Source organism: Tiliqua scincoides, chromosome 4 (assembly GCF_035046505.1).
Source record: "Tiliqua scincoides isolate rTilSci1 chromosome 4, rTilSci1.hap2, whole genome shotgun sequence".
NCBI classification, from domain to species: Eukaryota; Metazoa; Chordata; class Lepidosauria; order Squamata; family Scincidae; genus Tiliqua; species Tiliqua scincoides.
The window spans coordinates 14,219,378-14,352,099 of NC_089824.1; the positions used below are offsets into that span (position 1 = coordinate 14,219,378).

Here is a 132,722-nt window from a genome sequence, read left to right on the forward strand (position 1 = left end):
CACAGTATGGATCGTGGTAGAAAGAAATATGAGGAGCACAAAGATGAGCCCTGCTGGGATGAATCAAGTGCAAAGAGTGGTGGGCTGGCAGAGAGTGGTAAGTAGGCAATCTGGTCCCTTTCCCAGATATTGCTACTTTTTGACGGGCCAGATCAGGAGTTGCTCTTGGCTCTTCACCCATGGGTGAAAGTAGGACAACTGGCAACCCCGAAGAACATGGTGACCCATTTGAATACCACCAAAACAGTGACCCTTAACTAGCACTGGATCATCCGAATGTGTACATAATGTGGTGGTAATTTCAGCCACCACATGGTAAGGTGCACAGATCAATGCCTTTTAGTGCTTCAGGCAGCTACTGCCTCATGGGAGCCAAGCTGAGACCAGAGATGTAAAGATGACACATTCCTAGATAATTATGCCAGCAATTTAAATGTAAATTTAGTCGAAAAGGGAAATATCTATATATTGGCTAACCATTCCATTATGCAAGGCTGCAAAATAACAATAAAACACCCCTCAGTTTCCAGGAAATGCTGAGTCATGGCAATAGCAGAGACGGCCCCCTTAAACTAGGTCAAGCATGAGTGGCAGGTGATATACCTGCAGCCACTGCTGCCTGAGGTGAGACTAGGAAATTGCTGAGGAAGATAACAGCTGTGCTCAGCGCTTTCTTGAAGCAAAGTGTCTTTTGGTAGATTGGTGAGAAAGAGGAAGGATGCTCATGCCAAACAATGCGGGAGTTTCCCCTCTTCCTACAGCCTGTACCAGAGTCCTGATCCCCCTTCCCAAACCTTGAGACAGTGATTTCCAATGATGGTCTATCAGCAGTGGTGGCCAAGATTTCTTGCTCCTAGCACAAGGACTAGTAATCATTTTACATTTATTGCTAATGTGCTTGTTTTAAGGCAAATTCCCTTGTTGTTATTTAATCTTGTGAACCCATCTTAAGGCAGTATTAAGGGCAGGAGGTCTGGTCTAGAGGGTAGAGCCTCTGTTTGCCTGAAGATAACATCCGCAGGTCACCAGTTCGAGGCCACCGGCACTGTGCGACCTTGAAGCAGCTGACAAGCTGAGCCGAGTTATTCCATCTGCTCTGAGCGTGGGAGGATGGAGGCCAGAATGTGAAACCAGATCAGAAAGGAACATCTGAATGTTGTGGTTCTTGAAAGATAGAACCTTCTTTCAATTGTAAAAATCCCTACGGAGATTTAAATAGCCTGCCTATGTAAACCGCCTTGAATAAAGTCTGAGGAGAAATCTGACGACCAAGAAAGGCGGTATATAAATACCTGTATTATTATTATTAAGGCAGTGTGTAAAAATATGCACTGGGTCCCCAATTTACAGATGTGCAAGTTATGAGTGGCTGTGTCACCGCTTTTGTGCAGGTACAGTCTGTTGTGATGTTCTTGTGCAGGTGTGAAAGCACTGGGTCAGCAAGAGCTGCTTCTATTTATGCACATTCCAACTTCTGGACAAACCTTTTGAATGGAACAGGTACTGATCTTGGGGGCTTAGAGTATATATTAAAAAGTACAAATATACCAATACACAACAGTAATTCTGTATAGACTCATGCAATAGTTCAGAGTTGACGGAGAATGCAGGCTTAGGGCCCAATCCTCTCCAATTTTCCAGCATCAGTGCAGTCGCAATGCAGCCCCAAAGTAAAGGAACAAATACCTTCCCATACCTTAAGGAGGCCTCTGCGACTGCTGCCCCACCACAAGATGCAGTGCATGCCCCATTGGCACAGCTGCACCAGCACTGGAAAATTGGATAGGATTGGGCCCTCAGACTGTCAGCTCAAGGGTGAAAAAACTGTAATCCCATTTTTTATAATTCCTCATGAACAAAGGGCAAGACATCTGTTTAGATAGGCTGGCTTCATCAAATGGAGGCTGTTCAACCTATAATAGTGGCTCAAGCATCAAATTGTTATTTAAAACTCTCCTGTACAAGGTCACGCAACTGGCATTTTGTTCTATTTCATCCTTTACTACACCTGACCTCTTCCAATGTGATGCCAATAAGAAACAATTAAATAGTATTGCTTATACACCTTGTTATGCCTTGTGCTCTGCACCTCTGTCCACGAACCACACCACTTTACCTCTGTTACCTTTTTGGTGTCCTTCGCAGAAAGGCTCCATGGATTGCCTAAATGTGGCTGCATCTGCAGTGAAGGCTTCCTTAAACTGTGTCTGAATTTCCTCATTCTATTCATTCTTTGCCTGTTTTCAGGCACCCAATGGAATATGCGTTTGTCTGGGCTTTCATCTCCTCTCATTTGTGAGCACATGATCCTTGATCCTAGACTGTAAAGTCACTGGGTAGCCCAGTATAATTATAAGCAAAGAAAGAATCATTTTTAAAGTCTGACTAAAGCATGGAAACACACAGAATGGTAAAGAGCTGCTTGATTTTATTAAGGCTAGTCTGACTAGAGATGCTTGGGCCTCAGAGTCTGGCATGTAACTCAGATAAGCAAATACCAGTTTCGGGCAGACGACCTTGGCAGAAACAGAGATGTCCTGGCAAAAACATTCACTCACTAATTAAATGCCTGTATCCCTGTAGCTGTTAGTGTAATGCTTTAGGAGCAAAAGTACACATATGGAGACCAAGTGACCCTTGATACCAAACCAAAGTATGTACCCAAAGTAGAAGGTCAAAATAGTTATATAGAATTAAGACATAGAAGTCAAAACGTTTGATTTTAGTGAAACTGTTGAAGGAAGTTTAAAGGTCTTTGCTTCGCAGAGGTTTGCAGAGGGCCCCACAGTGTTTTACTAAACCCAGGAGAAGAAATGCAGAAGAGATAAGATAGGTGGCTCAAGCAAGGCCAACCTAATTAGGATGAGTCTGAAGGGGATGTATGCCAAGAAATGGGTCTGACGTTCTGCCAAAGGTGAGGTCTTCACACCTGTCTTTGAGCATTGTGTCATCTCTTTTAATGAGGGTAGTCTAAACCTTGTCAAAACAATTTTTAATTGAATTGATGGATGTGAAAAAGGGTCAACAATGGGTCAACACTGGATAGATGATGTTATAGCACACTCTACTGGTTTTTTTGAAAACTTTGTAATTCAATATGTTTAACTGTTTAATTTTACCTTTTATGGGAACTGTAATCTGAAACAAGCCTATCAGGTGTCTCTAAAGCTATCTATAGCCTATTAAGCGTCAGCTCCATCTACGATGTCAAACTTCAGCCAATGGGAAGTCTACATTTTCAAACAAAGAACCCAGAATGCTATAAAGGGTCCAGTTAATATTGGAAAATTGCTCTCAATGCTTTGGACAAGAGTCCCTTGAGATGCCCATTGCTTGCAATGAAATAAAGCCTGCAAACTTTCACTCCTGAGTACCGAGATTTCTTGAGTTGCATTCTTTCTACCCTGCAAAACGTACCACATCATGTTTCTGGGCAGATGCATTTCTTTTTCTTGAAATGATTTGAACCATTCTAGGGAAATGTCTGCTTGCTGCTTTTCATTTTAATAAAAATCATGTGACATATATAATAATACTAGCAGCCGTGTGAAAGTTTGAAAAACATTCCATAATCATCACAGATAATCTTTTGCACTGAATGTGAGGTCATATTTATACACATGATTGAGAAGAATTCAGCATTTAATATTAAATGTCACTTTTCAACAAAGAGTCCTTGAGGCGGTTTACTAATTATATGAAGAGAGAGTTCCCTGTCCAAAAGAGGCTCACAATCTGTATATTCACAATCTAATCACAATTATGTATATTGGAACATAATATCAGTGCTAAGGTGCAGCACCAGATCATGCACATATCACCTTGCATGCACAAGTGCATTGATTCGTTCCAGTGCTACCATTTTTTAATCTCCTTCCTCACCCCAACTCAAAATCTTACTTGCACTCAGAATCTCACTTCAAAATGTTGAGATGGCTGCATAGTCATGAACATTACAGCTTGGTTAGTTGGCTGGTTCCAAGGGCCAGAGTAGGCATGATGTTGGCAGACCTAAACTAAGACCTAAACTAAACTAAGACCTAAACTAAACTAACTATAGACTAGACTAACTAACTAAACTAAGACTAAACTAAGACTAAACTAAACTAAGACTAGACTAAACTAAGACTAAACTAGACCTAAACTAAGGCTGAGCTGAAAACTCTTGCCTAAGCATTTTCAACTCAAATTTTGAGGGAGCTTGGGGGGGGGGAGTAAAAGGGGCTCAAACAACCCTGCCTTGCCTTTTTTCACAGCAGCAGCAGCAATCCACCCAACAGCTGCCATGTTTCCCCCAAAGTCCCCTGGAAATTTGTAAAATGTATACCCACCCTTCGCTATACGGATTTAGGGCAGCTCATAATAATTACAAAAAAAAATCAGAACAAGGACATCTAAAACTTGGAATCATGCTATGTCATGACATATTGATCTATAAGTGCTTCTAGGGAAAAAACAATATGGCAGCCAATGCTTCTGCTGCAAGTAAAGGTCCCCTTTTACATCTCCTTAAAATTGCTAAACTGGTCCCCAACTTTGCCTTAGCCTTAGTTTAAACCTGCAACTGCCTCAATCAAGTAGGAAGAGGGAACAGGGGCTCTAATGTTAATAACAACATCAGTATGTTGGTGAGGAGTGCCAAACTCTCCCGAATTTCTGTTTGACTGTGTGCAAGCTCTTTCCCAAAACCTTGCTGCAACTTAAGCCTACAGCCAACACTGGAAAAGAGTTCCTGGGGAAAAGAACCAGGGGTATTGAGGAGGAGAAGGGAGGGTTTAGCATCCTGTACAGTACTCCTGTTGCTGTTAAAATTGAACACCCACCCCTTCTTTCTGTGTGATTAGGGTGGATCTGGATTTAAAACCACAGAACTGCTGCCATTGTGTCTAGTTTGGCCCAAGTTCCATGGCAGAGTGATCTGCATGCACCTAAAATACAGGGTTATGTTTTGTTCTGAGCACAGGGAAAAGTTGAGTTTTTAATTGTTCCTGAATTACTATGGCCACAGCTGGGAAACAACAAAGTCTTCTAAGACTTTCCCACAATAATTCTACGACTGATGGCCCCAGGCAGAGTGTAGATGAAAAGTACTAAGAAAATCATCAAGATGATCAGAATCAGTCCAATGATGATGTATTTCTTGTAATTTCTCCAGATCAGGTGATACAAACACTTGAAAGGGTTCACAAACCAGGAGAAGGACGTGTCAGGCCGGCTAGAGTAAGGATAGCAAACAGAAAAAAAGAAATCATTAGCATTGTCAGATTAATCTACATCCAAAAGTAATTATGTTATCATTTTAACTTTGGAGAGCAAAGGAAATTGGAAAGGGAAATATATTTTCTCTTTCATCTCTATGCACATTGAAACAAGATACACTACAGTACCAGGCATTTTAAACAATTACTTAACTGCAGTAGAGCATTTTTCTCTTACCTTCCTGCCAGAATAATGTTCAAATGGTCATTGAGATATGAAGGGGGGGGGGGAAGGCTTAAAGGAACAGTCAGCCTGCAGGAACAAATTCTTTACAGTTCTGAGGGTGCAATCCTAACCCACTTTCCAGCACTGAGGTAAGGGCAATGCAGTTCCAAGGTAAGGGAACAAAAATTCCCTTACTTTAGGAGGGCTCCGTGAGTGCCACCCACAGGATGCAGCACACATCCCATTGGCGCAGCTATGCCAGTGCTGGAAAGTTGGTTAGGACTTGGGCCTGAATATTCCAACTGCTACATAGAATCAGTGCGTACATTGTGGTGGTGCAGGGGCCACCTCCATGTTTCTGGATCCTGTACTGTGCTGTGGCACAGGCATGAGAGTGAGTCATGAAATCTCCCCATCCTCTGTGGTTCTTGTATACAGACATCACCAGTGCAGTGTGGGATATAGTTCTTGCACCGCAGTAGGAATGAATGAATGAATGAATGGTCATTTCAGCAATGTATCTTTTGCTCCAGCAAACCTATCTAAGCTGGCTGCAGGCGCAAATGCCACAGTGCTATTGTAAGCAAGACGGCTTGAATAAGCATTGTTTAACTTGAAATTAGCATATGAAGCTAGATGAGAGCAAAGTTATGCACCGCAGGCACCTGCCTATAAGTCAACCCCACAGATAAGTCGAGGGCAAGTTTTGAGCCAACAATCATGGAATTTTCTATGATCCTCGGATAAGTTGGGGGTTAAACTTAGGGGGGTGTCTGACTATAGTTTTGTCTGATTTTACCCGAGGCCAGATCCTGAAAAATAACCTACCACTAATTGTTACCTAAGAACTGTGGTCTCTAATTTATTAAAATCACAGTAAAAGATCATAAGATACATTTTTATTCTTTTTAAAATTCTGGTCTTCACCACCTTTTTGTAAACACTATCAGAGTAAGTGCACTGTAAACAACATACCAGTGGTTCCCAACCTGGTATTCGTGTACTCCCAGGGACACTCAGCAGGACCTTTAGGGATACTTGAAAAAGAATGGAATAATTGCAGAAAAAGGCAGGCCGTGCTCCAGAATGCACGGCCTGGAAGGGAGGTAGCTACTTGGCTGTGAAAGCCCCACCAAGAGCTAGTTTTCGGTCATCAATTCATTTATGAACCAGTGATTGAAAACCAGCACAGTAAAAAAGCTGAAACATAATATGGAAAGTGATCAATCACCCAGAATTTCTCTGCTGCTTGAGAAACTTGGCACCTGCCTGCCTGCCCCTTGAGAAAGGAAACTGTTCAGAGTTGAAAGGCTCAGCCCTCTGATTGACCCAGAGACAAGGCGAAGTGAGAATTGGAGCTTGATTACTTGGCAAAAATTTCACTTACTATACGTATCTAAGTAAGTCACTTGGTGCCACATTCTACTCCCTGCCAACAAGCAGAGCATGAAGAAAAAACCCTTCCCCCATTGTTTGCTTCTTGCACCAGGTAGTCAAAGCGATACAACCTCAAAATTTGTAGGTTCTATTTTGCTTGCTGCATCCCAGGGTACTTTTCCTCCAGTTGGACTTATTTTTACTCTCTGAGCCCAGGTAAAGGGGGGGGGGGAGTGTTATAATGACACATTTGTAAGAGAGATCAGTGAGTGTAGTTATAGTTAAACACACCCCTTTTGACCTGCCAAATTTACCAATGTTTGCCCATCCCTGATAGAGTTATGCAGAACTCCTCCTCCTGTGAAATTCTGCTTGTCTTATTCAAACTCCCTTGAAACTTCTGAGATGTTTCTTCTTGACAGAGACCCAGAAATGTGCTTTGAATTTCACTTTTTTCAAAGTTTCAGTGCCAGCCCTAATTAGCAATACAAGGCAAACAAGGGGCTTGGGGAATCTCATGTTTGCACTGTGATGAGTAACTTTGCTTTAAGTAATATGCACAAAATGAAGCTACTTGCAGGGTAGATGGTGCAGCCTACATCTGACTCACAGCATCTGCTCCTTGGGGAATCTGTAAGTTGGTACAGTATATCATCTCTTTCACAAACAAGTCTCAACCTTTTGCAGATGCCCCAATAAAAACCAGAAAATTAAAATGATCTATCATGGCAAGCAATGGCTTCTTCTTCCCCTTTACGCTGTTCTAGCACTGTGCATCTGCTGAAGAAATTATGGAAAATGCTACTGTCTTAAGGTCAGAAAATGCAACCTCATTTTCTGAATGACCCTAGGGGAACATCCACAAAATTAGATGATCAGAAGTTCTGACGATGAGAGAGTTAGTACATGTTGCTATTTTCACATAGGACTGGATGGAGGAGATACAGTTATTTGATATAACCAACAATTATTTCATGAATTTGGCCCAAGGCTGAGCTGAAATTCCCCCTCCCCCATTTTTGCTACCTTATTCACAGGTGGCAGAAATGGGAAGGCATTTTCATATTTCTGGAGGGCATGGAGCACAAAATTGGAAAGAGTAATAATACCCCCTGACTGCAAGTGCCACTTCTTCCCACAACCCCTCCTTTCAAGCACCACAATATCAACATTCCCATGGGGATTCTGGGAAAATGCATGCCAGTGGGGACCACCATTTTCCCCATAAACATCCTTCAGAAAGATGATGTGATGACACAGTGCCACTTGGTGTAGGGATTGGAGGAGAAATGCTGGCTGCCAGGAGTACTGCAGGGGCAAAAAAAGGCAAAACAGGGAGCCAGCTGCATGTCCTTTTGCTCCCACCCACCCAATTTTGAGCAATGACTTTTATGGTTTACAATATGAGCAGGAGTACAGAGGCAGGAGGCATGGGGGGGGGGGACATAGTCCCACAAAGCTGCTCCCCTTCCTAGCCATTCCCAAATTTTGAGCTCCAGACCTGATCACAGGGTTGAATTCAATTCCTGCATTGTCCAGGAGAAAAACAGATGGATAGCACCATGACTTACTTTGGCTTTTCTAAAGGTTCTGGCTCCTTCCGAGCTTTGCCTACTGGGTTTTTCTCTGCTTCCTCTGCTGTGACTAAATGAAATTCAGCTTCCACTTTGCCCTAGATTGAGGAAAGAGTCTGTTTTAGTTAGTAGCATTTACATGTCTCATAATCACTAACACTTTTGTGCTATGTAAAATAGTCATATAAAGAATAAGCTAAGCTGGCTAAATAATAAATTACTTGGCTCACTGCACTTATACAATATTTATTAATAAAATGCTTGGCATTTATTTAGTCCTTCACATTCTTACAACAATTTTTTCTGTTAGTATAATTCTCTTTTGACCATATTCGTGTGTGAGAGGGAGGTTTGCCCAAGTAACATTCCCAGTAAGTACATAGCGAAAATGAGATCTGAATCAGTAAACTTTTGATTCATAGTTCCATCCTATAGCAGCTATACTGCACCAGCTGAATTCCCAGTTTGAAGAGACACTTGGCCAACAGTCTGAGGCTAAGAGGCAAAGAAGCAAGGCCCATAGCCAGGGAGACAGACCAGGGACAGACTGCACTTGCTCCCAGTGTGGAAGGGATTGTCACTCCCGAATTGGCCTTTTCAGCCACACTAGATGCTGTTCCAGAACCACCTTTCAGAGCGCGATACCATAGTCTTTTGAGACTGAAGGTTGCCAATACAAATACTTTCTAATGTACCTTACTCCTTTGCCCTGGTAGACAGGGGTGAGGGGGGGGGGCCCTTTCCCTCTTGCATCAACAGTATCTAAAAACACAAGGAAGAAGAATGCTTTTGTTTTCATGACTGAGGGCACAATCCTAACCAGATCTACTCAGAAGTAAGTCCTATTGTGTTCAATGGGACTTACTCCCAGGAAAGTGAGGTTAGAATTACAGCCTAGGAAACGTTACTCTCCTTGCCTGCTAGAACTCTGGGTAAAACTAGGGGTCCAATCTTGGGTCCATTTTCCCTTCAGTACAGCCCCAAAGATCCAGCCTGCTGCCAAGATCTACAGTATTCTAGTAGTATTCTAGTATTCTACAGTATTCTAGTAAGAGAGCCACAAACTTCAAATGGGAAATTTAAGAAATACTGCCCACTGAAGAGACATTAAGTGATCATCATCAAGCAATGAAGAACAAAGAATGTTATGGGATCAGGGTGACTAGATACACAGGAGGATGGGGTTCCAACTCCTTAACAGATGTGTTGAAGAGGGCATTTCAGTAATATACACAGTTATTCTATACCTGTGTATATTACACAGTTTTACACAGAAAATATACAGTTTTCTATACCATGACACAAGGCAAACTACCCAAAATTCCCTCTTCAACACTGCCATTGTAAGTATTGCAACCTTGTCCTTCTGGGCCTTAGGGTGTCCTAAAAAGAAGTAGATCTTTTCATCAACTGTTACATATGGAGATCAGCAAAAGCCAGCAACACTGAGATGAAAGGGAAACATCAAACCCAGACTGGGTTTTTAGTGAAAGGGAACAGAGGGGTGATGGTCTTGATCAGCTATTAGTTGTCAGTTGTGATTTGGATTCATGTGTGAAGTCGGATTCCTCTCAGTAGTTATGGCATAATTCCAGAATGCAAGCCAGCAGCAGCAAAGCATCCCTGACACAGAAAAGGGGGTATGTCATAAAGCTAAGATGAAGATCAGGACAATTCTACCTTTCCCTTTTGCACCTCTGCTGGCTTGTGAGGTGCAGAATAAGACTCTTTTTCTTTAAAGGGGTAAAGTTTCTTTTGTCTATCTCTCCACTCAGAAATGCAAGACCCCGACTGCATGAGACTGGAGGTCCACCTAGCCCAGCATCCTGTCTCTCTCAGTGATAAACCAGACCCCTCCAGGAAGCCCACATACAGGGTGCTAAGGCAATAGCTCTCTCCTGCAGATCTCCCATCCCACCCTAGCAATAGGTGTACTATCTCTCTGTGCATATATGTTCCCTATACATGTCATAGCCAAGTGTCAGTCCTAGATTGGCCCTCCATAAATTGCTTTTATCCCCTTTAGAAGACATCTAAGTTAGTGGCCCATCATCACATCTTGCTGTAGCAAATAAGCTCAAATGTGTGGGAAGGTCCTTGGAAAAGGGTCACGCATGAAGATAGGAGGCCTCCATGTTGGGGTTGCAGCACCTTCAGGGAATCCGTTCTATACAGATGTGCGCCGTTTAACGATGGGGATATGTTATCCAATCCCCATTGTTATGTGATTAGGTCATTAGGTGAACATTCAGTCCAATCTATTGCCCTTTTTGTGTGAACAGATACTGCCTGCCAGACACTAGCTGGCTGCACAGGCTACTTTCGATAGATTGCCTCTTCTTTGCATTAAGAGCCTCTCTGTTGTTGTGTAAACAGACATTCTGCTGCAGGCTATGTGAGATGCTATTGCCTCATTAAGAGCATCTTTATTGTGTTTTGACGGTCATATATGTGGTTCATTGTTAAGTGGTGCATGCCTGTATATCTGCCAGATTATCCTCTCTACTTTACAGGACAGATCCCCCGAAGGTGCCGTGATCCCAACCTGAAGAGAAGCAATTGAATTAAGGCCAAGATCAAGTCTTTAGGTACTGTGCTCAAACCCACAACTCACTCCATTTATAAACTGGCATTATCAACAATATATGGGTATAGCAACACAAGAGAATTAAAGAGGTGGAGGTTTACATTCCTTATCCCCAGAAAAACATGGAAATAGTAGTAAGAAGGGGATAGGGACTCTCTAGAAGAAAATCCTCAGCAAAAAGTCATTATTAAAAGCACGTTTAGCTGCAGAAGAAAGCTTGGCTATTTAAATCTCAAAAGCCAAGAGGGAACTGAGCAGGACTGCTAGAAGTTGGGCTAGAAGAGAGGGAGGCACTGATTCCCTGCCCACCAGCTTGGCCATCCATGCAGGAAACTGAGGTTCTGCCGGGAAGACCTAATCAGCCCACTCTTGGCATCTGGTATTTCACCAACCAATGTATTCTCTGTGAAACAGCAATGGCTAAAAATATGCTGTTTGAATACAGGAAAGTCGAGACTTTTTGTAATGCAAAATTCCATTACAATTCTACCAATGAAATTCATACATCCCTATGTTTTACTCCATCCACTTTTTACTTTGATTAACCAAGGAGAACTTTGATTTTTTTTTTTTTTAAAAAGGTAACTTCTTTGAATTAATCACAATTCATTGCAAAGAGAGCATATAATCTGAGATGTGAAAAAAGTAATTAGGGGAATTATAATTATGTGCTTTAAACAGTACAAAAAACGCCTTGTGGAATCAGCATTTTTTCACTACTTTATAGGTTGCCATGTCAGTCCATTAGAAGAAAAATTAAATTTTACAAATTGCAGGCTATTGGAGCACCTCTCCACCACACTCCATTTCCCCCTGGTCCTATCACAGATACTTGCCATCCATCCTGATGAAGAATTCTGTTTGACTTTTTGATTGGTCCCAATAAAAGCATCACCCTACTGTCTATTTGCATGTAATTTTAATAAATTGCTTCAGAATAAATTATTGCTGTTTAATCGTCCATAATCCTCTCTGTGTAATTGCATTTACTGTATGCTAAGTAAATGATGAATTAAGTCACTGAAGTGACTTATACAATTTATACAAGCCAGAGAGACTCCTAACCCGAGGTGTTCCTTCCTCTATGTTCCTGAAGTGTCCTTCTTTGGGAGGAGGGTGCTCAAGCATGGTAGGACACTACTCTGCTACTTGGATTCATTGCAGCAGAGGTTCCAAAGGAATGCACTGAGACAATAGTTAAATGGTGTTAATATGAGCTTCTGTATTTGAGTCAGGCTGCCCATGTTCCTGGCCTGGTGAAGCTCTCTCTGACTTGGCACACTGACTTATTCATTTTGGTCAACAATGAGCTTTAGAAAGCACTTCTTTATTCATCTTGAGAAGATGTAATTTTCATCCCAGGGTGAACCATGCAGAAATAAACAGCCACAGGTGCTTAGTGGGCAAAATTGCAAAGTGTATCAAATATCAGGAGACACTTGAAATTATTTGGAATGGTGAACATTGCAGCTCCATTCCTTACTGTGTCTATTCACAATTGCACAGTGCAAGGGGAGTCCCCGATTCTTGGATGCAGAATGTGGCATTCCCATAATCTCAGTTTGTTTTTTTTAAATTCCACTCCTCAAGGTGGTAAACTAGGTTTGAAAAGCACATTGGCAAAGCCTGTGCCATCCACAGCACTTTCCTTCTCCCTGTGGTGAGTAGAAGCAGAAGGGGGGGGGGAGGCCATAGCCCATTGGTACAAAGGGAGGCCTCTGCCTGTAACCCTGGAGCGTCACAGCCAGTCAGAATAGACAATATTAGTCAAGGTAGACCAGTGGTTCACACATAAAATGGAATTGTCCAGGTTATTAAAATGTATGCAGGTGTGCTCTTTTGCATGAGGTTTTGAAAGTAAGCTGCTAAATACTAAATACAAATACTAATAATTACTAAGAAGGATAAACGTATTTAGCATTTGCATAGGCTATACACACAAGTTTCCGCTGACAGGCAAAAAACAGATGTGATTCTAATTTGGGAAAATCATCCTGGGGAAATTTAATCCCCTGCCTCCACAGCACTGTATTCTTTCTCTGAATCACCATCCAGCCGCTATGATTTGCTAACATTTAAAGAGACAGACATTCCAGTCATGGGTCTGTGTCCTCTTGTCTAGTTAGGTCCAGAGAGAAAAACACATTATGATAAATACATGAGCCTGTCCCTACTTTTCTTTTTTGTTATTAAGCCACAAGTGGGGCACATGCAAAGCACTGGGAAATTGCAACAGAAAGGAGAGGGCTTTGGCTATAAGCCTCCATTGCAGTTTCTATCCCGATTGCATCTCCCAATCTGTGCATCACTGACATTTTGAAAAACTTCAACTGGTTTCAAATTTGGAAATTCAGTTCTAGGTATTGTTTAGGATAAAACTGTGAAAGAAACTGCAGCTGGAAGTTAAGAGCTAAAGCTGTCATATACGCCTGCATGATTTTGCAGCAAGTCACATGCCCACTGCGTGCTTTTTAACAAAAAATAAAAAGGGAAGACAAGGACTCACACATTTACCAGACAATGTAGCATGGCCCTAAGCCAGCGATGGTGCAGAGGAAACAGAGGGTAAGAAAGAGACAGAATAATGAGAAAGAGACAGGATTTGGGTTTATAATATGCCAAAAGGTTGTACTGCTAACCTGTGTGATATCTGAGAATTCACATCATGCATATTTTTAAAAGCTTCCATGAGTAGCATCAGCCAGTCATATCGAAAGCTGCTTTTCATGATCTTGGATTGTACAGGCATCATTGCAGTTTCAGGCAAACTACAGCTCACGGGTCAATTCTGGACCCCAAGAGTCTCCAATCCAGCTCCGATTTTGTTGTGGCATCCCTCCAACTTCTCAGAGCAGCATTGCCTAGAGCTCCTACCAGTCACATCATGTGGAAGCAACAACAGCACTGCAGTCTGATGAACTTGGTCCTGCAAACATGCCTGCTGGTGCTGGGAGCATTCAGCATGGTTCCATTCCCCCCCCCCCCATGCAGGTAGCAACGCAGCATCCATCCACCCTCCACTCTTACCTCTCTCTGTCTCTTCTCCTCTCCCTCCACCTTCCAAAACCATGCCCAACAGTGGCCTGTGATCCAGTTTGCCATGCTGCCAGTGCACTGACTTTCATCTTCAACTTGAGTAGCAGTTTATCCCCCTCCCCCACAATGAGTTGTGTGTGTGTCCTATACATAAAGGTTGTGGCTAATTTAATGTGCTTTTTTTGTGTGCCTTGTACATGCAGTGGGGGGGTGGGGAAAATGGGGTGTTGCTGTGGGGAATGGACTAGTTGTATATTCTTAATTTTAAAAGCAGCAATGTGTTTTTGTGACGTGCACTTTGTAAATGGAGAACAAAGCCAAGTTTAATGAATCGGGGCGAGGGGAGAATAATTGATTACTTGTATGTTCTTACAGTATTACAGTATTGGCAACCTTCAGTCTCGAAAGACTATGGTATCGTGCTCTGAAAGGTGGTTCTGGAACAGCGTCTAGTGTGGCTGAAAAGGCCAATCTGGGAGTGACAATCCCTTCCACACCGGGAGCAAGTGCAGTCTGTCCCTGGTCTGTCTCCCTGGCTATGGGCCTTCCTTCTTTGCCTCTTAGCCTCAGACTGTTGGCCAAGTGTCTCTTCAAACTGGGAAAGGCCATGCTGCACAGCCTGCCTCCAAGCGGGCCGCTCAGAGGCCAGGGTTTCCCACTTGTTGAGGTCCATCCCTAAGGCCTTCAGATCCCTCTTGCAGATGTCCTTGTATCGCAGCTGTGGTCTACCTGTAGGGCACTTTCCTTGCACGAGTTCTCCATAGAGGAGATCCTTTGGGATCTGGCCATCATCCATTCTCACGACATGACCGAGCCAACGCAGGCGTCTCTGTTTCAGCAGTGAATACATGCTAGGGATTCCAGCACGTTTCAGGACTGTGTTGTTTGGAACTTTGTCCTGCCAGGTGATGCCGAGGATGTGTCGGAGGCAGCGCATGTGGAAAGCGCTCAGTTTCCTCTCCTGTTGTGAGCGAAGAGTCCATGACTCGCTGCAGTACAGAAGAGTACTCAGGACGCAAGCTCTGTAGACCTGAAGCTTGGTATATTCTGTCAGCTTCTTGTTGGACCAGACTCTCTTTGTGAGTCTGGAAAACGTGGTAGCTGCTTTACCGATGCGCTTGTTTAGCTCGGTATCGAGAGAAAGAGTGTTGGAGATCGTTGAGCCAAGGTACACAAAGTCATGGACAACCTCCAGTTCATGTGCAGAGATTGTAATGCAGGGAGGTGAGTCCACATCCTGAACCATGACCTGTGTTTTCTTCAGGCTGATTGTCAGTCCAAAATCTTGGCAGGCCTTGCTAAAACGATCCATGAGCTGCTGGAGATCTTTGGCAGAGTGGGTAGTGACAGCTGCATCGTCGGCAAAGAGGAAGTCACGCAGACATTTCAGCTGGACTTTGGATTTTGCTCTCAGTCTGGAGAGGTTGAAGAGCTTTCTGTCTGATCTGGTCCGGAGATAGATGCCTTCTGTTGCAGTTCCAAAGGCCTGCTTCAGCAGGACAGTGAAGAAAATCCCAAACAAGGTTGGCGCAAGAACACAGCCCTGCTTCACTCCGCTTCGGATGTCAAAAGGGTCTGATGTGGAGCCATCGAAGACAACAGTGCCCTTCATGTCCTTGTGGAAAGATCTGATGATGCTGAGGAGCCTGGGTGGACATCCGATCTTGGGGAGAATCTTGAAGAGGCCGTCTCTGCTGACCAGGTCGAAAGCCTTTGTGAGATCTATGAAGGCTATAAAGAGTGGCTGTCGTTGTTCCCTGCATTTCTCCTGCAGTTGTCTAAGGGAGAATACCATATCAGTGGTGGACCTGTTGGCTCGGAATCCACACTGCGATTCTGGATAGACGCTCTCTGCAAGTACCTGGAGCCTCTTTAGTGCAACTCGGGCAAACACCTTTCCTACAACGCTAAGGAGAGAGATGCCGCGGTAGTTGTTGCAGTCACCCCTGTCGCCTTTGTTCTTGTACAGCGTGATGATGTTTGCATCCCTCATGTCTTGAGGTACTCCACCTTCTCTCCAGCAGAGACAGAGGATTTCATGCAGCTCAGTGACGATGATCTCTTTGCAGCACTTTAGGACTTCAGCAGTATGTTCTTATAGCTTTTTAAAGTGTGTGTTTTGTAAATGGGGGGGAGCCTAGATGGGCTGCTAATGTGAGATTACTAATGTTGGTGTCTATGTGTGTGCCCATATGCATGCATTATGGTGCCTCATACCATTTGCAAAGCTCAGCACCATATACCAGCTAGAAGGGCCACTTTCTTTAATCCTGGATTACTTACCGTGAGTTCTCCAGCCTTGATGAATGGCCACCAGCCTCTGACACGCTTCTGCTGAAATATGGAAATCTTGTTCGCCTCACTGGTAGCAGTCACCATGCTTATGTCACAGCTCTTTGCCGTTTTTGCGGCTCGGGGAAAGCCATTCAGGTTCATTTCAAGAGTGCCTGAAGAGAGAAAATAAAATCCCACGTCATTCAGGAGCCTAACGGGCAATTCATGCACTTGGGCAACTGGAGAAGAGTATCATTTGTATGATCTGATGACACTTTCCCATACATAAGATCCCATACACTGGATCAGGCCCAGGGCCCATCTAGTCCAGCTTCCTGTATCTCACAGTGGCCCACCAGATGCCTCAGGGAGCACACAAGACAACAAGAGACCTACAATAACTGTTGTTATAAGTATAGGAGCAGGTAGGATAGCATATGAAGCTGTCCCACTTGCCTCTGCTTAGGATGTTCCTGTAAGTTGGCACCCATTTCTGCATTTAGGGTCACAGTTCTACATATCCAGAGACAGTAAGCCATACCATTCTAGCTGCTAGGAAAAACAACAAGAGAAGGCCAATGCCTTTGCATGCTGTTTGTGGACATCCTGGAGGCATCTAGTAGTTGGTCACTGTAGGAAGCAGGATTGGAGGCCTATTTAGTCTGATCTAACAGGGCTTGACATACAGGCTGTACTTTTTAAGTTAGACTGTGCCCTCCTACTTCCACGAAGAATCATCAAGTGCCTCTGAAGCGGAAAAAACGAGAGCCAGCAAGGCAGAATCCGTCATCCCCTCCTCCACCTACTGTATTCCTCCTGCCCCAGAGAAATGTCAACTTTCTCTGAAGAGTAAGAGGAGGAAGAGAAAAACATGTAGAAAAATTCTGTAACTTGCTCAGATCCCATTGGATAAGCTTATCCAAGTGGAATATAAATTTAAATAATAATTGTTGTAAGCTGACCTGGTAGCCCCTGTAGGTGGTAGAAGGGTAGGATAAAAATTTCTTAAATATGTTCTTATAGCTAAAGATTTTGGTGCCCATGGACTTCTGGGGGGAGGTGTTGGCCTGACTTAATAGAATTTTCTAGATTTTTCTTTAAAATTGTATTTTTAATTCCTTATAGATGTATGCATGCAGGTACTAGCCACATCTGCTATCAGAATGATAGTATCGTGCCCCTATGAAACTCATGCACACCCCAGTCCTAACCAACTTTCCAGCACTGATGCAGCCACAATGCAGCCCAAATATTCCTTACCTTGAGAAGCCTCTGTGACTACCCAACACCACTGTTGCACCTGCTGGCATGGCTGCATTGATGCTGGAAGTTAGTTCGGATTGGGCTGGCAGTCTGTGTCTACATGTATGAAGGCGTGTGCATAGCCATGCCATGGAGAGATGGCTGTTCAATATTTTGGATACATGCCTTTATTGAGGATCTTCTAGGAACAACCTGAAAAATCCCTGTTTAATGTGGAGTACTGAGCCCATGCCCCCAAATTCCATTGCTTTCTGTAATACTGCACCCGAGTGAACCCTCTCAAACTCCATCAGGATCAGCATTGTGCAGATTCCAGCAGCAAATTTATTTGCTTTAATTCAAATGCCAGGATGGTATAGTGGTTCTGATGGAGTCCTATGGCCTGATCCAGTGGGGCTGTTCTTATGACTTAGACCTGGAATATCCAAGTTCAAATCCTTGCTCAGCCATGAAACTTCCTGGGTGACCTTGGGCCAGTCACTATCTCTCAGCCTCACCTACTACACAGGGTTGTTGCGAAGACAAAAGGAGGACTATGTACCTCCCATGTACCCTGAGCTCCTTGGAGGAAGGGTGGTATAAAAATAATAAAAACAAATAATTCAAATTCAGGTTCCTCAGCTCAGTTAAGGGCTTACCCAGGAAGTCATCAGAAGAAAGCCTCTCAAAGTCCCACACCTGGAGCACCAGTTCTGCAGGAATTTTGCGTTCTGTCTTGTCCAAAGAAAATATGCTCTCTCTCTTTGTGACAACCATTTGTTTCTCAGCTGGGAGATAATGGAACGGAAACACAAAGCGCCAGTTGAAGTTCCCTTCTCCAGTCAAAGAGTTGTAATGCACGTCCGTCTCCTGCTTGTCATCTTCCAGGCCTTTCAACCACCTGTTGGACAACGATGAGTGCATGCAAGTTCAAGTTAGTTTAAAAAGTGTTGGAAGGAACCATAATGGATAAACTAGTCTAAGGGCGCAATCCTAACCAACTTTCCAGCACTGGCATAGCTGTGCCAGTGGGGCATGTGCTGCATCCTGCAGTTGGGGGGCAGTCATGGAGGCCTACTCAAGGTAAGGCAATGTTTGTTCCCTTACCTTGGAATTGCATTGCCCTTATGTCAGTGCTGGAAAATTGGTTAGGATTTCAGCCCAGCTCTCTGTACCAAAAGAGATTAACTAAAGTATCCCAGACTGGTTTCTCACTAACACCTCCTCCATGTTTTGGAACACTTCTGGTTTTGGCTTAGTGGTCCCAAGTTGTGAAAGCCTGCTTTGTGCAATGTGGTGTCAAATCTACCTCTCTGCAGTTTAAAGCCATTGCTTCTTATCTCCATGAGATTGGCCGAAAAGGTTCTATTAAAATAGCAGGAACTTCAATACACTATTTGCAAGGATCAATGTTCAATAAAGGTGACCTGATAAAATTAATGTTTTCAGTTTGCTAAATCCACAGCATAAAACTTGGGAATCACAATAATTTTGGAAGGTTCTACCATGAAAAAGGGTCTGATACATTCTACACATCCATAAGTAGCTCGCTTTCAAGTGGAAGTCAAGTCAAGTCTTGACGTTACTTCAACATTTTCTCCTCCACTCCCTGCTAATTTTTTTATTTAACCATAAGGCAAAATGCAGCATCTTCATAAAAAATTCACAATATACAAAATACATATATAAAACACAAACAAGCAACAAATTATTAAAAAATGGTGAATAAAATCATGAATAAAATAACAGTATGCGTTATATATGAGTAGTTACTAAGGGCCCAATCCTATCCAATTTTCCAGTGCTGGGGCAGCTGTGCCAATGGGGCATGCACTACATCCAGTGGTGGGAAGGCAGTCACAGAGGCCTCTTCAAGGTATGGGAACATTTGTTCCCTTACCTTGGGGTTGCATTACGACTACACCAGTGCTGGAAAGTTGGATAGGATTGGGCCCTCAGTGACTAGACCTACGGCCAAATATCTAAATCATTTAACTATTTAACCATTGGACAGTAGTAACCTCAAGTTGATGTAGTTCCTGCAGGGAGCCAGAATACCTTAGGGGGCAATTCATTGCAACGTGATGTAAAGTTTGTGAAACATTCCTGCAGTCACAATTATTAGTCTCTGCTAATTATTTTCTGCAGGTACACTAAAAGGCAAGGCATGTCAGGAATATTAACACAGCTGTTCTAGGATAAAATCCTAACCAGAAGCTATTATAAATTCCTTTCATCACCTTGTCTGCCAGGAGCAAAACACATTAGCTATTGAATACATTTCCCAAAACATTAATCTTTTATTTGCCAGTCAGTCAATCAGAACCTTTATTGGCACATATTTTTATTTTTTTAATTGGTAGCTTTTTCTAAGAGCCCATCCTGTACGTGCCACCGGATGGTGGTGTGCCTCATGACCTGGCGCTGAACTGCCATAAAGCAGTCAGTGCCAGTTGCAAAAGGTGCACCAACACCATGTTGCTTCTCGTTCTGCCAGCAGTGCTGGTAGGAAGGCTTCCCCTTCCCACCCACTCCAGCACTTCTCCCACCACTTGCAGGAGCAGGTAAGTCAGTGGAAGAGGTGGGAGGGAGAGGTGGAGAGCAGAATGGGGTGGGGAGGGGCGAAATGGGGAGGGGAGGATCTGGGAGGGGAGGGGATCAGCAGCGCCAGTACCACCAATATCCTAACCCCCTTCCCAGACCTGAACCCACTGCATGGGCCCATGTAGACCTGTACAAGCTATTGAGCAAGCACAGATCCCAGTAGACACTCTCCCTGTGCTGTGGAAGCTTACCCCCGGGTAAGGGTCCCAGAGAAGACCTCCTGGATTGTCCCCCACCATAGAATGCAGTAGTCACCATTTTGGTGCCAATGCATTGGTGGTGGTGGGGGGTAATGGATAGGATTGTATTGTATCACCATTACAGGTTGTTCCACTTCTTTGAGAGACATTATTTTGAATTATAGTACCTTTTCAACTACAAAGACAAAACGTAACTTTTGTGGCACAATGGGGCTAGTTTAGAAGCATTCTCACAGCAGTCGGTCCAAGATAGTTTTTTTTTTCTTGGCAGGATCAGACTAGAAAGACTGTCCTGCAAGTATTATTATTATTATTAACAGTATTTATATACCGCTTTTCAACTAAAAGTTCACACAGCGGTTTACAGAGAAAAATCAAATAACTAAATGGCTCCCTGTCCCAAAAGGGCTCACAATCTAAAAAGATGCCAAGGAATACCAGCAGACAGCCACTAGAACAGACAGTGCTGGGGTGAGGTGGACCAGTTACTCTCCCCCTGCTAAAAAAGGAGCACCCACTTGAAAAAGTGCCTCTTACCCAATTAGCAGGGGTACTGCAAGTGCCAGTTGTGAGTGGCACTAATTGGCTAGTGCCCTCAGGTATCACACAGATGTCTCTCCTGCCACAACCCCTGGAGATGTTTTGCAATTGTTTTTTGAAATGTTTTGAAGTAAAAGTTTAAAGTTGATTATATTCATGAATAAGCACAAGTGCACACATTTTAAAATACAAATTGGCAAGCTGCTGAAGTGGGGCAGGGGTCAGGGGAAAAGCAAGACCAATGGCTGATCTAGCGTTTGACTTGACAGAATGTACATCTGTTATGCTAATTGCAGTGCCGTGAGGAAGCCAGGTTCACACTGTGGGTGAAGAACCTGCTGTAATTTCTTTTTAAATATTGCGTCTGTCCTCATCCCCATTTTAAGGGCTGGTATGCATGTGGTCCCAGCTCACATGCCTTCATATGTTGTGGGTACAACCTTGAATGCATATCTGGCTGCAGTCCATCTACTCCTTTATGATATAAGTGAATCACTGAAGTGGAGCCTACATATGTGACCAGGAGGAATATTATAGTGATTAAATATTAGGGTGGCATAACAGAAAAGGTTTGCCATAACGGAAGGTTATGGGCTTCAGCAAAATGCACCCCCCCCCCCAATGACTTAGCTCTGAGCTGTTTTGCAGAAATGGGAAACTTTTTTGTTATGCTGTTATCGTTAACACAGAACACCCCAGAACATCAGATAATCATGTGTGGCACACATTTTTGGATGGGCGGCTCCTTGTAACCAGAACAGTTCTCCTGAGGAAGAGGGTACACCTATCTGGCTAAGCAGATTGGACATATCTTTGACTAGCACAGGCTGCCAGCTCAGTAATACCTAAATCTGAGTAATAGCTAAATTATGCGGTAACTTTTGCCACAGGGCAGCTGGGAGGCCTTTCAGGGCAGGGGGAGAGCAGGGGGAAAGCAGGGAGGGGGCAAAACTGGGTGGGGAAGGGCAGGCTGGAGGGTGGATTGGGCCCAGGAAGTTGCCGCTGGCCACGGCCTCTGAGAGAAATTTTATCAAGGAGTACAAAGTTTCTTTTGGGTCCCTTCCCAAAGGGGAGGGGGCAATGGGAGCAGACAGAATGGGAGACAAAATAAGGAAGGGGGAGGGTGCTGACAGCCAGAATAATCTTTGAAGCCCAGGTTTACCAGGCTTCTTGATGTGGAGCCCAGGTCTACCCAACCATGCGGCACTGGCAGCTAGATAAAGTAATATAGAAAACCAAACACACTCTTTAGTCTCTCTAAAATCTTTGAAGTATAGCAAATCACTGCAGAAAATTAGCATCATTATAGTTCGACTTACTAGAATGGACATTGTCCTGTGTGCACCAAAATAAACTTCTGCAGCAGCTGCAGCCCCACAGCTGTGTCCCTGAGCTCCTTTACAGTCCTTCATCGTTATTGGATCCACAAGGCAAAGAGCTACTGTTGCATGCCAGTTTCTTTCCATGTGATACAGGGTTAAGGAGGGTCATGGATGCATTCCTGGGCCCAGTGTGCATGGCTTGCAGCAGCAGTTACCACTGCATGCCCGCCCGCAGTTGTGCCCCCAACATCATGCACAGGCAGTGAGTTCAGGTGAGATAGGAAAATGTTAGATCCTGGAACTTTCTGGGCCCCCCGCTTTGATTCCTGGGCCCCCTTTCTGACCGTGGGCCTAGGAACAAATTACCCCCTTTACCCCCCTCTCCTAGGCCCTGCTGCTGGCTCCTATGCCCCCTCCCAAGCCAAGCCTCCTGACAGGGATCTCCTCAGTTCTGCACCAGATCAAAGGCTGGTATAGATCCAAGTAGACCCATCGGGGCCAGCCGTGCTCAGCACAGGCTAAGGGAACAGTGGTTCCCTTACCCCAAGGAGACCTTTGGCACCTTCCCTGCCCCCACAGGATACAACAGCAGCTATTTTGATGCCACTGTACCACTGGGCACCAGGGAGGGATAGGAATTGGCCCTAAGTCAAAGGAAAGGCAGAGCCTATAGCAGACATTTTCAACCACTGGGCTTTGGAACATTGGTGTGCAGCAAGTGGTCCATAGATGTGCCACAGGAATTTGGGGGAAGGTTATCCCCCAGTGAGGGATGTGAGCCCCCCACTAGCAGCATGGTGTGCCTTGTCAATTGTCAAAAACCTGATGATGTGTCTTGACAATTTTAGTGCCTTGTTAGTGTGCCATGAGATGAAAAATGTTGAAAATCACTGGTCTAGAGATTGGACTATACTTAAGGAGATAGTATACCATTCTTTCCTCGTGCCTGAAATAACTCAAAACCTTAGAGGTTTAAGGTCAGAGGCTTCTTTTCCAAAGGAAGGTCAGCCAACAACAAGCCTATACATACCAATAGGGTCTATTCCTTAAGGCATTTATGGACATAGTTGAACCCAGTTCATATTATTCAATACTGTGCATATGATTTTTTTTCGGGGGGGGGGGGGGGTCACACATGTACAGCCTACATGCTGAGTTCATCTGTAAACTGGGTCTTTGCTACTTCAGAATTTTTGTTCCAGGAAGCTCAGGATCTCATTTTCTATACACATCAGTTTTATACCTGCTTAATTCTAGTCAGAGATGGAATTTCTTATGAGCCATTGCCAAGGCCACAGACTTGTCACCCATTTGCACACGCACAACTTGCAAATACAGCTGTGATTCATTTTTTGATGGATGGCTTGAGACCCTCATTAATTCACCTGTCAATGAATAAATGAGGAAAGCAACAGGCTATGCCTGGGTGAACCTACCCTTTTACATAGATGTCACTTGATTTTTGTCCAGTGAAGATATTCTCATCCTCTAAAATGACATCTTCTGTATTCCAGATTATGACTCTCAGTTCATAACTGGGGAAAAAAAAAATCACAGAAAGGAAAAGAATTGCTATGGAATGTAAAGTCATATTAGGACAATATTGTTTGCTTATTTACCGTCAATACTTCTGATTTTTTTGCGACAGATTCTAAGACAACAGTATCTAAACAGAAGAAAATTAAGTGAATTTGAAGAAGCCAAGGCCTGGTCTCTTTTGCTTTCTATAGAATGAAAGACTGTCTTCATAGTTAATAAATGCAAAAGAATGCCTTGGAACACATGTACACTTAAAACGTATATCTGTTCTATTATATGAAGGTAAAAGTCATGGCTTAAATAATGCTGGAAAATGTTAAGAATGTGGCTGAGATGTCTATTAGAGATCCCTACTTTACTCACAGTTCCCAGCATTGCCTTGAAGAGGAAATGAATTTTAAACCAGTTTAAGTCTGGAGTTTATGGCCCTGACTTGGCTACGCTCATTTGCTTTTGACAAGTTTTCCATGGCCTGATAGACAGTGAGATGGCATTTTGAAGGGGTTGAATTAAGTGTAAGGATGAGACATAAAGCAAGAACATTTGCTCAGCTCCAAAGACCCCAGAGGGATATATAGTACAACACCACTTTTAGTGAACCATCTCAGAAATCACCTGGGGTTACTGGTCTGAAAACAACCTCTTGTCAAAATGTTTACACCTTCTCTGTGCAAGGAATTACGCAATAGTGTTTTCAAACAGGGAACTCCCCAACATGCATATCTGAGGTGAACCAAAGGGGTAGAGAGTAGATTTCCATTAGCGTCAAAAGACACCATTTCCCTGTGGTAATTTTTCAGGAGTTGCTGAAAAATGGGGTGAAGTATTCATGACTTTTCAGGAAGAGTTCCCCTGAATAGGCTTTGTTTATCACCAGTGATGTTTAAACACAAAATCAAATCAATTAAGTAGATTAAAAATTTACAATAAATATAAAAATTTATTTAGACTAAAGAACCACCCTCCTAACTCTCCAAGCAGTTGCTGATCTGTTTAAAAAAAACATTCCCCAAACATCCCAAAGACTGTAATCCTATCCTCGCTTACCCAGGAGTAAGCCCCATTGTCTATCATTGTGAAAAGCATATACATAGTAGCTTGTTAAAAGTACAGATCTGTCACATTTCCCCAAATGCAGTCACATACCCTGGTAGCAAAAAATAAAATACACATTGAAATGAGTGGGGACCCACCTGAAATTGGCTCACAACCCACCTAGTGAGTCCTGACTCACAGTTTAAGAAATACTGGCTTAGATTAAGACATCTGAATAAAAAGGAATTGCCATGTAGGCTGTTTCTTTAGTCCTTCATTAATCCTTCATGGACAAAGACAGAAATTTTATTTTAAAAATACTAGATTTAGCTAAAGACTGAACATCACTGATGTACTAATTTGCTTCCATGGAGCTACCCAGATTGAAAAATTGCTGTCCAAAGCTCTCATTAGTTTCATTTGAAAGGAACCTTGAATTTTTCTTGGCTTATCTATCTGTTCTGTATTCAGCACACTCCTTGGCTGACTAGCCTATTTGATGTTTTGTTATCTGAAATTATGCAGCCCAAGTATTGCTTAATTCCTTCAACTTCCAAGATCCAAAATGAAATAATGATGTGACTTAAAAGCCAATGTGCGGTTCAAGAGATCCAACTGTCTTATGTGGGCTGGTACAAATATTCTTAGCAGCTAAAGAGAGAGTAAGATTAAAACCCAACAATTTCTGAAAAAAGTGTACAATGGAGAATAATAGTCTGGAGACAGACAATTTAAATGAGGGCTAACTGCGCATAGCGTGTTTAAGCTCTTGTCTCTTGTAAACAGATCTTGTGGGATTTAAAAACCTGTTCAAGCAAAGGCAACTCTGGGACAAAAATGGGCCAGCACCAGCTTTTAGAGGGTCCTCAAGCATCTTGGCTCAGGAAGGCCTCTTAACTATCCAGAGACAGGAGAAAGTAGAGACACAACCTATGATGGTTGGAAAAAAGAATGAGCCATGAGAATGAAAGAACTGGCTTTGATTGCTTGTGCCACCCTAAGGGGCACTGAGCTACACAGAGCATATCAGACAAAGCATACTCTGCTTCTGACCTGGCTAGACCCAGTGCAAACAGAGGGCCAAAATAGCAGGCCTGGAACTCAGGTTCTAGATCTTAATGGTGGCACTGCCCAACCACACCAGCATGGGACTAAAGAAGTGTGTGTGGGCACAGACATCCTCCAACCAACTCTTCAAAAAGGTATTGTCTATCTTTAGCCTAACTTTATAAAGCACCACGGCTAACAATTCTACAGCTAGTTATTTGCTAATAAAGTGAATACCCTGCAGTGGCATTTTTCTCACCAGGTCTTTTTAAATGCATTTTTACAAATGGCTCCAAGAACACTTTTTGGAGTGTAATATGCCACTTTCAAAGTGCAGGACAAAGTGTAATATGCCACTTTTTAAAGAGGAGTGGAAAGCAGAAGGAAGCCACACCTAGAGTATTGTGTCCAGTTCTGGTCACCACATCTCAAAAAGGACATAGTGGAAATGGAAAAGATGCAAAAGAGAGCAACTAAGATGATAACTGGGCTGGGGCACCTTCCTTATGAGGAAAGGCTATGGCGTTTGGGCCTCTTCAGCCTAGAAAAGAGGCACCTGAGCGGGGACATGATTGAGACATACAAAATTATGCATGGGAAGGATAGAGAGATGCTCCTTACACTCTCACATAACACCAGAACCAGGGGACATCCACTAAAATTGAGTGTTGGGAGGGTTAGGACAGACAAAAGAAAATATTTCTTTACTCAGCGTGTGGTCAGTCTGTGGAACTCCTTGCCGCAGGATGTGGTGACGGCATCTGGCCTGGATGCCTTTAAAAGGGAAGGAAGGAATAATCTGAAGGAAAAATCCATTATGGGTTACAAGCCATGATGTGTATGTGCAACCTCCTGATTTTAGAAATGGGCTATGTCAGAATGCTAGATGCAAAGGAAGGTACCAGGATGCAGGTCTCTTGTTATCTGGTGTGCTCCCTGGGGCATTTGGTGGGCCGCTGTGAGATACAGGAAGCTGGACTAGATGGGCCTATGGCCAGATCCAGTGGGGCTGTTCTTATGTAAGCTGATTTTAAAATGAAAACAGATGCTTCAGTTGATGTAAGTTTTTAAATTTGAAATTGCACCTGCACCATTGTGACTTGCAAAATACAGAAAAGTCAACGTAAGCATTCTTTGCAAAAGCAGCCTAGGAAAGATGCAAAGACAGAAAGTGAGTGCGTAAGAAATTACCCTTTGGGTTTTCTAGGTGAAATATCAACAGGTGGGCCTGGGAGAGGCATATCTTTCGGAAACATATCCACCCACATCTGCACACGGCCCTTTAAGGAAGGAAACACATAAGATGCAGTTTGGCACTCTACTTTGGTTTAAAAAAAGGGTGAATTTCTGATCAATAATCACGTTTCTTAAAATTGTGCATTTTGGCTTCAGTCTGTGATTCTGTTATTATGTTTACCCATCTATTAGTTCTACCACAACAAAAGTGCACAGTCTCTACATTCTGAGACGGTATGAATAGCTCTGCTAAGAAGGCAAGGCAATATCTTCCAGTTTCCCTCCCTTGCCATCTACCTAGGCTGAAGCATTTACCTGTTCCATGCCAGGTTTGTCTTTGTGATAGAGAGGCCGAGTCTCAATATGTTCAGGCACCAGCTTGCACCCAGCTACGGGTATTTCATTCCAAGAACGTAAAACCTTCAGCGCCAGGTGTTCATATGATTCAACTGGGTCCTCTGAATGGGAAAGACCATCAGAGCAGATTTAGCACATGAATCTGTACCTTAATGTGTCCATGTCAATTAATAAAGGTGCTCATTAAAAATCTGTTTTCATTTAAAGATACATTTAATGACACTGAAGATGCATTTAATGGTGTGCATGTGCGTGAGAATAACTAAAGGAACAAGAAAAGGCTTCATGCACAAAATGAAATTTGTATAAAAGACTGAACGGTTGTAAATAGCTAGGGCCCAAACTGATCCAACTTTACCAGTACCAATGCAGCTGCCGCATAGCCATAAGGGAAAAAAATTCCTTTACCTCGAGGAGGCCTCCGTGATTGCCACCCCCCCCAGCACACGCTTATACCTACTTCTGTTGCCTGTTTACTAATCACAGAAAACAACAATGCAAACTAAAGAATTCTTGAACTTGTAATTCTCCCCCCCCCACTTATTGTCACTTATTTTATAAAAGTTTAAAAAAGAAAAGACCACACATCTCATTACACTACAGGTTCTAGTACTTAGTCATCCTCCTTCAGGGCTTGTAGCTCTTGAGAGAGATCAGATCACACAAGGTGGCACACATATCTCTGTCTTTCAAAATACTGCTCCTAAAGCTCTCAGGACAAGTATTCATACCCTGTTCTAAAGAAGGATTTGGGCCAGCAGGTCACTTTGAGGAGGTTGCTTGTTCTGTGCAAAGCATGATCTACAACTTAGCCTCAATTTTTTTTTGTTTTGGTATTGGACATAGCCCAGAACAGGCTCCCCTTGACCTCCAGACCTAGGTAAACATACCTCTGTTATTAGGCTTTGTCTAATGACATAGAGATAGGGATAAATAATACACAATATAGTTACCATTCTCATCTTCCTGGAAGACTGTCTGCCCTGTAAAAACTTTGTCCCCAACTTGTATCTTCCCAGGTTGCATGTAGGGCCCACTTAGCCTGTTATCTCTGCATAGTTTGGTGAGGATCTCTGTTGGCTTGGTGGCATCTCGCCAGGCATTGTATCCGTCACTGCAAATGAACAGATATTTCATTTTTTTGAACTTTGAACAAAAACATTGAACAGTTTTTGAAGGATGGTGTGGTGCTCAGGGTCTCAGTGTTTTTGATAAGGCTGTGACATGCAACTGATTTTTGACAAGAACTATATTATGAATTGAGCCAGAACTGAAAAGATAGCGACATTGGCTCTAACTGACTATCCAAAGAGAAAAAGACACAGAACCGGTGGTGATGGGGGCAAGGAGGAAGACAGAATGGGCTTGGGAAAGGGTCAAGTTGGCAGATTTGGTGGCAGGGTGTCCACTTATCCCTGACCCCCTTCCCAAGCCAGATCTGCCTTCATAGGTCAATGCGGACTTGCACGAACAATATCACTGGCAGTGGTCTGCATTGACCCACAGTGTCTATTATCCCAGTGCAAGGGAACAAATGTTCCTTTAGCCTGAGGAGCCTTCCCAATGCTGAAACACCCCCCCCCCCCCATGGGTTTCAGCAGATGCTGCACTGGTGCTACACAGTACCTCTGTGTGGTGAGTTACACTAGATTGAGCTGCCTGTCTCCAGTTTAACTGTACCAGTTAGATACAAAGCAAACATAGGCAATTTTATTATGGCCTTATCTACACTACAATCTTCTATTAGTTATACACCAGTGTAATGAGTGTAGTGTAGTCTGAGTTGAGAATTCTGTTAGAGATCTGTAGCTCTTTGCACAAAAAATAGTTTCCGAAGTTTTTTGAGAAGAGAGAATTATTGTTAATCTAGCTGAAGTCTGTATTGTAGATATGCCCCCTATTTTAATAAAACTTTTGATAAGCGGTTGCTATTGATTTGTTGTTGGTAAGGTGAACATTCATTTCAGGTTGGAGCTCCTTAAACTCTGTTGTGGAAACAACTCAGTTTTGATAAAATTTAAAAAACTACAAGACTGGAAAGCAGCACTAGAGACCTATCAATAGCTGGCAACATCCAGCTTCCACTGTAAGTTTCTACAGAGCATGCTCACTTTATACTCATAGACTGTCCAGAAAAAAGCTTACATTTCATACTGACTCTGTAACCCGCAGGTAGCTCGGTGCCTGCTGTAGAAACGGTTTTCCAAATCAATTTTAGTTTCTCCAATGAGGTCATCTGAACCAACCAAGTCATGGTCATAGATCAGGACTGAAAGCAGGGATTCCTTAGGGAAAGTTGCCTGAATTTCAAATGACCTAATGTGAAAAGATTACATCAATCAAATAATTATTAGATTGTAACCCTAAACACACTTTCCTCAAATAAGTCTCGCTGAAATCAATGAGATGAATAGTGCAAGCCTATACATATCTACTCAGAAGTAAGTCCCATTATGTTCAGTGGGGTTTACTCCCAGGAACATCTGTATAGGACTGTAATCTTAGGCTGCAATCTTGTACCAGGGAGTAACAACCCAATCCTGAGCTGCTGGCACCAAGGAGGCATTCGCACAAAGCCAGCCCAGCATTGGCCTGGTACTGACTGCAGCAAGCGTGTTTTATGGCATGTTTGTGACAGTACACATAGGTGGTGGGTTGGCAAACGTCGAATATGATCGGGCCCTAAGATCAATTGAATTTCATAGGACTTACTTCTGAGTCGACATGACTAGTTTGCACTGTTGCATCTGAAGATGCTTAGGAATGGGGTATTAACTATGAACGCCTTGTTCAAACATTGTTTAATCAAACAGCATCACGAAGCAGTTACTAAAAAGCAATGCATGAAAATTAAATTCAATAGCGATAATATAGCTGCTTTCAAAAAGTCATAACAAAAAGGAAAAATGATTGATTTATATAGATATATTTACAATAAATCACATTTGCTTCATCATTTTCAGCTTCTATAATCCCATGAAATTTAGCAATGTTGCATGCCGCAAACATTAGACATTAGAGGTAAATTATCGTAGATAAATCATTTTGATTGGACATTATAGTAAACAAGTTTACAATAAATCGCCCCAAATTAGGATTTACAGCACACTCAGTGGCATACATTTTTAGTTGACCAAGCTCCACAAATATAAAGACATAGCTGTACTGGAATTCTAAGATAGCTTCATTCTATGTACATAGGAATTTTAGGGTCAAGATAACAGGCAGAAAGTGCAATTGTGTGTGTTTTTTAATTAGCATCAGAGAGGCATGAAAGGGGAGGAACTAGGGAAGTAAAGAGGCTTTAGGACTTTTGGCATCACTATAGTTCTGATCAGTGGCATAACCAGAGGGGGTGCAAAGCACTGTTTTGCAGGGAGCCTCACTGCAGCATGCAAACGGCCTCCCTCAGAGCCATTCTGGGTGGGGGGAGCAAAACGGAGGCATACATTGTTTTGTCCCCTTCCGCCTGGAATGGCTCTAAAAGGAAAGGGGAGGGGCTGCTTGCAGGGAGGCTCCTTGAAAAACTTAGTGCTTTGCACCCGCTCTAGCTATGCCACTGGTTCTGATTGGAGTCATGCCCCCCCATATGCTTTTATGTGTAACACTGGCTTGATGAGTGCTTCTTCTATATAGAATAGTGCAAGGGGAAAGCACAATCAACTTCAAAACCATGGCAGGGCACAAAGTCCAAAATCCTAAAGCCCCACTACTCTACCCCATTTTGTAGCCCCCATTGCTATTTTAAAAATAAAAATAAAACCTATTTAAATAGAAAAAGAAAAACTTTCCTTTGCACATTCTGCACTGTATATGATCCTTAATGCGAAAGGGGTAGTTGTCCGTTCATGAAAATAATTCTCTAAAGCAGGGGTGCTCACACTTTTTTGGCTCGAGAGCTACTTTGAAACCCAGCAAGGCCCGGAGATCTACCAGGGGGGAAGGAAGCGTCTGACAGACACCCCCTTTGATGTATGGAGCACCTGCTGGACCAGGTCAGAGGAGGCCCACCAAGTCCAGCTTCCTGTGCCCCACAGTGGCCCACCAGATGCTTCAGGAAGCACACGGGAGGCCTCTCCTCTCTCCCCACCCCACATACTGGGGGCAGCCACAGGTCCCCCCAAGAGGCACATGCCCAGGCTTGCTGCACTACGGGGGGGAGGAGCTTCCTACTCCCCGCCCCCCAAACTCTTTGTGGCTGCGCCCCAAGACCAGCAGGGAGAGGGAGCGTCGCAGGTCCTCCTCGGAAGGGGCGGGGGGCTTCCCCGTTTCCATGGAGAGGGGCTGCGCGTGCAGGCGGCAGGGGGGTCGTCTCACCTGTCAGCCCCGACCGAGGGACTGGAAGGGAAGGGGAGGGTCACTCAGGGCCTCCTGCAGCTACCGCCATCAGAGAGACTCCATCTCGAACTCCTGCCCCCTGAAGAGCAGCTAAAGTGTCAGTTTCAGTGTCAGTTTAGTGTCAGCTAAATAGTCAATAGACGAAACTGACATATTAACAGTTTGGAGAGACAGGGCTCCGCGATCTACTCATTTTGCCTCGCTATCTACCGGTAGATTGCGATCTACCTATTGAGCACCCCTGCTCTAAAGCATGTAATATTTTAATGCAACATAGATATGGTGGAAAGAATGAAGTTTGGCTTAGAGCTTCAAACCCTGAAAGTGCTCTCAGTCTGTTTTTCTAAATATATTTTTTTGTATGTGTTCATGTTCTAAGCTGTAATCTCTTACATTTAGGGTCAAAGCTAATGTTCACTCTTTTGTTTTTAAACCAAGATATCCCGCTTTTTTAATTTGTATTCATTGCCTGTTCTAGCAGACATGTTTTTATTTTGTTCTCGTTTAAACCACTCAAGAAAATTGTCATGAGAATTTGTAGCTTAACAGGTGTTAGAAATCTAATACAAGCTGTAGAAGTTCCTGATGGAATGCCTGACAAGCACTATTACATCGCTTCTTGGGTCTGGTAGTTTAACCCACAGAGATTCTATGCTGGAGGAAGTCCTGCCACCTTCAATCTCAACTTTGCTAGATTCTACCCCTTCTTTGACATAAATAGCCACTCCTCCTCCAACACGCCCCTCCCTGTCCCTCTTATAGAGTTTATAGCAGGGGTGCCCAAACCCTGGCCCTAGGGCCACTTGTGGCCCTCAAGGCCTCTCTATGCGGCCCTCAGGGAGCCCCTAGTCTCCAATGAGCCTCTCAGCATGAGGGCAACTGCTCTCATGAGGGCAACTGCTCTCAGCATGAGGGCAACTGTTTGGCGTCTCGAGTGAGCTGTGGGATGAGGGTTCACTCCACTGCTTGCTGTTTCACATCTGTGATGCAGCAGCAAAGGAAAGGCCAGCCTTGCTTTGTGCAAGGCCTTTTATAGACCTTGAGCTATTGCAAGACCTTCATTCATTCATATAAGTTCATCTTTAATATATTCATTTATGTAAATTTATTCAAATTTGAAATGTAAATTAATTCAACCCCTGACACGTTGTCAGAGAGATGATGTGGCCCTCCTGCCAAAAACTATGGACACCCCTGCCCTAGGCAAACGAACAAATGTGTTATTACATGGGAATTAGTTCCAAAAACTAATTTTGGAAGGTGTTGTTTGAAAGCATGAGCATGAAAACTGAATAATCTGCTATAAGACAATTGTTAGGAATTTAATAAGAAGTTTTAAAGCACCTAAACAGACACGTACCAATGTTAATAAATGAACTTTGTCTCAAATAATGGAAAAAACATCTATAACTAACTCATTGAGTTTGGAGCATGATGAAAATCTAAAAGAACCCACCTTCCAAAAACTGGGTTTAACTGCTTGGGAATATAATTGTCTCGGTCTTTAATTTCTGTTTTGCCCAGTCTAAGTACAATGTAAGGGTCAGATTTGCCATCTGGATCAGCCGGACTAAGATTAAATGCCTGAAAAACAGGAAACGAAGTTACTTAATGTCAAACTCTGCAATTAAGAGCCCAATCCTATCCCCGACCATCTTCTACCATGCACCTTGTTCAGAGGTTACAAGAAAAAAGAAAGCAGCAGGAAAAAAATTATTCTGCTTTCTTCTTCGTTCCACTGTATGGTATATGTGATCTCAGCCACAGTGAGATCAATGAACTCAGGAAGACTCAGCAAGGGTTCATGGGGTTTTACTGCGGTTGAGATCATATAAAAAGCAAAATAGGGGAAACAGAAGCAGATGTCACTTGTTCTTTGGCATGCTCTGCTTCTTTGTAAGCTTTGAACTTATTCTTACATAGGAAAGAGAGAGTCCAATCTATTTTGAAAAAGGAATCTTGCATTACTGTATGGCTGTAATAGAAGTTATACTTACTGCCACAACATATACTCTGATTAGAACATTTACGGAGTGATTTGGGGGTATTCCCTGAAGAATCTTCGGCTGCCCCCCATCTCCTGAGCAGCAATCGTCTGGACTTTTGTATATGCAGAAACAGCCCTGTTGAGATGCAATGTGAACATTTTAAATAAAGCCAAGCCCAAACCAGACAATGCAGATCAAGTGCCATGCATGCAAAGAAGACTTCACAAACACCTTCAACCCTTATTTCAAAAAGAAATTACACACTATTATGTCAGTTCTCTATTTCACTTCCTGGAAATGATTGTAACGTTTACAATCATTTGTTGTTGTTTAGCAAGATTTTCAGATTCCTTGCAAATAATGCTCAGTATTGTATTGTATGGGTATGTGTCACAGTTGTGGGTGTTCAGCATTGTCTGACTACAAATCTAATGAGATCATAAGACTTTTTACAAGCTAGGCAAGAATGTTGGACAAAGCACACCCCATATCACTTCTCACTACTGCCCACTGCTACTCCACTGCACATAATCTGAATCTGTGTCCTGCTTGCGGGCCAGGTGCACAAAGTCAAAAATCCCCAATCACACTTCAGTAAATATCTTGTGTATTTTTGAGCAGATTCATCCATCATAAGTCCCAATCCCACATATACAAACCAACGGGCAGCCCAATCCTAACTTGCGCTGGAACAGGCAGGCTGGCGGGTCTGTGCTGTATCCAGCACATTTCAGGTTGCTCGTGGTTCAGCCTGAGCCAAGGAAAGGCTTCTCCCCTTACCCCGGGGAGAGCAACAGCAGCCCCAATGTGGTTACTCAGATCTGCTCCACTTAAAGAAGTGGCGCAAATCCAAGCAGCCCAGGTCTATCCCGGACCACTTGGGAATGGGGCTAGGATCCGGCATATGTGCTGGATTCTGGCCCTGCCTCCTGCTTCCCACCCACCAACCCACCCCCAAGGACCACCTGCCATCCGCCCTCCTCTGGCCCCAAAAGGTCTCCCTCTCGTCTCCTCCCTGCCCTCCCCACACATCCCAGATCCCTGTGCCAATCAATCTCGGCCAACGCAAACTCACTGTCCTCAGGATCTGCATCAGAGTGGGGAGTCCAGAGCACATCTGTGCCTCTCTCTCCTTAGGTTGGCGCGAAAGTGCTTTATGGCACTTTCACAATGACATTGGGTTGACACAAGGGACTTGCATTGGCCCAAGGGTGCCTTTGGATTGTGCCCTTAACATTACTGTGTAAAACGAACGGCTGTTAAACATGGCTTTCTCTGTATCACACACTGTAATCTATCTTTGAAAATACCTTAAACTTTCCGACTATTCTGTCCTCATAGTCGCTGTGATCTTCATCCACAGACTTGCCTCTGAAGAGTTCAAATGTCTTTACCCAGTCTTCAAAATTGTTAAATTCACTCTCCAGATCCCCATCATATATCTTTGGGGGGGAAAAAAATGTTCGGTAGTCACAGTTTTACAGTAATAACAGGCCTAATTTGTTCCAAGGGAAAAAAAATGAGCAGATTGGAGCTTCACTCGTTAAGAAGAAAGATTGGAATAATTGAGTTGTTTAACTGGGGAAGTCTTTTAAAACAGGCATGAGATGTCTAGGGTACCATCTATGCTCAAGCACAATTCACAATGAGATATGGTGCCAGTATCTCCATGAATAATGCCTATTATTTAGAGCAGGGGTGCTGAAACTTTCAACTTTAGGGATCCTGGACCTTTAAAATTGTGTAGGAGAGATAATTTCAGCAGGTGCAGCTTGTCATCTGTGGGATGACAAGTTGCACCTGCTGAAATTCTCGCTTCTATACACTTGTTAAAGGTCCAGCATCCCTAAAGTTGAAAGTTTGAGCACCCCTGATTTAGAGAGTCAAAGACCCACAATTGCTTAGTGTAGCCCACCTAAAATTGCATTCCTATGGCACTTAATAACACACTGGGTTGTTTTTATAAGAATTGTTGTTTTAACTGACCTCTGCCACAGGCTTTGTCTCTATGTCACTGCAAATCATCCAATGTCACTAGAGCAGCAGTTCCCAAACTGTGAGTTCCAGGACCCACCAGTGGGTCATGACCCAATTTTTAGTGGCTTGCAAAACTGACAGGGCTGATGTGCATCAAACTGCTATGAGGGGGGAGGCACTGCTGCCCAATCACCATTATAGCCATACCCTTTGGCATTTATAAATCAGGCAGCAGCTTCCAGGGCCTCTTAAAAGTTTGGGAACCACTGCACTAGAGAAAATGATACAGAGATACAAAGGAAAGTTGTGTTCATAATAGAAGACATGGTGGTCTCACAATGAAACAGATTGGTTATAGGAACAGAACTAACAGCAGGAAGAACTTCATACAATGTACCCTTAATTTACGGAATTCGCTGCCACAAGATGCTGGCCCTAGAGATGATCACTGATGTAGATGACTTTTTTAAAGGATCAGACAAATTCATGGAGAATGGGTCTATCAAGGGTTATTAGCTAGTATATGCTATTGACAGGGATGGTGTGCCTTCAAGCAACAGTTGCTGGGTACAACAAGAAATGGCCATTGCCTGTCATTCTGAATCTAGATGGATTTTGATTTGATCTACCGTATCACACATGCTCTTAAACATTTGGTGAAAGCTGATCTAAGTGCTGATCTGGTGCATCCAAAGGGGTCACTGCAGTAGTGTAGCTAGAGGAGGTGCAAAACACTAAGCTTTGCATGGCACCTCACCACGGCATGCAAGTGGTCCCTCCCCCTCTCCTTTGGAGCCATTCCGGGCTACTAGAGCAAAATGCTAGAGCATGACTCCAAAGGAGAGGGGGAGGCACTGCTTTCACGTCACGGTGAGGCACCATGCAAAGCTTAGTGTTTTGCACCACCTCTGGGTCACTGCATGTCAGCAGGTACCAGGCAAATCGTATTTTAAGCAGGCTCCACATGAGCAGTTACTTTGCATGAAGGCCAAATTAAACCTCTAGCCATGATAGCTAGATAGAACCTTCTGATTCAGAGGCAACAAACCTCAAGAAGAAGAGATGCTGGGGAAAGTGTGAAAAGCTATTGCTTTCAGGCTTTCACTTTCATGTGAAGGCCCAGAGCAGCTTGGGGAAAGGGTGTTGGCCCTGTTGGGGAAAGGATATTGGAAATTTGGCCTGACCCAGCAGGGCTCTTACTTCCCAAATTCAATCAAAGACTGCCATTTTTTCACTTTGTACTTTATGCCGTTCACCCGATTCACACACATTTGTGCCAAGCACAATTTCCAGATTAGCCAAATAATCTGAATGACCAATTTAATAAACTGTACCTCCAGCGTTGCTAGTTTTGGAGAGGCTTCTTTCACTTTCTTCTTGATCAATTTATCTTTCTTCTTTTTGTCTGGTTCATCTTCAATGCTTAATGCTACATGGCCGGTTGTCTGCTTTGCTATAGAGATGAATGGGCAGTTGTTATAATGGCTATGTTGAAGGAAGAATCTTGACCCATTTGTCAAACTTTGGGGTTCTGAGGACTGTAGCCCAAATGCTGATTATATTATCACTTCACCAACTGAGAGTAAAACTCTCCAGTCAAATAGAAGGCACATTATAATCTAGCCCAAGTATTCAGTCACTTTTTTTGTTTTTAAATCTATGATCTACTTTTAAGCATTTGATCTCTGAATGGCTTAGTTGACTACTCTATCTTTTGTCCTTCCATGCATCTTGCAATTGGGCACAGAATTTATACTGCAATATAAATCCTTTTTATACTGACAAAGCTGAAAAGAAATTGCCAGTATTTTATAATACTGTGGAGACAGACAGGTGCATTGGCACATAAATGCTTAATGCTGGTCCCCACTGAGATCTTTGAAATAATAATTCAGTTCTACTTAAATAGGGCTGGCACCTAAACATGCAACACTGGGTTGCAAAATTTCTGCCCAGCCCACAGGTGTACACATTTGATCCCTGTTGCATATATGCAATGTTGGACAGAAATGGCTTAATGGCATTAAGCATGAAAATAATGTTAACAAAAATACATATATTGACTCACTATTTCCAGGCTTTCCATCACTGAAATCAAGCACTTTTGCCTTTCAAAAAAAAAGAAAAGAAAAAGAAATGGAAGGCTCTTAAACATAACAAGAGTGTCGTGGAACAAGCCACTTCATTCACAACTTAGATATATATATATATATATATATATATATATATATATATATATATATATATATATATCAGCTTATTAAATTATGAGTAATTTCCCCTTTTCTCCTTTGCACAGAAGAGAAATGTTTCTTCATATTTTTGAAATTTCAGACAAGGAAGTATCCTCAATTTGTGGAAAGCCTCAAACTGTAAGATTCATCATGAGTGATATTAAAACCCCCTCGGTGCCCACAGGAAAAAAGACTCTGGTGATAACTTTAAGGCAAACAGATTTATTGCGGCATACGTTTTAACAGACTAGAGTTCATTCCGTGATTCAAAAAGTGTTATCCACAGTTGGTAGATATACAGACACATGGGTTAGAATGAATCAAATTGTAAACAATGGGGCCAGAAGACCGCGTAATGGAAGAAGAAGAGTCTGACATTTTAATGCAATCGGACATATTTTTCTGCGTGTCTTCATAGAAAAGTCACATATATAAACACACACACACCTCAGAACACTTTATATTTCCTCATAAAATAGACTCTGATTCATTAAATATTATGCCACAATAAATATCAGGTGACACCAGACTCTTTTGTGTTTGTTATGATGGGCTAACATAGATACCCCTCAGGAATTTATCAAAATACAAATGTGGAGGTGGGGCAAAAATGATGAAATGTTGTTCCAGACTGCACTTTATCCATGAATACACACACCCCTGATGTAAATTTCAATTAAAATCCACTGAAGAAAAATATTTTCCAAAGCTTAAGCTAATTGTTTGCTTCCTGCAAACACTCTGGGGTTTCCTGTTAGCAGTTATTTAACAAAAAAAACAATGATAAACAAAGCTCTGTCTTCCTCATTTGTCTGGAGAAAAAAATTGTAAAAGTTTAGGCTATACATAAGGAAGCAGTTTTGTTTTTTTTAATTTGCATAAGATAAGGTTTAGGGCCCTTACCTTTTGAACTTTTTGCACAGAAGCATAATATTTTGACCACCAGTCAATAACATTTTCAGCAGATTCATCAGCAATTGTTCTCTTTTTCCTCTTGGTAGAGCGCCGAGATGATTTTCTCAAGTCCTGCAAAGAAAATGGCTAAGGATGAGGAATGTTGAACTTCTGTACTTCACAATCTAGAGATCCTTTTCTGTGCATACACACTCTCTGTGGGATCCTACTGTGCATGCAACACAAGAGCAAATCCAAACTCTGTTCTTCACATACAGATACCCACATGGATCCAGATATGCACAGGTAAAAAAGGGGAAGGGGAGCAGTTATTCAGTTTTATGCCACTTTTGGTATGCAAACGATATGGACAACACTCTACAACTTAATTTGGCTGTATTAAATATACATCCACATCAAAATGCCATGGTCAGCTGTGCACCGAGCTTTTGTTCACATAGATTCTTTGCACAATACAAACCACAACCCAAAAAAAGATTTACATTTCTCTCCATAGTTTCCCAAAATTTTTGGATGTACACTGAATTAGAAGTCTTGCGCTCCATCATATCTGCTCTTATGTACATTGCTCACTGCCAAGTTTGCTGCTTCCAATAGCAGGCTAGGGTACTTACTCCATATTGTGTATGAGTAGGTACCCAAGACTGAAATCCTGTACACACTTACCTAGGTGCTACTTCTGAGCAGACATGCTTGCATTGCAAGCTTCCCATATGAACACATGAAGCTGCCTTACAATGGGTCAGACCATTAATCTGTCTAGTCCAATATTGCCTACTCATGACTAGCAGCTTCTCCTCAAGATCGTAGAAAGAGATTATTCCCAGTATGCTTCCTGAGATCCCTTCACTGTAGATGCTAGGAACTGAAACTGGCACCTTCTGCATACAGAACTCTACCACTGACCTATGTCTTCAAGAACCAAGCTGGCAAATGTTCAGGAAGGAAGATTCCAGCCTGCTATTTGAAGATGGGAAATTTTCTCTGAAGCAGATCCTTCCAAGCGGCTCCTGGTCTCATCAATCCTGGTTTTCCCCATCTCAAAAGTGAAACTGACTAGCCCTGGAAATTCGTGCTTGCAAAGAAAGGCTCCAGTTTGCCACATCAACTTGAAGCCCTGCTAGCAGATTTAGGAAAGGACAAGTCTGGAACAAGTCTTGCAGTCACTTACCTGCAAGAAATTTCCTGTGCTGCTCTTTGAATGTGTGGACTACAAACAACCTGTTACTCCAAAAACAATTTTGAGAGGGAAAGCTACAGTGGGTACAGCCTTAAAATAATAATATGGATTATTGTAATATGGAAGAAATTCCATTGTCCAGTGGACAGTGATACCTACTTTTCGTTTGTCTTCTTTTGTAGGTTCAGGGGTAGGAAGTGGTGCAGGTTTCAGTGAAGGTTCTGGAGGAAGCGATAGTGATGGAGCAGATACTGCCACTGGCTCAGGTTCAGGCACTGCTAATACAGGTTCACCATGTTCTACATCAATGTAGACATGATCTGTGGGAGCCTGTTGAGCCTGGAGTGGTTGAAGTGCCTGTACTGGAGAAGGTGAAGCTGGGGGCCAATCAAACATGTATAGAACCATGTCAGAATCAGAAACTAGGTTCAACACTGTGGTTCGGACTTAAAATTCAGATATTTAGGGCATATCTACAGAATACACTAGAAGCACATCTATATCCAGAAGTAAGTTTCACTGAATTGAATGGGGCTTACCTGCGGGTAAGTGTGTATAGCATTGAAGTCTTAAACTGGTTTGATAGTAGTTCCATCTCCCAGTGGCATACCTAGGGTATTTGACACGCAGGGCGGGCCATCTGAAGCACGGGTAGATCTGGCCTTTGCCTTGAGATTCCCCCAGAGAGGCCAGGTCTTTTGGTCTGAGTGGTTGGTAGACCTGACCTCCACCAGGGGATCTCAGTGGCCAGGTCTACTTGTGGATTGGTGTGGCCACTCAAAGCGAAGGGTAGACTTGGCCTCCACCTCAGGATCCAAAGGGGAGGCCAAGACTATGGGGCATGTTTGACACCCCAGGTGTACTTGACACTCTGGGGGGTACCATGCCTGCAACCCATTGTGTTCTCCCTATGAAACCCTTTACCCTTTATGTGGAGATCCCCCAAATTTAGCCTCGGGCTTCACACATGCAAAGCAAGCGTTCTAACACTCTGTGAGATTTGATAATGTTTTATTCACAACACCGAGGAAGACCTGCTATGAGCAACACAGCAGAGTCTCTCTCTTACAGTCAGGCTATGTACTAATTGTTTCTGTACTAAAGCAACCTGCTGCAATAAGGCACCTTATAAACATTGCTCCAGTGAATTCCTGTACAAGCTTAGTCATGCAGTATAAAAACATGAGGCTTTAGGATATAGTTGTTTGGTAAGCAAGGATGTCTTACTTTTGCCAAGTTCTACAATGTCACCCTCCTTTGCTGGGGAAGCAGGCAATTCTTTAGGCTTATACAGAAACTGCTTAAGGCAATTGATGGTGTGCGTCCCAACCAAAGTGCTTCGTCCGAAGGCTCTCCAGTCAACAACACAGATGCTGAGTGGTGGGTGCAGCAGTTCATTTTCAGGTAGTTCCTAGCAGAGGAGAAAGCACAGGATGCCATAATCAATGCTGTGTCTTTCTACATGGTGGTTGCCAGCTTTAACTAAAACAAAACCAAGGTGGCTAAGAATAAAAAAAAAAATCATTTAAAACAACCACTGAAGAGAACATGACTAAATCCAGCAAAAGAGCAAGATAAAAATGCACAGTTAACAAAATCAACAAAGAAACCGTTTTTAAAACCCCATATTCAGCAAACAGAAAGCAAGCCAAGGAAGAATGACAGGTGAACCAGTCCAAACGACTTTTTGGAAGAGCCGGGTTTTAGCTCAGGCACCTGAAGGTGTACAATGTTCAGGCCTGCCAGATGTCTCTGGGCAGGTTATTCCACAAAACTGGTGCCACTGCTGAAAAAGCCCTGCTCCTAAGAGACATCAGCTGAACCGGTGGAGGCACCCAAGATGGAGCTTATGATGCTAGACAGAGCACAAAAGATGGTGCTTATGGGAAAAGACGACCCTTCAAGTACTTACCCAGCTCCCAAGCCATTCAGGTCTTAGGAGGGCAACATTAGCATCGTCAGTTGAGCCCAGGAATGAATTGGCAACCAGTGTAGATCAAACAAAACCAGTGTAATACACTCCAGGCAGCTGCTCCAGTCAACAGCCAAACTAGTAACTTTATACTAGTTTCCAAACCCTTTTCAAGGACAGTCTCATGTATACTGCGTTACAGTAGTCAAGTCTGAAGGCTCACAAGTTATTAGGGTATGAATGATAATAACTAGGTTCAGTTGTTCCAGAAAAAGAGCATAGCTGGCACATCAAGCTGGTAAAGAGCACTCCTAGTCACAGCTACTACCTAGGCATTTAAAAGCTGTGCCAAGGAACACTCCATATCAACAAGCCTGCTTTTTTTTTTTTTTCAGGAGTGCAACCACAGGATGCACACCTAAATCCTAGATCAGACAGATCACCAAGCAACAGTACCTCTCTTTTGAGTCTGGATTTAGTTTTAATCCACTGTACTATTCTGGTCCGTTACAAAACCATGGATTTGTATGGATCCCCCAATCACCGAACTCTACATTATTCCATGTTTTTCAGCAAAAACAGAACGGGAAAGTATAATTAGTGGAGAGTTGTATGTACGTACGACTTCAAACCAGTCTGCTTGGACATTGAAATTTGGATTATTTTTGTAGCTCTGGATGACACAGGATTTCACTCCTTTGCCAGCACATTCAATGAGAACTTGTGGGCGATCCACAGAAAGAAGCTGCACCTTCTTCAATTCACGAAGACCCCAGAACAGAACCTGCAGCAAGAAGCGTAATGTAGATACGTAATGTAGATAAATGTGAAACGGGAATCTTCTGTTCAAGATGCAGACAAATATTCTGGTAGATTATCCTTCATTAATTCACTCACCTCAACTCTGTATGTACTTAAAACAGGTCTGATGGTGGCTGGGACTGGGTAGATTTGACTGACATCTGGGGGATCCACTGGTGGGAGGTTTTCAGGACCAGAATCGGAGACCTGTGAAATGAAATCATTGGTTAAACTCTTATTATGTAGCCGAGGCATGTTTTAAAAGACTCTGGAGATTCCCACTCTACTTAGGCTGCAATTCTATGCACACTTATTGGTGAGTAAGCCCCACTGGGGGAGGTGCACAGAGGGTGCTATCCTAGTTTATAAGAATCAGTAGTAATTATTCTACTCATATCAATAGGATCAGGAATGAGATGCTCTTACACTATGAAGTGGGGAGATGGACTATAGGGTAATATTGTTATTCATTTTTATTATTAGTTTATTACTTTGACACTCATACAATCACATTCCACACAACTATCACGCCAATAGTGCTGAAATTATATCTGCCTACAGGCACATACAAACAGTGAACAGACAGGGTTGAATGCCTACAAACCCATCCCAAAATAAGACAGTGGTTTCTTTACACCAAGAATACTCGAATACTCACTAGATAATAGTAATAATAATAATAATAATAATAATAATAATAATAATAATAATAATAATAATAATAATAATAATACAGGTATTTATATACCGCCTTTCTTGGTCTTTATTCAAGACTTTATTCAAGGCAGTTTACATAGGCAGGCTATTTAAATCCCCGTAGGGATTTTTACAATTGAAAGAAGGTTCTATCTTTCAAGAACCACAACATTCAGATGTTTCTTTCTGATCTGGTTTCACATTCTGGCCTCCATCCTCCCACGCTCAGAGCAGATGGAATAACTCGGCTCAGCTTGTCAGCTGCTTCAAGGTCGCACGGTGCCGGTGGCTCGAACTGGCGACCTTGTGGATGTTATCTTCAGGCAAATGGAGGCTCAACCCTCTAGACCAGACCTCCTGCCCCTTACTTCAGTGTACTTGTATTAAAAGAAAAATGGAACACACACACTGTCCACTAAAGCTTGTACAGAGGGGGAATGGAACTTCGCTTGCTAAAGCCTTTTTACAATTGACAGTATCATAGAGGTGGGCATTTGAGCGAAGGAGATAATATTTGGCTAAATGTCCCACTTCTACTACTACTAATAATTCCACTGATTGGAAAGGAAGCTCCTTTTCTGGGGCCAATTGCTTACCGATGCAATCCTATGCACGATTACACAGAGGTAAGTCCCATTATGCTCACTGAGGACTTACTCCCAGGAAAGCTGGCATGATTGCAGCCTCAGGAGTGCAATTTTTGTCTGGACTACAGCAAAGCAAGAAAGGCTTAAATGTCCTCTATCCTGTGCTGCAGGCCCAATCCTTAAAAGCTAAACATGCAGGGCCAAATCAAACAGTTAATAGAATGTGCAGCTTGGCCCCGATTTAGACTGGCAATATATGTACAGATTCATGAAGACTCTAGGGCAAGGTAGCTAAAGAATAATGACAAAATTAATGTCTTTAGATTATATAAATGCCATATGGCAGATGATCCAACATATAATTGTCACTGCTCACAAACAAAAGGGTATTGAAATGCTTCACCCTCATGTTAATATATTGCTTTTGGAAAGGTTAAGGAATTGAGAGGCATTCTTGAGAGACACATAATGTTGGTAATTTTTGTTCCTATCAAATGGGCACCATCTGGTTTTTAGAGGTTGATGTAAAGCCAATGGGAGCTGGTAGGAGTTTACAGAAAAAGAGAAACTTCTTTAATACCTTTCTAGAGCACACACAAGAGTTGCCTAAAAATATCTGTGGGCTACAGCAATATGGAAGGCCATGATAGTAAATGCAACTGGCAATAAATCACACATGTACAGCAGTGAAAACACAGAGAAGAGTCCCTAAGGAAAACAGCCAAGTGCCTTCCTGACCTTTGCCAACTCATAAAGTAAATGCTAGTTAATTCATCAAAGCTTAACCTAATTAAAATAATAATAAAAATCATCAGGCAAATTCATTTGTTGTGATGAAATTATCTGATTGTAATTGAGGGTATATATGCACAAGCAATCCAAAGACTCCAAATTGGGGGAGGGGGGCACTTTACATGTGGCCTTAGGTATGCCCAGTGGGGAATTTTTTTTTCCTTCTTTGAATAGCAGATCCCCTGTTTTGGAAACTGTTTTGGAAACTGGAAATAGCAGATCCAACTGTTTTGGAAACTGTTTTGAAAACATCTCTCATTTTCAAAAAAGGATTTGCTATGAGGAATGGGGAGCTGGGGGTTTATCTTGTTCTAGTCTTCTGTCCAAGCAAGGCAGGGGAGCTGTCCAGGAGGTCAGGAGTCTGAAGACCCAGAGCTGAGCAGGAGAGGAGCTGTCCAGAAGGTGGCTAGACTAAGGGCTAATCTTTTGTTAAACATATAATTTACTTTAAAGCTCAATAAGCAGCAATCGGGAGGCAGATCACGATCAGGGGCCATGATGAGTGGAGGGGTGGGTGGGGGGAATACTGAAAACTTTGCCCTTTTACTGAGACCCATTGCGAGGTGGGAGACTTATGGAGGGGAAAGAAGGTTTAAATCCCCATTCCCCTCTGAATCCTTAATTCCACCACCTCCTGCAGGATACAGTGTGCATGTTTTGGCATGGCTACATCAGTGGGCAGGAAGGGAAAGGATAGGATTGGGCTACAAAAGAAGCATGAAGTGCCCACATTCTTTACAGAAACAGCAGACCTAATGTTCGGGAAGAACTATGTGCAGATGTCAGGTTTTAATATTTCAGACCAGCAGGCTTCCTCATGAGAGAGCAACTCCACCTGCTGCCTCTTAAGTCGAGTGAGTACTTACAACTGATTCTCTTGAACTGCACCAATAAACACACACACACACACACACACACACACACACACACACACACACACAATAGCACCTGAACAATCTGGAAGAAGAGGGTCAAGCTGGCCTCTCTTTTTCCTGGCAAAAACACATCCATTAGTGGGAAAACACTATTGGGGTACCTCCCTGCCCAGGTTGTCCACAAGTTAAAAAACGAAAAGGAAATTATTCAAAGCAAACCTGCAGCAGCTCAAAGGCAGCGAGGAGATCTCCTCCAGAAAGATTTCCACAGTACACTGGGTGGTAACTTAGTTTCGGTGGCTCATATTTCTCATCAGCCAGCATCGTTACAGGGGCAGCCACTGTAGAGCCAATATACTCCGATTTCCCCTAGACATTCAATGAATGAATGAATGGACATAGCACAACATAATGTATTTGCATATTCTGCTGTTATGAAAAAATCATTCTGATATAGCCAGAGTTCAAGGTACACAGAAGGGTTATTTCATGACATATTCATATACTGCCATCAGACTATAAGAAGGGTTATGCATTGAAGTGCTGGGCATTTGGTGGGCCGCTGTGAGATACAGGAAATTGGACTAGATGGGCCTATGGCGTGATCCAGCAGGGCTATTCTTATGTTCTTAATCAAGCAGACACATCAACAATGACTGTCTTTGCATGTTAATATCATTTGCTGCATGTGCAAATGTTATCCAGTGATGCATCAGAACTTCAGCTTGTTTTTGAAACAGTTTAATTTCTTAAAAAAATATAAGAGAAAAATTGTGTTTACCACTGCATCATCATCGTAGAGCTCTACAACCACCACTGGAGGGAATTCCGCAATTTCCTTTGCATCTCCATGAAGCAGAATGTTATTAAACAACAGCATTTGATTCCAGGTAGGAGACAAAGTCTGATGAATGATCTAATGGGAAAGAAGTAATGTAATAAAGTAGGGAAATAAGTAATTGTAAATAGTAATAAGGCAGCAAAATGACTTTTAATTTTCCCCTTTTTAATACAGCCCTTCCTCCAGGATGCTCAGTGTGGTGTGCATAATTCCTTCCCTCCTTTTGTTCTCACAATCCTGTGAGGTAGGTTAGGCTGAGAAATAGTAACTGGCCCAAGGTTACCCAGGAAGCTTCATGGCTAAAAGGATCTGAATCTTCTAGGTCAGTGTTTCTCATACATTTAGCACCAGGACACATTTGCTTTCTCACGAGTAAATGTGGCCACGTGGCTTACTTTTGCTTTCCATAGGGCTCAATACATTCATCTGCTTGGAGGGAGGGACTTCCTTCTTGGGTGTTTTTTGGGGGCTGCTTTCATTGGATAGGAACCATTCTGGTGTCATTGGATTCCTCTCAGCCTACCCTTTCTGACAAACTATGGCACGTTCGCCTACTTGCGAGTAAACGTGCGATATGGCAGTTTCATTTTCCATAGGGTTCTATGCATTTTTTGGTTTCTGGTTTTTTGGTCATAACTTTTGATGGAAAGGAGATATTTCAATCTGGTTTTTTGCATTGCATTCCACTGGAAATTCCACATCCAAAGGTATATGGCATGATGGGGTTACACCTAACCTTTGTGATGTCAGCAATGTTGGGGCATTTGTGGTGTTAACCCCCCCCAAGGGTGGTACCCAGGGTGGACTGCCTCCCCCGCCCCAATAGCTACGCCACTGATAGCAGAAGCTCTGTGACGCTCAGCCCAATACTGAGCTGCCTGGAGCACCCAGGCTTGGCGGCACCAAAAAGGGCTGCCGCAGAATCCTGCACCTTCCACGCTACTGCGGGAGGCTCCTCAGGAGAAGGGGATGTTCGTTCCCCTCCCCCAAGTAAGGTAAGCAGCCCTGCAGTGGTAGAGTAAATGCGCTCGTGTAGGGTGTGTAGCCCTGCATGAGCGTCCTGGATCCTGCAGTGCTCAGCTCCACGGATCCTCCTCCCGCCTGGCCCCCTGGCACGCCTCCCGCCCGCCCGTGCCAGCCTCCCCCCTCCCCGGAACACCTCCTCCATGACCTGTCCATGCCTCTGCCTCCCGTTCTGCAGCTCAGTGGTCTGGGAGACCGCCAAGCTATGGAACTTGGGCCACTGCCCGGCGCCAGCTGGCACTGGACTAGCACCGGAGGGAGTCCGGTGGTGCCTTATGGCATGTTTGCGACTGTGGCCAGAGGCACAGAACCTTGCCACTGACCACAGGATTGGGCTCTAGATCTTGTGTATTTGTTTAAATCTATCTAGAAGCAGTAGAGATTGAAACTGTGCCTTTCAACATGCAAAGCATGTGCTATATCACTGAGCAGCAGACCTTCCAATATGCTTCCTTCAAAGGTATCTTATCTGTTTTGACAGCAAATACATCTCCAGTTACATTTTTAAGATAAAAAGGTAAAACTGATAAAACTGGAGAAAAATTACTTTCATTACAATTTCTGCCACCCATTTATAAAGAATTGAGATTTCTGCAATTACCATTACTCTTTCTTGGGACACATATCTTCATCATAAAAATGATTTCAGGCATTGCTGGGAATGTGCTATTTATACAAACTGTTATTTGGAGCCCTATGTAAAATTGGAAATCTTGTTAGATCTAGAATGCTATACAAATACAAACTAGTGGGGGGATCCTGGTATTAGGGCCCAATCCTACCCAGCTTTCCAGACAAGCCAATGCGGTGTGCGCTGCATCCTGTGTTGGAGGGACAATCACAGAGGCCTCCTCAAAGTAAGGAAACCCCATTATTTTCTTCCTCACCTTTGTGGTCTGGCAGTGAGAAACAAAAGTAACTTTGGCAAAGGGATCAGAAAGTCCGCTGCTATCAGCTGCGATAAGGCCCCTGGCCTGATACATGTGAGCTCTTAGCTGGAAGACATTCTTGGCTGGGTAAATAGAAAAGGGAGAAGTACAGTATCAGTTCTGGAAACCAAAACAGTCGCAGCCCATGTCTGGGAGTCTTATCTGTTACCCATTCATTGATTATTTTTAAAAATAATAAGCATTCTTATTTTTGCTTAGATTTTCATCACTGTATAATTGGAATCAAAGTTTATTTTACCTATTTATGTATTTATTTCAAAACACTTATACTGCACCACTTCCACCCTCACTAGTGCTCAGGGGAGTTTACCTGTTAGCTAAAAACACAAAAACCAATGCCAATAAAGAGGACAATAAAATCAACAAGGCAACACATGGGGTTCTACAATGACTTTTACTTGAAACACTTGATTTGAAGAGCGGCATCACCTTACTGAGAAGACAACATAATTCTGAACTACAGATACTGGTTTCTATCTCTTCATCTAGTTTCAGGCATGTCTTACATTTGTAGACCAGACTAACGGGTGGCAGAGCCGCGTGATGTCCTGAACTTGCTGCTGAAGGCATTTCTGATTCATATCCAACAGGTAAATTGTTCAAAATCACATGGGCGAATTTAGTGGAACCAAGCCAAAGGTAGGTGTCGACTTTCCCATGGACATTCCAGCCGGGGGGCCGTTTTCCTGGCAACTTAAGGAATAAAAGTATAATCATAATGGGTAAATTCAGAGAAAAACCACTGAAGATTTTTGTCCAACCTGGTGGACACAGGATACAGTGACAGAGGACTGGATTTTATTTCACATGCTTGTAATTAACCCTTCCTCAAAGGAACATAAGGTAGTTTACAGGGGATTATCCCATTTTATCCTCACAAAAACTTTCTGAGACAAATAAAGCTGAGAGACATTAGCTTGACCAAGACCACCGAGTGAGCAGGAATTTGAACCTAGGTCTTCCCAATTCAAGTCATTACCCTGTTAATCATGCCACTTGCAGACATCAGGAAATTACCTTGACGAGTAATTAATTCTGCTTAATATGACATCTGTCTGTGCATCTGGTTCAGCTTTGTGACACACAGCAAGAGGTTTCATTTGGGAAAAGATACATGTATCTAACCTGAGAAATTCCAATTCTGTAATCATCTTCAATGTCTACATGAACAGGAAAGAGATTATTGTGCCCTAGAGATCCCTGCAAACAAGTGGGACACCTTCCCCCCCAACTCTACAGACTTCAGCTCAGGTGTGTAGAGGTTAGGGTTCATGCCAAAGGTCCCAGGTTCAATCCCTGGCATTTCCAGGTAGAACTGGGGAAAACCCCTGTCAGATGAGAAGAAAGCTCATCTGCTTCTTGCTTTGCCAGCACTCACCTTTGGGGAGGCAATGGGTACTTGACCTCCATTGTTAAAACCACCCCACATTCAAGTTCATTCAAATCTCATTTGTGACCATCTAAGAAAATCCTTGGGTACTTAAATGCTAAAGTCCATCATTGGGAAGAAGTGACAGATGCAAGGAAAGTGAGTTGCATCTTTTCCTCCGCAACCCACACATCAGGCCTGGTTAGTACTTGGATGGGAGACCGCCTGGCTATACCGGGTATAGCCAGCTGTAGGCTATAGGCTGTACAGCTGTAGGCTTATACCATAGTCTTTCAAAACTGAAGGTTGCCAACCACACCACACATCATGGTGGCCCTTAAATATTGTTATGAGTACATGAGCCCTAGGTGGGCTTACAGTCACACTCATGTGGAAGTAAAAAAATGGCACCTCCATGTAGAAGTTATTCATGTACCTAATTTCCACAGTGCTAGTATCTCCAAAAAGTGTCACCACCATCATGGAAATTACAGTTCTTGCATGTATTGTGCCCACACAGAAGCAGTGCATGGTGGTATAGGTGTCTGCCTTATACTGCTCCATCTAACTTAGTACTGTCCTATCTAACAGCAACAGCTTTCCAGGATTTCGGACAGGGATTTTCCCCAGTTCTACCTGGAAATGCCAGGGATTGAACCTGGGACCTTTGGCATGAAACGTTGATGCTCTAACATGGAACTGATTGCATAGGGGGAAGGGCAGTGTGATACTGGAACCAACTTTGCTTCCATCATTTCACAAGAAGAGCCACACATTGGGGGCTGAGCATACACTTTGTGTACATAATGTCTGAGGTTCCGTTCATACTCCTCCAGTTAAAAGGTTCTTGGGTAGTTGGGCTGAGAAAGACCTCTCTCTGCCTAAAGCTTTGGTTGTTGTAAATCAGAGTGGACTATACTGAACTAGACAGACCATGATCTGACTCCGCATAAGGTAGTTTCATATACATGCATGCTAAAGTATAAATATGAGAAGTCTCTTTTGCAGGAACAAACTTAGTTTACAAAGCCAGTAGCAAATAACTGGGTTAGAATACTTGCAACAAAAAAGGGAAAACACTTTAGGAATCTGTTCCCCCCCCCCCAAACCATGTACAGAATCTCAACCTCCCTTTATTGTTCCAGTATGGAGGGAATAAAACCATCCAGCCTGTTGCTAACAACATGTTTGCTTAACTGCACTTTTTTGTCCTTCTTATCCCACCAGAGTACATTAATGGGTCAGTTTCTCTACTTTGTATTTTAGTCACTGAGCAAACTCCCCACCAAGAGAGTCATCCAAAATAGACTCCAGGCTGAAAAATAAGTTTGAGGCAAAATTTCGCTACCTTGAAAGTGCCTCTGAGAGTTATCCTGAGATTAATAGGTAAATATCTATAGAAGAAAATGCTAACAATGCTTTCATCTGGGATTTTCCATAGCGACTCCTTAAATTTAAAAAGTCTGCGCAATTCTTCTCTGCAGTCTCAAAAAGGATGTGTTATAAATATTTATCCAGTTGGCCTATTGGGGGTATAAAAGCTGACCCATCTAATGTAACTGAACCATTAACTGTGACTACAAGATAAAATACTGCAGTATAGCTCAACTAAACCCCCAAAAATCCTGATCAAAGGAACCAGCAACATGCAGTGGCATAGCTACAAGGAGTGCTGGGGTGGTAAGTACTGCCAGTGGTGAAAGACTCAGTGTAAGCAGCCCCTCCCACTTGCCATCAAAGTCATTCCAGGCAGCAGTGGGCTTTGCCCATTGCTCTGACAGTGAGTGGGAAGGTCCACTTACACAGTGTGGTACCTGCAGTAGTTACTGCACCTCCCATAGCTACCCTGCTGGTGGCATGCATTAGCTATTTGTTGCTTCAGTGATTGGCATGGTGGTGCACAGCTATTTTGAACCTCTGCCAAGTAGTGGTTGAGGAGGGACAGGGGTCACTTGAAAGGCAGTGAATGAAATGGGGGGGGGGCTGAGCCTATTTCTGTGGCTCCATATATCCTTTTGGTCCCAGGTCACACTGTTGGTATTAACCTTAAAGCCCTAAACAGCCTGGGTTCATGATACATTAAGGACTGCTTTAAGCCAAAGCCTTGTTCTGCATTTACCCAGTTTCAAAGGTTGAGCAAATGCTGGACAAATCCTTGAGAGCTGTAGCATGCCTCTGGGTAGACATGAGTCTGCTAGAGATTCTTGACCACTGCTGGTCAGCAGAGGCAGGAAATAGCTGTGCCATGGAATGCTGCTGTTCTTCTGTTGGTCTTCATACTATCTTATGGTTGCCCTACTTAGGACTCTCTTCTTCTTGACACTGCATGGCTTTAACAACTTTATTTAGATTCAGTCCAATCCTATGGTGGCCTTACTCTGACAGATCTGATGATGCATCAGTATAAGGCTGAGGTTTTCAAACTCTCCGGGAATTTGGAAAGCGCAGTAAGTCCTTGCAGGGGAGGGGAGGGAGGCAGTGGGGGCAGGGGGAAGGCAGTGACGCGATCCCCAGGATCGCATTGCTAAGGGGGCTGCAGAGACTGGGATGCACTCACCAGTCCCTGCAGCTAGGTATATGGCGTGAGTGCTCTGGAGAAGATCACGGGCAGTTCAGGGGAGGATTCAGTGGTAGCTGTGCATGTTAAGATCCTAACTCCCTTTACCTGACCCAATATGCCTCCTGAGCATGCCTCTGAGGAGACCCACTGGAGGTCAGGTAGCCTATGAGGAGATAAGTACTTACCTCTCCCTGGTCACCTGCCCCCCCCCCCCAATAGCATTCAGTGCACACTCCATCTGCAGTACTGTGTGCTATGGACTGGTGGGGGATAGGATTGGGTGGCTTTAGCCTGCTCCATCCTTTGGGCTTGGGATGGGTTAAGATTTGAAAAGCTGGAGTAATCTTTATGAACAGCTCCTTTCTATGCCAACTCCCTTTTGTATTAAAAAGCTGAGTTCACTCCATGCTTAGTTTAAACAGCACATTTCCTCATTTTGTCAATGGTCTCTGGAAACCTGATCACTTATACAATGGTAAAAATCCCATGCCGATTTATAGCTGAATTATAAGATTTTGGGCACAATCCTAACCAGGTCTACTCATAAGTAAGTCCTATTTTGTTCAATAGGGCTTACTCTCAGGAAAGTGTGGTTAGGATTGCAGCCTTTGTTTCCTTCTAAATCTGTCTGCAGATAACAGTCTGAATGGATCACGAACAACAATGATGTGCTGCTAAGAGTCATTAGAAAGTGCTCAGACTTACTTTCAAGAAGTGAGTTTTAATCTTCCCGCAGTGCTTGCCTCTCTGCTCGTTCACTGGGGAATACAGTATGTCTTTGGCAGGGATTCTTGCAAAAGCAACTCTTTTGTTGTTGCTGAGCATCCAGATGAACACATCAGGCACAGTGTGCTGAGGCTTGAGACAGAAAGACATGTGCTTTGAGTGGGAGGAATGACGTTAGATTCACAGAAGATGCGCTTCTCTTAGGAATCAGCCATTGTTAGGGTTTTTGCTGAATCGATGAACAAGAGATTAGCAGTTTTGCAGGAGCTGTTATGACATACAAGACTGGCACAGTTTGAAAGCAAGTTAAATTATTCATCTTGCACTTAGGGCAGTCCCCTGGGGGTTAATGCATCTTAATTTTTTTTTTTTTTACAGGATTCATATGCTCTCAGTGTAAGGCAGAAACAAATGAAACGAACATAGGGTTGTCTCTGAAAACAGCAGCCCTATGTTGAGTTTCCCCTTTTCCTTCTACAATATCTTTTTCGAGCGGGGGTAACCAGAGTTGTGCACAATATTCTGTGGTGCATCTACACACCCCCACGCACAGGGGGGGATTGGGGGGCATCACAAGTATCCGCAGTTTCCAATACGGATACTGGGACACCATTGTATATGGTATTCAGTGGTGTCCCAGTATTCGTACTGGAAACTGCGGATACACGGGAGGCCCCCACGCCCCCCTGTGCGTTTCGGCTTTGCAAAGTGAGGGAGCTCTACTTCCCTTGCCTCCGGAGGCTCTTCTGAGCCCTGCAGAGGCTGTGCACATCCACCCGCAGCCTCAGAAAGGCTCAGAATGACTATCAGAAGTGGGACAAAAGCTACTTCTGGTTTTTTGGCAGTGGTTTCCCCAGCCCCCAAAATGCCTTTTGAAGGCATAAAAACATCACTTACAGTTTTGCTGAAAAACTGGAAGTAACTTTTTATTCCTTCTAACATTCTGAGCCCCAGAGAGGTCACGGACAGATGCACAACTCTCCTCGCCTTTGGAGGGTGCATGGGGGGGGGGGGCCACATCCACAGAATCACAGGTAAGTGAAACTGCAGGTATGGAGTCTGCAGGTACAGGGGGCCCCCTGTAATAGAATTCTGATCCCCATTATTCCCTTTGGGGTCTGCACAGTGGCTTGCCACCATTTTCACATGCACAGTGATGACATCACAGGACTTCTAGGGAGACCAGGCTCCAAGCTGGGCAGAGCTTGGCTTTCCAGGGCTTTGAGTTGTGTGGCCATGCAGCATAAAGAGAACAATGCTAGTGAACCTATGTTAAAATGGATCTGGAAAGATACAGAAAGGAGCAACCAAATCATGCAAGATGTTGGAATATCTTCTACATGGGCTTGGAGCTTTTCCATTTCGAAAAGAAAAAAAAGATGACTGGCTGTGCAAATCTATGCATGTCTACTTATAGGTAAGCCCTACAGAGTTTAATGACTTACTTCCAGGTAAGAATTACTCGAACTTAAAGATACCTCCATCCATCTCAACAAATACCAGTTACAATTACTACATTAAAGACTACTGATCTATTCTCGAGTTCAGTAATGCCATCTCCTAACAGACATCAGATCTCCAACCCTTGGAAACACACACAGGTGTCCTAAGACTAATAGAGGTCCTGCACTGTGGTCTGTCTGACATAGATTTCTCATCAGCAACCATCAAAGCACTGAGGTACGTGCTGCCAAACAGATTCCAATGGCTCCAGAAGGCAATGTAGATAGAAGTACCTCATCAACTAAGAACCGAATTTTCTCAACAAAGTTCTCTGTCTCACGCATCATTTCCTCTAGTGGAATCTTCTTCTTTTGCTGCTGGATGATCCCTTTGGCATCTTTGGACATTGCTTCCTGTCATAACCAAGAGGCAATAATTTACTAAAGACATGCACCCCCTCCATTGCATGCAATATAAATTTCATATTATCTACTGCAGATAGTATCAACAAGTAGATGGAGCAAAAGGGGTTCTTTTTTTGTCACAATGGGGTGGTTTAGCTGTCAAAAGTAGATCTTATCTATGCAAAAGGCATATACTCCTACCTGCATATTCGTTCTCTACCAGTAGCTGAATTATTCAAAGATGCAAAATTTCCATCCCTTGGGAAAGCCCCACAGCATTCCATTTATGCATGACATTCCCTTATGCAGGTCCTTTTTACAAAATCTAAAGACATGGGAGACCTGCTCACAGTTTGGGTCTCAATTGGTGCAGAGCGCTGACCAGTCCTGTTAGGCCTATATTGCCCACCTTGACGTTTGAGGGTGGCAGAGAACACCCTCTAAAGCAGTCGTTTTCAACCACTGTGCCGTGGCACACTAGTGTGCTGTAAATCGTCTGCAGGTGTGCTGCGGGAGTTTGTGGGAGGATCATTTGTTAGTAGGGCCACTAGGGGATGCAAGCTCCTGCTGTCAGTATGATGTGCCTTGTCAACTGTCAAAAAGCTGGTGGTGTGCCTTAACAATTGTAGTGCCTTGTCAGTGTGCCATGAGATGAAACGGGTTGAATATCGCTGCTCTAAACACTTTCCTGCTGCTTCATATTGCAGGGGGAAGATCCGTAGCCCTAGGCAAGCTGCTCTATATGCAAGTTTGTTTACCGTGAGTCATCTTCTCATTGAGAAACCCACTGAGAACAGTCTGAAAATCACTGCTATAAAACCAACAGGATTCATACATTTCCAACTTAGAATGGAAAAGGTTAGTAAATAACAACGTAGACTGATTAAACAACAAAACAAGCACAAGCACAATTGGTCCATAGGTTCTCTATAGTTTCTAGTCTATTTGGGCCTAAAATAGACCATACAGACTCAACCACTGACATACAGCCGAATTCTTATCTGCCCAGTGCGTGGGGCTGTAGCTGCACTGAAAATGGCTGCTGCTGCATCCAGCCCTCCCTAGGTAGCCATTGCTGCCTCCTCGAGAGAAGGGAATTTTTGTCCCCTTCCCCTGGGTAAGGCGAGTAGCCCTGCAATGGGGTTATTCAATTCTATGGTGACCCAAGGGTTGATGTAGAATGAAGAGCCTCCGGGTTGGGCGGGCAGCTCAACACGGAGGCTCAGGATCCAGTGGAGCAAAGCTCCACTGGTCCTGCCTCCCTCCCCACAGCATGTCTTTTCCCCGCCCTCTCCCCATCCTCCCCAAGCCCTGGAACACCTTCTCCCCACCTCCCCCCATGCCCCCACCTACCTCTCTGTTGCCCAGCAGTCTGCACGACTGACTGCCAAGCAGCAGAGCTCAGGTGCTCCACTGGCACTAGCCCAGTGCTGGCCAGAGCTGGGCAAGCACTGGTGCTGAGGATTGCAAAAATGTGTTGAGCCAGCACGCACTGCATAGGATTGGGCCCATAGCCTTCTGCTGCAAAGTGAAACTGTTTTTCCAGGGCTCTGGAAAAACACATGGATGATGTAGAATGACGTAGATGATGTACATGATGTAGATGATGTACGTAGAATCATCATCCCAAAGCAGTCTCGGCTTGCATCTTTTTGCTGTTCTTTTGGCTTGCCTTCTCTTAAACAGGCAATGCACAAAGTATCCTTTCTCTGTTTACCCTCCTCTGTTTTCTAGGTATGTTTTCTAGAATCAGGATAGAGACCTGCCTTCCCACTTCATTCTTTGTAAGGCACCATGGCTGGTGCTATAATAATAATAATTTACTATGGCTACTACTACATGCCAGAAGACTCAAACTCCTTTTTCTTCACTTCCAGGAAAGTCCACTGTGCCAAAATTAGAAAAGATCCATTGTAAAGGGTATCAGAGCACAACACATGCTGCTGAATTTATTAACCTTGACAGATAGCTCTCTCCTTTAATTTCCCTATATATTAAAGACCACAGAACTTATTAGATGTCTGCTGATTATGGCACACACAAACTTCTAGAGGCACAGTATATCATGCAGTATATCACTACATGTCTGAAAGAAAAAAAAATCTCACATACCAATTCTTGTTTACACAACGTCAACCGCTTTTTGTCTAAAGCTGTCCGATTTGCCAATTTGGGTTTCTTTTCGGCATTAGAAATGAAGGCTCTGGAATGAAGACACAGAAGTGGTTTGGGGAGTTAGTAACATGTGGTACCTTCATATTGTTGGATAAAGATTTTTCTGCAGTAAGTTCATCTAGGAATCTGCCTTACACCGAATCAGATCATCGGTAAAGCTTGGTCAGTATTGTCAACCCAGGCTGGCAGCAACTCTTCAGGCTTTCAGACAGAGATTTTTCTCTACCCTACCTGGAGATGCCAGAGATTGAATCTGGTATTTTATGCATGCAAAAAGATGCTCTTCCACAGAATCATGGCCCTTCCCCATAAAGAACTAATATAACACAATGGATAAGCAGAAGATGCCATGATATTAAAATGTAGGCATCATTTAATACTGTGGGGTACACAGAGAAATGGAAATACAATTTGTATGGTAATATTGGAATATAAAATTAATTAGTTTAGGGGATATGTGGCTATTGTGAATTCCAACCACATCACACAATAGAAGCTTGAATAAGTGAAGTCCTTTGTAGGCACATTGACCTTGCAGATCTTTGCAGATTATATTTGCAAAGGACGTCACTGACTACTGTGTTTCCAAAGTATATTACGTTCTTCTGACAGTTCTAAAGGCATAGTATGTGATATAGTAATGAACTGACAGAAACAAAGCACAGTAAATTGAACTGAAACTATTTCGTTGCATAAAGTTGGAGCCCGAGGCAGCAAAATCTTTTGCATTCACAACACGTTACAAAGTTATGGTTGGTGCTTTTATATTTATCATCATTTACTCAGCTCCCTCCCCCCAACTGTTGCTCATATACAAAGTACATGGTGTTCTCTTCCAGAAGGTGGTCTTACCTGCTTTGGTTGATAAAACTGGTTAGAGTGGACTTCATTTTCTCTTCCGATGCAGTCTCGGAAACTTTGATCAAATCTCTGACTTCTTTTAAACCTTCTTCCTAGGAAGAAAGAGTAGTTGCATAAAGGACACATAAATGTCACTAGAAATAAATGAGGTGTCTAAAATTAATGCAATAAATAGGGGGAAAGCCCTTACTGACTAATTAGCATGAGTGAAATAAGATAATTTGTGGCATCTAATTGGCATGCATAACACACTTTTAATAGAGAAAATAATTTATTCCATGTTCCAATAACTGGACTCAGAACATTTTATTTTAATTAACTGAGCCGTCTCCAGTGCAAGGTTATTCACTGCTGATGTTCCATGATAAGCTTATATTTTGAGGGTAACTAATTTTTGAAGGTCCTTAGAACAAAGGTTTAGGGGGTTAGCATAGCAACACTGGTCCTGCCTCTTATGTTGGCCACAAAACAGGCAAAGGTCTCTTTAACCCCTTCCTTCCCAATATGAACAAAAGGAATGGTTCTGGCAGAGTTTTCCTCTGATTAAATACAAAAAGCATATTAGCCTGACAGAACATGTGATGCTGGGAGATCAATGACTTTTTTGGTTTTTATTTTCATCCCACCTTTTAAAATCCCACTATTTAATGTTTTTTTTTTACGTGTCCTAAATGCCCATCACATGATGCATTAAATAAACCTTATAACAAAAGTAAAATGAAGTTTAAAAAAAACACAACAGAATAGAGACAATCAAAATAAAACAGTGAGATAGTCAAAGCATCACAACAGCATTGAGATTGCCTGCCAAATGCCTTCTGAAGTAAAAACTGTGGTCAAACTGATCTCCTGATCTCATTCAGCCCTCCTGAATATTCCTAACAGCCACACCTCAGATGGAGGTGAACGTGCAAGACTTCCTCCTCAGAGGACAGGCAGAATCATGCAGAAGAAGATCATAGGAAGCTGCCTTCTGTCAGCTCACACCATTGGTCCAGTACTGTTTACACTGACAGGCACAGTAGTTCTCCAGGGATTTGGGTTCAGTGGTCTTTCCAAGCCTTCTTTGTGAAATAGAATCTGGCGAACCTAGGACTTTCTGCACACACAGAAGATGCTCTACCATTGAGCTGTAGCCCCTCTACTTTAAGTATACTGGTCCCAGGTTATTTAGGGCTTTAAAGATAATAAGCAGTGCTTTGAACTCAGCCCATAAATGGATTGAAAGCCAGTGAATTTGGAGCAAGGAAGGAGTTGCATGATCCTAAAAAACAGGCACAGATCACACCTGCATTCTGAACCATCTGGAACTTCTGAATGCTTTTCAGTGGTAGCCCCATGTAGTTCATTATAGTTCTCCAGGCTCAATGCAACTAAGGCCTGCCAGCGTATCCATGGCCAGATACGTTTAGTGAAATAAAGATGCAGGGAGAGGTCTGCCAATTTGATCAAAGTAGCAGTACAGGGAAGTGGGTGCTTAACCTTTTCCCATGGGTCACTTCTTGCAGATCAAAATTCCTTCCGAGCTTTTTTTTTGGGGGGGGGGGGGAGGAATAAATACACAAAAGAAACAGTATTCTCCCCCCATACTCCACAGCCATCAAAGCAACTCTGGGGTTTATTTACATTGTAGCAGCGGCCAGTGGGGAAAGAGTTAAGACAGCTGCAATCAAATTGGCAGCCTGCAGAAGGCTGAAATTTTACTAAACCTGATTGATGGCTCTCCAAGCAGCCTTAGTAAAAACCCTAGCTAATGCCACTTATCGTAGGCCACTGGTGGCCTACCCTAATACAAGAAGTCTGAGGGAGATAAACAATTTATATCAGTAACTTCATTCATTTCGGTACAGGTACTCTATATACACCTCTGCATGCTACTCTATATGCATTTTAAATTGCTGTCGAGCTTTTCTTGTATAATACTGTATTATATGAGCAAGAACATGCAACCATCTGAAATGCAAACAGGTTTTCTGATCAATGCAAGTTTCCCACAGTTGCAGAACAAGGCCAACAACAACAGTATTTCTATACAGCTTGTCAACAAGAAGTTCGCAAAGCAGTTTACAGAGAAAAATCAAATAACTAAGGGCGCAATCCTAACCAACTTTCCAGCACCAAGGTAAGGCAATGCAGCTCCAAGGAACAAACATTCCCTTACTTTGAGGAGGACTTCATGACTGTCACCCAACAGCAGGATGCAGCACATGCCCCATTGGCACAGCTATGTCACTGCGGGAAAGTTGGTTAGGATTTGGGGCCCTAGTGTGACAACTGGGCTTTCCCAAACACTGCTGCAGAAAGGGTGGCCCACATAATTATTGGGCTCTCCTAGGGTGCAATCCTAACTAACTTTCCAGCACCAAGGTAGGGGCAATGCAGCTCCAAGGTAAAGGAACAAACATTCCTTCCTTGAGGAGGCCTCCATGACTGCCACCCAACTGCAAGATGCAGCACATGCCCCACAGGTACATCTAGAAATTTGCCAGTGCTAGAAATTTGATTAGGATTTGTGCCTAAGTGGCTCAAATCAAATAACTAACACAAGGCACCCTGAGTAAGCCACTGCAGCCCCTATGGGTCTCCTCAGACTGAGGTGGCACAAATCTGCTTGGGGAATGGGGTTGGGATCTGGCATAACTGCCAGGTCCGAGCCCTGCATCCTGTTCCCCATCTGCCTGCCCCCAGGGCCGCCCACTGCCTGGCCTCCCCCGCCCCAGGACGCGTCCCTCCCACCTTCTCCCCACACACCCCAGAGCTTTGTGCCAATGCAAGACTTGGTCCCTCCGTCTGTCTGCACTGAATTCAGCTGAAGGCTGAATTCAGCTTCCGCGTGCTGGCCTAACTGACTCACGAGGAGGTGCAAACGTGCCTTATGGCACGTTTGCAATCCTCCTAGGCCGGCACAAGGGACTTGCACCAGCCCAAGGGCACAATCCTGAGTCACCCTAAGGCCAAATTATCCTGTATGAAAACACCCACAAAACCTCGCTGTTGGTTGGTGAAGCAAATTTCTAAAAGACAAGTTTTCTGTGCATTTCTCGTATACTGACATTTCTGAAGACTTACCAGCATATCTGCCATTTTCTCGAGGACATTAGAAAAATACAGTCTGAAGGTCTGGTCGCCCCAAAAGCTCTTTATGTAGACACAGGGCTTCTTCTCCTCATAAGGCAAGTAATGATAGTTTCTGTTGAGAAAGATGAAATACTATTAAAATATCCCCCCCTTCCTAAAAATCTCTTTTTTCCTCTTTCCCTCTTCTGTCTTTGGACCATTTCCCTCTTTCCTGCCTCACCATGTTTTTCTTTAGTGATTGTCATAATTTGTTTTGTTTATCTTGTTTATTTGTTATATGCAAATAAAGGTTGTGAAGTGAAAGATGAAATACTGCCAGTTCTTTAAGGCATCTCGGAGTTCACAGATGAATAGTGAAGCACTGCTGTGTAGCCACAAGCAGATGTTCCGACTCTCACATTAGACTCTGGAGCAAAGCACATCCAATTATGATCCCCTCCATTTCCAACTTCCATTGTAATTATTTCTGTTTGCTAAAGTGTTATTGCCTTTGCAATTAAGTTCCGCTTTCCAAAAGCCAAGATTTCTGGGGTGACCAACTTCACATGATAGCCTGTGAACCAGTTCACAGGGGCACTAAGCACCCCAAAAGGAAGAAAATCAAGAAAAGGGAAGGTCTCTTATAGTTTAAAGGCACTTTCATGCCTAATTACCTAGAGATAATTCTTTCTTGGTCATGGACCACCATGCAAACAATTTTTGATAAGCTTGGTTTACTTCCAAAACTCACACAGTGAAGAAATAACACAAGAGTAAATATTCAAAAGAGCCTAGTACAGTGTTTCTCAAACTGTGGGTTGGGACCCACTAGGTAGGTTGCGAGTCAACTTCAGGCGAGTCCCCATTCATTTCAATATTTTATTTTTAATATAGTGGACTTCATGCTCCCACCGTATGTTACTGCCTTTGGGGAAATGTTACAGATCTATACTTTTAACAGGCTATTATGTAAATGCTTTTAACAATGATAGTAAATAGGACTTATTCCTGGGTAAGTGTAGGTAGGATTGGAGTCTAGGATTGTTAAAAAATTTCCTGTTTGATGATGTCACTTCTGGTCATGACATTACTTCCGGTGGGTCCTGACAGATTCTTATTCTAAAAAGTGGGTCACGGGGCTAAAAGTTTGAGAACCACTGTCCTAGTATAAAGTCAGTTGCTTTTCATATATTTTACACAGCAGCCTTATTAGGTTATTTAATTCAGAATGCAAATATGGATCTGTACAAATCCATAGAACAATTCACAAAATTCAATAGCATTTTTTTTTTAATTGGAGAAGCTCAGTTTGTGACTGGTTGCAAGCGACAGATAAAATTTTCTCTTGAAGCCAAACTCAGAAATTCCTTGCTTTGCATTTTTTTTTCCGCTGCTTACAAAATAAAAACCTCTGTGGAAACGATGTGAGCCAGAGGCCAACTTGGCTGGAGGCTCTGTGCGAGGTGCCATTTGTCAGGCATCCAGCCTGATGTTCTCATTCAAAGGCTCATCCTGTCAGCAGGCTTGCTCAGAAGGCCATTTGCAAGGCAGCTTTGTTTGCAGTCAAAAATATCCTCCACCTGTTCAAGTGATTCTCTTTCAGATGTGCTCCCTTTAGACATGCACCTCTATGTTACTAATTCTTACTCTTTCCCTTTACTAATTGAAATGCATCTAGCACACCAGAGCACAGCTTTATGTGCTGCCCATAAAATATGCTGAAGACAATTCACTAAATGGGGGGGGGGGGAATCAGTGATTTTATTAGAAGAACTGGACTCTTCGCTCACAACAAGAGAGGAAACTGAACGCTTTCCACATGCGCTGTCTCCGATGCATTCTCGGCATCATCTGGCAGGACAAAGTTCCAAACAACACAGTCCTGGAATGTGCTGGAATCCCTAGCATGTATTCACTGCTGAAACAGAGATGCCTGCGTTGGCTGGGTCATGTTGTGAGAATGGATGATGGCCAGATCCCAAAGGATCTCCTCTATGGCAAACTTGTGAAAGGAAAGCGCCCTACAGGTAGACCACAGCTGCAATACAAGGACATCTGCAAGAGGGATCTGAAGGCCTTAGGAGTGGACCTCAACAAGTGGGAAACCCTGGCCTCTGAGCGGCCCGCTTGGAGGCAGGCTGTGCAGCATGGCCTTTCCCAGTTTGAAGAGACACTTGGCCAACAGTCTGAGGCTAAGAGGCAAAGAAGGAAGGCCCATAGCCAGGGAGACAGACCAGGGACAGACTGCACTTGCTCCCAGTGTGGAAGGGATTGTCACTCCCAAATTGGCCTTTTCAGCCACACTAGACGCTGTTCCAGAACCACCTTTCAGAGCGCGATACCATAGTCTTTCGAGACTGAAGGTTGCCAACAACTATTAGAACACCAAGTTTTATTTGCCACATTTGAGCCTGGATTTTGCTAGGAACGTGCAGTTAAAAACAAAAAAAACAAAAAAACACCCTGGCCCCAGATGTATTATAATTAACTGACAGTGATCCTCAATTAATTTAAGGTTATCAGGTCCTCCTCCAGAAACTGCATACTTTATCCTTAACTGTTCTGAGGAAAAATATAGTCCACCAATAAATGTACACAATAACATGAAAAACTGCCTTACAGTGCATCATGCCATTAGTCCATCTAGCTCAGTATTGTGTTGAGGGGTTACTGAACTGCCTGATTACCCGATGTGGAATCCAACTTTGATGCAAAGGAGAACTTGTGTCTCCACTACTCACTTACCTGACTGAAGCTGTTTCAGGGAGGGAGGGAACCAACTGGTGCCAATGGAAGATTTTTTCCTTGGAAAATAGCAAGCAGTTAGGATGGGGACTCTGGCTAGGGGGAGATTAGGGTGAAAGTCTCCTTTATCCTTGCTATAGTCCCAATAGACAGGGCCCTCATCCAGCAACTGTTACCCTGCAGATGCCTGATCTTGTCTGATCTCAGAAGCTAAGCAGGGTCAGGCCTGGTTAGTACTTGGATGGGAGACCGCCTGGGAATACCGGGTACTGTAGGCTTATACCATAGTCTTTCGAGACTGAAGGTTGCCAACCAACCATCCAACTTCTGTTTACCAAGGAAAGTTAAAGCATGGCAGGGACAGCATTTAACATCATGTAGAGTTTGTCCCACCCATACCTAGACTTAGAGCCTGATCTTGTTCCACCCCCCACCCCCAGTGCTGGTGCTGCAGCTCCAGTGCCGGCACTAGGGCACCACAAAAGTGCTGTAAAACACTCCAACACAGATGGGGAAGATACTGTGCTGGCCAAGAGACCAATGCCAGTTGGGGCTTGGTCTCAGTGCCAGATGGATGCCAGAGAAGAGCTCCCAGTGGTAAGTATCCCCGCCAGGCAGTGGGGAGGCTTTTCAGGGCAGGGGGAAGGCAGGGAGGGGGCAGAATTGAAGGGCAGGCCAGAGGGTGGACCAGGCTTGGAAGGGGCATGGACAGCGACAGAGTCTGCTACTGAATCTTATGCCCCCTCTGGAGCTGCAGAGCCCAACATGGCCCCCTTGGTTCTGCACCATCTCAGGAGCTGGTGTAGATGTGAGGATACCGATTGGGGCCAGCAGAGTTCGGCACAGGATAAGGGAACCAATGTTCACTTAACCCGAGGAAGCTCCGGTGGCTGCTTTGGCCCTGCAGGATACAGCAGTGGCCATTTCGGCACTGCTGTACTACGCAGCACCAGCAGCCCATAGGATTGGACTGTCCAAAAAGTTGCTCATATTCTGATGTAATGGGAAACTGGTTTCATACAAAGGAAACATGGGAAGCTTTCATTCTCGTCTTGCATGTGGAGGAGCAGAGGTGACAGAATATGCGAGCCCAAAGCTCACCACAGCTCATTAGCGATAAGCTTAACAATGGTTTACATGATAACCTGAACAGGACCACTGTCTTTACCAAAACTTTGAAAGTGGTAAATATTATTTCTTTCTCAGTCCAACTGAAGGCAAAAATTTTGGCCTGCCTTTTAAAAAAAATTTCTAAGGCTCCTGAAAGCCAGATCTGGGTTGCTGGTCGGCTACACTGATATAGACCATGATTCTATGGTCTGGATTCTATGGGCAGGAGGTCTGGTCTAGAGGGTTGAGCCTCCATTTGCCTGAAGATAACATCCAAAGGTCGCCAGTTCGAGGCTACCGGCACCGTGCGACCTTGAAGCAGCTGACAAGCTGAGCCGAGCTATTCCATCTGCTCTGAGCGTGGGAGGAAGGAGGCCAGAATGTGCGACCAGATCAAGAAAGAAACATCTGAATGTTGTGGTTTCTTGAAAGACAGAAACCTTCTTTCAAATTGTAAAAATCCCTATGGGGATTTAAATTGCCTGCCTATGTAAACCGTCTTGAAGAAATTCTAAGGAGAAATCTGAGGACCAAGAAAGGCGGTATAGAAATACCTGTATTATTATGATGATGATTATGATTCTCTTACATTACACATTAGTTGTTATTTCAACAGCAAAACTAGCCACAAGAATCACAGAAGTCTAGAATAGCTTTCCATCTACATCAAACAGTGAAAAAGTCTATAATGAGATGAAGGAACTGTACAAGTATTGGAGGCATCCACAGAAGTAATTGCAGATTTGAAAATGGTTGCAGCTCTTTTATGGCAGCTCTTAACTGGATTTCTGTCTGGAGAAAAATATAAAAATCCACCTGCTGGCTCTGCAGGATAATAGCCAATCATCGAGATTCTCTAGCACTGCCATGAGGAAATTAACTACATTGTTGGCAGATTCTGTTTCTCTAGCAGAAAACTGCCCTAACAGGCCATTTCCTTCCATTTTAGTATGCCTTTTACTAAATGGCATACTAAAATGACTAAATGGTTTTAGACACTTATGTTGCTTCCATTAGATAGAGGCCAAAAACAACCATTCCTTTTTTTTTTTTACAAAGTTTTTAGGATATAACATCAGGTCTAGCAATGTAAAAAGTAACACCTCCTAACCAATGGCTAACATGAACATGGTGTGAGTTCTTGTCTTCCATCTTCTTCCTCCCCTCTCCCTCTTCTACTCCATGGTTTGCTCCTACTGTGCTAGAGCATTACTACCCTAGGCATGGTTAACACTGGTCAGAATACCTCACAATCATGGTCTGCAGATGCTATTTAAACCCTGAATTCAAACCACTCAGCCAATTGTACATAATGGCAACACCAGCACATGCATGCATGCATGCACAGTGGGAGGGTACAGAACGGCAGGGAGAGCTTTGTCCCATATTTTAGGTTTTTGAGAAAGAAACAACAGCATATTTCGAAACAAAGCTCTCATCTGACCTATAGATATGGATATATAGATAGAAGATAATAATTTAAAAAAAACAAAACAATCAGAAGGCAACCTCAGGAATTCCAGCACTGGAGGGAGCTACTTGCTAGAAAGAACTTGCTCCCATCACCACCATCATCTCCTCTGGCACCACCTACGTTAGTATATTCATGCTAAATCTCACTGATTTCCATGGGTTTTAACTGAGGCTAAGAGGCAAAGAAGGAAGGCCCATAGCCAGGGAGACAGACCAGGGACAGACTGCACTTGCTCCCGGTGTGGAAGGGACTGTCACTCCCGAATCAGCCTTTTCAGCCACACTAGACGCTGTTCCAGTACCAGCATTCAGAGCGCGATACCATAGTCTCTCGAGACTGAAGGTTGCTAACAACAAGATCAGTATGCTGTTCCACTGGTACATCAGTTTTAGTCCATTGACACTCTAGCACAGCAGCTTTTGCTATTGAGTCATTACGTTACTTTCTGGTCCTAACAAAATGTAGCTCCTCCTGAAGAGCTGAATAGGCCATAGGATGTCATTGGCACTTCCCATAGTAAATGGTCACACCTCCTTGGGGAGACCTGTACAAGAATTCTGGTGCTAGAGATGCACAACAAAGAACAGAGACTGAACTAGAAGTGCAAGTGCCAAAGCTCTACCTGTTTCCCTCAGTGACAAGTGGCTTCTCAGGGTGTGTGGTAGACACCAGTGGCATTGCAATGTCATGTGAAGCATCTCCTGACCCTTCGTGCAGCAATGGGGCATTTTCTTCATCTTCTCCATCATGGGCCTTCTTTTTGCCCCCTGCTCCTGGTGACACTCCATCAATAACATTGCCAAAATTCCCTAGAGATACAAACCACTCGAGATTACACAGTAGCATTTGCATTTGAATCATTTAAAGCATAGGAAATGTGGTATAAAAGTCTTTTAAATTAATTAAGGAAGTTCAAGGGAATGTGACAGAAACTTCATTCCCATGATGTTCACATGATTTCCTTTTGTCTTGTCTATGGACAAACAAGTTTTTGATGCATACCTGAAAAACAGATTTAACTAGAGATTGGGGGAAGAAGACAGGGAGACATGGGCATGTCGACCTTTAACCTTCTGAAACAATATTAATAATAAGCAGTATTATCTGTATCCAGCTTCCGACTGTATACAGTCACTCTCAAAGGAATCTAGGAAAGGTTCATTATGGGTCCATTATACTGATAATGGTTGTTCAGAATTCACATTTTAATAAACCCACATCAGCCTGTCCGTGGCCTTTCTCTGAGGAAAGAATCTGACACAGGAAAGGTTTTATATCAGGAACAAGAACTCCTCTTTATTGTGCAAATACATAAATGAGGTCCTTACACATTCAGCTTCTCCCAAGTCCCTGTTAAAGTAAATATTGCCTTGTTTGCCTATAGGGCTTTTCCCTATACACCCAATTCCTGAAAAGAAATGCACAGCCAGGTTCTCAAACATGCAGGATGATAATTTAAGGGTTTCTGCCCTCCATATAAACAGGAAGGGATATCTCAGCTAAGGGCAGGGCAAAGTAACCTGGGTGAAAGAAGAGTTGACCTACAGTGTTGGATTTTTCTGACGTACTTTCCGGTCCATGAAAATTAATGCCTTCTTTTGAGATACCAGCTTAAAGGTAAAAAAGCCAATATATCATGTTTTGTGACTCTGTGTTGGCATAGGAGTTGGCAACTTGCGTTTGTACCTTGTTTAACACTTATACAGTGATTGTTTTGTTTGTCCTACTCTGCACTTGAGGAACAATCTGACCTAAAATGAGAAACCTGTCCTCCAAGTACATTTGACGTCGCTATACTTCCACAACATTCACATGGCATAAATAGTACAAGAGAGACAGAAAGGCGTTTTTTAGTGCCCTGTTTGGCCACACTCATCAAATCCTGCATCAAGAAGACATTCAAACAAAATAGTTCCATGATAAATGTCACTAAATGACAAATAGGGTCCTTATCTGGAAACCTGAAAAGCCTCAGACAGTCAATACAAAAAGTATTGTACACAATACTGGTCTAGATGGACCAATGCTTGATTCACTAGAAGGCTGTTTCATATGTTCAAAGAAGAATGCTACGCACTCACCAACCGACACCTCAAAGTTTATTGGTTTGTCTCCAACCTTCCTATCAATCATTGTAGCTTCAAAAAATGCCCCGAACAGAAGGAATTCCTCAAATTGTTCTTCATGAATCTGGTAAAGGATGAAAAAGAACACATCTCACTCACTATACGTGGTGCTATCTATGCTGTTGATTATGGCTTAAAATATGTTACAACAAAAAATTAACCACTTAATCCTACCCAGGACTTACACCATAAGTCTGGACCAATAGTGCAAAAGTTGCACCACTGTAATGTGTGCTGGGACTATTGGTGCACAAGGCCAGAGGCCTCACATGCACACCAGCAATTCCCTGACACCAGGGACATGTGGTGTAGGTGTGGCAAGTGAAACATAAACACTCCATCACAGTCCATGGGAAAACACCACAGCTTCCCTGTCTGCTTCCACCTGAGGAAGCTTTCCTTACACCTGAGAAAGGTGGTCTAAGGAGAGCATCCTCAGGTGCAAGCAGGTAGGGCAGCTGTGGTGCTTTTCCATGGATTACAATGGGGTGGTTCTGCCTCACCTGCCACACCCACACTGCACAGCCCTGCCTGACACCCTGGTAGGTCAGCAGCAGCTGAATTTCAGGGGAGGTTTGGGGCTGGTTTAGGGTGGGGAACAGGCCAGGCAGAAGGTAGTTTGGGGCAGGAGGGGGAAGATCTTGGCAGCACTAGTGCGCACTGAAATCCTATACCCCTTTCCACATCTCAGAACACCCCTTGGGTCTCCTTGGATTTATGCTATCAAAATAGTTGGCAGAGGTCACTCATTGGTAACAAAGCAGCCTGCGGGGAGGTAAATAAGGAAAATCTTTTACTGGTCTCCCAGGCCATCTAGTTGCCCCCCACCGCTATAGCATACAGTGCATGCTCTGGCAACAGCACTGCATGCTACAGACTGGCAGTGGATAGGATTGGGCCTTAAGGGAGCCATTTTAATGCAATCTTCAACACCATTCTAAGTGCTCACCACTAGGAAGGAGCACATGCAGGAAGGACATGGCTACACTATACATTTAAATAGGTTTTGAATCCATTTAATTGGCAAAACTTCCCCAAGGAACTCTGGGAACTGTAGTTTGACTTGGATGCTGAGAACAGTCTTTGATAGAACTCTAGATCCCTTACAAAAATAGGATTTGGAATCTCAACCAGTCATATCCCAAGTCTAGGATACTTAAGAACCTGTAAATCAGTTCCTCATTTGGAGACAACAAGAATGATAAAATTTACCTCGGGTGGCACATCAAATGGCTCAACTTCCACATCGGTTGAGTTTGTTTTATCTGAGGTGGAGGGTGACTTTCCCTCTTCTCCTTTCTCTTTTCCTGTTCCTTTAGAGGCTTTGGAGTCCTTGTCCTTGGAAGGCAGTTTTATTTCCTTGATGATCTTTGAAAACTTTGACTCATGGGCTCCTCCAGACAGGATCTCCACTGCAAGTTCAATTAGGAGGCGCCCCCGAAAAGAGACACCTTCACCATAACCTTCATTGAGTTCCTGGTAGTCTTCCATCAAGGAGTGGTTCCTGGGTGATCCATAAAGATTGATCCAAGCAGGCCCAAAGGTTGGCAAGAAGCCTGCAGAAATTACACATGCAATTAACATTAGAGCAACAATGAGGGTCAAGAAACAAATGTACCCAGTCCAAGCAGACGTGCCTACTTTTAAGTCAACCTGCTTGCAGGTGGGCACAGCAGAAAGTTGGCACACCTACCTACTACCAAATTTATATGAGCAGATATCACTCCTGAAATTTAGAAGACAATGTTCCTTGCCATGTCCATTCATCACAAGGAATACTGCAGAAAATCTAGTATCTAATGATGTTGACTTTCCTACAGCAAACCCTGCCAGTGAAGCATTCCTGGTGCAGGCAAAAAAAGTACTCCACTTGTAGTTCTTAGCATTCTTGTGACCCAGGTCAGGACAGGAGTCAATGCTTGACTTCTCAAATGAGACATCCTAAAATGTGAAGCCTTCATGAAAGACTAACTTTAGCTTCCAAAAGCTCAGACTGATAAGTTTTGCTGTGCTTTCAAAAGACTCTGAGATTGAGCTTTTGCTGAAAAGAGTTTTTTGAATGAATTAGGGCACAATCCTAACCAACTTTCCAGCACTGACCGAGCCACAGTGTAGTCCCAGGGTAAGGGAACAAACATGCCCTTACCTTGAAGAGGAGGCCTCCTTGACTGCCTCCACGCAGGTTACAGTGCATGCCACATTCACATGGCTATGTCAGTGCTAGAAAGCTGGTTAGGATTGCCCCCTTAGGGAAACTCTACCCTAATGGCACAGCAGAAGCGTCACTAGGGCTTGCATCACCATCACCTGGTAAGAGAGCTCCTTGCAGCACCTCCATAAGGGACCTCCTCCCATACCAAACCATACAGAATAAATTACAATATCATACACATAGCCTAAATGCAGTGGCATCACTAGGGCTGGTGTAACCCCCAATAACTTTATTTATTTTAATATATATCAATACAGGTCACCCAACATAACAGTAACCAACAACAACAACCAAAATAAAAAAAACAGTGGCCAAGTTGAGGATACACAACGAAATAAGGGTTCTAGTGTTAGCTCTGATACATGGAAATGAGAGCTGACTCATACTAACATCTTACATCCAACATCTTTCCCTGATGTGTCATAACAAAACCTTATTGGCTTTAGGAACAATCAGTCTCATTAGTCAGCTTTGAGATAAAGACATCTGCTTTTTGTTACATAAGGCAGTTGTGTTTTCTTTTTCTGGTTATTTGTCTATACCTTTTGATAAAATAGAGATACTTCAAAATGGTTTGCTTCACTGCATTCTGCATTAAATTATACATTGAATGATATATAATGTGATGGTATTATTTGAAAATACGAAGATTTTAACAATTTTGGCCAATAGTGGTGTCACCCCCCCCCCAACATGTGTCACCTGGTGTGGTCTGTACCCCTTGCAACCCCCTAGCGATGCTACTGTGGCACAGACATTTTTAACAGTTCAGATTTTTAAAACTGACATGTACACAGCTCCTTACCTTTATCACCATCCTGTTCATTTGAAATTTTCTTCAAGTCTATGAAATGTGTGGCTAAGGCCACATCATTCATGCTGCCTTCATCCCACACCTGGATTTTGACCCTTCGACACAGTGGGGGGAACATTTCCTTAAAGACAACCTGTTCGTGCCACACTGGATCAGCACTATTCTTCTGCACTGTTGTTCGCCCCTAAAACGAAAGTTCATGTGCTGTTATGGGCATTTGCCCTCATTCAGAGATCTTGGGCGCAATCCTAACCCCTTATGTCAGTGCTTTCCAGCACTGACTTAAGGGCAATGCAACTCTGAGGTAAGGGAACAAACATTCCCTGACTTTGAGGAGGCCTCTGTGAGTGACACCCAACTGCAGGATCCAGCACATGTCCCATTGGCACCGCTATGCCAGAGCTGGAAAGCACTGACATAAGGAGTTAGGACTGCGCCCCTTGTTTCACATACAGCAGAGATGCTGGGGACACAGCCCACTGAGGATCAATTGCCCTGTCTTCAGTTCCAGCACATTATGTACAGCAAGCATGTCTTCTAAATAAAAGCCCATTTTAACCCATTTTTGTCCAGCCCACAAGTGTACACATTTCATCCCTGTTGCATATATGCAACATTGGGCAGAAATGGCTTAAGCATTACTAATGGAGGATATTAATGAGGCTTCAAAATGCATGCGCTTTTCTGTTAGCTAGCACTGTGAAGAGCATAGTGTTTCACTAAAGATAAAATCACCTCATTGTCCTGTTGTCTCAGACATGTGATTGTTATTGTTCCAGCTATTTAGCTAATGATCATTTTCTTTCAGACAGATTTGGTCATTTTTTTCACAAATATTTCTACAATGTTTTGTCTTTTTAAAATACAGTTTTGAACTAAAATTGTGTTGAATTATAGTTGTCACTTTTTTTTTTAAAAGGGTCCAGCCAAATGGATGAGAATTCAGCAGAGTACAAGCATAAAATGCTGAATGCAAGACATAATGAGGAGGTAGAACAAATATGGAGCCTGTGGCTTTGAAAAGACTCAGAGGTCACACCTTCTCTTCAGGGAACCCAGAGAACTGTAAGTCTCTGAAGGTAACCAGGGATCATTAACAGACAATTCTCAGCAACTGTTACCCTGCACATGCCTGATCTTGTCTGATCTCAGAAGCTAAGCAGGGTCAGGCCTGGTTAGTACTTGGATGGGAGACCGCTTGGGAATACCGGGTGCTGTAGGCTTATACCATAGTCTTTCGAGACTGAAGGTTGCCAACCAATTCTCAGAAACTTGCTGAATTATCACCCCCAAGATTCTTTCACTATCTATTAAAACAGTACGTTTATAACACAGATAGAGCCAAAACGCAGAATCCAGATTGGGATTCCCTTCAATATTTAGCCCTTGAGTTTTTACATCATTTGTATACTGGTATTTATATCACATCACTAGAATACTAATTAACATCACCAAATGTATTCTTAATGTACAATAAAGTCCACAATTCACTCAACATTCAAAAAAGTAATTTGAAGATTTCTAGCTTTTGAGGGTTAGTTAACAGACAGGAAAGGCCTACATTTGTGCCCTCTATGTCTCCTGTTTACCATTTGGCCCGCAAATGTGACCACCACAAATGGATCCACGAGGTCTTTGCTGTCACCCATAAATGCTTTGGTGACGTTGGCCATGATGCTTGAGTTCATTTTGGGGAGCCCTTCAGCTCTGTAGATTCTCACATAAAATCTGGCCCAAGGCCTTTCTGATGGAAATCCCTGGGGAATCAAGAGGTTCCTAAATTTAAAAAAAACAAAAAAACATTCTCTGAAAGGAACTCAAGTGATTTAAAATGAGTGTTGATTAAGACTTTTTGCTCAGCCAATATAATATATAATTAGGAATGGAGAATGTAAAGAAGTTGTGCCATTAAGCCCCTTCCCCACTAAAATATTCCTAGTTATATAGCTAATCACATTATATCCGTGTACAATCTCTGTATACCATACACAAATTACTATTACTGCACACTTGTGCAGTTATTCAAACATTATGTTCAATGGAACGCTGGGAAGAGGTCACAGCTCAGTGATACAGCATGTGCCTTCCAGATTCACTCCCTGGCATATCCAGGTAGGGCTGGGAAAGGCCTGAAACTCTAGATCAGTTTCAGGCTAATTCCAAACAGTGTAGAAGACAATATTTAGAAGAATCAATGATCTTATTCAGCATAAGACAGCTTCATATGTGCAACACAAGTAGAGCAGGACACACAAACTTCACTCTCATTTTTTAAAGTCAGTTGATCAATTTCAAACTAGCAGTTTCTGCTTATGGCAGATGAATCAAATCACTGATTGGTCATAAAATAGGGAGCCACCTGGTCTAATGTAGAAAGTGTTCACATAATGCTGGCAGTTCTGCAGAATGCAACCCAAATTGTTGTCTACCAGGGATGGCCCAAGCTGACCCATCCTGCCACTTGAAACCCCCACCGACAGCATCCTTGACTCACTGTCATGTAGTCCCCCCTAAAAAACACCACATGGAAAGCAGAAATACTGCCCTCTACTTCCTCATGTTCCTCCTTCCTTGTAGAATCGCTTAAAAAAAAAAAATCAGGAGATGGGGGATGCTCTGGGACTGTTCCAATGTGTCCTGCATTTCCCATTTTATTTAAAGGAACTGTGCAATGAAGGAGAAATATAAGGGCTGTCAGTGTCTACTGTAATCCTTCATCTATTATGTCTCAGGATTTTTGCCTTACCTTATACTATGAAACAGGACTTGCTTGTTGCAGTAAGTGTTTAACATTGGTGATATTGTGAAATCTCCCTGCATGCAGAAAACTACCTTGCCAGGAGGTATAGATACTAGAACTCTTTTCCCTGGCAAACTAGTTTTTTTGTACCTATAGTACCTAACAGCACTGATAAAAGACAGACACTTCATGTAAGTGTGATCAAATAGTTCCGTTCTAATATTTGACAATATGATTGAAACTAAGATATTTGAGGCATAGCTACACAAAAAGCATGATTTTATACTAGTTTAACTTTCAAACCCTTGCCCTGGAGAAAGCCTTTGCTTTCTCTGTGGATCTCCATGGTCCTATGTCAGCTATTCTGCTAGTGCAGAATCAAACAGTGGCAGAAAGGGAGAGGAGTAGGATCCGGCCACACATAGGTGCCACTGATCCTGCCCCCTTCCTCCCTGTTCAGCCTCCTTGCCCAGAAATTCCCAGTTCCTACTCCCCATCCCTAGAGCCATTCAGTTTGAGCCAGCGGATGAAGTCTTGGCTGCCAGCAATTGTGCACTTGCCAGCAGAAGTGACATAGGATTGGGCTGCAAGTCTGTCATGCAGGACAGATCTGTCCCTTTTGTCAAGCAGAGAATAGGATTTCCCTTCCCCCCTCCCCCAGCTACATGAGTGCAAGCCACTCAGTAGATATTTGCTTCCCAATGGTATTTAGCTATGGAATCAGAGAGCCAGTCAGATAAAAAGTAATTAAGCCATGACAATACTTCTCTATCTGTTCCTCTGCATCACTTGTTTTCTGAACAGCTTGGATTGCATCTCCTTTCCCTGCAACGCTGATGTCACATTTCAGATATCCCTTGGTTCCTGTCCTGATGTCAGCAGGGTCTGTGAGAAGGGCCCACTTGTCACAAAACTGATGACCTGGAAAAACATACAAGTAAAATATGAATGGCACACAGGGGAGTTTTTGAAATCTCTGTCTCTCAGGGGGACATGCACATTAGCAGTCAGCAAGTTCCTAGCAATAACTATTATATCCACCATGAGAATTAACACTAGGGAACGCTGTGAAATTAAGAATGTGTGCTTTTTTTTTTTTTTTTTTTTTTGCAAGGTAGAGGTCAAGCAGATCACATCCAGACTCATAAATTCTGAATCGTAAATTTGCCACAATATCCTAAATGGCAAGCATTTGCATAATAAACTCCCCGGGAGTCATTTGGGGGCTATATCTTCATCCTAGGCTAGAAGTAGATGTACAAGCAGCTATCTGTTTGTGGCAACCCCTCATCTCCCAAATGTCTTGTTTCACATCCACCTGTATAATGTCAGTTACAACTTATCTATATCATAACATTGTGCACTTCCCATGCACTCCTTGCCAGCAGCTGCCAATGAGGTAGAGCAGTGTTTCTCGACATTTGTGCTGCACCATTTCACATGAGCCACTTATTCAAAGTACCATCAGAAGTAATTGCTGATGACATCATTGCCAGTTACTTCTGGATTGCGAGGCCAAATACGACACAACAAACACCAGTCAGAGGCTCAGGGTAGACAGAAGGGCTTTCTTGATCACAGAGAAGTATGCTTTGGAGCTCTGCCCACTGAGCCGAGCTGCTTACCACTGTTTGTTATGTCGCATTCCTGATCTCGCTGCCAGGCGGCAGATGTCCAGGGGTCCCACAAGTACCACCAGACACCACCTCAAGCACCACTGGTGGTACCCATACCACTGGTTGAGAAACACTGATGTAGAGCAACAAAGGATGATGTCAGCATGGGGCACATTGTACAGGGTGCTATGAAGGAGGGCAAGGAGAACTGGGCACACGATTGCCATTTTTTTAAGTGGCAGCCACAGATATTATACTGTCTAGTACCAGTGCTAGGGAATACAGCAATGACTAATCTTTTTTTTTTATTTGCTGACTTTTCTGCACTGAGAACACAAAGAAGATTCACCCAAGCTCAAAAGCTTGGATACACATCATGCAGACTTATATACAAAGAGGAAATCTATTTTCATGGCTCCCTGCCCAGTATGCTCCATGAATCATAAAAACTGAAAATTTTGGAACTTCCAAAACTAGAGAGATTTTGATCTGGGGTCTGGTGAAGCACTCGTAATGTCTTCCAACATTAGACAATCTGCCATCAAGGATTTTCCAAAAAAAATGGCAAGTCAGAGACCCTTTCAATCTGCCCTGAAATGCAACTGAGGACAAAACTATTGTTGAACAAGAGAAGGGTCAGGGTGAAAATGTACATCATACCTGGCTGGTTGTAAACTGTCCCCAAATCCACTTTAAAGGATCCAATCAATATACTCCCTATCAGTTTGTTGTGCATAACCTGTTGGAGGCAGATGTATGAAAGATTACACAATGAGTGAAGTTTAAAGCTGTGTATAAAGCACATTTCCAAAAGAGTTTGACCACCCTTCCTGTTGATGGCAGAAGTAAGATATCTGGATCCACCACCAATGACTAAATAAAATTGAGCTACTTTGAGAAAAACCTTGGGAACTCTTCCCTCCATGCCATGAACTAAGTAACAGCTATGCAGAAGATTGTCTGGAAAGACCCCTCGGCCCAAACTAGTAGTTGTTCACCATGGAGGGGAAATCTAATGGACACAATATTTCATTGGTTCTCAAACTTTACACAGCGCATCCGTGCTGTTATTTTGCACAGCTCACAATACAAACTTTCCAGTTTCGAAGTCAAAGCAGAATGCAGACTTCAAGCCATTAGTTATTTGATTTTTCTCTGTAAACGCTTTATGAACTTTTTGTTGAAAAGTGGTATATAAATACTGTAATTATTAACAATCCTTTTCCAACTACAAAGCCCTCCCTCCTTTCCAGTATCCCATCTTCCTACCTATTCAGGGCAAAGCACCGTGCCTCTCTGCCACCAGGAGCCTGCCCTGCCCAGCAGCTCTGTACCCTGTATTTTCAGTGGTGGCTGAGCTAGGCGCTACACGATGCACCTGAAATTGACTCGCAACCCACAGTTAGTGGGTCCTGACCCACAGTTTGAGAAATGCTGCAATAATTCGTTTTATTAGCAGCTTTAGGAGAATGATGTAAGTTGGAGAATTGGTGCAAGGCAAAGCATCGACCCCATGTACTTTGGCCTTGATCCATGGCTACTTCTTGAAAATAGATGGTGAGAGTGTCAATGCCCAGTCCTCTCCCTCACCAGGTTATAGCATGCAGTCATGCCAACAGAGGCTGCACTCAATACAATTATGGGAGGGGGTGATAGAAGCCTGCAGGAGGTAAGTAAAATAATTTATTCAAAGCTGACACAGGTCCAAGGAGAGCCAGGGGGGCATAAAAATGGGGGTAAGATCCTGCATGCTCATGTTTTGCTAGATACACCCACACCCTCTATCAACACAACCTGTTACTACTCCTCACTGCCCATGGCCTACTCCCCCCCCCCCATTTTGAATAGAATAATAATTCTATTCATTTTGAATAGAATAATTGAATTCTAGCTATCTATATTCAAAAGTTTAGTTGGTTATTTTAAATGCAGAATGTGAAATGCCCATGTGCACCTTCTTTTTCCTCCATGATGATCACATAGCTCTTCAGGTCCTAATGACTGGGCCTTCAGTGAGCAGTGGGTCTAATAAAAATGCATTAAAAATTGGTTACTGTGTTTAATAAAGTACCACAATTTCTGGGGGGTCTGAGTGTAAACTGAATGCTAGATGCAAGGATGTGGTAGTGAGATGCAAGTATCTTGTGGTCTTGTGCGTGCTTCCTGAGGCATCTGGTGAGTCGCTGTGAGATACAGGAAGCTGGACTAGATAGGCCCTGGGCCTGATCCAGCAGGGCTGTTCTTATAATACCATTTAAGTCTGCAATGTTCATTCACAGGTCTGATTCATATTTCATGCACAGCAAGACAAATAATGTCTGCCCTGTACAATGAAATTTGTTCCCACTGAGAAAATAATTATTTTGGCAGTTTTTTCCATTTTATTCTGCCAAAATAGTTTATTCCCAAGGCAGTGCTGTAAGGCAACAAAAATGAATTTGATTATTACAACACTGAATGTTATCACGGCAGTAGGTTAACATTTTCTTTCAAAGCTACACTACATTTGTCAACAGGTATAGCAATCAAAGACCAGTACCTCCTCCACCAATGCATAGCCCAGAGCCTTGAGAACTACACAAGGAGGCATTTTACACTACTTGCAAATCTGTCCTACTTTCTGTAGTCTGAGAACTAGCATTTACAGTCTGGTAAATTGCAATACGATGCTGATATAGGCGTGAAAAACAAAACACAGGAGCCAAATCATTGAAAATTGACTTGGTAATACATGGTTCTATTTCAACTACTTCTGCTTCCATGATCAAAATGTAGTGTTAAAAATACATGAACAAATTAGCAAAAAATTATCTAGTCAGTTGGGTATTTGTACAAAGATGAATCTTTTATAAATATTCAAACCTCATCTCTAATGCACAAGTGAGAAATCTCCACCCCTCATCTCTCGGCTTTCAGTAAGCTGACAGCAGCTTACTACCTCAGAACAATTCCTTGCCCACTAGGAGATGAATACTCACAGAAATTTTGATAATTTTGTCGAATAGATGTACTTGAGGCCCAAAGAAGTCAAACACAAAATACTAAAAGAGAGGGGAAATACCAAATTAGTATATTAATAGCATTGACAAGGTATGACACAACCTTAAAGGTCAACGTTCAAAAGGTATTAATAAGAGAACTATAACAAATTATAGGTAAGCAAGCATGTAAAATAAAATAAAAAAGAATGCAAAATATCAAATTATGGATGCACTGTAGGTATAGCACTTATGAAGTATGCAGTGGTGTCACTATGGTTTGCCTCACCCGATGCAGGGTGCAGCATGTCGCCCCCATGACGGACCTCCTCCCATGCAGCGGGTGGGCAACGGCCTGGGAAGCCGGCATGGTGATGCACCATCTTCCCGCCCCGCTGGGTTTTTGACTATAATGTTTGATAGACTAGAGATATTCCAACATGGTTTGTTTCATTGCATTCTGCATGAAATTACGCATCGAATGATATATGACATGACACCTCACTGGGTTAGGGGGGAAGCATCACATGCTGCCTCAGGCATCAGGTAGTCTTGGGTATCACTAATAGAATTTTCAGCCTGCTTAAACTACAATCCCCAGAGTTCTTTGAAGGGAGGCCATGAAAGTTATACTTAATATAACTTTATAGGGAAGGTATGCCCCGTAGGGCACAATCCTAACCAAGTCTGCTCAGAATTAAGTCCTATTTTGTTCAATGGGGCTTACTCTCAGGAAAGTGTGGTTCAGATGGCAGCCAAAGTGAGGAAAATTGAAGCACCAAGCCTTAAACTGAGACATATTTATTTCAACCATATTTATGTCTTTTTTCATGAAAACAAAGCTTTGAGAGTCAGCTGCCACTTGGGTTTTGTGGCTTCTGTCTTATCTTTAGCACTTGGGTTTTGTGGCTTCTGTCTTATCATTGCAAGATTGTAGCAATACAGTGGAGTAACACAGGAAAAAGTACATACTTCATTATAAAATGGAGCATTAGTTCCTTCTTTGACGGTTGTCTGCTTCTTTTCATCCCCAACCTCTATAATTACCACAGGATCAATGTTCTCACCCACAAGCTGCCGAGCTTCAATTATTGTTATGGCAATCTGCAAGAGTGAAATCATCAGGGTTTATGGTTTCCTGTTGCACTGGAAGGCACTGAGAGAGTTTTGGGTCTTTCAGTAACATTGATCATTATTTGTACTTTACCTGATAAGTTTGGGATTTCACCTCTCCATCGTGGATCTTTGACTCCACCTTTGCTCTGTTTACATTTCAGAAAACAAGGATACACATCAACCTTTAAGAAGATACATTTCTTTGTTTCTTTTTTTTAATAACTACAAAAATTAGTGCAGTTTTAACTTTCTATATTTCTTTGCTATTTACACTGAGATCACATAAAAGCAATTCAGGGAGCTCATATAGTTCAGTGACAAGTTCATAAATCAATGACATAGCATATACTTTGCATGTAGAATATAATAAACTCATCCCGTTAGAGAACTTTGGTTTGTCAGGGTAGAGTGTATTGAAATAGAAAGCCAGATAAACTGATTGAGTATTCAGCTGTTTAATTTGTTTCCAGATCCATGGCAATGAGCTGAACTTGGGTGTGGATGCTTGCACTCAAATCCCAACTCTGTGAGGAAATAACAGTCTACTGGCCTCGGTTTCTCTTCTTTAAAATGGGAATAATAGTGACCTACCCACAAGATTTTTGTGAGGGATATAAAAGTTGTAATGAGTGATGTTGTTCGCAAGGACATAGCAGTAAATAGCAAAATTTCTGGGACAGGAATACAGAAAATGACCTCATTTGTCAAAAGCACCCCTAGAACTATGACAGAGCACAGGTTGTTTCAATAAAACTTCTGATGACCTTAGATAACACCGCAAAAGGCCTTGCTTCTCTAGCTGAGAAATCGCAGACTCAAGACGATGAGTTTGTCAGGATTAACTGGGAAGGACTAGCTAAAAATGCTCAATAAAAAACTGAAATCAAATTGGCAGAAAAATTACCATTAATCCTTTCAGCCTCACTTGGATACGCATGGTTAAATAGTCATTCCTCATTTCTTGTAACATGGCAGGCAGGGCCAACGCAGCCAGCAAAAACAAGCCTCCTGGTTGCTCAAAACAGTGAACAAACTTGACCCAGACACTTTTCCATAACATCAGAGATTACACAAGATTCCTCTAGCTACTGCTGGGTCAAAAGTCATCAAACGTTTGACTCAGTTGAGGAAGGTTCAGGGCCGCTGAAGACATCCTGACACCTGAGGCAGCCTGCCAAGTGCTGCCCCTCTTACTTCATGATGTGCCAGCCTCTGCTCCTTCCACTTGTCAATGTTCTAGCTCAGCACTTTCTGCCCCTCCACATTTCATTTTTCTTTCTATCTCCCTCTTTCCTTTCAAATCTAGAGAGCAGATGGAGAAGCAGTGGAGGTACTTGCCCCTTTCACATCTCTTTCTGCTACCACCTGTGTTTTGTAATGCCGTCAGCACTCTCCAAAGTGGCTCCCATTTTTTTGCCCCAGAAGGCTCCATAAACTGATGTTATGTGATCACAGAACATTGTTCAGTGGACCACTGTGGTAAAGAATGGTGGCTGCTAGCTGATGGTCAGAATGCCACACCACTGGCAGTACATTCCCTGACTCCCCTCCCAATCCCATGCACCTGAAATTCCCACTCCCTCAAAAATCCAGGGTAGCACAGAGGGCAATTTTGCTAGGTCCTATTTTGCTGATCTCTCTACAGTTACTTTCTTTGGCCAGAGCTTCCAGACATCCCTTCCAGGTCATCCGTTTTAGATGCTACCAGCCTGCATCCTGACAGTGTAAGCACTGTTTTCTAGTTTGGGATTATAGTATTTCTAAAATTCCACATCAAATTCAAGGGAAGGACTTTGGTTTAGTGAAGGAGAACCTGCTTTGCATATAAAAAATCCCTGGGTTCAAATGCCAAATAAGGTAGAGAAAGATCCCTGTCTGAGACCTCCTACCAGTCATTGTTGACAACGCTGAGCAAGATGGATCAATGCCTGACTTGGTATGGTAGCTTACTATGTTACCTTTAGAGTTTTGTCAATTAGTCCAAAGAGAAAAGGGAATGCTGGGTATGCTCAATGGTTGTCTGCTTGTTATCTGGACATGTCTCTAACTTCACTCTGCAATGCTGTCAAGGAAGTATCACTGGGTGCGTACTTTTGCAGTAGCAGTTGATAAAGTCAATCTAGTCTAGTGGATTGATCCAATTTTCACTGAAGTGCCTTTCCACCGACACCAGGCCTGAATCAAGTTTGCCAATCTCTTTTTCCCCACAGAAATGCCTATGACAATCCCTAGTAATTACTGTTCATTCTCCATACTGTGCCCGGCAAGGTCATTCCTACTTGAGTACACTGAATTTCTGTCTTCGGCTGTGTCATCTATAGCCTTCAAGGAGAGAGGCTGGGCAGCCATTTTGTGATCCAGCAGCACAATACCTCTTTTTCCAAGACTCTGGGGCACCAAAGCTACTTGTTGAGGCAGCATCATCATACATATTTTCTCCTTCTGCTTCCTGACCAGTAAGAAAGTCTTGGTGCAGGCTTTCAGTGTCTTCATGTTCACCTAATTAATATAAATATATTTAGTGTGTATAAGTTCCCTGTAAACACCAATACTAGAGATGTACGTGCTTGCTAGTAAGGTTGGCAAAAACCTCACTAAGAAATTTGCATGGTCTTTCGTCTGGTGACTGGTGGTTGGCAGCTGCCATTTTCCACCAGAATGTTCTTTGATCAGTGACCTGACATAGCATCATTCACTGGGGGTATTCTTGGAATAAAATGTCACCCAACAGTCACCGGCCATTGACAGAACTGCCATTGTTGTTATTGCAAAAGTAGCAGCAGAACTAAAAAAAGCGCACACAAATGAAAAGATGAGTGGCCCTCCTTTCACCCTGACCCACCCAAAAATATGAGCTGAAAGTTCTCCTTAAACCCTTCTAGCTCAGGCCTAGTCGAATACGCCAAGCAATAACACCATGTGAAAAAACACCAGTTTAAGCCTCCCTCATATACATGCATTAAGCAACATGGGCTCCACTTTTGCATGTTCTAATCCAGGGGTGCCCAAACCCCGGCCCGGGGGCCACTTGCGGCCCTCAGGGGCTCTCAATCAGGCCCTCAGGGAGCCCCCAGTCTCCAATGAGTCTCTGGCCCTCCAGAGACTTTTTGGAGCCCGTGCTGGCCCAACACAACTGCTGTCAGCAAGAGGAAGACTGCTCGACTTCTCACCTGAGCTGTGGGACAAGGGCTCCCTCCACTACTTCCTGTTTCATGTCTGTGATGCAGCAGTGGCAGTGAAGGAAAGGCTGGCCTTGCTTTGTGCAAGGCCTATTATAGGCCTTGAGCTACTGCAAGACCTTCATTCATTCATATAAGTTCTATCTCTAATATATTCATTTATGTAAATTTATTCAAATTTGAAATGTAAATTAATACGGCCCCCAGACACAGTGTCAGAGAGATGATGTGGCCCTCCTGCCAAAATGTTTGGACACCCCTAATCCAATGCTACAAGGAAGCACATGTAAACAATGTGGCCTTCTGGGAAGGGTCAATTGTTTGCTTCTCTCCCATTTGAGTATCACTTGTACTCCTGGTCCAATTATGTGAGAATGGCATTGTCCACGTTGTCAGGTCATCCACATACACATTATTGCAAAGTGGGATTGCACCATAGAGCATCAGGCTGCACAAGCCAAGGGAGCCTAAACCAGCAGCAATCAGCATAGGGGATGGTCCATGTGCTAGGGGGCTTGCCAGCAGCAAGCAAGCTGAAACAGTGCACCTGTTGCTTGGACAACCTTCATCCAGAAGCACCCTAAGTAGTCTTGGTTCTTGTTTCATTAGGATAAACACAAGTACTACAGTCATTTATCATTTACTTCTGAGGTTAAGCTGAAACAATAACCCTGTGATATTGGGGAGAGGAGACTATCATCTCAGGCTTTTCCTCTATTCATAATATTTATCTACTAGGTCTTACCCACTGCTCCTTTGTTTGCAATTGTTAACCCTTTGTCGCCTTTCTTCTTCTTCTTCAACTTTATTCCAGCAAACAACCCTTTCCTGAAAATGAATTAAAAAAATAAAAATAAAAAGGGCCATAGAAATATTTTAGCAAACTTTGTTTATGGTGCATTCAGAGATGAATTTATTTAACCAGGTGTTGCACTTGAGCCAATCAGTGTGTATGGCACAAAATTGCACAGATGCAGAAAAAACTCAGAATGTCATGTTGGGTGTAGGATCCAGCTTCCTAAAGTCTCTTCATTTTAGCTTTGTTTCATTTTTTTTTTTTTAAGTTTCTAGCCTTCCTGGTTAAAAAACAAAAATACTTCTAAGGGTGCAATCCTAACCCATTTCCAGTACTGACATAAGAGCAATGCAGCTCCGAGGTAAGGGAACAAGCATACCCTTACTTTGAGGAGGCCTCCGTGAGTGCCACCCAACTGCAGGATGCAGAACATGTCCTACTGGCACCACTATGCCAGTTCTGGAAAGTTGGTTAGGATTTGGGCCTAAGTTTGTGGCCAATGCCAGGTTTAAAATAGAATGAGATTTCCAGTGGAAAGCTAGGGGAACACAGGGCCTGCTCAACTCTGAGCCCAACTCAGGAGGTTACTTCAGGCAGCAAATTGGTGTGTAGGGGGGATTGCACCCAATGTTCCTCCACCTCCTTCAACTCCCTGGACTGGAAAAGGAAGAGGGAGGTAGAACAGAAGTGTGGATGAGAGAAGAGCAGTGGTGAGAGCAGGGCGGTCCAACATGTGGTCCATGGGCCACATGTGACAGCAAGCCCTGTTCAGCAGGCTCAGAACACGGACATAATTGACAGTGACATCATCATGCACCCACCAATTACTTCTGAGTCGGCCCAGCCAGGGGTCATACAAGGGTCATACCCCCAGCTCCTGGAAGTTGGACCGCCCTGGACTAGAGCATCAGCATTCAAGCCCACTACTCTACCCTCCTTCACACTTCCTCTTCTGCTCCATCTCCATCTCCCAATCCAGGAAGTGAGAGAAGTAGAGGCTGGTACTAGGGCCTAGGAGAGGGGGGTAAAGGGGTTAATTTGTACCCGGGCCCAGGGTCAAAAAGGGGGCCCAGGACCCAAAGGAGGGGGCCCAGAAATTTCCTGGGATCTGACATTTTCCTATCTATTCAGACTTGTTTCCTGCATTGGATTCTGGGGACACTACCACAACTAGCGATGATGGGGACACTACTGATGCTACATGGGTTGGTAGACATGGGCTCCAAAGACTTTTCCAGCTGTCTCTACCCTCCCCCCACCCTGTTTTGCCCCCCTTCCCCTATTCTGCTTGCCTGTCACCACCCTCCCTTGCTTTGTTTCACCCCTCCCTCTTTGCAAAGGGGCCCAAAAGAAACTTTGTACCCCCTGATAAAATTCCTCTCAGAGACTCTGGCTGGTACACTACCAGGTAGGGGAGTAGCATCTGGCATGCTGCCTCAGGTACCAGGTGGTCTTGGGTAGCCCTGATGCTTGGGCTAGCCCTGATGCCGTATCTTATGGGCTAGCTCATCAGATAATGCGAGCACATATTATGTAAACTACTTTGTGAATTCTTATTGAAAAGTTATATATAAGAATTGTTATTATCATTTATGAACATTATATACATATATAAAGCCACACACACACACACACATATATATAAAGGCATATATATTATCATTAATATGAACGTTATATACATATATAAAGCCACACACACACACATATAAAGACATATATAAATACACACACACACATTTATGTAAAGACACACACACACACACACACACACACACACACACAAAGGTGCATTATTCTGTGACAGATCCATTGGTTAGATGGGAGTAGAGAGATCAAGATTGGGATCAAGTGAAAGCAACGGTTTCAAGCCCCACGTTCCCTCATGCGCGCCTGATCTGGATCAGGGCCCCTTGCAGCTGCTATTTACATTTTTTTAAAAAACCCACAAAACAAGCACACAAACTCAAATAATGTACTCTGCATATTGCCCAGTTTGGTCCTTGTCACATGCACAGGTCCAGCTACTGCACGTGGATCTATTTGGACAGGATCTCATCTCTGGAGCTCCCAGATTGCAGGTGTGCAAGTGGGCCTGGTTCCTTAAGTTTTGGAACTGGCCCTCCTGGATCTCATTTTTAGAAGTCTATAGGGGGGGGGGGGCTGGGGGATAAGAATAGGCCCTCAGTTTGGCTGTACTTGTCATAAGAGGCGACTAAACAGCCACCAGGTACATGGGACTCGTTAGCTTGGGAAGGCAGCTCATCTGAGAGAAGGAAAACTCTGATCCCAAACCTCCACTGCCTTGTGGCTACATCCAGTTATGAAAAAGGCTTCAGGAGTCAACCTCGAGGCAAAATCCGGAGCTGGAGTCCCTGAAGCAGTTCATGGCTGAACACAGTCACATTCAGGCAACTCCTGCAACGTCGCTGGAACCAACCATATTGGCTTCTGCCTTTCCATTGGACCATTTCAGCGACAAGGAGAGGGGGGATTTGCTGCGTGGGTAACAGTCTATCCTCCATATCTACTTGACCCAGGCTTCGCGCACTGGAGAGGACACTCTGTTCCAGAACCACCATTCAGAGCGCGATACCATAGTCTTCCGAGACTGAAGGATGCCAACAGTCAAAGAAATTAGGCTTGTGCACTTCCTGAAAGACTTATCTACCCCCCCCCCCCAATTCAAGCACTAGAAGTGGCATTATGATGCAGTGTGCACTGGTCGTCTTGTACATGCTTTTTAATATCTGCACCGCTGTGATCCTTGTGGTTACCGCAGCTGTAAAGGAATGCAATTTAATGAAGGAAGAAGCCATTTCCAATACTTCTTCCATCACACTCTGAATAGAATTGCTTTTTATCTCTAGCTTTTACTGGTGCAGTTTAATAATTCTGTCTAGCACCCCCCTCTTCTCAAATCTCTGTTAGCCCTTTTTATATGTCTTTTTGGTTAAGCTGTATCTCTGCAGATGCTGCCTGATGGAATCTGGCACTTCTCCCAGCAGTGGCATAATAACTCCTGGAAGTTCAATTTAAAACAAAACTCTATATATCTTCTTCAGTCTGGCTTGAATGCTGGTAGAGGCATCAATCTTACTAAAGACGGAATTAAATTTTTCTCTCTCCTTGAAATTTTCCTCTTCATAATGAAATGTCTTATAACTCTGTGTCTTATTAAGGAATAACATATGAGGTCAGTTGTATCTCACAGTTACAATTATCCAGGGATGGGAACTCGAGTCAGGTGACTCGAGAATGAGTCATAAAAATATGTTTTTGCTGACTCATCTACACTCGAGTCACCTGCGCTGATGACTCCGGCAGTGACTTGAGTCTGAGGTCATTGACTTGGAAACGACTCCCCATGCATACAGACTCGAGTCTGTCTGTGTCTGAGTGTGCTTGTTTACTTTTTGTGTGGCGTGAAAACCTCATGGGGCCATCATTCAAACCAGGTGAGAAGCAGGGGAGTGTTTAAAGAGAATTCACACACACACACTAGCAGCTGCTTCGTTTTTTCCATGGAGCCATGGCTGACTTTTAAAGGGGAAAGACTTGAGTCACGAGACTTTTTGAGTTGCCAAAATGCTCTGGGCAACTTGGAAAGTCCACCCTCATGGACTCGTTTTCGAGTCAAGTTGCAGGGGGTGGAGACTTGTGATTCAACTAGAGCCACACCATGCTGACCCGCCCATCCCTGCAATTTTCTCACAATTCACGATGGTCACAATGCTTATTTTTACATGTATCTTTAGTAAGGAGCCAAAAATAGAGCAAGGGGCATGCTTTTCACAGACAGATGTGAAATCAGATGTGAAAAAAGGACAGTACTCCAGGCAATTTCAATGGGGAGGGGCACTAAAAATTGGACAGAAATGCTCAAAACACAGTTGACAATGACAAAGGAAGTAGATTTAGGCTAGACACGAAGACGCATTTCCGAATTGTAAGAGCTATCTCGCAGTGGAACAGCCTGCATCATGCAGATATGGGCTCTCCTTCATCTGAGGTTTCAAGCAGAGGCTGGATGACCAGGTGTGCTGTAGTTACCTGTGCTGACCAGGGCATTGGACTAGTGGTTCTCAAACTCTCAGGGAGTATGATCAGGGAGTTTGAGAACCGAAGCACATCTTTGTGGGGGGAGGGGGAGCAGTGACATGATCCCCAGGATCGCGTCACTGCTAGAGACAAAGGGGGGGGTTTCCGGTTTTTGATCATGAAACTGGAAGTAGGTTCTGATCATTATTTTTTGCTTGCGGAGGTGTGGGGAGTCCTGCAGAGGGACTCTCCCCACACCCCCCAAAGGCTGGAGCTGGCTGCAGGTAAACATAAACTCCCTCCTTTGTCCTTGGCAACAATGTGATTGTGGATATTGCATCGCTGCATTTACACCTCCCTGCCCCTTATGGGATCAGAGACAGGGCTTCCCAGGCTGGGCTGTGACCCACCAGTTTGAGAACCCCTGGACTAGATGACTTCCGAAGTCCCTTCCAAAATTCTATGATTAGCAAAAATGCATAGAGTAATTAGCAAAAGAGCAGGGACAATGTCAGAGCTAGGTGAGGTCAAGAGCCATGCACATAAGGGTGCCCACCTGGCTGGGCTGACTCCCTAGTCAGCTACTGTAAATCCCCCCCCCCCATACACCAGTGGAGCGGATGGAAAGAGCTGCTGCCTACTATCAGTGTGCAGGGGCCCAGTGCAGACTTTGCCCCAGAGCTTCCATCAACCTGGGACTGGTAATAGGGTGGAGACACTCAGCACAGCAGGTAGAGTCATGTTAGCACTAATTGGCGATGGGTGTGCTCCTCTATGCCTGGACAACTGTTCAGCTAAGAACATAAGAAAGGCGTTCGTTGCTGGATCAGAACAAAGGCCAACTTAATCCAGTATTCTTGTCCTTACAGTGACCAACCCAAAGCCTCTGGGAAGTCTACAAGTAGGAGATGAAAGCAAAATCTTTCTCCTGCCATTGGTCCTATGCAAGTGGTATATTGACAGAACCTCACTACCTCTGCTGCAATTCCAAAACAAGTAGTCATGCTAAAATTTGTCCTCCACAAATTTATCTAATCTCCTAAGCTTTACTCTTCGAAATGTATGCTATGATAATTTCTTTAACCTTTTAGCATCCTATACAGTTCTTTGTTTATATTTTTACTGTCTTTTGCTTCTCAGGAGGTCTAGTAGTTGGGGAGGGTTTAATTAAGGGGGAGAAAGTAAACCACCTGAGCACTAACCCGCCACTCAGATCAGCAGCCAAGTGTATCCTACCCAAATTCTGTTGAAATCAGAGATACTTCCAGCTACACAGTTTATTTTTCATATTTTCACACTGTCCTTCCTCCAAGGAGCTCAAGGAGGCACACATGGTTCCTTCCTTCCTTTTATCTTCCTTAATTGCTGAACTCCATAGTTCTGCAATTAGTTACCTGCTTAACCCATTTTTGCCTGGCCCAAATGTGTACATATTTGGTCTCTGTTGCATATATGAACATTGGGCAGAAATGGCTTAATTCCATTTGATCTGGTTAATTTTCAAGTCTGGACTAAAACATTCTACTGTACGCCTTGGCCAAAAGTCCTGCAAAGGAGCTGTATATAACCCTGTTCAATAAACCTATTACTGTGCATTACTAATCAGTGGTGTCACTCAGTGGCGTAGCTAGCAGGGGCGGGAGGGCGGTCCGCCCCGGGTACCACCCTTGAGGGGTGTAACACCACAAATGCCCCAACATTGCTAACATCATGAAGGTTAGGAGCAACCCCATCATGCCATATACCGTTGGATGTGGAATTTCCAGCGGAATGCAATGCAAAACACCAGATAGAAATATCACCTTTCCATCAAAAGTTATGGCCAAAAAATCGGAAACAAAAATGCATTGAACCCTACGGAAAATGAAACTGAGCCATATCCTGTGTTTACTTGCGAGTAGGCAAACATGCCATAGTTTATCATAAAGAGCTGGCTAAGAGGAATCCAATAACATCAGAATGGTTCCTATTCAATGAAAGCAGCCCCCAAAAGACACCCAAGAAGGAAGTCCCTCCCTCCAAGCAGATGAATGTATTGAGCCCTATGGAAAAAAATGTAAGCCACATGATCACGTTTACTCACGAGTAAGCAAATGTGCCTTGGCTTCTGGTCAAGTCAGGCACAGGAGAATGCAAGGGTAGCTGCATGGTCCCCATCTAATGAAAGTGGAGCTCAAGAAATGCTCCAGAAGGCAGCCCCCTCCCCAAGAATAAACTAGAGGCTTGAGCTGGTAAGGTGGGCACTGGGGAGGGTTGAAAAACTCACTGATTTATTTGTGTGTGTGTGGGGGGGGTGTTATTGCAGGCAGCAACCCCCCCCCCCAAAGAATAAACCAGAGGCTTGAGCTGGTAAGGTGGGCACTAGGGAGGGCTGAAAATCTCACTGCTTTATCTGTGTATGTGTGTGTGTGTGTGGGGGGGTGTTATTGCAAGCAGGCTACAGAGAAAATTCACTTGGTGAAACAGGGCTGGCTTCCCCTTATTTATCTGCTTTTCTTTAATTTAATTATTTATAATTATTTTATTTTGCTTGATGATGTCACTTCCAGCCATGACATCACTTCTGGTGGGCCCTGGACAGATTGTCATTCTAAAAAGTGGGTCCCAGTGTTAAAAGTTTGAAAACCACTGCCTTTACTCAAAACAGGCCAATGAGACATTGGGGGGGGGGTGACACCCTAGTGACCAAAATTCTGGAAATCGTGGCTTTTAGGAATAATACCATCATGTTATATACCATCTGATGCAGAATTTCATCCATTGCTTGTGGGGAAATATTCACTGCATTTATTTTTCTGGCCATTATCATTATTCATTCCATGTCATGACTAGTACTATCTCAGTCTCACCTACCTCACAGGTTTGTTGTGAGGACAAAATAAGGGGAGGAACCATGTACACCAGCCTGAGCTGCTTAGAGGAAGGGTGGTATAAAAAGTGAATTAATTAATTAAGCAATATAATTAATAATTAATAATAATTAATTAAGTCATATGGGGTGACAACAATTTATGGGCCCCGGGTGTCAAATGACCTAGCTACGCCTCTGGTGTCACTAGGATTTGCATCACTTGGTACGGGAGGCCAGTACATTACCCCTATGGTGGGTCTTCTCCCATACAGTGGATGGGACAACACTCAGGGCAGTAGGTGTGGTGAATGTACAATTGCACTGCCCTAGCTGGATTTTTGGCTATAACTTTTGATAGAAGAGATATATTTCAATGTGATTTGTTTAATTGTATTCTGCATGACATCACACATTTATTGATATATAATATGGTGGTATTATTCAAAAATACCAAGATTTTAAAAATCCCCCCCCCCGTGAGCATCAGCTAGTGTGGCCCGCACCCTCCGCACCTGCCTAGCCCCGCCACTATTACTAATTCATCTGCAGAATCTACATCAATAGTGAAGGTTAAACCGCAGAATTTTTGAAACATTCACTTTTTAAAAACTTTCATACAGCTAGAAATATTCATTTTCATATTTAGATGCCTTGTGTGCCTTTTTTCTATCAATGCATCAGCTACCAAACAGCAACATTTTCTGAATCTCACAATTCAATATATTATATGCTAGAAGTTGCTGAAATCCTGTTCTCCAGTAACCAGAAGGCAAGGCAAGTAGGCAGAGTTAGCAGGGAAAGCCTTTCGTTAGGTAGCAATTCAGCATATACTCCATGCCCCCCCCCTCACACAGCTGCCTCAATCTAGGAAGGTCAGACCAGCACACTGATTAAGTTATAGATCACAGTTGCTAGCAATAATGACAATCCATTTGGATCCTTGGATGGGAACCATAGTGAAAAAGCACCTTACTGAACCATGAAACAGTAAACACAGATAGGATACCATAATACAATCCAAACCTACTTAGAAAAACTCCATTTGTTGGAACTTACACCCAAAAATGCATGCAGAGTATTGTGAGTGCTGCACTTTTTTGGAACCCAAACCCCAAACAACCCTTTCTAATATCTTTGAGTATCCTTTATCTTTACCTGTGGGTCGGTGGAGTGCTCCCAGAGGGCTCCATTTTTGATAAATGCTTTCCTTCCAGTGCTTGCCTGTTACATTCTGATCATACTCCACACCTCCTATCTGTATTTTGACGTCTATTTACTTCTAGGTGATGGGTTAGTCAGAACTGCAAACACTGTCCCAGGATGCAGAGCCCGCTAGCTGTGCAAACATGAGCTTTTCTTGGCTCTGAGGGAAGCTTGGGCTTTTCAAACATTCAGTGCAAAAAAAGAGAAGAGAAAATGCTGTACCTATTTATCTTGTAAGACAAGATTCAGGAGTTGCTTCCATCCTAGGGTCCTTTTCCACTGCTGAGGCTTTGCTTTTCTGAAATCAGCTGGAAGGGTAATTAAAAGTGGTTCTCCATGGTATTTAATATAGTGCAAATATTATTTGATTAGATTACTTAAAATAGTGCCAACTATAGCTGCTTAATGAAGAAGTAAAAGGAAGCACATTCTGGCCTCTGCCCAGTGACCTAAAGACCTCCAGGATGAACATCATGAGAAAGAGAAGATAAGCATGGCCTCCACCATTAGCCAGAGATTGAGCACCTCCAGGGAGCTTGCTTTCATACCTCCACCAGTTTCTGCCTGAAATAACTTTGTACCAACTGCTAATTCCCTAGGGACTGAAGAAGATTAAGGGCCTGTTGGGTTGTTTTGTATTGTTACTAGTTGTAAGCTGCCTTGCCTTGGGGATCATTTTGTTTGGCAGGCAAGATAGATAGATGTATACTGTTGAGTGCTTCAGATGTGTTAGAAGTACGATTATTTATTACAGCTTGATTCCCTTTGGCAAATAATTGCATTCACACAGGATTAAAAGGCAGTGTTTAAGTACTTTCTCTGTCCCTGTTCCCCCACAACTTGTAGAACAGGGATTAAAATCTGAATTGCTTGGGGCAAGGATACAGTACATATTGATTTTAAGGTGCTTCCTAGATAGCCTGTACTCCTTTAAAAACAGGAATGTGACATCATTAACCCCATGAACAGGTAAGGAAAATAGATCTTTTCTGCATCAGTCTTTTTCCTCTGTGTGTGTGTGTGTTTTTAAAGTATACAAAGGTTGAACAGAAACTCTGCTCTATTTACAAAGGAGGTGTTTCTTTGAACACCTTGATAAATTTAGGTGGGAACAGCATCTAGCCACTAGTCATAAGATGTTTATCAGCACTTTTAAATTAGAGAGCTTATGCAAAACCTTCCACTGAATTGAAAAAGGACTCTATTAAATAATGCAGCAAGGAACTTCCAGGGCAATTTCTACATCCTTGTTTCCGCTTGGTGACCCCTACATCCATCCTCAGGAGTGGATCCCTGATAGCCCATGTTTAATCAACTCTTTCTGGCCTTCAGAGAACATAACATAAAAGGTGTTTAGTTCTGCACATCAAGTTTATCTGAAGTATAGGACAAAATTTTGTGTTGCAGTAGAATGTTGAGCTGAGACTGGGTAGACCCATAGTTGGTTCAATTTCCCCATCATGAAGCTCACTGGGTGACCTTGGTATATTTTACTTTTTACACAGTATATTCACACCCCCTCCTTCCAAGAGCTCAAAATGATATACCTGGGGTTCTGCCCAAAAATGATCAGTGAGAGTTGTAGGTGCTCATCAAATACAGTTGGCCCACATCTTACCTGAGGTTATGTTCTGAGGTTGGTTTATAAGCAAAAATTACGTATTATATAGCTGAAACTCCCTTAAATCCAGCAAAGACATCATGTCTCTGTAAGAACTAAAATCACAGTACAAGAGATGACAGAGAACAGTAGCTTCTCTCATTTCAGACTCGCCCAGGGACATAAAAAGAGTGAGCTGAATGGCAGGTAGAATCACCTGCACTAAACTGTTGTTTGTCTCTATCTTTTGGAGGGGGGGGGGGGCATGTATACCTGAATTCATTCAAGTTGCAGGTAAAATGCAGGCCGACTGTATATGAAAACAGCAGATGGGGTTGGTATTCCTTATTTACTACAGATGTTCCCAATGCGTTTTCATTTACAACTCTGAAATCTAAAAAGCAAGCTAAAGAACAATCCCTTGTTGATGTTAAAATCTGCAGCCCCACGCAACTACCATCAGTAGCCTGAAAAAGCAGAGACTAACTTCTCCAGAAATGTTACTTGGTGTCAAATACAGACATGGAATATTCTGCAGTTAGGAAGGATTCTGAGGATTTCTGGGAACAATTTCATGGTGTCTCTACAGATGTAGAAGAAAAATGAGGTCAAATTCTATTGTCTGGATGAAAATATTATTCAAACTTGGGCACTCTTTGATTTTTTTTTTAATCACAAGATTAAATGTTTCTATCTAGTATTAGCCTGAAGCCTGCTTCGCTTCTATGGTTTTTGTTCTCTGATCCTGTCCCTACTTAGCTGGTTGAAGCAGCAATATTCTGCTCCTACCCAAAAAGAGGCAATGAACATGAGTTTGGACAAAATCCAGAAGTTAGTGGTAGACAGGGGGGCCTGGTGTGCTGTGGTCCATTGGGTCACAAAGAGTGAGACACGACTTGACTGAACAACAACAACCCAAAAGGAACAGCTGGAAAATGTTCAGAATGTTTACTCTCTGTCTCTCACTGTGTGTGTGTGTGTGTGTGTGTGTGTGTGTGAGAGAGCAAGAGCAAGAGCAAGAGCAAGAGCAAGAGTGAAATTACTGTGGAACTAGTTAGACATTTGCAGGGCTGGAACAAAAACAATTTGCTGCAGGGAAGAGCTGGCTGTGTTATTTCCTGGTCATGCTTCTTTGCATATAATATATGTGATTTAATATACCATGAGATTTTCTCTTAAGTTGGCTTATTCTTTCAACATAAATCAGGAAGTTTAGCTGAATGTTTTCCAAAGTCAACAGCCTTTCAGTGGTAAATACAATATTGAGATGGGTCATAGAGACACTCTTGACTTTTCTGTCAGTGGTGGGCAGCCACATTTTTTCCATTCCAGTGCACCTGGGAACTGTTCAGCATTGAATGTAAGAGCCATTCAGTTGCATCCTCTGGTATAACCATCTCACATGACCACCCTGCATGAAGCCATCTGTTTTATCTACCTAGATTGTACCATGTACCTAGATTGTACCATGTTCACAGCAAAATGAGTGAGACTTGATGACAAATAATACAACAAAATGAAACAGAGAGAGTGGGGCTTTAGTGTTGTGCATCAGCAAGTGGTCAGCTCCAAGCCACTGGGCTGCAGGACCAAGGGGAGTTAGCTGTCAATCGGGGGGGGGGGGGCAATATCAGGTTCAAGACAGCATCAAACGAGGAGCAGAGGCACTGGATGCTGGTACATAGCCCAAACCAGGCAGGGGTCAAGGCAGCAATCAGAAAAACCAAGCACAAACTTAAGGAGTCTCATCACCCTCAATGACAAGTTCCTATGACTGAGGAGTAAACTCTGAGAGAAAAGATTTATAGGGTCTTCAAGACCAGGACTGGCAACTCAAGTCAGGGCCAAATTCTATACAACTTTCCAGCCCTGGTGTAGCCGTGCCAACTGGGTTTGTGCTGCATCCTGTGGTGGGAGGGTAGTTATGGAGGCCTCCACAAGGTAATGGAGCATTTGTTCCTTTGCCTAAGGGCTGCATTGCAGCTGCACTGGGGCTGGAAAGTTTAAAATTAAAATATTTCTTTATTCAACGTGTGGTTGGTCTGTGGAATTCCTTGCCACAGGATGTGGTGATGGCATCTGGCCCGGACGCCTTTAAAAGGGGATTGGACAAGTTTCTGGAGGAGAAGTCCATTACGGGTTACAAGCCATGATGTGTATGTGCAACCTCCTGATTCTAGAAATGGGCTATGTCAGAATGCCAGGTGCAAGGGTGGGCACCAGAGGTCTCTTGTTATCTGGTGTGCTCCCTGGGGCATTTGGTGGGCCGCTGTGAGATACAGGAAGCTGGACTAGATGGGCCTATGGCCTGATCCAGTGGGGCTGTTCTTATGTTCTTAAGTTGGATAGGATTGGGCCCCTAGCTGACTACGCCCAGGCAGCTGGTACTGCATTCTACAATCAGAGAACTCCATCTGCCAGGTTTGTGAGGGAACCAGAGCGCTGGTGACCCAAGAGGTAAGTTGCTAGAGATTAACTCTTGGAAGCCCTAGTTCTAGACACACATATCAGCAGCCTATATTTGGAAAATGAGTGGCAGGCATGACATCTCCACAGACTTTCCAACAAATTCCAAAGGTGATAACAGCTATTGTGGGTGGTTGTCGTATTTATGCAATAAACCTGATCAAAAATAAAGGTGCAGTGTTTTTCAAGCTCTTTGAACTCAGCCTCCCCAAACGTACTTATACCTTCTGAGCTCTTCAACTCAAGGTCCTCATACGCTGCTGCATGTGTGCAGCCTGATGTTGCAAATGCAAGGATCTGTGAACTGGGTACTAATGCAACAGTGGTATTAGAAGTAGGGCATCTAATGCTGCTTCCTTTAACAAGCTAGCAGGGAAGGTGACAAGGAGACAGACGGAATGAACTCCTGTGAGTTCCTGCCTCTCTGCACTTGTCATGGTTAGCAGACTAGGTTAGCTGACTACAAGGCTAGGGGCACAATCCTGTGCATGCCTACGCAGAAGTAAGTCCTGTTGTGTTCAATGGGGCTTACTCTCAGGAAAGTGTGGATAGGATTGCCTAAGCCTCTGTTGCTGGTAGGAATATGTCCCAGGTTTTTTTCTCTTCTTGGAACTCCATCTCCCACTTGATTTGTTAAGCTGTAGCAAACTCCACTTTCCAAAAAATAACTGTTTGGTCACTAGAGCATTTTTTAATCTGCTTTTCTCATGGTGACGCAAAGCAGCTTACCAACAAATGCAAATAAAAAATGTTTCCGATATAAACACACTGACACTTGACTATAGAGAAGACAAATAAGTTTGTTATTCCCAGCATCAAATGAGGAGAGTTTGATGCCCATGCAATGTGACACTGTGTCACATTGAGCTCATGCAATGTGACACTGTGGTGCAAACTCACTTGAGCATGTGGGCTACCACCAACTTTGATTCTTCTGCCCCCACTCTGAATTGCTTCATGTAACCAGAACGGATTGGCTGCATGGAGTTGTGACATCATCCTAGGCTTCATGTGCAATACTGAATCATGAAGTTATAGACCACCACCACACTAGATTTCCTATACACATGTGATGTGACTGCCATGCATTGCAAGGGGGTGAACACCTCTCTATAGGTCTCATGAAGAAAGTCATCGGCTTTCAGTGAGAAATTTTAAGGTGGACTGAGGTCTCTTGGTGACGTTTACTAGTCTGTCTCAGCCCATTGCCTAGTGCAAATAAAGGCTGAACCAAATAGTATCCCTACTTCTTTGGAATTTGTCATCAGTTCTGAGTCTGCAGTAGTGACATTTGGCAACACCCTTGGTACCCCGGAGTGTGTACATGTGTGTGCGTGCATGCGTGAGAACAATGTTGAGCCAAAATGTGTGGTGATTTTCACAAATATTGCTACGATTTTTTCACCAATTTATCAATGGGTAGGGGCTTGAAAAGGGGAAGTGCTCTCAGCTCAGACTGCAGTAAAGTGCTGGCATTTTCTGGTGACCAAGACAATGGTAGGTATTGCACTCGCTTTCCTGTGAAGGCTCAGGAAGCAGGCCATGCTCTCCAACATCCATTCAGAGAGAGTGCCCCTTCACTCTGAATTTGCTTAATGATATCATTAAGCTAATGATATCATAAACCAGATCTGATTGTCTTTAGGCACTGAGCAGTTAAACTGCTATGCAGGAGCCCATAGCTGACTCAACCAGATTTGATTTGTTCTTTACCAATAATGCTGGGTAATGAGAGGTTTGTTAAAGAAATGTACACACATTCAAATTAATTACCATACAGCAGTGAATAGCAGTTGACTTCTGTATACATGTGGCACTGGCAATAAGTAAGACTGTACGTTGAATTGGTAGGGTTGTAGCCTTAAATCTAGCCCCTATCACAAATGACATCCAGGTAAAATGGGTTGTGTGGCATCATGCCAGCTTCTAAGACATGCATTTCTGCTCTGACAAAAATCCAGGATCCTCATTTGCAATCCTAGATGAGCGACTAAAAAAGAAAAGAGCAATCAAGCAGGAAATACATCTTTATAAATATTCTGCAGCTTGGGACAATGCCTTTACATAGAAAAAGCATTTGACTTTAAGATGCGACATTTACAACATTTGGATTTTACAGAACAGGTTTTAATTTTCATTCAGAAAAGGAAATTAGAGATTGAAACATATATATGGCTTCCTTCATTTTCTTTGTCTAATTTCCTTGCATTTGTCCTTCACTGTTCTGATGGTAAGTTTCATTGTGGTTTCTGCCTATATGTTCTTCTTCCTCTTAATGACTGTGGGGTTTATAAAAATGTTGAATACGAGCCCCAATGTGTCTGTGTACACACCACACTATTCTGGTACAATGTATGAGGGTCACATAGATGGCTGAAAATCCAGGGTTGCACCCCCCCCCCCGTCAGCAACCATGGATAATGCGGGAGGGGGAATGAAAAACCAGTTGTGGTTTCCCCAGTCACTTCAGCCTTGTGTCCACTGTGGGGTAGATGAAAAAATTGTAACAAGATATTCTTCGTTGAGTACTGAAATATCATAATGAAACTTGATATATAGGTTCATTCTCTGTTTGAAGTTCCAACATCAACTTGACTCCTTCACACTTGCATTTAAGTGGGGAGAAAAAGAGGTGGCATCTGAAACAAGACCTTTCAAATACTGCAATTTACTAGCTATCATACAAATCCTTCTCTCTTCAAGGAACCAGTAAACTACTAGACCCTGCCTGTGGTTAGGGGATAGGATGATGTGGGGTTTTGACAACTGGTAACACAGGCCTACAAAACTGAGGGTCAGAAACGTTTTTCCCAAACTTTATGGTGGTTTGATATGAATTTGGGGTGCCGATTCCAAAAATGGCATCCGTTTTGCCTTATCATGTGTAGTTTTGGAGATTAGTGAATGGTTCAAGCAGCTTCCTCATGAGGAAGCCATAGTGTAGGCTTCCTCATGAGGAAGCTACTTGAATAATTCACTAAAGAGGCTATACTATATCTCCAAAACTAGACGTGATAGGGCAAAACGGATGCCATATTTTGAATCGGCACCCCAAATATACCCAGGAATTGGTGTAACGTTTAAGGAAGCAAAATGTGTGTTGGCCTGTGTAACTGGTCTTCCCTGTAAGCTGTGTGGCTGGGCAGCTGTACTTGAAACCCCTTGCAGTTTCCCTCTCTGTGCTCTGGAGCTCAGTGATGATATTGCTGATCACACCATAGCTGCCCCTGTACAGCCACCATAGGGCTCTGCACACCGGGGGGGGGGGGGGAATTAGAAGGGAAACATTGCCTTTCAAAAGGAACAGGCAGCCAGCAGCTTTTGTAACTGGAAGAACTTTGGTTAGCAGTTTAAAGTGGTATCTTCTTATATTTAGCAGGGGGAGAGCAACTGACCCTCTTCTCCCCAGCATGGCATCTTTTCCAATGGTTGTTGTCTTTTCTGCACCTCTTTTTAGACTGCAAGTCCTTTGGGGGCAGGAAACCAATTACTGGTTTATTTTGCTACGTAAACCACTCTGAACTACTTTTTGTGGAAATGAGACTTGTGAATATTCTTTAAAAATAATTATTATTCTTTCTTCCCTGTTTCTAGAGCAGACCTAAGAATTCTTTAAAAGATGTTTTGGCAAAGTCTGAAGTGGTTGGAGGGACAAAATGAGCCAAACAGGAGAGTTTCGGTAACATTCAAAGCTGATAATAGTTTTAGGGTAAAACAGGGTGATATCAAGAGAGAGAGAAACTTGTATAGCTTTTTGTAAAGATTATAGGTTGTAGTTTATCATTGATTGTTGTGTATCAGTGAGTGTCATTTTTCAGATAGATAGGATCCTAATAGCAATTTGGTACTGCATCAACGCCTTGTTAAATATATACCGTAGTTACCAACAGTGAGTCATAGACTGCTTATAGCTCCCCGCTTGTGGTAAGTGTAGGTCAACTGACTCATCTACCACTTGCGACCCAAACCTGCAATTTTCAACATCAGTGCAAGCCTCCTTGAATTAGTATTGGTGATTTTGTGCAAAACCCACTAGTAGTTCTGCTCATGGTGAACAAGTCAGAGAACACATTCACCACAAATATGGTGAAGACACAGTAAAGGAGTGAATTTCAGCAATGCACATGCCTTGACTCAGTGTGAAATTTTGCTTAACAATCTACCCAAGAGTTTAAATTCCTAGGAGACAAAACTGTAAAAAGACTGCATTTTGGAGGTTCCTATAACCCCTGGCTCTGATTCTTATGTGCACAAGGTTCTTACCACAGAATGTATTTTCATGCTTTATTGAAAAATTACTCTACAGCATCACCTAGTGGCTCTGACAAGCTTCTCATACATTTTGAACTGGCAACATGTCCAGAAGATGTCAGCCAGGAAGCAGTGATTTTAGAAAGCAGTGGAGGGAACGCCTGGCAATTTGGCTGCTCAGTAATCCATGCAGTGCAAGCAGATGGGACAAACGTCATGTTTATTACATGGGTAAGCTGGCCCTGAGTAGGTCAATATTCTAGTTTGTCAGTGATGAGGAACTCACCCCTGAGTGATAGTAACTTGTCCCCAGGCTAAATACAAGCTACAGCATACTACACTTCTATCTCCCAGGGCCATTTCACATGTTTCACCCAGCCGCCTTGGGTCCCTTTGGGGAGAAAGGCAGGGTATAAATAAAGTTAACAACAACAACAACAACAACAACAACAACAACAACAACAGAGACGCCTGCATTGGCTCGGTCATGTCATGAGAATGGATGATGGCCGGATCCCAAAGGATCTCCTCTATGGAGAACTCATGCAAGGAAAGCGCCCTACAGCTGGACCACAGCTGCAATACAAGGACATCTGCAAGAGGATTTGAAGGCCTTAGGGGTGGACCTCAACAAGTGGGAAACCCTGGCCTCTGAGCGGCCCGCTTGGAGGCAGGCTGTGCAGCATGGCCTTTCCCAGTTTGAAGAGACACTTGGCCAACAGTCTGAGGCTAAGAGGCAAAGAAGGAAGGCCCATAGCCAGGGAGAGAGACCAGGGACAGACTGCACTTGCTCCCGGTGTGGAAGGGACTGTCACTCCCGAATTGGCCTTTTCAGCCACACTAGACGCTAGACGCTGATACCATAGTCTTTCGAGACTGAAGGTTGCCAACAAATAATAATAATAATAATAATAATAATAATAATAATAATGTAATTCAGAAGCAACACTGGTTTTGTCATGGAGTATACACTCACCGGGGAGCTTCAGCCAATGATAACACCCAACTAATTGTTATATGCCCCCCACTTCTGTGAGCAATGTGAAGTGCTGGCTGGGTTTGGCTTCCTCAAAGAAGAGATTCCTGGAAGCTTATGGTATCTTTCTAATATTTTCTTATTACAAATGTAGAAGTTGATTATCAGGTAGTGGCTAACAGCATGTGCATACCTGCAAGGCAGCATGCCCACGGAATGCCTATGAAGAGAGACCTGGTATGCCTGGGTGCCATCAGCTCTCTCTCTCTCTCTCTCACACACACACACACACACACACTCTTGTTCTCACTCTCATGCCTGCCTGCCTGTCTTAAAACTGCTTTTTAGTTCCTTCTGTCCCATTTACACATCTTATTTCAACCCCTCCCATTTGCTTCCATTTGCTTCCAAGCTCTAACAACTAACACTCAAAGAAACCTGCATATACATTCACTCAGATTCAGGAAATTTCACCTAGGCATTACGGCTTATTACCAAGTAATCTGTCTAAAGGAAATGGACGGCCAGCCAGCATCCATCGAGTGCCTCTACACTGCCAAAGAGTGCCACATCCAAAGAGTGCCTCTACACTTCCTGCATCTGCACAAATAGTTTCATGTTGTCCAATTCACCCTTGACATTTTTAGGTTACACTTTTAAAATGCAATATTCAAAGTGAGCCTGACCCTGCCCTGAATGCAATGGCTCAGACCTACAACATGTAAATTTAAAAATCCACATTTTCTGAGCAGTGTTTCTAGACTGAAGGCAAAACTAGATATGCCAATGGCGGGCATGGTGCATCCTATGGTGGAAGAGCAGTCATGGAGGCCTCCTCAGTGTAAGGGAATATTTATTCCCTTACATCAGGGCTGCATTGCAGCTGCATCAGTGCTGGAAAGTTGGATATGATTGGGCCCTAAGTTGCTTTGCATTTGTTTAGCCAGTGTAGTATCTCAATTAGCCCCACCAGAGTCAGGGAAGAAAATGAATACAGTAGTCTTGATAAAAGTTTCTTCCTGACTCCCATACTAGGAAATTAGCACAACAATATCCTCAGATCATCAGTTCAAAGTGTACTTTTAATGTTTTGGAAAAGCCCTATTCAGAGGCCACTGCAAAGCTAAATGGTTGGGTAGCCTTGCTGCTGCTTCCTGGAGTAAACAGGAAAACCCCCTGATGAAAAAGAGTTCTAATAATGTGCACTTTGATATTAGGAGTGCTCCTGCCTGCAAAGAAGGAGCATGTGGGAGGTCTCAAGCTAAAGCCTAGTGAAGCCACTCAACAGTTTCACCTGGGCTTCAAGGCAAAATCTGAGGACTTGCTGCTGCTACTGAGACTAATCCGTTTCAGCTCTCCAAGCAGCTCCCCCTTTACAGGTTGGCACAGCTGACCACTCTTGTTAGGACCACAGTATGGTAATGGGAGGAAAGAAAGTTACTTTGCCTATCATCAGTGTTCACAAACACTGTCCAATAGGTGCTGGTGACACACACAGAACCACATTCCATGACACCCCCCAAAACTGCAATGGCACCACTACCCAGATGAAGAATTGCCTTTTCCTAGCAAGACTAAATTGCTGTGTAAGTACTGAGAAAATACTATGGCCCTTCCCCAGAAAAACCAGAAGTGTTTCCTTGAGGAAAATCCGGCTGGGGCACCTTCAATATGAGGAAAGGCTATGGCGTTTGGGCCTCTTCAGCCTAGAAAAGAGGTGCCTGAGGGGGGACATGATTGAGACATACAAAGTTATGCAGGGGATGGACAGAGTGGATAGAGAGATGCTCTTTACACTCTCACATAACACCAGAACCAGGGGACATCCACTAAAATTGAGCGTTGGGAGAGTTAGAAGAGACAAAAGAAAATATTTCTTTACTCAGCGTGTGGTTGGTCTGTGGAACTCCTTGCCACAGGATGTGGTGATGGTGTCTGGCCTGGACGCCTTTAAAAGGGGATTGGACAAGTTTCTGGAGGAAAAATCCATTACAGGTTACAAGCCATGATGTGCATGTGCAACCTCCTGATTTTGGAAATGGGCTATGTCAGAATGCCAGATGCAAGGGAGGGCACCAGAATGAGGTTATCTGGTGTACTCCCTGGGGCAGTTGGTGGGCCACTGTGAGGTTCAGGAAGTTGGACTAGATGGGCCTATGGCCTGATCCAGTGGGGCTGTTCTTATGACATCCTGTATAGCATATAACGACCAACAACTCCTGTATGTTTGCTGTAAGCAATCCTGTTTACTGACAATTAATCTGTTGAGCTCAATTGAGCTTATTCTCTAGTACTAGGATTGCAGCCTTGAACTAGTTTAAATCATTCCTTCTTCCCAGGGAACCCTGAGGTGGATGGGTGTGTAGGACCCTAGTAGCCTTTGAGTCTCCATTCAGCATTTATAAATACAGTTCTAGACACAGCCTCCTAGATCTCAGTGAGACTTCCCTGACAATAACAGCGCAGAGTTTGGCATGCCTAAAATTCCATTGATTTCAATGGGTTTAGAAATGATTCAGATTCAGGAACCTTTTATTGGCATAAAACAAAACATAAAAACATAGAACAATACACTTAAACCACACCTAAAACAGCCCCCATGTATCAAGCCAATACACTACCCTTACTCATTTATACCGCGCCTCCTCAAAAGGTTTAGAAATTCCTAACTTGACCAGGGATCAGGTTATCACTTGGTTGTAAACTGAGCCTAAGAGATCCTTACCATTTTTCAGTGTAATGAAGTTACAAGTTGCTTAAAGAAAGAGAACAAAAACAAGCAGGAACTTAAATCTATTGGCATCTTGCTGGTGCCACTGTAACCACTGCCTGCACACTTTGATGTCATTTCTCTTTCTTTGGGCCTTGCTCAGATTCTCCCAGTCTCCCAACATGACCTGGATAAAGTAACTTACATTGGCAGCTTTTCCATTGTACAGTCCTGCTCTCCTCAAAATGTAGCTGTCAATAGTCCATTAAAGGCTGCGTCTTCAGTAGCGAATGCAGAGGCATGCCATTCTCCTGCTGCTACCAGCTAAAGGGCTTGCCTGTAGTTATTGTTATCCTGCCAGGATATCAGCCAGTGCAGCAGGGTGGGGCTATTTGAACATATAATTGCTTGCATGACTTTTATAACTGAGTCCAAGAATACCGGAGACCATGTAGTTAAATGAAGTAATGCACAGCTAGGCAGTGCGGACAGTTTCTTCAAGTGGGATCGTATAACAGCCATTGACTAATCATCATTAAAACTGCTTATACTGACTCCTCCAGCAGCCTCAGACTGACATGTACCAACGGCTTCAGTAGGAGACTGGACAAAATGACAAGGAGATGTCTATCACTGGCTATTAGTGATGATGGTCATGTAAAATGTCCATGTTTCGGAGGCATTAAAGCCACTGAATACCAGCTGCTGGGGGGGGGCACAGCAGGAGGAGGAGACTACGACCTCCATGGCATGTTTGTGAATTTCCCAGAGGCACTTGGACAGACTGTGGGAAACAAATACTGGACTTGATTATCCTTTGGTCTGATCCAGTAGGGCTTATGAGAAGCATCATTTGGCTTTTGTTCCAGAACAAATCTTTGCAGGCACATCAATACTACAAAAATATCAGTTTTCTACCAATATAATTGTCATAGCTTTCTCCAAATGGCTTTCTTCAAATTTCCCCATGGCTTTCTGGGGATTGTCATTTGAAGGTGCTTACACCTCTTACGCTTCTTACAGAAATACTGTTCTCAAGATCTACTGGGGCAAAAAAAATACTAACACACCATAGTGCCAGGTAGGTCACAGTATTCATCTTTGGCTACCAGATGTACATTGGAGATAGTGGTTGTATACATATAGAAGCTTGCAAATCATGCAGGAGACTGTCAAACACAGCAGGTAATTTACTCATGAATGAATCTTTATGACTGAATCATGATCCTATCCTATCATGATCATATTTGCTTCTTCAAATACGTTAGAAGCAGGAAACCCGCCAGAGAAGCGGTTGGCCCTCTGGATGGTGAGGGAGGGAAAGGGGAGATAAAAGGAGACTTAGAGATGGCAGAGAAATTAAATGAGTTATTTGCATCTGTCTTCACGGCAGAAGATACCGCTGCCCGAACTGCCCCTCCTAACCTAGGAGTTAAGTCAGATAGAGGTTAAAAGAGAAGCTGTTTCAGACCTCATTGATAAATTAAAGATCAATAAGTCACTGGGCCCTGATGGCATCCACCCAAGAGTTATTAAGGAATTGAAGAATGAAGTTGCAGATCTCTTGACTAAGATATGCAACTTGTCCCTCAAAATGGCCACGGTGCCAGAAGATTGGAGGATAGCAAATGTCACGCCTATCTTTAAAAAGGGAAAGAGGGGGGACCCGGGAAACTATACGCCAGTCAGCCTAATATCTATACCGGGTAAGATGGTGGAATGCCTCATCAAAGATAGGATCTCAAAACACGTAGACGAACAGGCCTTGCTGAGGGAGAATCAGCATGGCTTCTGTAAGGGTAAGTCTTGCCTCATGAACCTTATAGAATTCTTTGAAAAGGTCAACAGGCATGTGGATGCGGGAGAACCCGTGGCCATTATATATCTGGACTTTCAGAAGGCGTTTGACACGGTCCCTCACCAAAGACTACTGACAAAACTCCACAGTCAGGGAATTAGAGGACAGGTCCTCTCATGGATTGAGAACTGGTTGGAGGCCAGGAAGCAGAGAGTGGGTGTCAATGGGCAATTTTCATAATGGAGAGGGGTGAAAAGCGGTGTGCTCCAAGGATCTGTCCTGGGACCGGTGCTTTTCAACCTCTTCATAAATGACCTGGAGACAGGGGTGAGCAGCGAGGTTGCAAAGTTTGCGGATGACACCAAACTTTTCCGAGTGGTGAAGACCAGAAGTGATTGTGAGGAGCTCCAGAAGGATCTCTCCAGACTGGCAGAATGGGCAGCAAAATGGCAGATGCGCTTCAATGTCAGTAAGTGTAAAGTCATGCACATTGGGGCAAAAAATCAAAACTTTAGATATAGGCTGATGGGTTCTGAGCTGTCTGTGACAGATCAGGAGAGAGATCTTGGGGTGGTAGTGGACAGGTCGATGAAAGTGTCGACCCAATATGCGGCGGCAGTGAAGAAGGCCAATTCTATGCTTGGGATCATTAGGAAGGGTATTGAGAACAAAACGGCTAATATTATAATGCCGTTGTACAAATCTATGGTAAGGCCACACCTGGAGTATTGTGTCCAGTTCTGGTCGCCGCATCTCAAAAAAGACATAGTGGAAATGGAAAAGGTGCAAAAGGGAGCGACTAAGATGATTACGGGGCTGGGGCACCTTCCTTATGAGGAAAGGCTACGGCGTTTGGGCCTCTTCAGCCTAGAAAAGAGACGCCTGAGGGGGGACATGATTGAGACATACAAAATTATGCAGGGGATGCACAGAGTGGATAGGGAGATGCTCTTTACACTCTCACATAACACCAGAATCAGGGGACATCCACTAAAATTGAGTGTTGGGAGAGTTAGAACAGACAAAAGAAAATATTTCTTTACTCAGCGTGTGGTTGGTCTGTGGAACTCCTTGCTACAGGATGTGGTGATGGTGTCTGACCTGGACGCCTTTAAAAGGGGATTGGACAAGTTTCTGGAGGAAAAATCCATTATGGGGTACAAGCCATGATGTGTATGCGCAACCTCCTGATTTTAGAAATGGGTTATGTCAGAATGCCAGATGCAAGGGAGGGCACCAGGATGAGGTCTCTTGTTATCTGGTGTGCTCCCTGGGGCATTTGGTGGGCCGCTGTGAGATACAGGAAGCTGGACTAGATGGGCCTATGGCCTGATCCAGTGGGGCTGTTCTTATGTTCTTATGTTCTTTATGGTGAGGAAAGATCACTAGTGATGGTGTGAGGGAACCCCTAGAATTTAGAGTGTTTGAATCCATTCAGAGCCCCGTTTGGGTCTTGCTGTGAGCATAAGCAGGGTGCTTGGCCGAAGTAGGCCCTATATGTAGCTGTTTGGGTCAGCAAGATAATTTAGAAGATGCCCCTTGAATGCCTTTTGTGCCCAAGTAAAGGGGAAAGGGTGTTGTTGACCAAGCTTTGATTGCTAGAAGTTGTTCTGTAGTTGCAGTTAAAAAGAAAACAGGAAATTGCTAGTTTAACCGCAGCAGACAGTTGGTTAGAACAGAAAAGAGACTTTTGCAAGCATCCTATTAGCCAATGCAGGGACGGAGAGATGGGACTTTTGCAGCTTAGAAAGATTTCACAGATTTTAAAATGCCATATATGGTAGAACATTCAGCGCAGAAAATTGAGTAGTGGGATATGTAGGCAGGGACAAAGCTTCACGTGATATGCTGTTTGCCAATCTAGAATGTATCCAGGGCTTTGCAGTTTGCATTTTGCCAATCAGAAGTCTGACCAATACTTTACAATGAAAGTTTGTTCTGTATATCAACCCAAAGCCCGGAGAAATCAGGTGGCACAGACTTTGGAAGCTATTCCTCTGTGACCAGCAGCCGGCTGAGAATAAAAGCTTGTTTTCCTTAACCTCCTGGTGTCCGCCTTTATCCTTCCAGACCTGCAACAATGGGATTCTATCTAGTTATGCAGCAAATATTCTATGGGAAGATATGATTGAATATTCCCAAGCCTGAAAATGTCTTTTAACAAGAAGATGCAAACTTACTCTTAAGTAGTTCCATTCACCCCAGTGAGACTAATCTGCTCTGCCAGGGACATCTGAGAGTGATTTGTATCTCATTTTAAAGTCTCCATCTATTTTGAAAAAAGGGAGTTTCCCAGGAACACTGAAACCATGCCAGCTGGCTGCATCTGCTAATCAAATACAGCAGGAAATATCCAGATGACAGGTGTCAGGTGCATCCATTAGCCCCTGCTCCTGCAGTTAAAATATATGTTCATATTTTGTTGCACTATAAAAATTTTTTGGGAGCAGTCCAGCATGATGCATGACAAGCAATCCTAGATACACACAATACACTTCATAATATGAAAAATGAAAGTGACGGACATATGTGACATCTCCAGCCTGACCTGGAGCCAAGTATCTGAGATGGTCTGAAGAATACAATTAAAAGAAAGGTCTGAACAAAATTATTGGTGCTGCAACCTTTAACTGGTTAAGGCCCAGATCCTAACCCACTTACCAGCACAGGCATAGCTGTGCCAATGGGACGTATGCTGCATCCTGCAGTTGGGTGGCACTCACGGAGGCCTCCTCAAGGTAAGGGAATGTTTGTTTTCTTACCTAGGAGCTGCATTGCCCTTAAGTCGGTGCTGGAAAGTAGGTTAGAATTCCACCCTAATTGATTGAAACCCCTTTGAAATATATTTAAATGACATTCCCAATTATTCAGGCAACAATTTACAAAATTTAGATTAAAAATGATGGGTACTTCTAACAACTGCAAATGGCAGGTACTATTTTAGAACAGGCATTCCCCCTTCTGGGTCACTGCTCTCAGTCGAACAAGCCCAGAAAGGAACTCTAGACAAGCAATCTGATGGGAATGGAGTCAGCTTTTCAAGTGCAGCAAGTCAAGCACAGCAGGCAGCCATGGGAGGAGAACCAGGCATTCTCAGAGATCAACAAATTGTCCCTTTGTTGTGCTACGTGCTCCTAAAGAAGCGTTGCTTTCTCATTTTCTTCCAGAAGCTGGTGAAAACCTGGTTGTTGGTCAGATATTTATTGTTATGCAACGTTTTTTAGTTAGTTGTGCTCCAGGTGACCTTTGGTTTTAATTATTTGTGAGCTACTTTGAGAGCCCTTTCAGAAGGTAAGGCCAGATAGAAATTTTACAGCATGTAAGAGCCCAATCCTATCCTTATTATTATTATTATTATTATTATTATTATTATTATTATTATTATTATTATTATTATTATTATTTCTTACCCTTCTGTAAACCTCGAAGGATACGGGGAGGAGGGGGGTCAGAGAGGATAGCATCCAGCGCAAGTAGCCCACACTGGTGCCACCCCCTCCCACTTCTGACCCACCTCCCACCCTTCCCCCAGTTCACCTTCCCCCAATCCACCCTCCTTGTCGACTCACCTTCGTCTGCAGGGGCTCCTTTCCCCGCGGCCATGAGCAGGCATGTGGTTCATGCTCTGGCAGTGGTTCAGAAGCAAGCAGCTCCACATACCTCCAGAGTGCTGTTTGCAACAGCTGTGAAGCATGCGCCACTGCTGGAACTCTAGTTGTGGCAGTGGTAGAGCCTATTGGGCTATGAATGATGTTAGGCTAGAACAGGGGCCTTTTCAGTATGAGGGTCACATCAGACATTTTACGCATGTTTGGGGGCCAAAAAATACCAGTTTTATATTAAATAAATAAATGAATAAAATTGAAATGAATAATTTTTACTTGGATCTTGTTTGTAATCAGCATAATATGATTTCACAAATATCAACCTTTCCATCCCACCTTCCTTGGCAGATGCATCAGCAGGTTGCTAATGTTTTGCTACCCAATGAGCTTTGTTAACTATTTTGTTAATTGGGAAATAAATAGAACAACGTAAGGGCATCCGGTGCAGTTTGATTTTAATTTTTTTATACATATATAAGCTGCAGCCCCATCCCTTCATCTTCTCTTTCCCTTGCTTTGGCAGCCTCCTGGTCAGTGCACGAGGCTCAAAGACTACCTCTAAAAGGCTTTTAAGGAAATCCCCACAAGCACAGAGCCTTCTGAGGTGATCTTCTGCAGAAGCATCTCCCTGGCAGAAGGCTCTGCTGTTACCCAGCACATCAGCAGGTTTCTGAGGGCTGGAACATTACTTCCCGACCACCATGCTGAGGGCCGGATAAAATCTTTGGTGGGCCAGATGTGGCCCCCGGGCCAAAGTTTGGAGACCCCTGGGTTAGAACATTGCAATGGGTTAATGTAAACCTAGGGCTGCAATTCTTTGCATGCTTCCTTGGGAGGAGGCCCCACTGAACTCAGAGTGGGGTTTACATCTGCGATTGATAGGATCAGGCTGCATAATGGCTTAAAACCAGTGGCAGGGTGAACTCTCCCCTCAGGTGTGGAATTATATTTCCTAGGAATCCTGATTCTTAGCAGCATGCCAGGCAAAAAAGAGTGGGAGATTGCCAAGAGACCTACCTTCCTTATACCACAATCACCAGGGCAGCAAGTGAATGTTGTGGGGATGGGGGATCAGAGGACTTAAGTTTTGCCAGGCTCAGATAGTGCAGTTCTTGCCTTGTGTTTGAGGTGAGCATTATGAGCTGCTGAGTTTTGTATTTTATGACCAGGAAATATGAAATCATTACTTTAGAAATACACACACACACACACACACACACACACACACACACACACACACACACAAGGAGAGAGAGAGAGAGAGAGAGAGAGAGAGAGAGAGAGAGAGAGAGAGAGAGAGAGAGAGAGAGAGAGAGAGTTTTTCCCCCTCCCCCTGGACTGGATTTTTAGACAGCAAAGAGTAATGTCTCTGTAAAGAGTTTAAAAGATTGGCAAATCTATGTAAGAAACTCCAGTTTAATCAATAAGGGTTCCTGAGTAATTGTATCAGCACTGCTATGCAAACATTTACTGCCACCTCTGCTCAGCAAGATTATGTTTTACTTTGATTACCTGGATTCTTGTGCAGAACATTGTAGGAGACGATCAGAGGCGCAGAGCTTGTAATTTGTGCATTCTTTCTTCAAGTGGCACTGCTGTAACCCAGAAATTAAATGTTACTGAAGGTAAAATGATCAATGATACAAAGTGAAAGCTAGGCAATGCATATGATGTATTACACTGGAACTGTGAAGATGGCATCTGAAAGGAGGAGTAATTTAAAAGCCAGAGAATGTGTTATTATGAGTGATAAAAGGATACCACTGAACATTTCATTCCTGTGGTAAATCCTCCATCACACACACGCACACACACACACACACACTGCATGGGGCACTGCTTTCCCATGGCTACCAGGAATGAGTGTACCTATAGTGTTGCTGTGTAATGTGTACATCCTTTAGGTGGTAAACCACTATCAGTGTACTGTAAACCACTGACAAGGTGCTAAAATGGTCAAGGCACACCATCATTTTTCTGACAATTGACAAGGCACACCATGCTGCTGGTGGGGGGGGGGGGGTTCACATGCCCCAATGACCCAACTAATAAACGACCTGCCCCCAAGCTCCCGTGGCACACTTGCGGACCATTCACGGTACACCAATGTGCCACAGCACACTGGTTGAAAATCACTGTTTTAAACATTTTGGGCCCAATCCTATCCAATTTTCCAGCACTAGTGCAGCCACAATGCAGCCCCAAGGTAAGGGAACAAATGTTCCCATACTTTAAGGAGGACTCTGTGATTGCTGCCCCACCACAAGATGCAGTGCATGCCCCATCAGCACAGCTACCCCGGCACTGGAAAACTGGATAGGATTGGGCCCTTATTTAAGAGCCACTTTTAGAGTTACAGCTGAAAGGCAATGCAAAAATAATTTAAACTATTCTGAATCATCCTGAAATTTTTCAGCAGTGCAATCCTATGCATGTCTATTCAGAAGTGAGTGCCATTGTATTCAATTGGGTTTACGTCCAGGAGGTTTGCATCAGATTGCATCCTAAGAGTCACACAAAGGGGGAAATTCTAGGCTCATACTCAGATTTATCTCAACTTATACAGTACATGATTTGTACATGGCAAGATGATCCACGCATGAGCATTTGGGAATCAAATTTTCACATGGAAAACAATCTGCTGGTGTATTGCTTGAAAACTGCTACACAATGGAGCTTGAAATTTCTTTTGCTTCTTCCGTGCGCTCGCTCGCTCGCTCTCTCTCTCTCTCTCTCTCTCTCTCTCCCAGGCTACACATTTTCAGTACAGTATAATTATCTCAAAATGTTCATATTGTTTGAAGGTTGTTTGTTCATTCCAGAGGTAGGAAGGCAACTCCTGCAAAATGGCTCCCTGCCATTTTAATCAGGGCCTCTTTTATATGCAGAACATCACCAGCAACGAGAGTTTGAGTATATGACCCATCTTGCTTTCTGAAAATGAAAAAAACCCCTTGATGCCGGAGAAGGTAGATCCGTTCAACAGCTTTCAGCTGTTCATAGCTCCTCAGCTATGAGGAGGAACATTAAAACTTTGGTTCTGCTTCCCATGTCACCATTCCACTGCGTAAACTGGATTATTTTGGAAGGCTCTGTGCTCCAGTCCAGTTAGCAACAAAAATCCACACGCCTCCCCCTAAACTGCTATTTTCCCCTGGAGGGAAGCTGCTAAAACAAACATTTTCATCAGAATTATGGTGCAAAGAGAGTTTTAAAAACACCCCCTCCCAATTCTTCTCCTGTACTGCAGTTGAATTGGGAACCTCAGCAGCTGCTATAAAAATCAGAATGATAAACTGTAAGGCATAATTTTCCTATCGTGACCGTGAAGGGCACCTCTGTCCAACTGGAGAGATGGAGTCAGGGGTCCCTTTGGGTGTAGCCTGAATCTACTTGCATTCCCCTGAGATCTCAGACAACTACACATGGGGATGAGGTTATACTTCATCCTGTTCCTTCACCTTTCTCTCCGGACATTCTCCTCAGACTTCTGACTTGGTTGTCAGAGCCCTCTGCTCCATGTCCTGCCTCCTGCCTAACTCCTCATCAACATGGACATGGGTTTTAAACCCTGTCATGCATTTAGTACAGGGTTGGCTCCTCTCCTTCTTCCCTCCATCCATAGTCAGCATCCTCATGTTGTTGGCAACCTTCAGTCTCGAAAGACTATGGTATCGCGCTCTGAATGGTGGTTCTGGAACAGCGTCTAGTGTGGCTGAAAAGGCCAATTTGGGAGTGACAGTCCCTTCCACACGGGGAGCAAGTGAAGTCTGTCCCTGGTCTGTCTCCCTGGCTATGGGCCTTCCTTCTTTGCCTCTTTGCCTCAGTCTGTTGACCAAGTGTCTCTTCAAACTGGGAAAGGCCATGCCGTACAGCCTGCCTCCATGATGATGCCTTATCAGGCAGCATCCCAAGATGCTGCTCTGCTGCACATGCTGCACATGTTCTGGGTGAGGGGCATGTGCTGGATCCCTCCAGCTTTCCTTTTGTCACTTCACCTCTCTTTACCTTGAGGTGTCCCAAGGACATGGGCACATCAGCTGGTGGTCTGACGGGCTGCAGAGACTAACAATCAGAAGATGACTTTTGCCTTGGCAACAAGCTTGGCAAAGCTTGGTAAGGGGTGGCCACACCCCCAGCTTGATGGTGATGGCATATGCAGACACAGAAGCATTTGGCATCACATTTATTTTGGCACCAGGTCCCATTGTGAAACCAAATGAGTATTTTACAATTCATTTAGGGCCCAATCCTGAACTCTCAGTGCTGGCCTTCTACCAGTGCCGAGTCTTGCAAACATACTGTAAGGCGCACCTGTGACACTCAGCACTGGATCAGCACTGGCACAGGTTCAGCACCAGTTCACGCTGAGCCAGTTGGTGGCCTGAGCTCTGGGCTGCAAAGAGGTTAGTCAGCGCAGGGGAAAGCATTCCGAGGTGGGGGGAGAACGAGGGGAAGGCGGGGCGGAGAGAGGAAGCAGGGCAGGACCTGTGGAGATCTGCCTCACCAGATCCAGAATCCTGCTTCAGGCCTCACGGCCAGACATGGAGCCTCTCAACTCTGCTCCAACAAAATAGCCGGTGCAGACTTCTATAGCCCCATTGTGGGGCCTGCGCCCTTTGATTCAATATCTCTTTCAAACAATCTGTTTCTGCTGTAGGATTAATCTCTTGTGTCTCTATTTCAATCTCTAGAGAACTTCTAATAACAGTTACCTCAATTATCTGTTCTCTCTATTGTTATTTCTAGAAAACCTAGTATTTCCTCCCACGCAATACCAACCCACTTAATCATTGCCTTTAAAACAGAAGAATGTGCAATACTGTTGAAATCATAAGTACAATATTGTTGAACCAGACAATTACCTATGAAAGCTTGCTTTTAGAATGCATTCCAAACAAGCCATCTCTCTCTCTCACCCCTGCATATAAACGAGAAAAAAAAATGGCAGATTTGGCAAATGTTGTTGCCAAGTTCTCAAAGAGGAAAATAGAATCTGACAATGGATCCTGACGTCTGGCTGGGCAGAACGTGCGACAGAATTGGGAGGGGAGCTTGCTCCGTCCCACAGCTGGGTTCCTCTGGATCTGATTCCCCTTTGCATCCGACCACATTCAACCTGCCCACAGCTCTCTGCATCCTGGACTGTTCCAGCCACCTTCACTGCCCCTGCAGAGTCATCCAGGGAGTGTGGAATGCCTGATTCCTGTCAGGTGGTCACAGCATGCTCAAAGACCCATTGAAATTCCTGCTGCACCTTCATGTGGCGAATATTATTCCAACGGCTTCCATGTGGCTTCAGAATAAGAGACGAGTCAAAGACACCCTAGATAAAAAATCTAGATTACTCCCATAAAGGTATGAATAGTTACAATACATATATATCGCTGAATCAAAATCCTTGACTTTAGGATCGACCCAAGGCGTCTTGGTGCCTGACAAATGCCCCCTTTTACCTGTGATGTGCCAGCACCTGCTCTTCCAACTCCTAGGATTGGAAAAAGAAGTGGAGGTCAGAGCAGAAGAGGGAGTGGTGAGCCAGAGCATCTCTCTTCCAGAGATGGCCTTACACTTAAACATTGTACTGTATACATGTTTGCCTGAAGTTAGCATAAAATCATCCCTTTCAGCAAAACATTTCAATACTGCACAGCCAGCTTTTATAGGTCATTCCTGTAGCTCACTAAGCATCCCACACAAATGCAGTTTTCATCAAAATATTCCCAGTTATTTCTTGGCTTTTCCATTTCTTTCATTGTCAAGCACAATCTACATCTCTTGCCTCTGCCTACTGTCCCTTCATTCAGATATTTCTTTCTACACCCATTTCAATTTCGTAAAGTCTTTTCTGATTTTTAAAAGAATAGGTCCAATCATAAATTAAATAAAGGGGAATTTGGATATTGACTCAGCTGGGCCAGAAATAAAGCCCTGGGTGCCATTTTAATTAGCTTCCTCAGTCTATTGTGGTCTTTGAAAAAAGACTGCTTGCTTGTCCTTTCTGGTATGGTGCATCGTCATTCATCTCTTTCAACACTTCCACAGCTTCATTTCTAGCATAATTGCATGCTTAATACTGGAAAAATCTAAAGAAGCAGAAAATATTTCAACCACTGTGATGAATGCAACAACATTAGAAATTCTAATATATCATCACATAAGCTAGCCCAATCAGGGATATGGGCTCTAAGTCAGAGGTATACATATACACCAGAGTATCTCTGAGTTTTGCTTATTTTGCTGCCTGTGTAGACTAGGCTTGAATGTAAGAACCAAGCCAGACACAGCAGGGTCAAAAATGTGCATTTCTTTACATGATGGCACAGTCTGGTATGAAGTTGGGTTGGGGTGAGAAGGTCTGTTTTTTACACAAAAACCTGAGGTTAGCTGAGGCAGGAGCAGGTCTTGGTGAAATGACCCCAACCCAGAGTATCAATCAGAGCTCTGACATGGAGAGACAGGTAAATAGAGCCATAGCCAGTTATGAAAGTGCTGGAACCAATTCCAAACACTGAAGTAGCAGTTAGGAGCTTCTAGACCCCCAAATTCTAAACTAGGGTCCTCAGAGATTGCAGCCATTAAGGCTGCAATCCTATGAACACTTTCCTGGAAGTAAGTCCCATTGAACTCTGTGGACTTACTTCTGATTAGACATGTATAGGATTGTGCTGTATGCCAGATCCAATCATGGACCTGGCATCCTCCCATGCCAGGAGTCTCAAGCTCTATTAAGCCTACTCACCAACATAGGCAACTCCCAAAGGGAAATCATGGAGAGACATTCCCCCCCCCCCAAGTGTTACACTCCAGGCTAGAGGACTGGCCCTTTAAGGTTCTGCTCAGCAAGGGAGCAAAGCCTAAGAAGGTAACCAAGCACCAGAATGAGCCCTGGCTGAAAGGTGCATTCCTCCAGTGATCTGTCCAGGGTCCTGATAGGTCTGTACCCTACCAACATTGTTCTCCAGATTCAGACCTTGGACTATGTATTCTGCCTGCCTGCCTGATTCCTGCCCCAGATTTGCCAGTACTGCTTCCTCCCTGCCCAACCTGAGGCTCTAGACACTTACAGCCCAATCCTGAGCTGCCCAGAGCGGGGGGGGGGGGGAGGGCGGCTGCTATATGAGGGGGGACATGATTGAGACATACAAAATTATGCAGGGGATGGACAGAGTGGATAGAGAGATGCTCTTTACACTCTCACATAACACCAGAACCAGGGGACATCCACTAAAATGATAAACTTTGCTTATCATCAGTGTTCACAAACACTGTCCAATAAGTGCTGGTGACACACACAGAACCACATTCCATGACACCCCCCAAAACTGCAATGGCACCACTACCCAGATGAAGAATTGCATTTTCCTAGCAAGACTAAATTGCTGTGTAAGTACTGAGAAAATACTATGGCCCTTCCCCAGAAAAACCAGAAGTGTTTCCTTGAGGAAAAGCTGGCTGGGGCACCTTCAATATGAGGAAAGGCTACGGCATTTGGGCCTCTTCAGCCTAGAAAAGAGGCGCCTCAGGGGGGACATACAAAATTATGCAGGGGATGGACAGAGTGGATAGGCAGATGCTCTTTACACTCTTTACACTCTCACATAACACCAGAACCAGGGGATATCCACTAAAATTGAGCGTTGGGAGAGTTAGAACAGACAAAAGAAAATATTTATTTACTCAGCACGTGATTGGTCTGTGGAACTCCTTGCCACAGGATGTGGTGATGGCGTCTGGCCTGGACGCCTTTAAAAGGGGATTGGACAGGTTTCTGGAGGAAAAATCCATTACGGGTTACAAGCCATGATGTGTATGTGTGATTTTGGAAATGGGCTATGTCAGAATGCCAGATGCAAGGCAGGGCACCAGAATGAGGTTATCTGGTGTGCTCCCTGGGGCATTTGGTGGGCCGCTGTGAGATACAGGAAGCTGGACTAGATGGGCCTATGGTCTGATCCAGTGGGGCTGTTCTTATGTTCTTATGCCTCGCCCCACCCCCTATGCCCCCACTCACCTCTCCACCACCTGGTGGTCCGGGAGCCGCCAGGTGGTGGAACATGGGCCCAACACCGGAGCTGGCCCAGCACATGCTTCTGCTGGACTATCTCTGGTGCTGAGCCCATGGTAAGGGCTTGCAAATATGCCTTAAAGCAGATCTGCAACAGCGCGCACTGGTGGTGAGCTGGCTTGCACTGTTCAGGATTGGGGCCTTAGTTCCCCTCACCCACACACTGCTTTCTGTGAGAAAACAGATTCAAAAGCTTTATATCAGAACAGTGTGTATGTGTAAAGGAAAATTATCCCACTGGCAAAGTAGCCTCTGCCAGTGTGTGCTGCAGGCCCACCAAGGAGAGGCTGGAGCAGCCTCCCGCTTGCAGGAGATGGCTGAAAATCCACTGGCCAAGGGGTTGGAGGGAGGCAGGGAGGGGATAGAACAGGCAGGAGTGGGTGGAAGAGAGTGATGGCAGGGGTGGGGGACAAGGCAGATCAGGGCTGGCGGGGGTTGGTGGCAGTGCATGCCAAATCCCAAGCCCCTTCCCAGGCCTGATCTGCCATCATGGAGCAATGTGGATTTGCACCAGCGATTGAGTTGGTGCTGGTCCAGGTCACCCCATAGCAGTTCCTGGGGTTTACACTGGGGCAAGGGGACAAATGTCCTCTTACCCTGAGGAGACCTCCAGCAGCCAGAAATCCCCCGCAGCATACAGCAGAAGCTGCACTGTCTCCGCTACATCACTGCACCGGAATTTAGGCAGGATTGGGCTGTGAGAAGTAGAAAGTTGGTTGCAATCTGTACCAAATATTAACTGACATGTCTGGCTGGATTAGAGAAGCAGAACTGTGGCATTATTTTCCAACTGGCTGCTTTTCTTAAGTCATATGCAAATTTCATTTTTTTCTTCCAAAAGTAAATACATGATATCATTCTGGCTCGGTCCTGTTCCACAGGACTTCCTCTTTGGCTACTTTTCAAATACAACACGCACCAGTTATGATAGCAGCTCAGATGGCACCTTACAATGGGAAACCTATTATATTTACATAATAGCGCTAAGTCAGAATTAATCACATGAAGATTGTAGACATTATCCTACAGTCTTCAGGAGACAACATACACTGGCCTCCATGCTACTATCTTTCCCTTTTCTAAATTTCCAGAGGGGAAGACTAAACTTCCTTTCTCATTTTCTCTCTTCAACTCATGCACTGAAACCAGAGAGCACTAATTCCTAGTACAATATAATCACATATCAAGATCCAGGTCTACAGAGCTTTCGTCCTGAGTACACTTCTGTACTGCAGCGAGTCATGGACTCTTTGCTCACAACAGGAGAGGAAACTGAATGCTTTCCACATGCACTGCCTCCGATGCATCCTCGGCATCACCTGGCAGGACAAAGTTCCAAACAACACAGTCCTGGAACGAGCTGGAATCCCTAGCATGTATGCACAGCTGAAACAGAGACGCCTGAGTTGGCTCGGTCATGTTGTGAGAATGGATGATGGCCGGATCCCAAAGGATCTCCTCTATGGAGAACTCATGCAAGGAAAGCGCCCTACAGGTTGACCACAGCTGCGATACAAGGACATCTGCAAGAGGGATCTGAAGGCCTTAGGAGTGGACCTCAACAGGTGGGAAACCCTGGCCTCTGAGCGGCCCGCTTGGAGGCAGGCTGTGCAGCATGGCCTCTCCCAGTTTGAAGAGACACTTGGCCAACAGACTGAGGCAAAGAGGCAAAGAAGGAAAGCCCACAGCCAGGGAGAGAGACCAGGGACAGACTGCACTTGCTCCCGGTGTGGAAGGGATTGTCGCTCCCGAATCGGCCTTTTCAGCCACACTAGACGCTGTTCCAGAACCACCATTCAGAGTGCCATACCATAGTCTTTTGAGACTGAAGGTTGCCAACATAATCACATCAAATCCATGCAGTATAGAACACGTACGATGTGGGAGATCCACGATCAAGCTCATTATGTTCTCTCTTTAAGTTAAAAGAAGCATGGGGGACATAAAACTGGGAAGGAGGGTTGACTCTTTTCCCTGTTACTGTTTTACAATGTTAATTTTGATCCTTCCAGACATTTTTTTGTGAGGAAAAATGTGCAGGCACCGTGTTTCCGCCCACACAACAAATAGCAGCTTTGGGTGGTGATTTAAATTGGTCAAAATGGCACCAGGAAAAGAGCTGATTAGAGAGCTCCCCTGACTTGACTTGAACCCATATACTTGTTTGACTGAGAGTGCAAATCCCACCATTCCTAAGTAAACTAATTGCTCCACCTATTGACATGCAATGCAAAGTCCACTTCATACATTTATATCTTGGAATGAAGTCACACGTGCCTCCTTCCTCTTTTCTTTTCCAACCCCTCCATTTGAAACAACAAGGATCTTTATAACAATGAAGGCAATCTTGCATCCCAGCCAGGAACTGGGAGAGGAGACACAGAATTGGGTTCCACAAGAGATACATTACCTATTATTTACAAACAGTATGTTGACTACACTCCCCCCCCCCCGTGTAGGTATGACTCTCTAAGCCAGCGATTTTTAACCAGTCTGTCGTGAATGGTCTGCAGATGTGCCACAGGCGTTTGAAGAGGGTCATTTATTAGTAGGGCTATTGGGGGAATGTGAGCCCACCACCACCAGCGGCATGATGTGCCTTATCAATTGTCAAAAGACTAATCATATGCCTTGATAATTTTAGCACCTTGTCAGTGTGCCATGAGGTGAAAAAGGTTGAAAATTCTAAACTGTTCTAAGCTGAGATGCAGAAACCAATCTTCTACTTGCCTAAGCCCCCAATTCCAAGCCTCTCCCCAGCTCTGAAGAGGCAGTTGCCATAGCTGCTTCTGTTTCTTTACTGTCACTCATCCGCAGCTATGCTGAGCCTCACCATCCACTGGCCCAATAGTCAGGGCACACAAATCAAGCATGTCTGAAGAGCATCCCAGTTCCCTGTCTCCCTGAAACTAATAGCCCTGAGAAGCTAGTCTCGGGAAGCCCGCTCCAACTGATGCCATGCCATGCTCACCAGGGCCTTATTATTATTTATACACCACTTTTCAACAAAAAGTTCACTAAGTGGCATACATAGCAAAATAAATAACAGATCTCCAAAGGACTCACAATCTAAAAAGATTTAGTAGAAACACCAGTAAACAGCTACTGGAAAAGATGCTGTGCTGGGGTGAAAAGGGGCAGTTGCTCTTTCCAATCTTCTCTTTCCTATTTCTTTTGTGCCTGCAAGTTAGAGTTTACAAGGAATGATCCTCCCTAATTTCCAAGACACCCATCATACCTATGTAGGAATGTAGTCCAGAATAGGCATTAAGAAAAGTCAACCCTATGGATGATGTGGTTTGAAGGAAAACAATTCCTATTCACACTCAAAGCAACCAGCTAATGTTGAGACAAGGTGCTGAGTCACAATCAAACTGACACCCTCTTCCCCATTGGCCAGGCTGCATGAACCATTTGTGGCCAGCTGTTAACCCACTCTTGCCACTTATCTTTCATCACAGTCCTCAATGCCACATCCTCAAATGGTATTGATTTGTTCTACTTTTTCCACTGCAGCAGGTTACAGAGTTCATACATAGATTACAAAACACCAACTCCCTGTTCCAGCTCTAAACATGCACAGATTCATAGAAAACACCACAATATAAATGGGAATACAGACCCATGCTTCCTGAGAACTGGAGGAAGATCCTCCTGTTTCCCCAGGTAAAATACATTTCCCATATCAATGTTAGTTAATAGTAAATAAATATCATACCTAAAAGTGCTAGGTGCTGTTTAAAAATTAAAAGTAACACAGGCTCAGACATGCAATCTAAACGTTAGGAATGGAAAGGAAAGTACGTACGTTGGCAACCTTCAGTCTCGAAAGACTATGGTATCGCGCTCTGAAAGGTGGTTCTGGAACAGCATCTAGTGTGGCTGAAAAGGCCAATTCAGGAGTGACAATCCCTTCCACACTGGGAGCAAGTGCAGTCTGTCCCTGGTCTGTCTCCCTGGTTATGGGCCTTTGGGATCTGGCCATCATCCATTCTCACAACATGACCGAGCCAATGCAGGCGTCTCTGCTTCAGAAGCGCATACATGCTAGGGATTCCAGCACGTTCCAGGACTGTGTTGTTTGGAACTTTGTTCTGCCAGGTGATGCCGAGAATGCGTCAGAGGCAGCGCATGTGGAAAGTGTTCAGTTTCCTCTCCTGTTGTGAGCGAAGAGTCCACAACTCGCTGCAGTACAGAAGTGTAGTCAGGACGCAAGCTCTGTAGACCTGGATCTTGGTATGTTCCGTCAGCTTCTTGTTGGACCAGACTCTCTTTGTGAGTCTGAAAAACATGGTAGCTGCTTTACCGATGCGTTTGTTTAACTCGGTATCGAGAGAAGATCGTTGAGCCAAGGTACACAAAGTCATGGACAACCTCCAGTTCATGTGCAGAGATTGTAACGCAGGGAGGGGAGTCCACATCCTGAACCATGACCTGTGTTTTCTTCAGGCTGATCATCAGTCCAAAATCTTGGCAGGCTTTGCTAAAACGATCCATGAGCTGCTGGAGATCTTAGGCATAGTGGGTAGTGACCGCTGCATCATCGGCAAAGAGGAAGTCATGCAGACATTTCAGCTGGACTTTGGACTTTGCTCTCAGTCTGGAGAGGTTGAAGAGCTTTCCATCTGATCTGGTCCGGAGATAGATACCTTCTGTTGCAGTTCCAAAGGCATGCTTCAGCAGGATAGCAAAGAAAATCCCAAACAAGTTTGGTGCAAGAACACAGCCCTGCCTCACTCCGCTTCGGATGTCAAAGGGGTCTGAAGTGAAGCCATCGAAGACAACAGTGACCTTCATGACCTTGTGGAAGGATCTGATGATGCTGAGGAGCCTGGGTGGACATCCAATCTTGGGGAGGATCTTGAAGAGGCCATCCCTGCTGACCAGGTCGAAAGCCTTCATGAGATCTATGAAGGCTATAAAGAGTGGCTGTCATTGTTCCCTGCATTTCTCCTGCAGTTGTCTAAGGGAGAATACCATATCAGTGGTGGACCTGTTGGCTTGGAATCCGCACTGTGATTCTGGATAAACGCTCTCTGCAAGTACCTGGAGCCTAAGAAAGGAAAATCAATACAGTAAAGACAGGTTGAATAGCTGCCAAACCAGGTCAATAGAAGGATATTTTTTCCTTGAAAGGGACACTGATTTTTAAGAGAACATCCATGATTAATGATGTCTCCCATTTCAGATTTGTTTATAAAAACAAGACTTGCTAATGCTCCTACAGTTCATTAGGCTGCAATCCTAAATAGGCATACTAGGAATAAGTTCTGTTGAACTCAGTGGGACTTATTTCTGAGTAAAGATGTTTAAAATTAAGCTGTTGGTAATACAATTTCTTGCGCCATCATTTTCTGTGGGGCTTACAATCCAATCCTATTGAAATTCCCCTGCGCTGATGCAGTGGGGCCAATGCAGCTTGCGCTGTATCCCTTGGGGGAATTTTGCAGTCTGGAGGTCTCCTCAAGGTAAGAGGGCATTCAGCCTCTTGCCCCAGGGAAACCCCCCAGTCACAGCAACAGGTTGACTTGGACCTGCTAAATCACTGGCACAAGTCTGAGTGGATCTGTGTCGGTGGCTTCAGCCAGGGGACGGGAATAGGATATGGCGTGCACCAGCGCCACCAATCCTACACCTTTCTTGTGTCTGATCCACCCCTCTTGTGTCTGATGGCCCCTTCCCCACTCTCCCCCTGCCCCATTCTGCCCCCCCCTGCCTTCCCCTGTCCCTGCACTGCCTGGCATAAATTCAACGTGTCCAGTGTGTGCACTGATACCGGGAGGATGGTACCGGTCTTCTTACAAGTACAACTAACCCCAATGCGGTTGTATGTGCATTATGGAACGTTTGTGACAGTCTGTGCTTGTGGATTGCTTACTCCACTGGTACAGAAGCACAATTGGATTTGCCATTTGAGTGACATTGAGATTGAGTGACAGATCCCTGCCTGAAAGTACTTACAATTTTGACGGATAGGAAGACAAATGGAAAAGAAAGAAAAATAATGAGGAATTAATATGAGCAACAGCAGCTACAATGGACTTTGTTTTAGTTTCATGTACATTTTTTCAGAAACCTCAGAAAGATGGCCCAGTCAAATCTGTACAAGACTTGGTTCTCAGCACTGCCTGCATCCATTCTATAAGTAGTAGAAAAAGCTGACTATGTTTTTAAACTGTGTTTCCCCTGCATGGAGAGCTACAGTAAACCAAAGGAGAAAAAGATTTAAACAATTCTTAAACAACACACAGCCCAATCCTGTCCACACTTCCATGGGAGTAAGCCCCATTGACACTAATGGGACTTACTTCTGAGTAGACATGCATAGGATGGGCGGATATGCACCTAAATTTAGAAACATATATATGCTGTTACGGGTGATGTGTAGTTCACAATGGTGTATTCAAAAAGCTATAAACTTGTTTAAAGGTCAGAAAGCTGCTCATAGTGATAAGGAGATGACAATTGAACACTGTATGCCCCAAGGTGCAATAGTCAATACCATGCAATTTGATTAGAATGCATTTCTTACATTTTCCTGGTTCAGGAGAGCTCCCTGGAGATTAGAAAATAAGATTAGCATAATGATGTTTCTTGAGAAGGAAGCTTTATGCCACCATCAGGAAAAATGCACATCTTTTTGACATGCTTGTAGCTTTCATCGAGAGAAAATGTACTCTTTTGTGAAGTCCTAGCTTGACCTCAAATACCATCTGCTCAAAGGCATCAGGCACTGCGAAACAATAAAATTTGAAGGTGGGAGAGGGGAAAAAAACTCTGATTCTTCTGCTTATAATATACTGTATTGCTTCTATCTGCAATCTAATTTTAACCTATTTCAACATTTGCTTGGGTAAGCAGGTAATATCAGCTAAGAGATCTCTCAGATGGTTGTTGGACCTTCTGTCTAAGAGGCCAATCCTGAACGCAGAGGTGGCCAGGGCTCCAGCAGCACCCAAATGGTGCCTGGATCCTGTGGGTGCTGCAGTTACCACTGAGGTTCCCTTAGGGAAGGGAGCATTTGCTGCCTTCCCTGGACAGACACCAGCCAGCAGGAATAGATCTCCTTGGCTCTGTGCCCATGTCTGAACAGACACAGGAGGCCCATACTGAGCTGCCCAGCTTGGGAGGAGGGTTAGAATTCAGCAGCAGAGGCTGCTCTCTGTTGATGGAGCAGAACTCCAGCCAGGAGAAGTGAAGCAAGCAGAAGATACTGCTCCATGAGTAGTAGGCAAGAGCAGAAGGCCAGCTTCCCAGCCTGTACACCAGTAACGAAGCACAGCACAATAACGGTAACGGACACAGCATGGTAATTACTGCAGGCACTGCAACATGCAGTGTAAGTGCACTTGCCGTCGGAGCCATTGGGGCAGTGATGGTAAAGTGCAAGCTCCAACAGCGAGTGGGAGGGGCAGCTTACACAGCATGTTGTGGCACCTACAATACTAACCAAGCCCCCTCCTCGGACTACACTACTGCTGTCTGGTTGATCTGGCTTTGTGCCAAGCATAGGGTCCAGTGTGGCACCCACCCCCTCCAATTCTTCTCTGCACCAGAAGAGGCTCCTGAGACTGGAGCATGGGCTGTTGCACCACCAGGTAGCTCGCTAGGCTAAATTGCAGTTCATGTGGTTCATGTCTCAAGCCCTGGAGGCCCTGACATTTAGGAGGCAACTAATAATATATTCTGCTGGAACAAGAGTGTGTGTTGTTGCTTTTTTCCCTGCACCATTTAGCAACCATCTGAGTGAGTGTTCTGACTTAACATTTGCCTGTTTGTTACAAGCTGTCCTGGGGGAAAGAAAGCAATTAAAACTCCAGCAAATCTGAATACGACTATATTCTATTTTCTTCTGCCTACTGATTGCTTTGTGCTAGCTAGTCTCTAGTGCACATCCAGTTATACTAGCTGTGTTTGACTGAGGGCATTCACAGAACTCTTGTGATTCAGCTTGACCCATGGTTCAATTAAACTGTATTCTCCACCTGAGGCAAAGATCTATTTATACTTTGATTAATTACTTCAGGATATTTGTAAAGTAGAAAACCATCTCTGTACAATAGGATGGACTGGATTAATATAAGTTCCCAAACACCTCATTCCGTTATTTTCAATTAAAGAATGCATGCAAATGAACAGCTCTTAATGAGTGCCCAGAGTGAATCCTCAGGTTTAAAGATTTCATCATTATCTACAGTTCAGTTTCGGGGAACTTTCTGGTGTGTGCTACATTTCTTAATTCCAGAGGGTAGCCAAATTAGTCTGTTGCAGCAAAACTATAAAGAATGTTGTAATGCTGGCATAGCAATAACAGACCACTCAAGGCAACCTTCATTTCAGATAATTTCAAATCTTAGATACAAAAGGGGGAAAGAATAGGGCGGGAAGAGTAAGACAAGCACATTTGAGCACCAGCTCAATATTGGGCACCATATTGGATATTGGGCATCATATCCCAAAAATATGGATATTTTTATCCATATTGTTTAAATTTGTATTGTTTTAAAATTGTTTTAATGTTTCCTATTCACATGTTTTTATTAGCATTATTTTTATTAAATTTTTTGTACACTGCCTTGAGCATAGAAAAAGTGGTATATAAATCTTTTATAATAAATAAATGGTTCTGTAATGAACTTACTAAGTGAATGGTCACTGCAGGAGACTGTTCTGAGGAGGATTCAGGTGGCAGGTGGTCCCTGCCAGGCTCATGGAAGTTTCCTCACTCTCCTTCCAATACAACCCTGAAGAATTACCACTGGTGACAGAGCTCTAGGATTGGAAGAGTCAAATGGCTGTGTTACCATTTCCCTCAGGTGCCATATGATGGAATCTGTGGATGGAGCTGAAACAGCTGTTGGTCCTGAGAGAACCAACACTGGAGAACCAAGCATTGGAGAAGCCTCATTGCCCCCCCCCTCTTAAAAATAGTCTTGTGGAATTAGTGCTGATGGAAGGAGAGGAGCCAAGGGACATTGAGCACAGTCGAGCTGATGAAAGGGGCCTCACTATCTCACCTCTTTCTCTACTCCTAACTACAGCTAACTGGAGTGGCTGTTGATGGAAAGTGATCATACAGAAAGTATTATGAAGTGTGCTCTAGTCCACAAAAGCTTGTGTCAATTTTCAGTTAGTTGGCTCCCTGTGGTTGACTTGGATTAGGACTACGAAAAAGGCATAAAATCAATGTATACTTCCTGATAGCAAAAATATGTGCTTGGGGGCAGTGGCGACACTAAGTGGTACAGATCACTCTGGGTAACATCCTTAGGGGGGCTGTAATCTGCACAAACAAAGAGGCATCTGGAGGTCTCTTTGAGGTAACGGAACATTTGTCAAGCCCCAGTAGCTTCTACGGGTCTATTCACTGGCACAGAACCGAGTAGCCCTGTGTAAGGCCTTCAGGTCCGGAACAGTGGTTAGGATGTGGCAGAGACCATCCCCGCCTTCCTCCCAGGCTTGAACCACACCTCTATTTTGCCCCACCCTGACACCTGGCATAGGACTTATGCCAGAGTTTGCAACAGAGTTTGCGAAGAGTTTGCAACAGAGCACATGCCTATCCTACCGGCAGGAGCTGGTTTAGGATTGGGCTGTTAGACAGATACTGTGTATGTTCGGTGAGAGAGGGCTGGGATTTTTGTCTGATTGAGTTTATGTACTTTTTATTCCAACATGTAATTTTAAACTAGCTGTGATCTTTCCTAGGTCCTTAGGATATGGTGAGAGAGAAATCTAAAGATAAGCAGTTGAGCCTTTTAATTCACCCTCAGGGAGAGCAGCCATGCCCTGGCACTTTCTTCAGGAATGAATCATATGATATTTCAAGTGGCCCTCTCAGCTGTATCTTACTGCAGTAGGCAAATATTAAAATAGTGAGTAAGCGACATCTGCAGGCTGAAAAAGAATGCAGGTACAGAAAATTTAAAAATCATAGAAAAGTACAATTACTTGCTTTATTGAAATGCATCAAGATACAGTGTTTTTATGATTTGCAAGTAGCTTGTCAACAGTATGCATTCGAGTCTAAAAACCCAATTCTATCCAACTTTCCAGCACTGGTGCAGCCATGCCAACAGAGCATGCACTGTATCTGCAGCGGGGGGAGGAGTCACGGAGGCCTCCTCAAGGTAATGGAATGTTTGTTTCCTTGCTTAGGGGCTACAATGGCACTGGAACATTGGGTAGGATTGGGCCCTATGTTGTAAAAGAGGCTATGGTAGTTTTCATTTTTTGAGCCAGAGATTAGTTCGTAGGGTTATAAAAATAGCTGAGAAAAACAAATACAAGAAAGACAAACTTGGCCAAGCCTTCCACCTCCCAGGGCTGATCTAGCTTTTGGAATAAATAACGTTGTATAGGATCAAAAGAGACCACTGACACCCAGCTAAGTTTAAGGTTTTTTAATAGGAGGAATGGAACCTGAACCAATCAATGAATAGACCTTGTTTCAAATTCCCCCAATTGAGACAGGACCTCAGGCAGGCAGGCAGCAGGACTTGAGGCAGGCCAAGGGCTGGGGGCTTGACAGAGGTTCCCCTCTGGTTCTCAGCTCCAGCAAGAGGCCCTCTCAGGGCACCTTCCAGTAGCTCTCTCCTTAGCTCTCCCGTAGAGCTCTGTCTTCAGCTGGTCTCTGTGGCTTGGTCTCTCCCAGCTTGCTCCTCCCAGCTTCTCTTCTGTGGCAGTCTCCGCAGCTTGCTCCTCCCTGGTTGTCTCTCATCCTGCAGAGTTCAGTCTTGCAGCTCCTCTCAACAACTCTTCCCTGGTGGTCTCTGTGCTGGTGTAGCCCCTTTAATAGTCCCAGTGGCTCTGCACACGGCACCCCTCTAGCTTTCCTCCAATGGTACTGCCGCCTTTTTTGCACATCTCAAGTTCTCCTGCCTCAGCCCCTCCCAACTCTTAAGAGCTTGGTACAAGGTACTCAGCAAGTGAGCCATTACAAAACTTTGTAATGATTGGCTCAGACAAACTCAGACAGACTGTCTATTGGCTAATGCAAAAACACAGGTTACGATCCAACCAGGCCACGTTACAGCAGTCAACTGAGCCCAAGTTCTGCACATATCAACATTACTGTTGGCAACCTTCAGTCTCGAAAGACTATGGTATCGTGCTCTGAATGGTGGTTCTGGAACAGCGTCTAGTGTGGATGAAAAGGCCAATTTGGGAGTGACAGTCTCTTCCACACTAGGAGCAAGTGCAGTCTGTCCCTGGTCTGTCTACCTGGCTATGGGCCTTCCTTCTTTGCCTCTTTGCCTCAGTCTGTTGGCCAAGTGTCTCTTCAAACTGGGAAAGGCCATGCTGCACAGCCTGCCTCCAAGCGGGCCACTCAGAGGCCAGGGTTTCCCACCTGTTGAGGTCCACTCCTAAGGCCTTCAGATCCCTCTTGCAGATGTCCTTGTATCGCAGCTGTGGTCTACCTGTAGGGCGCTTTCCTTGCACGAGTTCTCCATAGAGGAGATCCTTTGGGATCTGGCCATCATCCATTCTCATGACATGACCGAGCCAACGCAGGCGTCTCTGTTTCAGCAGTGCATACATTCTAGGGAATCCAGCACGTTCCAGGACTGTGTTGTTTGGAACTTTGTCCTGCCAGGTGATGCCGAGGATGCGTCGGAGGCAGCGCATGTGGAAAGCATTCAGTTTCCTCTCCTGTTGTGAGCGAAGAGTCCACAACTCGCTGCAGTACAGAAGTGTACTCAGGACGCAAGCTCTGTAGACCTGGATCTTGGTATGTTCCGTCAGCTTCTTGTTGGACCAGACTCTCTTTGTGAGTCTGAAAAACATGGTAGCTGCTTTACCGATGCGTTTGTTTAACTCGGTATCGAGAGAAAGAGTGTCGGAGATCGTTGAGCCAAGGTACACAAAGTCATGGACAACCTCCAGTTCATGTGCAGAGATTGTAATGCAGGGAGGTGAGTCCACATCCTGAACCATGACCTGTGTTTTCTTCAGGCTGATCGTCAGTCCAAAATCTTGGCAGGCCTTGCTAAAACGATCCATGAGCTGCTGAAGATCTTTGGCAGAGTGGGTAGTGACAGCTGCATCGTTGGCAAAGAGGATGTCACGCAGAGATTTCAGCTGGACTTTGGACTTTGCTCTCAGTCTGGAGAGGTTGAAGAGCTTTCCGTCTGATCTGGTCCGGAGATAGAAGCCTTCTGTTGCCGTTCAAAAGGCATGCTTCAGCAGGACAGCAAACAAAATCCCAAACAAGGTTGGCGCAAGAACACAGCCCTGCTTCACTCCGCTTCGGATGTCAAAGGGGTCTGAAGTGGAGCCATCGAAGACAACAGTGCCCTTCATGTCCTTGTGGAAAGAACTGATGATGCTGAGAAGCCTGGGTGGACATCCAATCTTGGGGAGGAAGAGGCCATCCCTGCTGACCAGGTCGAAAGCCTTCATGAGATCTATGAAGGCTATAAAGAGTGGCTGTCGTTGTTCCCTGCAGTTCTCCTGCAGTTGTCTAAGGGAGAATACCATATCAGTGGTGGACCTGTTGGCTCGGAATCCACACTGCGATTCTGGATAAACGCTCTCTGCAAGTACCTGGAGCCTCTTTAGTGCAACTTGGGCAAACAGCTTTCCTACAACGCTAAGGAGAGAGATGCCATGGTAGTTGTTGCAATCATCCCTGTCACCTTTGTTCTTGTACAGCGTGATGATGTTCGCATCCCTCATGTCTTGAGGTACTCCACCTTCTCTCCAGCAGAGACAGAGGATTTCATGCAGCTCAGTGACGATGATCTCTTTGCAGCACTTTAGGACTTCAGCAGGGATGCTGTCTTTTCCGGGTGCCTTGCCAAAGGCAAGGGAGTCCAGGGCCACATGAAGTTCTTCTAGGGTTGGTTCACTGTCAAGCTCCTCCAGCACAGGCAGGCATGCAATGTTGTTCAGTGCTTCTTCAGTGACTACACTTTCTCTGGAATTTAGCTCAGAGTAGTGCTGCACCCAGCATTCCATCTGCTGTGCCCGATCCTGGATGACCTTGCCTGTGGCAGACTTCAGAGGGGCAATTTTCTTCTGTGTTGGACCTAGGGCCTGCTTGATACCATCATACATCCCCTTGATGTTGCCCGTGTCAGCTGCTATCTGCATCTGGGAACAGAACTGGAGCCAGTAGTCGTTAGCACATCTCCTGGCAGTCTGCTGGACTTTGCTGCGGGCAGCTCGGAGGACCTGCAGGTTGCGCTCACTGGGACAGGCCTTGTATGCTGCTTGAGCGCTCCTCTTTTCCTCAATGACTGGTGTCAACTCCTCAGAGTGGGCTTCAAACCAGTCTGCCGTCTTGTTGGTTTTCTTGCCAAATATGGACAAGGCAGTGTTGTAAACAGCATTCTTGAAATGTTCCCATCCGTTGGATGTGTTCGCGTTGGCTGGGCCTAGAAGAGATTCCTCAAGCGCTGGTGCAAATTCCTCCACTTTTCTCTGATCCCGGGTCTTTCTGGTATCAATGCGAGGTCTTCCTTCCTTTTTTGTGTGATACAATCGCTTTGTTTGCAGTTTCACTCTGCTGCACACCAGGGAGTGGTCAGTGTCGCAGGCAGCACCCTGATAGCTGCGTGTGATCTTGATGCTGGGAAGGCTGGAGCATCTGGTGAGAATCAGGTCAAGCTGGTGCCAGTGCTTTGATCTTGGGTGTCTCCAAGAGACTCTATGTTGGGGCTTCGTGTTGAAGAACGTGTTGCTGACACAGAGACCGTGATCACAGCAAAACTCTAGCAGGCGTTGGCCATTTTCGTTCATCTTCCCAGTGCCGAACTGACCTAAGCAAGTGGGCCATGAACTGCTATCAGCACCAACTCTAGCATTGGAATTGCCGAGGATGAACAAAGGCTCTTTTATGGGGATCTTCTTGATAGTGGTGGCCAGGTCATCACAGAATTTGTCTTTGGCTTCTGCTGGAGACGACAGAGTCGGTGCATAAGCACTGATGAGAGTGACAGGTCCTGCTGATGACTGGAGCTGCAGGGACAAAATTCTTTCACTTCCCACAGTAGGTGGGATGATGGATTCCAGCAGGGTATTTCTGACCGCAAAGCCAACACCATGTTCCCTGGTTTCATTTGGTGGTTTTCCCTGCCAGAAAAATGAGAAATTTCTCTCCTTGACAGATCCGGAATCTGGTGGTTTTCCCTGCCAGAAAAATGAGAAATTTCTCTCCTTGACAGATCCGGAATCTGGCAGCCTCGTCTCTTGAAGTGCGATGATGTCCCTCTGCAGTCTGCTCAGCTCCATGTCGATGACAGCTGTTTTGCGTTTATCTATTTATTGCAGGTCATCAGAGAAGCCAGGTGTCATTGTCCTTACGTTCCAGGTGCCCAGCTTTAGGGCAGGAGTTTTCTGTTTTCTGTATATCAACATTATGAGAGAACTATTTCTTCCCAGTCAAACATACCCTATTCCACTACACTCCAGGTGGATCTAGGCAGCCGGCTCACTTCAGTTCTTGATTTTAAAAATGAGATGGTATAGTCCCTCCTTCAGGTCTGAGTAGACAAGCATAGGATTGAGCCCTGAGACTACAATCCTATCCAATTTCCTGGGAGAAAGTTGAATTGACTCTGATGGGACTTACATCTGAGTAGACATATATAGGCTCGAGCTCTGAGGCTGCAATCCTAGCCACACTTTCCTGGGAGTAAACTGCATTGATTCTGATGGCTTACTTCTGAGTAGACATGCCTACATGCATTTTTTAGATTGTGAGCCCTTTTGGGACAGGGAGCTATTAGTTATTTGATTTTTCTCTGTAAACCGCTTTGTGAACTTTTAGTTGAAAAGCGGTATATAAATACTGTTAATAATAATAATAATGCCTAGATGGGGCTCAACTGAGTAATTAAGGCTGCAATCCTATCCACACTTCCCTGGGAGTAAGCTGCATTGACTCTGATGGGACTTACTCCCAGGGGAGTAAGACCCATGGACTCTGATAAGACTTACATCTGAGCAGACATGCATAGGACTGGGCTCTGAGGCTACAATCCAATCTACACTTTCCTGGAACTAAGCTGCATTGACTTTGATGGGACTTACTTCTGAGTAGACATGCCTAGGATTGGGCTCTTACTCAATTAAGGCTGCAATCCTATCCATGCTTCCCTGGGAGTAAACCCCACTGAACACAAAGGGACTTACTTCTGAGTAGA

General features: G+C 43.9%; 1 protein-coding gene and 2 pseudogenes across 3 annotated transcripts; 2 read left to right on the forward strand and 1 right to left on the reverse strand.

The window, feature by feature from the left end:
* Positions 1-3,412: 3,412 nt before the first annotated feature.
* Positions 3,413-109,514, reverse strand: FER1L6 (fer-1 like family member 6). 3 transcript variants are annotated; one of them, XM_066623238.1, is made up of 41 exons: positions 109,470-109,514; positions 83,954-84,036; positions 82,402-82,528; positions 80,121-80,175; positions 79,886-80,017; positions 78,914-78,976; positions 76,596-76,674; positions 75,084-75,240; positions 73,169-73,355; positions 71,571-71,763; positions 69,766-70,109; positions 68,509-68,617; positions 67,050-67,236; positions 61,111-61,231; positions 58,033-58,133; positions 57,118-57,208; positions 54,895-55,014; positions 53,138-53,290; positions 49,010-49,196; positions 48,441-48,565; positions 46,471-46,605; positions 45,909-46,058; positions 42,836-42,946; positions 42,561-42,722; positions 41,254-41,437; positions 40,186-40,403; positions 38,835-38,957; positions 37,766-37,805; positions 37,032-37,150; positions 35,031-35,162; positions 33,730-33,855; positions 33,189-33,316; positions 29,540-29,710; positions 28,348-28,508; positions 27,353-27,495; positions 26,993-27,081; positions 23,617-23,715; positions 18,174-18,415; positions 16,282-16,445; positions 8,373-8,473; positions 3,413-5,215 (listed from the first exon to the last, which is right to left on the reverse strand). In XM_066623238.1, exons 1-41 carry the CDS (start codon positions 109,511-109,513, stop codon positions 5,029-5,031), a joined length of 5,643 nt encoding a protein of 1,880 aa, XP_066479335.1. In that variant the 5' UTR covers position 109,514; the 3' UTR covers positions 3,413-5,028. The 3 variants fall into 3 exon arrangements, with proteins under 3 accessions (XP_066479335.1, XP_066479336.1, XP_066479337.1); XM_066623239.1 differs by lacking the exon at positions 109,470-109,514 and adding an exon at positions 104,308-104,424; XM_066623240.1 differs by lacking the exons at positions 3,413-5,215; positions 8,373-8,473; positions 16,282-16,445; positions 18,174-18,415; positions 26,993-27,081 and having other exon boundaries at positions 23,635-23,715.
* On the forward strand, positions 64,005-64,121 carry LOC136649831 (5S ribosomal RNA; annotated as a pseudogene).
* Positions 72,686-72,802, forward strand: LOC136649859 (5S ribosomal RNA; annotated as a pseudogene).
* Positions 109,515-132,722: the final 23,208 nt, after the last annotated feature.

What these genes read in the sequence shown, in the direction of transcription:
- FER1L6 (XM_066623238.1), bottom strand. Translation starts at nt 109,513, where the DNA reads ATGCCTGCTCATGGCCGCGGGGAAAGGAGCCCCTGCAGACGAAG. An exon ending in CCAGAGTCTTGGAAAAAGAG is followed by an intron (nt 80,176 to 82,401) that starts GTATTGTGCTGC and finishes AAATGTAAACAG; the next exon opens with AGCAAAGGTGGAGTCAAAGA. An exon ending in TTAAACCCAGTTTTTGGAAG is followed by an intron (nt 29,711 to 33,188) that starts GTGGGTTCTTTT and finishes TTTTCACATTAG; the next exon opens with GTCATTTGAAATTCAGGCAA.